The 140,884-nt window shown below is 58.0% G+C and overlaps 2 protein-coding genes and 2 pseudogenes across 3 annotated transcripts; 3 read left to right on the forward strand and 1 right to left on the reverse strand.

Moving 5' to 3' along the window:
* The first annotated feature begins 6,714 nt into the window (after nucleotides 1-6,714).
* On the forward strand, nucleotides 6,715-8,485 carry LOC115832167 (annotated as a pseudogene).
* Nucleotides 8,486-16,426: 7,941 nt separating this feature from the next.
* Nucleotides 16,427-60,929, reverse strand: ADGRA1 (adhesion G protein-coupled receptor A1). Its single transcript, XM_030804956.1, has 7 exons — nucleotides 60,810-60,929; nucleotides 60,036-60,240; nucleotides 50,981-51,108; nucleotides 48,768-48,891; nucleotides 44,736-44,881; nucleotides 20,580-20,678; nucleotides 16,427-19,671 (listed from the first exon to the last, which is right to left on the reverse strand). The coding sequence occupies exons 2-7, from the start codon at nucleotides 60,036-60,038 to the stop codon at nucleotides 18,489-18,491; spliced, it is 1,683 nt and encodes a 560-aa protein (XP_030660816.1). The 5' UTR covers nucleotides 60,039-60,240; nucleotides 60,810-60,929; the 3' UTR covers nucleotides 16,427-18,488.
* LOC115832939 lies at nucleotides 60,417-65,332 on the forward strand. 2 transcript variants are annotated; one of them, XM_030804969.1, is made up of 3 exons: nucleotides 60,417-60,965; nucleotides 63,274-63,356; nucleotides 64,149-65,332. In XM_030804969.1, the coding sequence occupies exons 1-3, from the start codon at nucleotides 60,615-60,617 to the stop codon at nucleotides 64,360-64,362; spliced, it is 648 nt and encodes a 215-aa protein (XP_030660829.1). In that variant the 5' UTR covers nucleotides 60,417-60,614; the 3' UTR covers nucleotides 64,363-65,332. The 2 variants fall into 2 exon arrangements, with proteins under 2 accessions (XP_030660829.1, XP_030660837.1); XM_030804977.1 differs by having other exon boundaries at nucleotides 64,152-65,332.
* LOC115832941 lies at nucleotides 61,806-63,279 on the forward strand (annotated as a pseudogene).
* Nucleotides 65,333-140,884: the final 75,552 nt, after the last annotated feature.

Raw genomic sequence — 140,884 nt, forward strand, 5'->3', positions numbered from 1 at the left:
GGATCAGAATCCAGTTTAAAAGAGTATATTCAAGCGCGAAGCTGAAAATAGCCATCCGGATAACTCAGACTCCAAAGAAATGGGGTCAGTGCTCTGAAGCTCAAAAGTTAAGGTCTCCCTTATATATGCAGAAAACAGAGAAATTTAAAAGGGTTACAACATTTTTCATACAAGGCTGGCTTGTGAGTGATAGCCATTTGATTAGTTATACTTTGTTTTCTGTTTTCCATTTAAAAGAGTATATTTAGCATTCAGCCTTACACTATGTGGTACTCATGAAGTCTTGTGTCAGTCAGGGAAGAAAGGGGAGTTAATCTCTAATGAAGATCAGCAGGGAAGAGGGAGGGTCTTCCCGACGCCTTAAGTTTTCTACATTTTACAAAACAATGTCGGTCAAGGCAAGGCTGATCTGCATTCAGGGAACAAAGGTTGCAGCTGCCTGTCCTCTGAGTCAGGTCCCGTTGTCGATTCCTTAAGGCTCAAAATCGTGCGAAGTTCAGGGACTTTGGTTTTGAGTGACTGATTCCTGTGTGTTATTGAGCATGGTGGGCAAGCGCAGGTCACCTTCACAAGCCTGTCTGAGAACTCCCTGAGCCACGGCCCCACGCGTCTCTCCTGTTGTCTGCTGTTTCTTACCTCCCTGAGCCGCGGCCCCACGCGTCTCCTGTTTCTTGCTGGCTTTTATGCGTGTGATCTTTTCTCTTTGAGTGCCTGATTATTTTAAATTGTGTGCTGGCTACTATGTTTGCAAAAGTATTCTTGGAAATTACTTGAGGCCTAGGGTTACTTTATCTTCCTCCAGAGAGAGTTTTAGTTTGCTCCTTTGGCACTTTTTTTTTTTTTTTTTTTTAGATGGAGTCTCGCTCTGTTGCCCAGGCTGGAGTGCAGTGGTGCAGTCTTGGCTCATTGCAACCTCCGCCTCCCAGGTTCAAGTGATTCTCCTGCCTCAGCCTCCCAGGTAGCTGGGATTACAGGTGTGCGCCACCACACCCAGCTAATGCCCCTTGCCCCAGGAATTTGTCCCTCTTTTCTTTATTTGTGGTATTTTATGAAACACACTTGGTTTTGTTGGGGTGTGTGTGGGATGGGTTCCATGACCCCGGGAAGGTTCTGAGTGACGGGAGTGCCTTCTGTTATTCATGAGGAGCCCTGTGATAACTCCAGAGTTATGGCAATGAGGTGGACAGATGGGGCCCCTGGAGAGGCCCCAGGACGAGGGTCCTCAGACAGACCAGCAATGATAGGATCCAGGCGGGAACTTTCTGCTTCACCCACTGCCCTCCGGGAGAGGGGTCTGGAGACCACACTCCAGAAAAACCCCGAGCAACAAGATCCGATGAGCTTCGGGGTTTGAGCCTGGGAGGTGCCAGGGGGAGGCACGGCGGGAGAGGAGGCTCTGGGCCCTGGGGGCGCCTCGGCCACCACCCTTCATCGGGCTGCATTGAACCTGGGAGGTGCCAGGAGGGAGGCACGGCGGGAGAGGAGGCTCTGGGCCCTGGGGGCGCCTCGGCCGCCACCCTTCATTGGGCTGCACATCTCTGTGGACCCAAAGGAGGAAGTTGAGGCACAAAACACAACTTTAGAGTTCACTTCAGCCGAGCTGGGAGCAGCCAGCCGGGACGCCCTTCCAGGTTGCCTTGGCTTTGAGCTCCATTCAGCCTTCGTTGTAAGCAGGTTTTTATTTATTTATTTTTAACTCTTATTTTAGGTTTGGGGTAACGTGAAGGTTTATAACACAGGTAAACACGTGTTACGGGGGTTGGTTGTACAGATTATTTCATCACCCAGGTACTAAGCCCCAACAGTTACCTTTTCTGCTCCTCTCCCTCCTCCCACCCTCCCCACTCAAGGAGACCCCAGTGTCTGTGGTTACCTTCTTTGTGTTCATAAGTTCTCATCATTTCGCTCCCACTTATAAGTAAGAACATGCAGTATTTGGTGTTTTGTTCCTGTGTTAGTTTGCTAAGAATAATAGCCTCCATCTCCCTCCATTTTCCCACAAAAGACACGATCTCCCTTTTCACGGCTGCATAGTATTCCATGGTACGTATGTACCACCTTTTCTTTATCCACTCTGCCATTGATGGGCATTTAGGTTGATTCCATGTCTTTGCTATTGTGAACAGTGCTGTGATGAACATTCACATGCTTGTGTCTTCAGGGTGGAATGATTTCTATTCCTCTGGATATATACCCAGTAATGGGATTGCTGGGTCAGATGGTAGCTCTGCTTTTAGCTCTTTGAGGAATCTCCATACTGCTTTCTGCAATGGTTGAACTAATTTACACTCCCACCAACAGTGTATAAGCATTTCCTTTTCTCCACAACTTCACCAGCATGTGTTATTTTTTGACGTTTTAATCACAGCTATTCTGACTAGTGTGAGATGGTATCTCACTGTGGTTTTTACTTGCATTTCTCTAACGGTCAGTAGTATTGGGCTTCTTTTCATACACTTGTTGGCTGCATGTATGTCTTCTTTTGAGAAGTGTCCGTTCATGTCCTTTGTCTACTTTTTAATGGGGTTGTTTTTCTCTCGTAAATTTGTTTCAGTTCCTTGTAGATGCTGGATATTAGACCTTTGTCAGATGCATAGTTTGCAAATATTGTCTCCCATTCTGTAGGTTGTCTGTTCACTCTGTTGATAGTCCCTTTTGCTGTGCAGAAGCCTTCAGTTTAATTAGGTCCCACTTGTCAAGTTTTGCTTTTGTTGCGATTACTTTTGGTGTCTTTGTCATGAAATCTTTGCCTGTTCGTATGTCCAGGATGGTATTACCTAGGATGTCTTCCAGGGTTTTTATAGTTTTGGGTTTTACATTTAAGTCTTTAATCCATCTTGAGTTGAATTTTTGTGTATGGTATAAGAAAGCGTTCCAGGTTCAGTCTTCTGCAAATGGCTAGCTGGCTATCCCAGAACCATTTATTGATATGGAGTCTTTTTTCCATTGTTTGTTTTTGTCAGCTTTGTTGAAGATCAGATGGTTGTAGATGTGTGGTCTTATGTCTGAGATCTCTATTCTGTTCCGTTGGTCTATGTGCCTGTTTTTGTACCAGTACCATGCTGTTTCGGTTACTGTAGATCTGCAGTATCATTTGAAGTTGGACAATGTGATGCTTCCAACTTTGTTTTTTTTTTTTTTTTTTTTTTTGCTTATGATTGCCTTGGCTATTTGGGCTCTTTTTTGGTTCCATATGAATTTTAAAATAGTTTTTTTTCTAGTTCCGTGAAGAATGTCATTGGTAGTTTTATAGGAATAGCATTGAATCTGTAAGTTGCTCTGGGCAGTATGGCCGTTTTGACAATATTGATTCTTCCTATCTACAAGCATGGGATGTTTTTCCATTTGTTTGTATCTTCTCTGATTTCTTTGAGCAGTGTTTTATAATTCTCATTGTAGAGATCTTTCACCTCCCTGGTTAGCTCTATTCCTAGATGTTTTATTCTTTTTGTGGCAATTGTGAATGGGATTGCCTTCTGATTTGGCTGTTGTTGATGTATATAAATGCTAGTGATTTTTGTACATTTATTTTATATACTGCAACTTTGCTGAAGTTGTTTATCAGCTGGAGGAACTTTGGGGCCAACTATGAGGTTTTCTAGATATAGAATCATGTTGTCTGCAAATGGAGATAGTTTGACTTCTTCTCTTCCTATTTGGGTACCCTGTATTTCTTTCTCTTGCCTGATTGCTTTGGCTAGGACTTCCAATACTATGTTGAATAGAAGTGGTGAGAGAGGGCATCCTTATCTTGTGCTGGTTTTCAAGGGGAATGCTTCCAGCTTTTGCCCATTCAGCATGATGTTGGCAGTGGGTTTGTCATAGGATGGCTCTTAGAGGTATTGGATTTTATGGAAACCCTTTTCTGCATCTAGTGAGAAAATCATGTGGTTTTTGTCTTTTGTCCTGTTTATATGACAAATCACACATTGATTTGTATATGTTGAACCAACCTTGCATCCCAGGGATGAAGTTTTCTGTTTTTGTTGTGTCTCTGCCAGGTTTTGGTGTCGAGATGATGCTGGCCTCATAGAATGAGTTGGGAGGAATTCCTCCTCCTCAACTGTTTGGAATAGTTTCTGTAGGAATTGTACCAGCTCTTCTTTGCACATCTGGTAGAATTGAGCTGTGAATACATCGGGTCCTGAAGTTTTTTTGGTTGGTAGGCCATTTATTACTGATTCGATTTCAGAGCTCATTATTTGTCTGTTCAGGGAATCAATTTCTTCTTGGTTCAGTCCTGGGAGGGTGTATGGGTGCAGGTATTTATTCATCTCTTCTAGCTTTTCTAGTTTGTGTGTGTAGAGGTGTTCATAGTAGTTTCTGATGGCTGCTTTTATTTCTGTGGGTCAGTGCTAACATTCCCTTTATCATCTGTAATTATGTTTATTTGGATCTTCTCTCGTTTCTTCTTTATTAGTCTAGCTAGTGGCCTATTTTATTATTATTTTTTAAAAAAACAACTCCTGGATTTATTGATCCTTTGAATGGTTTTATGTGCCTCAATTTCCTTCAGTTCAGTTCTGATTTTTGTTATTTCTCATCTAGCTTTGGGGTTGATTTGTTCTTGCTTCTCTAATTCTTTCAGTTGTGAATTTAGGTTGTTAATTGGAGATCTTTCTGACTTTTTAATATGGGCATTTAGTGCTATGAATTTCCCTCTTAACACTGCCTTAGCTGTGTCCCAGAGATTCTGGTGTGTTGTATCTTTGTTCTCCTTATTTTCAAATAACTTCTTGATTTCTGCCTTAATTTTACCCAAAAGTCATTCAGGGGCATGTTGTTTAATTTCCATGTAATTGCATGGTTTTCAGTGGTTTTCATAGTCTTGACTTTTATTTTTATTGTGCTGTGGTCTGAGAGTATGTTTGGCATGATTTCGGTTCTTTTATGTTTATTGAGAATTGGTTTATGTCCAATTATGTGATTTTAGAGTATGTGCCATGTGGCAATGAGAAGAATGTATATTCTGTTGTTTTGGGTGGAGAGTTCTGTAAATAGGTCTGTTAGATCCATTTAGTCCAATGTTGAGTTTAGGTCCTGAATATCCTTGTTAATTTTCTGCCTCAATGACCTGTCTAATACTGCCCGTGGAGTGTTGAAGTCCTCCCACTGGTATCGTGTGGGAGCCTATGTCTCCTCGTAGGTCTCTAAGAACTTGTTTTATGAATCTGGGAGCTCCTGTGTTGGGTGCATATATATTTAGGAGTTAGGTCTTCTTGTTAAATTGAGCTTTCTACCATATATTGCCTTTTTTTTGTCTTTTTTGATCTGTGTTGGTTTGAAATGTTTTGTCTGAAGTTAGGATTCCTACCCCTGCTTTTTTGCTTTCCATTTGCTTGGTAGATTTTCCTCCGTCCCTTTATTTTGAGCCTATGAGTATCATTACGTGTGAGATGGGTCTCTTGAAGGCAGTGTAGTACTGAGTCTTGCTTTTGTATCCAGCTTGCCACTCTGTGCCTTTTAAGTGGGGCATTTAGCTCATTTCTATTCATGGTCAGTGTTGATCTGTGCGGATTTGATCCTGTCCCTGTGCTGTTAGCTGCTTATTATGCTGGCATGTTTGTGTGGTTGCTTCGTAGTGTCACTAGTCTGTGTATTTAAGTGCATGTTTGTATTAGCTGGTCTTTCGTTTCTGTATTTGGTGCTCCTTTGAAGATCTCTTTTAGGCAGGCCTGGTGGTAATGAATTCCCTCAACATTTCCTTACCTGAAAAGGATCTTATTTCTCCTTTACTTAGGAAGCTTAGTTTGGCTGAATATCGAATTCTTGGTTGAAGAGTTTTTCTTTAGGAATGTTGAATATAGGTCCCCAATCTCTTCTTGCTTGTAGGGTTTTGGCTGAGAGGTCTGCTGTTAGGCTGGTGGGGTTCCCTTTGTAGATGATCTGCCCTTTCTCTCTAGCTGCCTTTAACATTCTTTCTTTCATATTGACCTTGGAAAATCTGACAATTACGTCAGACGTTTTGGGGATGATCTTTTTGTGTAGAATCTTGCAGGGGTTCTCCATAGTGCCTGAGTTGGACTGTTGGCCTCTCTAGCAAGGTGGGGGAAGTTTTCAGGAACAAGGCCCTGAAATATGTTTTCCAAGTTGTTTGCTTCCTCCCCTTCCCTTTCAGGAGGCCAGTGATTCATAGGTTTCATGGATTTGGCCTCTTTACATAATTCCATACTTCTTGAAGGTTTTTTCATTCTTTTTTTCTTTATTTTTGTCTGTCTTATTTCAGAGAACCAGTCTTCAAGTTCTGAGATTCTTACCTCAGTTTGGTTGATTCTGCAGTTAATACTTGTGATTGCATTGTGAAATTCTTTTTTTAAGAATCTTTTTTGAGAAGGATTCTCACTCTGTCACCTAGGCTGGAGTGCAGTGTCATGATCTCAGCTCACTGCAACCTCAACCTCCTGGGTTCAAGCAATTCTCCCGCCTCAGCCTCCAGAGTAGCTGGGATTACAGTTACTTGCCACCATGCCAGGCTAAGTTTTGTATTTTTAGTAGATACGGGTTTCACCATGTTGGCCAGGCTGGTCTCAAACTCCTGACCTCAGGTGATCCACCAACCTCGGCCTCCCAAAGTGCTGGGATTTGGGATTTGGCTGTTTGGAGGACACGTAACACTCTGGCCAGTTGAGTTACTGGACTTCTTACATTGGTTCTTACAAGCAGGTTTTTAAAAGTGAAAAAGGGGACAAGGGGCTGGTCTCTGTAGAGCTGCAGATGCAGGTCTCTGTTCTGCAGGATGGGTTTGTTAAAGTTGTGAAGAATAAGGCCTACTTTAAGAGATACCAAGTGAAATTTAGAAGACGATGAGAGGGTAAAACTGATTACTATGCTCGGAAACGCTTAGTGATTCAGGATAAAGATAAATACAACACACCCAAATACAGGATGATAGTTCATGTAACAGAGATTTCAGAGATTTGTCACATCGCTTATGCCCAAATAGAGGGGTTATGATAGTCTGCACAGCGTATGCACATGAACTGCCACAATACAGCGTGAAGGTTGACCTGATAAATTATACTGCAGCGTATTGTCCTGGCTGCTGCTGGCCTGCAGGCTTCTCAATAGGTCTGGCCTGGACAAGATCTAAGAAGGCGAAGTGGAGGTGACTGGTGATGAATACAATGTGGAAAGCACTGATGGTCGGCCAGGTGCCTTTACCTGCTATATGGATGCAGGCCTTGCCAGAACTACCACTGGCAGTAAAGTTTTTGGTGCCCTGAATGGAGCTGTGGATGGAGGCTGGTCTATCCCTCACAGCACCAAACAATTCCCTGGTTACGATTCTGAAAACAAGGAATTTAATGCAGAAGTACATGGAAGTGCATCATGGGCCAGAATGTTGCAGGTTACATGTGCTGCTTAATGCAAGAAGATGAAGATGCTTACAAGAAACAGTTCTCTCAAAACATAAAAGAACAGCGTAACTCCAGACATGGTGGGGTGTAGGGACCAGCCCCACAGGGTCGGTGGGTTTTTCTCCCCGTGTGTGGAGACGAGAGATTGTAGAAATAAAGACACAAGACAAAGACATAAAAGAAAAGACAGCTGGGCCTGGGGGACCGCTACCACCAAGATGCAGAGACCGGTAGTGGCCCCAAATGCCTGGCTGTGCTGTTATTTATTGGATACAAAGCGAAAGGGGCAGGGTAAAGAGTGTGAGTCATCTCCAATGATAGGTAAGGTCACGTGAGTCACATGTGCGCCGGACAGGGGGCCCTTCCCTGTTAGGTAGCCGAGGCGGAGAGAGAGGACAGCTTATGTCATTATTTCTTCTATGTTCTTTTCAGAAATATCAAAGACTTTAATACTTTCACTAATTTGCTACTGCTCTCTAGAGGGCGGAGCCAGGTGTACATAGTGGAACATGAGCGCGGACGAGGAGTGTGACCGCTGCACTGACGCTACCGCTAAACCACAGTCCGCTTGGCAATGGGCGTCTTCCCAGACGCTGGCGTTACCGCTGGACCAAGGAGCCCTCTGGTGGCCCTGTCCGGGCATGACAGAGGCTCACACGCTTGTCTTCTGGTCACTTCTCACTATGTCCCCTCAGCTCCTATCTCTGTATGGCCTGGTTTTTCCTAGGTTATGATTATAGAGCAGGGATTATTATAATATTGGGATAAAGAGTAATTACTACCAACTAATGATTAATGCTATTCATATATAATCATATCTATGATCTAGATCTAGCATAACTCTTGTTTTATATATTTTATTACGCTGGAACAGCTCGTGCCCTCCGTCTCTTGCCTCGGCACCTGGGTGGCTTGCCGCTCACAGTGGGGGAGAGAGGTAAGAAAGCTCGTGCTGCTTTACAAAAGAGTCCAGGCTATGAGAAGAAGCCCAAGAAAGAAGTTCGAAAGAAGAGGCAGAACCGTCCCAGAGTGTCCTTTGCTCAGAAGAAAGATCGGTAGCTCAAAGAAGGCAAAGCTTCCTCAGAGCTCAGGAGCTGCTGAGAGCTCAACCGAACAATTCCCTATGAGGATTTTTCAGATCAAGACAATAAACCTACAGACAGAAAAAAAAAAAAAGGACGAGGAGTGACCCACACAGCTGTTTGTCAGGAGTCCCCACTGTTTACAGGGCGGCCGTTGACTGGTGATTAGCTGTGTGCTGTTGAACTCTGGGGTCTGAGTGACGGCCTGGCGTGCGGCATGTCAGGTTCATTCATTGCTAGTTGGTGTCGGTTGGTCTCTAAGGCAGGGAGGGCGGCTGCTCTTATTCCAGGGCCTCTCTGGGCTGATAACTTAAAGGGACCCACATTCCTCAGATAAAAGCTGCTTTCTCATCTGTATCTTTTATAATATCCTTTAGAATAAACAGGTAAATGTACATAAGCACTTCCCTGAGTTCTGCGAGCCGTCCTAGCAAATTAATCGAACCCAAGGAGGGGATCATGGGAACCCCACTTTGCAGCCAGTCAGTCAGAAAGGAGCATCTGGGTGGGCCGGACCTGTGATCGGGACCTGGGGTCCGAGTGGCTTGTGGGACAGCTTCCCCTTGTGGGGCCGGACACCATCGCCGGGCAGATGGTGTAGAGGCTGAACGGAATTATAGGACACCCAGCTTACGTCCCTGGAGACAGACACGTCCGGCCACAGAAGCGTCCTGTGTCGAGTGAGTGCAGAGAAGAAAACGGCTTGTTGTTCCTCTTGTTCTATTCATGGAAGAAGATTTCATAAAGGGCCAGGTGACGGGGGAGGTGGCTGTCAGGCTGTGAGGCGAAGGGTGACGTGAAGGTGGGGGCGTGTCTGAGGGCAGGGCCAGGCGAGACCTTCCTGGCCCTTAGACTAAGCCATTATAAACAACTGTCTATCTTTAAAACAAAATTCCAGAATAAACTCAAACTGAATCGAAACGAGATGTGTCTAGTTCATCGGCCATGCCGTTTGCAAACGCGTAAACAGCAAAACTGATCTTATACTGTAGTTTTCTGTAAATAAAATTCAAAAAGCCCATCACCCTTCCTGGATGAATGGTCATTTCTTGGAAAATAATGGAACACTCCTTTTCATTTAATTACATAGGATACATTTCTCACAAAAAGATGAAAAGACCTGAGAAGCAGGTACGTACTTAATGCGCTCATGTTTTCTCTTCTGTCTGTTGGCTGGCACACCGATCACAGGGAAGGGGCCGTGCTCAGCACCCGGACGCTCTGGCCCCACCCCCAGGGCAGCAGCAGAAACCAGGGGCTGCTCTGAGTGTGCCTCCTCGGGTGCAGGTCCCGGCCTGCACGGGGTGTCTGTGGAGGCAGGACTTTCCGGGAGCGGAGTGCGCGGTCCAGGGCAGAACAAGGCCACGGGGCTCCGGGATGCTGTGTAGTGCTGTGGGCCCTTGGGGCGACGGTGGCCACTCAGTGAGGCTGAGGCCCCGGGGGCGTCGGGTCCCCGGATCCCAGCACCGGTGAGGGTGTTCCGGCCTCTAGGACGTCTTCCAGTTCCACGTTTCCTCTGTGCCTCAATGGCTTCTCCAAAAACCAGCTCAGAGCAGGAGGCCTCCTCCTGGCTGATGCCCAGACGCCATCTGCAGAGCAGGGTCAGGGTCCCGGAGCCCACTGATGCCCTGACGTGCTTATGAGCAGCTGGAGGGGGCCCTTCGTGGGGCCTGATGCTCACAGGTCCCAGCTCCACCCCTACCCCGTGTGGGGATTCGAGCCCCGTCCTCATCTGAACACTGCAGAGGGGGCCGAAACACACGTGAGAGAACCCGGGAGGCCCCAGCCCAGACCCAGCCCGGGTCACCGGTCCCCCTGTACATTCCCTTAGCGCCCGGCTGGGATGCTCCCAGGGCTCGGCCCCTGCGGGTGGCTCCTGGGCCTGGGAAGGGGACGGTACAGGACTGTGCGTGTCCTTGTTGCCCGCTGACTAGAGGTGCCATCTCCCGACATGATTCCCCCTGGAGCCTGGGCCTCACTGGGTGCTCTTGGCCACGGGCCCTTCCCTGGCAGCCTTGCTTTCGTACTCACCGTGGAGGCTGCTTGCCTCACCCCTGCCACACCTCCCACAGGGGCTGCCGTCCTTCCCCGATGCTGTGGCCTGACGGGGCGGGAGGCTGGGGTCCTGGGTACTCTCCAAGAGCTCCAGCTGTGGACGCTGTGATATTTCACCCCTCCTTCCAGGAGGGCCCCAGGCTGAGGCTGAGACACGCGGTTTCCCTTGAGGCGTTCCCAGGTGTGGCCTGGCCTCCGCCGGCTCCCAGATGCCCCCGGGGAAGGCACAAATGCCGCTGATGTCAGAGGGCAGTGTCACGGATCTGGCCCCAGAAGTTGTTGTGTGGGGCCTGCCTGCCCTCCTCCCCTGTGACCTGGGGAGGCCCAGCCTTGCAGGGGAGGGTCACTGCCCCTGCACGGCACTAAGGCGGGAGGCATGCAGAAGGAGAGGGACGGCGGCTTAGAGACCCGGCGTGTGAGTGGCGTGGAGCCCACCGTGGTTCCCAAGGCCCCTGGATCAGCACCTCCAGAGCAGGCCTGAGGCCTCGGACACACAAGGGAGTCACAAGGTTCTTGTTTCTGCTTCCCGTGGATGACCGTCCTGCCCGTGAAATCCAGCAGAGCCTGAGGCTGCTCCCAGTACATCCAGGAGGCTGACACGATGCAGCTGGGCCCTCTCCTCCGGCCCTGCCCTCTGCTCTGAAGGCTGACGCTACTCAGCCAGGCCCAGGCACCTGACCCCTCCCCAACGTCACCCTGCTTCTTGCTGGGTGTGTGTGAAATCGATTTTAAGCCTTAAGGAGGTGTAAGTGACGCACAGTAAGCTAGAGTGGTTAATGTGCTGCCCCACAGGCTGGGACCCGTGGCTACACCATGAGGCCATTGCTAGTGTCATGCAGTGCCATGTCCACCTGCCTGCCATGCCCCTGCAGCCAGCTTGGCCCTCTCTGGCCCCGGTTTGCCTGTGGGCCGGGGGTCCTGTGAAGGAGTGTGAGTGGGCATGGGCTCACAGCCCTGGAGGGTCAGAGGTGTCAGGGACGTGCTGGAGCCGCATCTCACTCTGGAGACCAGCTCAGATGGAGAAGTGGGTGCAGGCCAGGGTGGCAGGGCAGGGGAAGGGCAGGGGCAGGGGCAGTGAAGGGGCAGGGCAGGGGTAGGGGCAGGGGCAGGGGAAGGGGCAGTGAAGGGGCAGGGCAGGGGCAGGGGAAGGGGCAGGGGAAGGGGCAGGGGCAGTGAAGGGGCAGGGGCAGGGCAGGGGTGGGGCACGGAAAGGGCAGGGCAGGGGTGGGGCGGGGCGGGGCGGGCAGGGACGGGGCGGGGCGGGCAGGGCAGGGAAGGGGCAGTGAAGGGGCAGTGAAGGGGCAGCACAGGGGGCAGGGGCAGGGGCAGGGCAGGGGGAACCCACCCGGGGCTCCCGAGGTCGGTGTCCAGACTGCGAGTCCAGCCTCAGGGTCCAGCGGGCAATTAGCTGTGCAAGTTCCCTTCCCAGGCGCCGGGACCTGTCCCCAGGGTCACCCTTGAAGAAGGAGGAGAAATTCCCTGCAGCCCAGGCACCAACAGCCCTTACTCCCCAGAGTGCCCTGCAGGGAGAACTGCGGAGCTGAGGCAGCTTGAGGAGGAGGCAGGTGGGCCCCGCAGAAGGCCCAGAGCAGCTCGAGATGCAGGGGCAGCTGCCCGCGGGGCTGTCCCAACCTGGGTGGCTCTTCCTTGCATCCTCGGAAGGCACCATCTGGAGCTGAGGCCCCGCTCTGGCTTCCCAGCTGCCTGCTGAGTTTCGTTGCCACCTCTTCCTTCCTCCCCAGTTGACCAATGAGCCCACCCTGGTCCAAAGAGCAAGTCTGGGTGAGAATCCCACGAGAATCCCAGCACCGACTGACTATCCTGCTGCCCCCACAGAGCCCTGGGGACCAGCCGCCCCCACACAGGGATCCAGAGACCAGACCCCCCACAGGGACCCAGAGACCAGACCCTCCCCCCACAGGGACCCGGAGACCAGACCCCCCCACAGGGACCCAGAGACCAGACCCCCCCACAGGGACCCAGAGACCAGACCCCCCCCACAGGGACCCGAGACCAGACCCCCCCCACAGGGACCCAGAGACCAGACCCCCCCACAGGGACCCACAGACCAGACCCCCCCACAGGGACCCAGAGACCAGACGCCCCCCCACAGGGATGCAGAGACCAGACCCCCACAGGGACCCAGAGACCAGACCCCCCCCACAGGGACGCAGAGACCAGACGCTCCCCCAATAGGAACCTGGAGACTTGCCCCCCTCCAACAAAGACCCAGAGACCAGACCCCCCCACAGGACCCAGAGACCAGACGCCCCCACAGGGACCCAGAGACCAGATCCCCCCCCACGGGACCCGAGACCAGACCCCCCCCACAGGGACCCGGAGACCAGACCCCCCCACAGGGACCCAGAGACCAGACCCCCCCCCCCCCACAGGGACGCAGAGACCAGACGCTCCCCCAATAGGAACCTGGAGACTTGCCCCCCTCCAACAAAGACCCAGAGACCAGACCCCCCCACAGGGAACCGGAGACCAGCTCCCCAATGGTACCAGCCCAGGGTGTCTCACACCCAGAGACCCAGTGGCCCCGAATGAAGTCTGCTGTGTTTTAACAAGCACCATTGAATCTTGTTTCCTTTAACACTGCTCACCTGCAGGCCGTCGGCCCCACCCCACCGAGGCACCGAAGCCACAGGTGCTGCAGTGGAGACAAGAGTCTTTACCCTGGCCGCTCAGCCCATGCCAGCGTCCTGCACTCCCTTGGAGGCACGGACCCCGGAACTCATTTTAAACAGTGTTTACCAGGAGACACAGACCACAGATACACAGCCCACGTGACACAAGACCTAGTACTCAATTCAGATGACTCAGACCACGAGAACTCAGCCTCCCAAACACACAGAGGAACACACAGGCGCAGCTCCAGCGCATCCAAATGCACCACCGCCGCCGCCACCTGGGCACACGGAGGGTGAAATTTCAGCCCACACCAGTGGCACCAAGAAAGTAGCCCAGAAAATGTGTCCTCATCCTACCACAGCACAGACTGCTACTGTCACCTCGAGTATTTTACCCAGCAACACAGCCTCACTATGACTCCAACACGAGTATTAACCCTAACAGGGAGGCACTACGTGCCAGAGTTCCTCACTCCACGAAGACGTGGGCCACGAGTACTCTCCGAACCACGGCAGACACATAGGTACTAACCCAGGCTATCCCTCACCAGGGTACTCACTCCACGAGGACCTAGACCAAGGGTACTCCCTGAACCATGACAGAGACATGAGTACTAAACCAGCCAATCTCACACCAGGGGTATTCCCCCCCTAGGACCTGGACTTGGAGTAATCTCTGGACCAGGGCGCAGACATGGGTACTCACCCGCTGTGTCCCTGGCCGATGTCAGCCCTGCACCACTTTGTGGCTTGTTCAGTGACCCTGTCTGGGAGAGGCTGGGGGGTGGCTGGCAGGGAGGGACTTGAGCTCCTGGTGCCTCTGCTGCTGGTTCTGACCTGCAGGCCTCCCTGAAGGGCTGTGTTGGGTGTGGTTGGAGTTGTGAGTATGGAGCAAGGAGTCTGCTGCGATTACAGGGGAAGTTGTTGATATTTATGTAGAAAAGAAGTAATTCGAGTGAGTTTAAGAGTGTCCTCTTAACAGTGGTTTTCCCAGTACCCACGTCCTGGGATGGGAGTGGGAAGGAAAGGCAGGCCCTGGCAGCCCCAGTCATTTCCTGGGACACAGGACAGAGGTGTGGGGTCCAAGTCCATGCCCACTTGGGTCTCAGCGGTGCTGCTTGTCCTCTGGAAGTCGGCCGCCTGCAGAGCTGCGGCCGGGGGGTGGGGTGCAGCCTGGGGTCCGGGGTCCTGGGTCCTTGCAGCCACGTCTGTGCTGAGAGCCACATCTGTGCTCAGGCACTGGCCCTGCAGCCCCCAGGAGGCCTGGACAGCCAGTGTTGGGTGGTGGGAGCTGCCCTGTGGGCCCCAGCTCACCCAGCAGCCCTCCCTCCAGGCCCAGAGGAGCCAACACGGCGGGCATGAAGGACTTGTCTTGCCGCTGAGCCCACTTGCCGCTAACCTGTCTCACTGGGAGACGCTGGTCTTCTACCTGTGGCCCGAGGGACAGGCCTCTCAGGTGTGCCAGGCCCTCCTATGCCCCTCCTGCTCCACCTCCCCTGAACAACCACAGCACTCAGATGCCTGCTCAGACTTGGCCCCAGGGACCCTCCAAATTGGCTTCTCTGTCCCTGTCCCCAGTAGCCTCCCCAGATGCCCACCAGGCCCCGCCTCCACCCCACTGTTGACCTGGCCTCACAGCACTTTGTCCTCACGGGGTGCTCACCCTCTCCCTCCCCCTACCCCGTCCCCTGCCTCCCTGGACACACGCTGCCCCTGCAGACACAGGGCCGGCCTCCATCTGCCCGAGGTACCCCCACCCCACCCACCTCAAAGGGTACAGAACAGTCCTTGGCCTTGAATATGACAGGCAGAATTTCCACCTGAAGTTGCCTGTGCAGTAAAGGCTCTGCGGAAGCCTCTGGGCCCAGGTACAAACCCTGACAGTGCAGTGGAGAGGAAGTGTGATGAGGTGAGACACAGAGGAGCAGGGTCCACGTGAGACACGGAGGAGCAGGGTCCACGTGAGACACGGAGGAGCAGGGTCCACGTGAGACATGGAGGAGCAGGGTCCATGGTCCCCGCACAGTGGACACACCCACTGTTCCAGCTCAGGCCAATGCTGGTCCTGACAGTGTCCCCCAAGAAATGCAAGCACCAAGAGTCAGGGAGCAAGTGGCAGGACCGGTCAGGCGCCATCTGGACACTGGGTAGGTGTGGGAGTGCCCGCTGCAGCCAGTCTCTGCACATGGGGTGCATTCACCACATCAGTGCAGGGCCCTGAGCTCCTTCCAGGGTTCCTAGACAGGCTTCCTGCAGCTGCTGTCACTGATGGGCAACCCTGCGGCCTAGCGTGTGGCTGCTGAGCTGACCTTCTGCTAAGGGCCCTCCCAGGGGGCCAGTGCTCCCATCCAGCCTGCAACCCTCCTGAGTCCCGGTCAGGCAGGTGGAACGGGAAGGCCCCAACCGAGCCCCTTCCCCGTAGAACAGGTGGGGGCTACTCAGCTGCCCAAAGCCCCTGCAGGGGTGGCTCATTCAGAGACAGAGCAGGCCGGCCAGATCTGAGCCCTGTCCGGGGCCTTCGTGGGAGACGCAGCAGACACCACTGTGTGTCTCTCAGGACTGGAGGCCTCCTCAGCTAGGACCGCCCCAGAGAAGAACTGTCAGGGTCTGGAGGCACAGGCGGCTTCTGTTTCCTAGTCCTTTAAGCTGACTAAAGTCATCACAGTGTTGCTGTGTGGTAGGTTACACACCCGCACAGAGGCAGGGCGGAGGGGCCGCCTCACGCCATTCCTCTGAAGAGCATGCGCACACATGCACACTTACCCTCAAACACACGTGCATGTGTGCACACAACTCCCACAGAGGGACCTACACACCACACAGGCACACACTCTCACACACTCACATGTCGACACCCACACAACCCACATGCCACTCACAAACACACAGGCACACAAGCACACTCGAACAGGCCGGCATGCATGCACGCTCCATCGCATCTGACACGCAGGCACACGGATTCACAAACACACAGGCCACTCGCACAGGCCGGCATGCACACACGCTCCATCGCATCCAACACACAGGCACACAGGCAAGCACACTCACACAGGCCAGCATGCACCCACGCTCCATCACATCCGACACACAGATATATGGGCACACACAAGGAAGGAAGTGGCACAAAAGTCAGATGGGGAATGCAGGGTTTGGCTCTGGCTCCATGGTCTGGTGGAAGCTGACTCCAAGCCAGGAGCCCCTCGGGGTGGTTGGGCTGTGGATGTGTATGCTCCAGAACGTTACGTGCAAATGGATATGGCCCAACACCGGTCCCAAGTGGACTCACGAGGCTAAGTCAGTACAGAAACACACAGAGGTTTAATGTGCAATGTTGACTTTCTTTGGTGGAACGGTGGGACGCCTCTCCGCTCAGCCAGGGGCACTGAGGGCAGAAAGTTCATGAGGGGCTGGAGGGGCCAGGGAGAGCAGCCTCACCCCGGGATCCAGGACACAGAAGGGGGCCACACACTCAGGTGCCCCTCTACCCCCATCGAGGGCAAGAAAAACACACGGGGATGCTATTAACCAGCCTCACAAAGAACAAACAATGCCAAGACTGTATTTTTGTGTGGACGGTTCTGCACCTACAGTGTGTACACAGCACAGCGTGGGGATTCGGGTTCACATCAGCTATGGAAGCAGGTGAGAAGGTGAGGCAGAGGCAGAGCCACCTGGCAGTCCTCCGGTGGCCCATCTGGTCGACCTGTAAGGACACACGGGGTTTGCTGGGAGGAGCACACTGCGGGTTACTGCGTCACGGTCAAGTTTACCGACACCCCGGGAAGTGAGGCTCCTCATACTCAGACACTGAGTGCCAGTCTCTGGAGAGCCCTTCCACCGAGCAGGCGCTAGGAACACTCCCCGACACCCCTCTTCTCGGAGGTGCACGCTAGGGAGGCTCCGCTCCTGGTGAGACCTGCCGACCGGATAGCAGAGCACACCGACGAGTCTGCTGACATTGACGTTTGCAGGGTGAAACAATCTCCAATGAAAACTCAGTGCATGGGTGGCTGGAAACACACTACTATGCGTGTGCGCACATGTGCATGGCAGGTGCAAGTGTTAAGTATGTGTGCACATGTGTGTGTGTCATATGCACGTTTGTGTGTGTGTGCATGTGTATATGTGTGATATGCACATGTGGTTGTGTGCGTGTGTGTGCATGTGTATGTGTGTGATATGCACGTGTTTGTGTGTGCGCATGTGTATGTGTGATATGCACGTTTGTGTGTGCATGTGTATGTGTGATATGCATGTGTTTGTGTGTATGTGTGTGATATGCACATGTGTTTGTGTGTGTGTATGTGTGGGTGCACACGTGTCACAGACAAGGAGGAAGAGGGAGGGAGGGAAAGCTGTGCACAGTTTCACACCCATGGCCCTCTGGACTCCCTCCCACCTAAGGACGGGCCATTTGCTTTCACAGAAGGCTTGTTGTCATCCACATCTGTCCTTTGAGTCAGGGCTTGGTGCCCAGATGTTCATGGAGATGAGAAAAAGGGAAAGGGAAAGGGGTTTTGTCCATGAGAATCTCCCGTCTGTCAGCTCCTTTTCTTTTTGGAATAAACCTTCTTGTTGCTAAGTGCCTATACTGGAGTGGAATCCAGTCCCAATGGTGGCTGGTTTTGGAAGTTGAGTCTTCACTAAAGGATGTCTGGGCATTTTCCCAAGGCTTGGGCCCGTGAAAGCCCCCCATTGGCCCTCTGAGGCTGACAGCCATCCCCAAAGTCCAGAGCAGCCCCCAGCATCCGTGGTACTCTCAGCCCTGCAGTGCTGGGGCTATGACAAGGACGGGGCTGACAGGGGACACTGAGTGGGCAGAGGTGTGCAGGGGCCCTGTGAAGCTGCAGGGGCAGCTCAGACACACGACAGCAGAGGGTCTCGAGGGTTCTGCCCAGAGCGAGAATGCTGGGGACAGACCTGCCGCCACCACCCCCGGAGTAGAACGCAAGACATACACATTGAACACTGGGAAAGATCAGGGCAGCCCCCTCCTGCGATCTCGGCCCTACCCGGCCACACCAGGGGAAGCCAGGACTCCGTGGGCGGCAGGGCATCTCGGGCAGGGCCATGCTGGGGTCTGGGTGGGTCCTTTGATGGAATCCCCTGCTCTGCCTCTGGGGTGCCCCAGGACAGAAACCCGATGACCATGTGCGGGGACCAGCACGTGGAATTGGGATAAAGGGAGTGGGCGTGGCCCAGGGCGTTTCCCCGCTGAGGTCTTTCACAAGGAAGGGGGCGGGGTGTGAACTGCTTCTGAAAGGCAGAGTCCCTTCGGTGCCCCCAGGGACCTCATGTGGCAGATGGCCCCACTCTGCTCTGAAGCTCCTCCGGGAACACCCTGTCCTCTGCCCCGTCTACACAGTAGTTTCGTTTTTCCAGGGTCCCGTTCGGATGTTGCCAGTCCCGTCAGTGCCAAACGGCAGGCCTTCTAGCAAGTTACCCTTGGGCAGCCCGTTCTGGCTGGGGCCACCAAAGGGCAGGGACTGTGTCCTCCGCAGCATCTCCAAGTGGCTGGGCCTGAGCGCTGCCTCCCTGCCCGGCTGTGTGGGGCAGCTGTAGAGGGCAGGGCTCCCATCGCTGCCCTCGGGCTGGGTGACCATGGGGAAGGGGTCGCCCTGGGCACAGCAGGCCAGCGTATGTGCCCCCGCTGGGCCGTCCAGAGAGCTGGGGGGGCTGTCTGTGCGCGAGCTGCGGGGGCTGCCATCCAGGCTGGATGGGATGTGGTAGGCGTACTCGGGCTCCTCTGCCGGGTGCCGGCTAAAGTAGGGCGGCTTAGTTCTGCCCTGAAGGCACCCGTGCAGGTGGGGGTCGTGCCCGAAGGCGCCCTCCTCCTGCAGGTGCACGTGCGCCTCGTCCGCCGTCAGTGGCTCGCAGTGCATCTTGGCGCAGCACGGGGTGGCCGGTGACAGGCAACTGGCGTGGCCCTGCGCGGCCTGCAGGTTGGTCATCTTGCAGGGTCCTGGTGGGTGCGCGAAGCCCCGTGGCTGGCCCAGGCCCGGCGAGTGCAGGCAGGCGGCGCGGCCCAGCGCAGCCCCGTTGGCGTCAAGCGCGGGGTGGGCGTCCTTGCGGGGTGGGCAGCATGCCCACCAGCACTGCCACACGTCCTCGCGCTTGGCACAGTGGTGGATGAGCACGAAGAGTCCCAGGGTCACACAGAAGGCGCCGTACAGGCAGCTGAAGACCATGTCCAGGAAGTGGCCCTGCGACACCGCCAGCGCCCCGAAGGCCCACGTGGCGGTGAACAGGAACAGCGTGAAGGCGGCGGCGCGCAGCTGTGCCTGGAATGAGTGCTCGTTCTGCAGCACTGAGGCGCCGGGGGCATCGCGTGCGGGTGGGGTGCCCGGCCGGATCCCATGGCTGCCCTCGGGCGTCGCCAGCCGCCGCTGCTCCTCGGGCTGTGTGCGCAGCTCGTACCTGCGCCCTGGGTGGCGCCGCAGCTGCACGTAGGTGCCCAGGAAGTACACGCAGGTGACCAGGGCGATGATGGCGGCTGGGCCGTAGAAGGCGCCTAGGCTGGGCTCCCAGGCCATCCAGCAGCTGTGGGGAGACGCACGTCAGTGTCAGCGGGGCCAGCACGGCCAGGACTCAGGACTCCTGCAGAGCAAAGGGCCCTGCACCCACCCGGACTAGCGAGTGGCTTTGCACAGCTGTGGCTTGGGGGCCTTGGGCGTTTCTAGAGTTGCTGAGAGTGTGGATGGCAACTGGGCCCTATTGGCCCTACCAGCTTGGGAGGTGGGGGAGCCAGGAAAGTGTCCCAGGTGTGGGTGGAGGCGGAGCCGGGCAGGGGGCCGGGTGCAGGGCGGGTCTGGGTGGCAGGGGCAGGAAGGACAGAGCTGGGTGGTTGGGGCTGGTGTGGGGTGGGTGGGGCAGGGAAGAGGTGGAGTGGGGTGGGCAGGGCTGAGCAGAGGGCAGAGCTGGATGGGTGGGGCCAGGCAGAGGGTGGAGCTGGGTGGGCGTGGCCAGCGTGGGGTGGGCGGGGCCAGGCAGAGGAGGGGCTGGGTGGGCGGGGCCAGGCAGAGGGCAGGCGGGCGGGCCATCCTGGGGCCGCAGAAGAAACTGAGGGCCCTGAATCAGGGGTTCCAGGCTGGCTCTGGGCACTAATGGCTGGATGGCCGTTCCTACTCGATGGGGTTTCCCTTCTCAGCTGAGCTCCGTGCTGCTGCCAAATTGCTATTTGTCCCCAGGCCCCTCCCATAGAAGGCAAACCAGGCCTGCCTTGTCCAAAGGCAAATATTAGGTCGGAGTTCCTGGGAGAGGAGGGGGCGCTGCACACTCCTCGGGGGTGCGAGCTGGGAGGGGCACAGCTCTGGGCGAGCCCCAGGTCCAGGCCCAGGCCCAGGCCTTGCTGCTTCGTCCTGGGCTTCCCCACCACAGGTGCCTGGGAGGGACCTCGGGCAGAGCCCACCCGCTGCTCCCAGCTCCGGCTCTCGGCGCCCGGTACTCACTACGCCGTGTCCTCGTCCTCTGTCCCGTAATTCCTGATGTTCGTGGCAGCCGTGACCCCACAGATGATAAAGGGGACCCCTCCGCTGACGAGGTAAAACCTGCCGGAGAGGAAGGCGTTGACCCCCTTGCAGACGCCGCCTGCATCCTCCGGGGACAGCGTTGTCCCCCACTCTGCGGGGCAAGGGAGAGCAGCAGGTGCGGGCGGAGCAGGAGGAGACCAAGAACCCCGACCCCCGACCCCGACCACTGACCGAGCAGCCAGTGCCGGCCTCGCCTGGCCTCCTGCGGGCCTCTGCACCAGGAGAGGGCCCTGGCCAGGTCCTGGCACGTGTGGGCCCCGGGAGAGCTCCATTGGCTACGGACTTCTCTGCAACTGCAGGGAGCCCCTGGCTGCAGGTGGGACTGCTCCCCGGGGCAGCGTGGGGTCACACAGGGAGCTGTGCATCCCACCGGGTCCCCAGGTCATGCCCCCTCCCCGCGGGTAGTGCGTGGCCAGTGACTAGCAGTGTCCCGTTTTAAACAGTTTTAAGGCCCCGCTCAGCCTCAGAGGAAGAAGCTCGGAGGGCTGAAGTCTCTGCTCCCAGTCAGACCGAGGAACCCCGCCTTGGAGGGGCAGAATCTCATCCTGACAGGCGCGGCCCAAGCCCAGGACAGGGGCTGACCTTCCTCTCTGCAGGGCCTGGCAACGGTGTTGAGGACGCCCAGGGGCCCACGCAGGATGCTGCGTGTCCTGGATTGGGTGCACTTGCTCACCACCTCCAGCCCCCACCCAGACCCATGAGACAACCCCTGGCTGCCAGCCCTATGGAGCATGGGTGACCTAGGGGCCGGCTCAGAGACCATCCCCCATGGGTGCTGTCTCCCTGGCTGCTGTGAACACCTGGGTCGGCCACAGACCCCTGCCCCACACGTTCAGTGGGCTCCAAGGTGCAGGGGTGGGAGGGGGTGGCCTGCGTCTGGTAGTTCTCGGGGACTCCCCAGGAAACCTGTGCTTCCCAGACTCTATATCCCAAGAAGATATCCTTCAGGAATCAAGATGAAACAAAGACACTTTCTGATAAAAATAAAACTAACAGCATTTGCCGTGTATCGACCTGGATTTCAGGACATGTTAGATGAAATTCTTCAGGGTGGACGGGGGGTGGACCCTCCTGCAGGCACCACACCTGTGGGAAACCCTGACCAGACCTGCACGGTGGGCCTTGGGCCGGGGGTCCACGCTGCGGACTTCACCAGAACAGCGGGGAGCCCCTGGGCTGCTTGGGGGGACTTGGACTGTCTGGAAGGAAGGAGGAACACCAGAAACGCTAGAGGATAAACATAAAAGATTTGTCTCCCCCTTCTTAATTTCCTCCCTCTTTCAATGACTATTTAAAGAATGGACTTTAGCACTGCCTTGTGGAGAGCACTGGGGATGGTGCTCTGCCCAGCATCTGTAGAAGGAAAGGTGGGAGGCAGGAAACCGTCCTATATAGTTGCAAGTTTTCTGTAAATATGTTATATGAAGAGAACAGTTTTACTCTACGTAGGCTGTGGAAAGTTTGTGGATTTTAATCCATTAGAGCAACCATAAGAAACTAGGTTAAAAACTAGGCAGGGCACGGTGGCTCACGCCTGTAATCCCAGCACTTTTGGGGGCTGAGGTGGGCGGATCACGAGGTCAGGAGATCGAGACCATCCTGGCTAACACAGTGAAACCCCGTCTCTACTAAAAAGTACAAAAACAATTAGCCAGTTGTGGTGGCGGGCTCCTGTAGTCCCAGCTACTCAGGAGGCTGAGGCAGGAGAATGGCGTGAACCCGGGAGGCGGAGCTTGCAGTGAGCTGAGATCGCACCACTGCACTCCAGCCTGGGCGACAGAACGAGACTCCGTCTCAAACAAACAAACAAACAAAAACATTAAAAGAAATTTTTTAAAAAAATATTAAAATAATCCAAAAGAAGGAAGTAAAGGAGAAATGGAAGAATTCCGAAGAGCAAAACAATCACTTAAAGTGGTAAAAACGGAAAACAAAGAGTAAAATGTAGACTAAATCCAACCAGATCAAAATTCCAAGTAATTTTAACAAGCTCCGATCCAAAGGCAGAGGTTATCAGAATAGATAGTAAGCTCCTGGGACATGGTGACTAGAATAGAATCACTTTGAATATAAGACACAAGTAGGTTGAAAGTAACTGGATGGAAAAAGCCATGCAGTGCCAACTGTGAGATGAAGAGAGCTACAGTGGCTACGTGGATGCCCCGCAAAGTAGACGATAAGACAGTGAGATAGAGGGGCCCAGGGGATGCAGAAGTGTCCAGGATGGACCCACAGCACACCGGAGTGGTGCAGGACGGACCCACGGCGCACAGTTGCGGTGCAGGACGGACCCACGGCACACACTTGTGGTGCAGGACGGACCCACGGCGCACAATTGCGGTGCAGGACGGACCCACAGCACACAGGAGTGGTGCAAGACGGACCCACGGCGCACAGGTGGTGCAAGACGGACCCACGGCGCACAATTGCGGTGCAGGACGGACCCACAGCACACAGGAGTGGTGCAGACGGACCCACGGCGCACAGTTCCGGTGCAGGACGGACCCACGGCGCACACTTGCGGTGCAGGACGGACCCACGGCGCACACTTGCGGTGCAGGACGGACCCACGGCGCACACTTGCGGTGCAGGACGGACCCACGGCGCACAGTTGCGGTGCAGGACGGACCCACGGCGCACAGTTGCGGTGCAGGACGGACCCACGGCGCACAGTTGCGGTGCAGGACGGACCCACGGCGCACAGTTGCGGTGCAGGACGGACCCACGGCGCGCCACCGGCTCCGGGCTCCTTCCCGGTGAGCAGTGCAGGTCGGCCGGCAGAGGGCGCTGGAGGCCGTCGCTTTTCTCGCCGCCGCCGCTGGGCAGTCACCGCCGTGGACGTGCAGGCGCGGGGCTGGGGCCGGGGGCGGGGCCGGAGCCGGAGGGGCTCCTCTGGGTCCAGCATCCACCATCCACCGCCTGACGTGGGCCCCTCGCAACAGCCTCGGCCCACCTGTGTCCGGGGAGTTGTTCCCGCCCGTCTGGCAGCTGGGAACACCCTCTCCTATGGCTCCGAGCCCCAGCCAGGGTAGGGGTCCAGCTTGTCCTCCTCCTCTGGGTGCTGACAAGTCTGTCACTCAAGCGTCATCTTCTGTTACGTCGAATCCCGTCTAAACCCCAGGCAGACTCTGGGCGTCGAGGAATGCCCACCCCACCCCTCTGTGCCCAGGTGCCCAGCGTCGGGGCAGCGGCTCGCACGCCAGGGCCACTCACTGGGACATCTCCGGGTTACGTGATTTCTGGGGGTCAGGCCAACCGCTGCCTTTGGGGGAAGGTTTCTAGAAAGGGAGGGCGGATCTGAATCTCGGTGAAATCCTAACAGCTTCGCCTTGGGAGCTGTCAACCCGACCCAGAGGTGTCCAGAGGAGCAAAGCGGGAGCTGACTCACGGCAGAGCACATTGCTCAGAGCCTGGGGAAGGTGGCCTGGCCAGGGAGGGTGCAGAGCCGGGGAGGGTGCACAGCTGGGGAGGGTGCAGAGCCGGGGAGGGTGCAGAGCCGGGGAGGGTGGCCTGGCCGGGGAGGGTGCACAGCTGGGGAGGGTGCAGAGCCGGGGAGGGTGCAGAGCCGGGGAGGGTGCACAGCTGGGGAGGGTGCAGAGCTGGGGAGGGTGCACAGCTGGGGAGGGTGCAGAGCCGGGGAGGGTGGCCTGGCCGGGGAGGGTGCAGAGCTGGGGAGGGTGCAGAGCCGGGGAGGGTGCACAGCTGGGGAGGGTGCACAGCTGGGGAGGGTGCAGAGCCGGGGAGGGTGCACAGCTGGGGAGGGTGCAGAGCCGGGGAGGGTGCACAGCTGGGGAGGGTGCAGAGCTGGGGAGGGTGCAGAGCCGGGGAGGGTGCAGAGCCGGGGAGGGTGGCCTGGCCGGGGAGGGTGCAGAGTCTGGGACCAGCCCTGAGTGCACCGCCACGTGACCCAGGGCCAAGTGAGGGAGGAGCGGCCATCAGTGTGGGGGTAGATGAGCATCGCGTAGGAGAACAAGAGCTCGGTCCTATGTCGGCTGAGTAACACCCCCAGACACCCAAGTTCTCTTCCCTGAAACCAGTTAGGGTTTCACCTCACGCGTCAAGAGGGACCTTGCACATGTGGTTAAGTGAGTGATGGTGAAGGGCGGAGACTGCCCTGGGTTGTTTGGCTGGACTGACGCCACTGGGATCCTCTTAAAGAGGGAGGATAGAGATCCCAGTGGAGAGAGGACGCGGGGCTGCTGGCTTTCAGGGTGGAGGAGGCCCCAAGCTCAGGACTGACGGTGGCCGAGGCAGCCCCAGAAGGTGCCGGGGGAGGGAGGCAGCCCTGCCCACACCTGGACGTCCGCCCAGCAGGGCCCATTTCGGACCTTAAGGCCTCTCGACTGTCGGATGATCCCTCTGAGTTGCTTTAGGCCACTGAGCTTTCTCCGTGGCCACAGCAGCCACGGGAAGGCGGTGTGGCCCCAGCTGTGCGGTGAACCCCAGCTACACACAGTTACAGGACAGACGTGCTGCTGCTCACAGGGGGTGACTGGGGAGCCTCGTGGAGGAGACACGGTGCGGATGTGGTGTGAGGACGGGTGCCTTAAACCGTCCCTAGAAGCACGAGGCACCCCAGTATCACGGACTTTGGGTTCCAAAGCTGACTCAGCGAAAAGGAAAGTCTCTGCGGCTCCGGCTGATGTGAGGAACAAACACAGGCTCCCTCCCGTCAGTGAGGAAGGGTGGGCGGCCCAGAAGAGAGCGGAAGAGACCTGCGCACGCTTCACAGAGGAGAGGAGAGGACGGCGCAGCCAGCAACGCTCAAAGACGGGCGCAGAGGGACGGGCGCAGAGGGACGGGCGCAGAGGGACGGGCGCAGAGGGATGTGCGGGGCCCCTGCCAGGGATGGGCTTGTGAAGACTTAGCGGGGTTAGAGCTGAGCCCCTCATGGGTGGGAGAAGCCTGCAGACCACCTGAGCCCTCGGAGACCAACGTGCCACAGTCGGCAGGAGGGATAAAGGGATAAAGCCCCGTGGTCTCGCCAGAAGCGGGTCCCGTGCAGCCATGGACATGGGGAGCCCCAGCTACCGACGGTTACAGGACGGGCCTTAAAGAAGCACGTGCAGGGAAAGAAATCAGAGAAATCTGATATGAAACCACGTGAGACAACAACCACAGGCACACACAGCTCGAAGCCGGTGCAGCCTGGGGATGCGTGTGCCAGGCTGGCGAACCGGGAGGAAAGACAAGGAGGCCCCAGGGCTAGGCCAGGGAGGCACGGCCGGGGGTGGGGCCGGCCCCAAGGTTCCCGCTTCCGCCCCGCGGGTCGTGACCACAGTTTCCCGGCCGTGCTGGGGTGTCCGGCCAAGATAGCAGGTTCCCGGGCGGCGCTGGTGTGTCTGGCATCTTCCTAAGTGTTCCACTGCACTCTCAAAAATGTTTAAATTTAGAAAATATTTTTAAAAGGAAAGAAAAGAAAAGAAGAAAGAGACAAGAAACAGGCCTGTGGTGCAGGTGGAGCTTCGCAGTGGAGGGGGCGCCTGCAGCTGACCCTGCCCAGCCCCTCGCCCATCGGCCCCTCGGCCCCGTGCCCAGCCTGAGTGCTGCCGGCTCTGTGATCCCTCCGGGCACACTCGCCCGCTGCTGTTTGGAGCTGATGGTCGGAATCAGCGCACGCTGGGACACGGGGAAACGGGGCGAGGACGCAGACTGCGGGTGCGGTCCCGCCACGGCTCTGTTCCCGCCATGGCTGATGCTGCACACCTCTCCCCGGGTGCAGAGGCACCATTACAGCCTGAGCAAAAAGGTCCCGGACCCAGGTGCCACCCAGGGCAGCCCTTCTGAGACTAACACTGTGTCCCTGGGCTCAGGTGAGCAGCACTGCCTCTGCCTCCATGCTGCTCCTCTCCTTTCACCACACGCATGCTCACATGTGCACACACATATGCTTGCATGACACTTCCACGCATACATGCCCCCCCACTCTCACACACTGGAACACACATACCACGTGCACACTGGCACACATGCACACTCTCACACACACTGGCACACATCACACACAGGCACACACATTCACATGCACAGGCACACATATGCACAGGCATGCACACAGACACACTGGCACACTGGACATGCACAGACACACACATACACACATGCACACACCACATACATGCACACACACACTGGCACACTCCACACGCAGATGCACACGTGCACACTGGCACACTCCATGCACACATGCACACTGGCACACTCCATGCACACATGCACACTGGCACACCCCACATGCACAGGCACTCACACATGCACACACGCACACTGGCACACACCCCACACACATGCACACACACATGCACACATGCACACTGGCACAGTCCACACACACACAGGCACTCACACGTGCACAGGTGCACCTGGGCTTTGCAGGTCCTGCGTTTTTCACGGGTGGAGGCTGTGGGAACCCCGGGTCGTGCAAGTCCATCAGTGCCATTTTTCCAACAACGTGTGTTCATTTTATGTCTCTGTGTCATATTTTGGGAATTCTCTAAATATTTCAAACTTTACCATTATTACTACGGGGAGCTGTGATCAGTGATCTTTGGGGTTTCCATGGTAGTTGTCTTGGGGCACCACGAACCACACTCGTATAAGACGGTGAACTTAGTGGGTAAATGTCCCGTGTGATCTGGTTGCTCCACAGGTCGGCTGTTCCCCATCTCCCTCCTATTCCCCGAGCCACAAAAATATTGAAATTAGGCCAATTAATAACCCTACAATGGCCTCCAAGTGTTCAAATGAAAGGAACAGTTGGACGTCTCTTGCTTTATGTATGAAACTGGAAATCATTACGCTTAGTGAGGAAGGCATGTCAAAAGCAGAGATAGGCCAAAAGCTCGGCCTCGTGACAAACAGCCACGTTGTGAACGCAAAGGAGAAATTATTGAAGAAAATGAAAAGTGCTCCTCCAGCAAACACATGAATGATAAGAAAGTGTGAAACAGACTCATGGCTGATGTGGAGAAAGTTTTAATGGTCTGGATGGAAGATCAAACCAGACACAACATTCCCTCAGGCCAAAGCCCTAATCCAGAGCAAGACCCTAAGTCTCCTTAACCCTATGACGGCCGAGAGAGGTGCAGCAGAAAAGACGCTCCAAGTTAGCAGAAGTTGGTTCACGAAGTTTAAGGACAGAAACCATCTTCAGAACGTAAAAGTGCAGGTGAAGCAGCAAGTGCTGATGGAGAAGCTGCAGCAAGTTCTCCAGAAGATCTGGCCAAGAGAGCGATGAGGGAGGCTGCACTAAACAAGAGATATTTTTTTCTTTTTTTGAGAAGGAGTCTTGCTCTGTCGCCCAGGCTGGAGTGCAGTGGCGTGATCTCAGCTCACTGCAACCTCCACCTCCCAGGTTCAAGTGATTCTACTGCCTCAGCCTCCGAGTAGCTGGGATTACAGGCGCCCATCACCACACCCAGCTAATTTTTTGTATTTTTTGTTGAGACTGGGTTTTGCCGTCTTGGCCAGGCTCATCTAGAACTCCTGACCTCAGTTAATCTGCCTGCCTCGGCCTCCCAAAGTGCTAGGATTACAGGCATGAGCCACTGCGCCTGGCCTAAATAAGAGATTTGCAACGCAGATGAAACAGCCTTCTATTGGAATAAGATGCCAGCTAGGACTTCCATGGCTAGAGAGGAGACAGTGCCTGGCTTCCAAGCCCCCAAGCACAGGCTGACTCTCTTGCTAGGGGCTAACACAACCAGGGACTTTGAGTTGAAGCCAGTCCTCATTCACCATTCTGAAAATCCCAGGGCCTTTAAGAATGATACTCAATCTACTCTGCCTGTGCCCCGTAAGTGGACGACAAAGCCTGGTGACAGCACATCTGTTGACAGCACGGTTTGCTGAATATTTAAAGCCCACTGTTGAGACCTGCTGCTCAAAAACATTCTTTTCAAAATATTGCTGCTAGTTGACAATGCTCCTGACCACCCAAGAATTAGAAGTGGAGCCTGAAGATGGCACTGAATTGCTACAGTCTCATGGTAAAATGTAACCAGTGAGGAGTTGCTTCTTATGGATGAGCAAAAAAGTGGTTTCTTGGGATGCAATCTGCTCCTGGTGAAGATGCCGTGGACATTACTGAAATGACAACAAAGGATTGAGACTGTTTCATACACGGAGTTAACCAAGCCGTGGCAGAGTTTGAGAGGATGACTCTAGTTTCGAAAGAAGTTCCACTGTGGGTAAAATGCACCAAACAGCACTGCGTGCTACAGAGAACTCTTTTGTGAAAGGAAAAGTCAATCAATGTGGCAAACGTCATTGTTGTCTTATTTTAAGAAATTGCCACAGCCACCCCAGCCTTCAGCCACCACCACCCTGGTCAGCCCCGGCGGCCATCCACATCGAGGTGAGACCCTCCACCTGCAGGAAGATTATGACTTGTTGAAGTCACTAGCATTTTTTTTTTAGCAATAAAGGACCAGTGGCTGTATGGTCCGCAGAGACCTCAGGTCATGGTTGCGGCCTCCTCTGCCACACCCGTCTCAGTTTGCACTTTAGCTGAAGCCCTCACCTGTGCCGTGACTTGAGCTGTGCTCCATGTGGGGTGTTTTGCAGGTGTGCGTGCAAGTGTGATGTGAGCGTGTGAGTGCGTGTGTGTGTGCACGTGTGCAATGCAAGAGTGTATGTGTGTGGTGAGTGTGAGTTCATGTAAGTGCCTGAATGTGCATGTGTGCAGTCCAAGTATGTGTATGTGTGTGGTGCATGTGTGCGTGTGACGTAAGTGCATGAGTGTACATGCACATGTGTGCAATGCGTGTGTGGTGTGTGAGTGCGTGTGTAAGTGTGTGAGTGTGTGAGTGCATGTGTGTGTGATGTGTGTGTGCACACTGAAGAGGTGGTACAGGTTCAGGTCCAGACCACTGCAATAAAGTGAGTCACACAAATTTTTTGGTTTCCCAGTGCACATGATATGGTTTGGCTTTGTGTCCCCACCCAAATCTCATCTCAGATTGTAATCCCATAATCCCCATGTGTTGAGGGCAGGACCTGGTGGGAGGTGACTGGATCACGGGGTGGCTTCCCTCATGCTGTTCTCATGATATTGAGTTCTCATGAGACTGAAGGTTCTATAGGAGGCTCTTCCCCCTTCACTCTTCCCTTCTCTCTCCTGCCTCCTTGTGAAGAAGGTGCTGCTTCTCCTTCCCCTTCTGCTCCTTCCCCTTCTGCCATGACTGTGAGTTTCCTGAGGCCTCCCCTTCACCTTCCCCCATGACTGTAAGTTCCTGAGGCCTCCCAGCCATGCAGAACTGTGAGTCAATTAAACCTCTTTCCTTTATAAATTACCCACTCTTGGGTGTTTCTTTATAGAAGTGTGAAAATGGACTAATACAGCACATAAAAGTTGCATTTACACTCTACTGTGTCGACTAAAGTGTGTGATAGCATTATGTCTAAAGAAACAATGTACAAACCTTAACTTAAAAATCCTGTGGGCACCGTGACCTGAGGCCTCTGCGGACCATACAGCCGCTGGTCCTCGAGGGGTTTGCTCTCTAATGAAAAGGCAGTTTGGGAAACGAGGCAGGAAGAGGCTGGTGGGGCCTCAGTTCCTGAAGATGGTGAGACCAGAGAATCATCTGGAAGCTGGTGCCAGCGCTGACTGGGGGCAGTGGTGTCAGCTTGGGGACACATACAGCTCCCTGCAGGGCTCACCTGGCTGGCCTGACCAGCTGGCTCATTTCCTCCCAGCCTCCACTGTCAAACACAGCTTTGCCAGTCAACCGGCCACAGCCCCACCTGCTGTCCCGGACGGGGGAATGACCAGCACGTGGGCAAAGGGAGGGGTGGGAATGATTGCTGTCTGGCCACTGGCTGGAGCTGGCAACTAGGGTGACAGGGGAGCTGGGCCTGGCAGGGACTCCTCCCAGGATCCCAGAATGAGGTCACCAGATTGCAAGCCACCTAGCAGGCAGTCTCGTGTCTCGAAGTCACTGCCGGCTACCCTTGTTATTTCAACCATTGAGGCCACGTGTGCAGAACCCAGAAATACATGGGACTCAGTTGAGGTCACGGCCACTGTCAATCCCCTTCTCCAGGCCCATTCCAGACGCTGAGCTGACAACTGACAGCCTCCTCTTGGCCGTCCACAGGCTGAGCGCCAGGAGCACCAGCCCTGAGCAGGTGCCTGGGCTAATGAGGGCCTGATCCTGGGGCCTCCTGGCCCAGGCAATCTCCCGGGCTCTGCCCTGGCCACGTCCACAGTGCACGGGACCTCCCAGGGGGCAGGTCTGGTGTGGCCACACTGAGCGCTTGGCCTCTGTGGGGCTCCAGGCTGGATGCACCATCAGTAGGCTGTTCCGTGGGTGTTTGCTGGGCACCCCGGGCACTCAAGCCAGGCTTTCGGTGGGTGCCTGCTCTGTGTGCTCAGGTCTCAGGTCTCGGGCCCAGACTGTGGGCAGGGGTGGGCTCTGGGTGCTGCCTCTGTGCCTTGGACTGTGGGCAGGGGTGGGCTCTGGGTGCTGCCTCTGTGCCTTGGACTGTGGGCAGGGGTGGGCCCTGGGTGCATCCTCTGTGCCTTGGACTGTGGGCAGGGGTGGGCCCTGGGTGCTGCCTCTGTGCCTTGGACTGTGGGCAGGGGTGGGCCCTGGGTGCATCCTCTGTGCCTTGGACTGTGGGCAGGGGTGGGCTCTGGGTGCTGCCTCTGTGCCTTGGACTGTGGGCAGGGGTGGGCCCTGGGTGCATCCTCTGTGCCTTGGACTGTGGGCAGGGGTGGGCCCTGGGTGCTGCTTCTGTGCCTTGGACTGTGGGCAGGGGTGGGCCCTGGGTGCTGCCTCTGTGCCTTGGACTGTGGGCAGGGGTGGGCTCTGGGCGCTGCCTCTGTGCCTCGGACTGTGGGCAGGGGTGGGCCCTGGGTGCATCCTCTGTGCCTTGGACTGTGTCCCTTTGTCCACTCACAGGAGGGCGGCCAGCAGTCCTCGCTCTGGAGCAGAGAGAGCATGCGGCTCACAGCTCCTGCCGGGCACTGACCCCTCACTCGGAGTGCTCCCTGGACCCCACCACAGAGAGCGTGACCGACAGAGGCCACCTTCCACAAGCTGCTGCAGTGACTGGATGGGAAGTGTCCCCATCACCCTCTACCCTCCCCACCCTCTGTCCCGAACTGGGGGTCAGACCTGCATCTGTCTGCTGACACTATCCTGGTTCCTCATTTGCCCTGGGTTCCCAGAGGAGCCTCCGCTCGAGGGGCCTGCCCATCCCTTGCCTGACTTGGAACTGACCAGAGGCGGGAGTCTGATGGGCAGGAGAGGATGGAGGAAAGAAAGAGGCGCGGCCAACAGGAAGGAAGCCTGGGGCTCCATGGGCTCCGCCTGGCACACAGGCAGCGTCCCCACCACTGAGGAAGGGGGTCCTCCTCGGGCTGCCCCGTGTTTCTGGTTGAGTGTCTGCATCTCTTCATCGTGAGAGGCCCTGCCACACCTGGAGGGAAAGGATGCCTGTGGGCGGGTTGGGTGTGCTGGGGGGCAGCTGGTGGGCGGCCTTGGGTGTGGTCTGGGTGGGAGAAGCGTTTGGGCAGGGCTCAGGGACGCCCCCCAGACAGGGGCTGAGGGAACTGGAGTAGCCGTGGTGGCCCTGAAGGGACCATGGGTGGTGGCGGGGGGTGGGGCGGGGGGCGCTGACAAAGCCTGGACCATGTAGGAGCTAAGAGCTTTGGGATCGAGGGACTGTGAAGGCGAAGGCACAGGCCCTGCAGGGAGGGCGGTCGGGAGCTTTGGGGTCCCCCATAGGCTGAGGGACTGTGAAGGCGAACGCACAGGCCCTGTGGATCAGCTCGGCTCCCAGGAGCATTTTCACCACATTTGGTTACTGTGTCTTTCACCCAATCCACACTCGCCCCATATGGCCTCACGCTGGGCAGGGGCCCAGGGTAGGGGGCCAAAGGGCCTGGGCTCCACGAGTAGTGCCCCTGCAGAGCGGCGTGGGTGGGCCAGGCATGCATCTAGCCCTGGGCGTGGCCTGGAGCCAATGGAAGGTGGGGAGGGGAGAGGAGGAGTGAGGGGAGGGAGAGGAGAATGGGGAGGGAAAAGAGGGAGGGAGAGGGGAGGGGTGAGGGGGAGGGATAAGGTAGGGAGAGGGTCTTGCTGGGTGGATGCTGGAGCAAAGCACAAGCTCTCCCCTGGGGCAGGGTCTCTGGAAGGCAGGGAGGGGTTGGGGGCTGTAGTACACACCAGGACCTGGCAGTGGTGTCTCGGGGCTGGGTCTGATATGTGGCCCTGGAGGCTCAGAGGACAAGGGAACGTGGCCCTCTTGAGGACAGTGAGGGTTGGAGGTTTGCAGCCCATGTGTCAAGGGTCCCAGCAGTGGGTGGTTCAAGGGGCCCGGAAGAGGTGACAATGCCATGAGCCGACCCTCAGCTGTGCTGAGTCCCCACAGTGCCCACGGGGTCCTGACCTCCCTCATGGGGAGCCGCCTGTGATTACTCATTTCCCCCCAAGTCTTCAAGGAGGCGGCTGGCTAGCGCTGCGCACCCTTCTGCCAAGCATGGGCCAGGCCTGGGGGCCGCCCTTCTCAGGGTACCCCCGATCCACTGTGTCCTTTGGGGTCAGGCCTCTAGGCTGAGTCCAGCTGTGGCCTCGTGAGGACCGTTCTTTGGCCAGATCCAGGGCCTGGCTTTCGCAGGTGCAGAGGTCTTGTCGGTTTCCCTTTACTCTAGGGCTCCCCGCTCCCTGTGCCTGCCCATGCCTGCTGCTGACCGCTGGGCAGAGCCTGTGTGCCATTGCCCTGCTGGAGGCGGTGTGGATGCCCCCGGCCTGCACCACCCCTGCCCAGGGGAAGGCCGAGGGGTGAGGAGGGCTCAGGGGCTGGGGGTGGACTCGGGACGGCCCCACTCGGGCGATGGGTGAGGCCCAGGTGCACCGCTCAAGTCTGACCACTGGGCCCTTCCGGGACCCTCTCGACGAAGGCCCCCAGGCTCCTAGCCACCTCTCCACTGGAAGCATGTCCCCAGGACAGTGGTGCTGCCCCACCAGCCAGTCGCACTCATGGAGGTTGCGGCCCCCTGGGGCCTTTGATGCGCTGAGGTCATTTGTCACAGGAAAGACGGTGGATTCCGGGTGTGGACCCGAGGCTGGCACTGCCCAGAGAGCAGAAGGAGCCAAGGAAACTGCAGCCTCAGGGAGCTGCCTGGATGGGCGGTGCAGGGGCGGGCAGCAGATAGCTCAGGAGACGGCCCTGGCACCTTTACTGCCCTGGGACACGGGACCCATCTGTGAGATCGTGATCCCTGGCCTGCTTAGCATTCTTTGAGTTAACTGTGACTTCTGAATTCCGAGAAATCAGGTTGAGAATTCCTGCTAGGATCCAAGAGCTATGCTATTTATGTCTGTTTGCCTAAGTATCTCCGGAAAGTCACAGGCGAGCCTCGGAAGTGCATCCTGGGCTCCTCTGCATTCGATAACCTCTGAGGGTGGATGGAGGAGGGCACCACAGGCGTCGGGAGGAAGGTAGGTTGGTGAGACAGGAGTCAGGTGCAGAAGGACAGGGCCGCTGTGCCCTGCAGACGGCACCACGACGCCCAGCTCCAGACAAGAGCTGAGGACGCTTCGTGACTGACAAGATGCTTTGAACGCCATAGCACCGCCGCTCCGGTCTGCTTGCAGTGGGTACCCCCAGAAGGGTCTGCAGGACCACTTGTGCTGTGAAGAGCGCCTGTGTTCCAGGGCGAGGTCTGTGTCCCAAGACGTCAGGCCACATGTGGCCTCGAGGGGCCATCCCTGGACCCAGGCATCAGTGGCAGTGTGTCCTGCCCTGCCCTTGAAGCTCCAGTGCCCTCTGCTCCTGCTCAGGGGAGCTAAGTGTGCGGGCACTGGGCTTGGTGCTGTCCCGGGGGTGGAGAAGGGGTTGTGCCACGTGGCCCCTCCTCCCATTCTCAAACAGCGCTGCTGTCAGCAGACATCAGGACCGGGCGGGAGGCGGAGGTACTCATGGTGTCTAGAGTCAGGGGACCGCCAAAGTGTGAGATGCCAGGTCCTGGTGGCCGGGCCAGGGCTCTGGGCAAGCCCCCGTGCCTCTGGGGCCTTGGTTTTCCCATCTGTAAAGCTCAGGGCTGGGCTAGAGGGCCATCTGGAAGGCCCAGGCCCTTCCTGGCCTGATGTCCAAGGGTCCACAGGGACATGGGGAAGGGAGGGGAGGCTGCTTCACAGATCTCAGAGCTGCTACCTTGCAGGGTTTTCCCCGCACAAAGCTCCCTCAGCTCCCTCCCACCCACCCCCATCCTTGCCCTCTCCCAGTGAACCCACATTCTTGGAAGTGGCAGGCGCCAGGTCGCTCACTGGCCTGTGACCTCTGCCCGCCCTTAGGCAGCTCATCCTGAGGACTGGCATCAGGCATGCGTTCCAGATGGAACAGGAGGGAGTGGACACCTCCTACTGGCCATTCCCAGGGCCCCAGTGCCCGGGGGCCCCAGCCCAGTGGGGTCCAAGCCAGGCCCAGTGCGTGGCCACGGGCAGGTCCCAAGCCCAAGGCAGTCTCCAGAGTTTGCCCCGTGGCCTAGAGAGGATTCCCGGCTGAAGGAGCCCCAGGAAATCACTCATCCACAGGGTGGGGACAAGCATCCCTCAGTGCCTGGCCAGCACGGGGGAGGCTGCGAGGCAGGTGAAGGTGGGGGGGAGGCTGCGAGGCAGGTGAAGGTGGGGGGGAGGCTGCGGGGCAGGTGAAGGTGGGAGCAGGTGTCCTCGGCAAGCTGGGCTGTGATACGGAATCTAAGTGTCTCGGTGCCATTGGACTTCCAAACTGAAACACGGCCCACAGACCTGAAATAACCGACGCGGCCCGCAGACCCCAAATAACCGACGCGGCCCGCAGACCCCAAATAACCGACGCGGCCCAGAGACCCCAAATAACCAACGCAGCCCAGAGACCCCAAATAACCGACACGGCCCGCAGACCCCAAATAACCGACACGGCCCGCAGACCCCAAATAACCAACACAACCCACAGACCCCAAATAACCGACACGGCCCACAGACCCCAAATAACCGACACAACCCACAGACCCCAAATAACCGACACGGCCCGCAGACCCCAAATAACCGACGCGGCCCGCAGACCCCAAATAACCGACGCGGCCCGCAGACCCCAAATAACCAACACGGCCTGCAGACCCCAAATAACCGACATGGCCTGCAGACCCCAAATAACCAACACGGCCTGCAGACCCCAAATAACCGACGTGGCCTGCAGACCTCAAATAACCGAAACAGTCCGCAGACCCCAAATAACCGACACGGCTTGGTGCACTTGATCAGAAAGGGCGGCCGGACTGCAAAATTAGGATGTCATTATTCGTTGCTAAATGGGGAATCAGCCCCTGAGCACCTCTGAAATCACAAAAGGTCTGCTTGTTTCTGGAGTGTCTTCCCTTTGCCTGTCAAAGGGAGCAGAAAATGTGGAAAGTTCTGTCTACTTAGAGGCCCTTCCTCAAAGTGGGCTGGCTAGCAGGATTAGGAGGGAAGTGCCTGTGGCAGGCAGGTGGTCTGGAGGGATTAGGAGGGAGGTGCCTGTGGCAGGCAGGTGGTCTGGAGGGATTAGGAGGCAGGTGCCTGTGGCAGGCAGGTGGTCTGGAAGGATTAGGAGGGAGGTGTCTGTGGCGGGCAGGTGGTCTGGAAGGATTAGGAGGAGGTGCCCGTGAAAGGCAGGTGGTCTGGAGGGATTAGGAGGGAGGTGCCCATGAAAGGCAGGTGGTCTGGAAGGATTAGGAGGGAGGTGTCTGTGGCGGGCAGGTGGTCTGGAAGGATTAGGAGGGAGATGCCTGTGAAAGGCAGGAGGTCTGGAGGGATTAGGAGGGAGGTGCTCATGGCAGGCAGGTGGTCTGGAGGGATTAGGAGGGAGGTGCCTGTGAAAGGCAGGTGGTCTGGAAGGATTAGGAGGGAGGTGCCCGTGGTGGGCAGGTGGTCTGGAGGGATTAGGAGAGGAGGGACCCACGGCAGGCAGGTGGCCAGTGGGATTAGGAGGGGAGCTGCCCATGGCAGGCAGGTGGCTTGGCAGGATTAGGAGGGCAGGTGCCCCTGGTGGGCAGGTGGCCCAGCCTACCCAGAACCTCCCCAGTTCAGCCACATTTCCATGTAACAGATGCAGAAACAACCCTTCAGTAGGCTGTGCTTACATTGGAGCAGGTGCCTGGGGACCCGGGATCACTGAATTATCCAGCAGCACCTATGTCCAGGGCCTCACGCAGACATCACTCTACAGCAAAGGGATTGGGCAGGAAACTAAAGACAAGGAAGGGGAAGAGGCTGAATAGAGGTCAAAACAGAATTCCGGAAAATAAATCTGCATTGTGAGATCTGGGTATAGAGGAAGGAGGCTAATCGTTCAGACATGGGCATCAGGCCACTGGCTTCTGTTTTGTGCAGAAAGGGTCTGCTCAGGGTGCATAATATTTGCCCTTATTCTTTTTCTTCCAGTATTTCTTTTCTTACAGAATCTCTCTCTCTCAGCCTTTCTTTCTTCTCACTCATATAGTTAGAAATGGCAGATCCAAGAAGCTTCTCTCTGAACATTCGACCCTGTGCAGCCCGTTGTTGCTCTGCAGAAGGGCCAGCTCCGGGGTGTGGCAGGTGCCTGGGTCAGTGGCTTTCAGCACATTCCCCATGTCACTGCCTGATAAGGCTGCTCTGTGTGCAGGGACGCAGGATGTGGCACTACAGCAGCCTGGGCTGTTTGCATGAACCTTGTGACTGATGGCAGCACCTGCCTTCCCGCTGGAGTGTGAGGCTCTGTAGCTATGGCCAGCAGAGCTGGCAGAGCACACAGGAGTGGCCCGTCCCAGCAAGAATCCGGAGCTTGAGCCTGAGCAGCCTCTTGGGCAGAAGTGCAGGGCACACTTTGCTGCGTTTTGCTGCTGGAGGAAGGAGCAGGCTCCACGTGGATCCTCCCCACTTGCTGTCTCCCAGGACAGGAGAACGCTGGAGATGGCACCTAGAGTCTCAGACTCTGCTGGATGTCTTTTCCCTCATTGGCCCTGTGGTGTATCCTTCTGTGGAGACAAACCACACCCAGGAACGCTGCCGCTGCTGAGTTCTGAGTGTATCTTCCAGCCCCTCCTTGAGTGTATCTTTCTGTGGAGACAAACCACATCCAGGAACGCCACCACCGCTGAGTCCCAAGTCCTTCCAGGCCCTCCCTGAGTGTGCGGAGGCCGTCGGGCCTGACACTGCATGATGGGCAGTGTGCTGCTCAGCCATGCATCAGAACAAAGTACAAAAGTGATTGCTTTCCATCGACACATCCAGCCCAGCTGAGCACGGAGGCCGATATCACACAACTACATCCCTGCTGTTTGTCTCTTTCTGGTTTCAACATTTAATCAGGAGGGGCTGGATGCCAAGCCTGGAGAATACGAAGAGGAGGGACCTTCACGTCATTGTCATCGAGGGGAGGAGAGGTCAGGGGACTGTTGCTCTGCAACAGGAGGTGGGCACCGGGCAGAAGGTCAGGGGTCTCACTTAAGAGGAAGCTGAGGTGCAGGGAGGAGGCTGGAGTGGAGATGGGAGGTACCCATCCCACTGGAGGGACTGACCCTCAGTGCCCAAAGGGCAGGCGAGGCCAGGAAGGGGCAGACAGGAAGGCTCTGAGCCAGAGCTGAGCAGCAATAGGGGGTCTGGGGGGTGGTCGTGGGGGCAAGCAGTCAGGCTTCCAGCTGGGGAGAAAAAGTATCCAGGTGGTGTGGAGGTGGCAGAGCAGGAGGCTGAGAAAGGGACCTGGAGGCCTGCTGGGGTCAGGGCAGTCCACAGAGCAGGAAAGTTGAGGTCCAGGGAGCGGAGGCTGGGAGAGGAGGAGGGACAGGAAAGGTGGGGAAGACTCCTGGGCCTGGAGGTGTGGCCTGATCTGGGAAAGGGGGTAGAGAGTTTGGCACAATGTCTAGCACGCAGACACGAATGCTGGGACAGCAGTGCCGCTGCTGAGCTGCAAAGACATTGGGGGTGTGGAGCTGGTTCCATGGAGGACATGAGGGGAGGGTTGGGGCTGGTTCCATGGAGGACATGAGGGGGGGTGGGGCTGGTTCCATGGAGGACATGAGGGGAGGGTTGGGGCTGGTTCCATGGAGGACATGAGGGAAGGGGTGGAGCTGGGGCCATGTGCACACAATATTGAGCTGTCTTGGGATATCTGAGGGAGGCATCAGGAAGCTATGGCAAATGTGTGTAGTGGTCAGGACTGGTGCGCAGACTGCAAATGGTGTTTTGGGGACTGGCAACGGAGTCTTGCAACAGAGTCTAGTGTCTAGAATCTTGAGAGTATTGGGAGGTGACAGTGGCCACCATGTTGGTCGAAGGTGAGGGTGCCTGAATCCAAGGAGGTGCCACTGTGAGGGCTTGGGTGGCTGAGCCGGTGCCTCTGTGGGCCTGGGGGTCCTGTGTCCAACACCCCTGTCTCCTCCCTGCCAATCCTCTTCCTTCTTCCCTTCTGTTGTCCCTCCCTGCTTCCTTCTCCATGGAGTCACCCTAGCCCCATTAAACAGTGCCAAGAGTTCATGGACTCCTCGGTTGAGGCTGCGTCTGTCCTTCTCCTAAACTCTCCCCTACAAGGCTGAGGGTGACACTTCTGTTGGCCGAAGGCTCGTGCCAGGTTCTGTGTGGTTTCTCATCCATAGGAGGCCCTGAGGCAGAGCTCTGGGGCCAGGGACTGATTCACACACAACCTACAACCATGCCTGCACTGAAGACACCAGCAGGGCAGCAGGTCCTGCACACTCCCAGGTGTGCTCGGGGAGGTCTGTGTGATGCCCGGTCCAGGCCTAACCTTGAGGCACTCCCTGGCCCCTCGTGCCCACACCCACTCCATTCCTCACACGTGGAGAAAGGGAAGAAGGCTGGCCTGGCCAAGGCAGGCCACACGGCAGGATGTGCAGGGTCACCCACTCCCTCACACCCCTCTGCTGTACCCAAATCACAGAAAAGAAATGAAACAATGTTTTTCATCATTGTAATGAAGATCTCCTCGCAGAGACAAGCCACCCAAAACCATGCTGCGTTGATCAAGTGAGGACTCCCTTCATTCAGCTTGACACTAAAAGTTGCAGCACAATTTTAGATAGGCTGTTTTTTTCCCTAACTATCTAGAGATCTGTGAGAATTAAACAGCATATTTTTAAACAACCAATGGGCCAGAGAAGAAATCACAAGGAGAAGTAGAAATGGCTACGTGGAGATAAATGAAACAAAAAAACCCACGAGGCAGCTCAGGGATGCAGGAAAAGCAGCACTCAGAGGAAAATTCATAGCTGTGAACATCTACATAAGAAAAATGAGCTCAAGTCAACCATCTGATTTTATACCATAAGAAACCTGAAAAGAGAAGAGCAAGCTAAATCCAACGCTAACAGAAGAAAGGAAGTAATAAAGACCAGAGTGGAGATAAATAAAATAGACAACAGAAAAATAAAGACCATCAATGAAACTCAAACTGGCTCTTTAAATAGATCAAGAAAATTGGCAAACCTTTAGCTAGACTGACAAAGAAAAAAAGAGAGACTCATGTTGTATTGGAAGTTGTAGCCAGCACAGTTAGGCAAGAAAAAGAAATGAAGCCCTCCAGGCTGGAGGGGAAGAAGTAGAATTATCGTTACGTAGAGATGGCGTGATAATTATATATACAGGAAATACTAAGGAATTAACAAAACACAAACTAGAGCCAGTAAAGGGATTCAGCTGCAGGACACAAGGTTGGCACACAGAAATCAGTTGTGTTTTGTTCACAAGCAAATGAGCAATCCGAAAGGAAAGTTAAGAAAAGAATCCCATTTATAAAAACATCAAAAGAATAAAATCCTTGGGAAAAAAATTCAACCAAGGAGGTGCAAGATGTGTGCACTGGAGACGGCAAAGCTTTGCTGGAAGAAATTAAAGAGCAAAATAAAAGGAAAGACGTCCTGTGCTCACGAATTGAAAGACGTGGTGCTGTTAAAACGGTGATGCTTCTTATTGTGGCCTTCAGATGCAATTGTGACTCCGGTGGCACTCAGAGCTGGCGTGGCCCCAGATAAACACTGCCCAGGAGCCCGTGATGGGCACTCTGAGCCGCGGGGGTGAGACTGTGCAGAGACATGACCTGCCGCTTTATCTGTGAGTGTCTTTGGCCTCGATGGCCTTCCCCCAGGAAGCATGCTGCACACTCTGTGTGACGTCCATCCGCTCGCCCAGGCCTCACCTCGACAGGATCTGGGATGGGTGTCTGCTGCGGTACCCCCGATGCAAGGAAGCCAGCATCTCGTGGCTGGTGCCCTTCCTGGGGGCTCTCCAGTCCCCTGTGCCCTGAGGCCAGGCTGTGCCCATCCTGTGCACCCTCCTTGGCCCAGTGCCGCTGTACTGGGGACGCCCACAGGGATCCATGTGGGTGGATGGGGATGACCAGATCCTGGCACGGCAGGGGCTGAAGAGAGCAGAGGGACCCATCCTGGTGGGGTTGCTGGGCAGGTCCCAGGCGGGACCGCAGCTTGGGCCTGGAAAAGGGTCTCCAAGGGTTCCCAGGAGCTGGAGCCTGCGTGTGACTCATTCAGTCAGCAGGGGCCTCACCAGCTGCGATGCTGCTGGAATTCGGAGAAAATGCTGTGTGAATGGAGGGGAGCGATGGGCCTGGGACTAAAGCAGGGAAGCGCCAGCCAGCAGGGTCTCCGGCGCCCCCCAGACCCAAGGCGCCCCCCTTGGGCTCCAGTCCTGCTGCCCTTGCCCTGGTGTGGGCTCCAGGCCACACACCCGTCAGGGCAGGGGTCCCCATCAGGCCACTGCCCCTCCACAGGCCCAGGGTGGTTCTGAGGGCCTGGCTGTGCAGTGCCTCCTAACCGGAGTGGCAGAGGGTGCCCCAAATCTCTCCACACAGGCCCACATGCATGGGGGCTCATCCTGGGACCAAGGGGTGATGAGGCCAGGTGAATCCCCATCTAGAAAGTGGCAGAATCTGGTGCGGAGCCCAGGCTTGGGCTGTCCTAGTAACAAGGGCCACACTCCTGCTTGAGGGGAGAGGCAGATGGCGGCTGTGACCTTGGCCCCTGCAGTTGGAACATTCGGGCTGCAGAGGCTGCTGGCTTCTCGATGCTGGGCCTCCCTGGACTGGCCCCTCCGTTCCTTGACCTCGCCCTGACCAGAGGGCAGGTTCCTGCCCACGGAGTCCAACCCCTGCAGAGTTGGGGGTCTTGGGGGATGTCCGCCCCCTCTGCCGACCAGGTCGTCTTGTGGAGAGGGGAGATGCCAGGCTGAGGTGGGGCATCCCCCATGCTCACACAGAAAGGGACTCAGGCCTGTGAAATGCTCACGGACACCAGCGCGGCAACATTTTACGTGGCTGTATCTTCCCTGGACTCTGAAGGTTTGGTTTCCAGGAAGCAGAGCAGAGGTGGCCGTTGCACATGGGCCAACCCCGGCTGTGGGCCTTCAGGATGGCGAGGCCTTTCTCAAAACGTCGGCGGCTCCAGGAGTGTCCTCTGAGTTCACGTAGCCGCTTCTCGGGGATGGCCGTTTTCTCGTTATTTCTTGTTAAACACTTGCAGAGCTGGGCCGGGGGCTTACACACGGCTCCTTCATGCATGGCGGCTGAGACTCGGCCACTGCCCATGTGAGTGGGAGCTGGCCGCGCTGCCCTGTCCCGGCGGAGGGTCGGGCAGGAAGTGGTGTGGGCATTCTTTTCAGAGGGCAGGATGCGAACGGCCAGAGGGTGTGGGCAACGTGCTGCCTGGAGAGGCGTCCGCGCCCTTCCCTCCCAGACCACAAGATTCTTGGAACTCAGGAACTAAATTTCTGTTGGCGTTGATAACGTGTGGGCCATGTAGAGTTCTGGGAATGGGACTGGGGATGCAGGGCTGCTGGGAAGGGCCTCTCTGATGAGGAGGTTTCCTGGTGGAGGAGGGGGAGGTGAGCAGAGGCTGTGGGCCAGGGCCTAGAGGGCAGACTGTGAGCACCTTCGGGGTGTGGGGAGAAAGGCCCCGCTCCAGCCTGCTGGTCTCCCTGAGGAGGTGCAGCCCAGTCTCCCAGCACAGTCCCCCAGCAGCCCCAGGCCCAGCCACGGAGAGGGCAGGCCCTTGGCGGAGCCCAAGTTAACACCGCCCACCACTCCCGAGTCTGCACCTGCCTCAGGGGTGCACAGGCTGAGCCCTGGCCAGGCCCCAGGGGGGCGGCTGGGGAGGCAGAGTGACCAGGCAGGCCAGGAACCAAGGAACACGGCTGGAACACGGCACCGTGTGGACACCCCCTGCCACAATGTCAAGACCTTTCTTACACAGGAAGGGGGCCCAGAGGGCAGGGGGTGGAGGATGGGGGTCTCCAGGCAGCCCCAGGAGGAAGCAGTCGCCTCGGCACCGTGGCCGCAAGCAGGGTCTTGCCATCGCTGGGTCTGCTGGTCAGTCCGAGCCCCGGGCCCGCTGGCCCCCCAGCACCTGGACAGACACACGGCTCTGTGGCGCGCATTGGCAGACACCGGATGGAAGAGCGCCGGGGTGTTCCACGGCTGCCAGCCTGGTCTTCAAAACCAGGCAGCTCCTCCATCAATTACAGATGAGGAAATGCATTTTGAGAGTGATTTATAAACCCAGGGGACCTGGGGCCTCCCTGGCGGGAGAGGCAAGATAATGAAACCCCACCTCCCCAGCCCCCACCAGCGACAGAAGCACCACCCAACCCCGGTTGCTAAGTGGCAACGTGTCTGCGTGGATCTGAAAATCAAACAGTGTCAGAAAATGCTCCGGGTGGAAATGAGTGCTGTTTACTGAAACAACACAGGACGTGGCTGTATCTGCCTTGAAATTAATTCTTCAGATGGTTTTGGATGGGCAGTGCCGGGCAGCCCTTCCGAGAAAGCGGGTGTCCGTGCGCCCGCACCAGGTCACATCTCACACACAACCGGACGAATGTCCTCCAAGACCCCCTGGGACCGCCGGGCACAGAGCAGCCTCTGGCGGGGGTGCCTCACACACGGCGCTGCTCTGGGCAAACTGGAAGTGCCCAAGGCAGGCATTCAGGGAGCCTCAGGGAACCCCAGAGGACAGGCCAGGTAGGCACCCAAGGCCTCGAGGCCACACTCTGAACCTGGCTTTCGCCCACTGAGTGTCTGGGATTCAGTCTCAGTTCAGAAAAGGAAACACCAAAGGCGCTGGAACTCCCTGGCGAGCTCCGGCCCGGTCACAGCCGTGGCCAGACCCCTGTCTAAAGCAGCTGTCCCGGCTCCCTGACCCGGCTTTTTCCTGCTGGTGCAGAGGAGCTTCTGCCACCTCCCAGACGTGGAAGCCCGGGTTTCCCTGGCTCTGGACTGAGGGAGAGAGGGAGGGAGGTCTGCGCCCATGCCATCATGGGATGCCATCACGGGCTGTTTCCATGCTTCTAGGCAGGCCCGTGGTTCCTACCAAGGCCACGGTGAATTCCCAGCCTGAGGATGGATGGGACCAACAGCTGATGCAGGCCGCCGGGGCCAGGGGAGGGCGAGTGTCCCATCCCAGCAACTGGGCCTCACACAGCAGAGACGGGGAGGGGAGGTGCTAGGAACCGGGGGACCACACCTGCCTCCTGGCCTGAAGGGTCCAGGCCAGGGCCACCTTGAAATGAGTGCCTGAGGTTTTCCACCCACCGACAGTAGCTGCCTGATGTTACGGAGACTGTGAAGCCGAAGCCAAAACCACCCAGAGCCCGTTTCCCTGGTGTGGCTGCCCTGCGGGGCACAGAGGGTCTCACGCCAGCAACTCTGTAGCACAGGAGGCTTGTCCAGCCCCCAACACATGCCAGCCCCAGACCAGCCCCAGACCAGCCCCAGACCAGCCCCAGATCAGACCCAGACCAGCTGGGCTCCAGCTGCAGATGTGGAGGGCAGGGCACCGCCTGCCTCAGACTCCACCCAGGACCCTCCACCCTCAGGGCCCCCTCTGCCCCACCCCCAGTGACCGGCGCCCCTCCCCTCCAGCACACCGCCCCACCCCTAGATCCTTTGCCGGCTCTCCACCCTCCCTGGGAACACTGACCGCCCCCCATGGACCAGATCGTCCTCAGGCCTCTGGTGGCCTGGCGAGGAGGTTTGCCAAGACCCAGAAGGTGCATGCAGTGTTCAGGGCCCGGGTGGCAGGGCCTCGCGCCCACATGCACTCAGTACCTGAGCAGGGGCTGCCTGGGGTACGGCGGCTGGTCTGCGTCCAGGCACAGAGGGGCCTTCTTGGTCACCTGCTTGTAGATGTTCCTGGCGGTCACTCCTATCCACAGCATGGTGGACAGCGAGGAATAGTGCAGCACGATGCCCACCTGCGGGGGAGCAGCGGTCAGCCAGGCCCTCGGCGGGCACCCACCCCCCAGAGCCCAGCAGCCCCGGCCCGGGCTTGCGTCTTCAAGAATGAGAGCAGCAGGCGGCCAGAAGCGTCTGTATCCCAGGGCAGATGGCGGCCGCCCCACAGCCGCCCGGAACTCACAGGGAGATGCTGAGCTGCAGAGACCCTTGAACGGCTCAGCTTTGCTCCTGCACAGAGATGGGAGCAGGGAGTCTGTGGGGACCCATGGGCCTGTGCACTCACGCCCCTCTGCATGCACACCCCTCTGTGGTCCCTGTGGCCCAGGCACGGATGCTGTGAGCTGCAGACCAACGTCCCCTGAGCTCAGACCTGGACAGGTGTCCACCAAGGGTGAGGAGGTGAAGTCCTCTGTGGGGTCACGCCAGGATGCTCTTACTGTGAGTAGGATGAGCCCCCCACGGGGACGGCATTCGTGTGACCCTGCAGGTCGCCGTTCCTCATTGCTATGGAAACTTCCTGCGTTAGCTGATTACGAGGGCCACACTGCTACCTTTGGAGTAATAACCTGACATTTTGAAGTGACAGGTAAAATACTGCTATAATTGGAAAGGACATAAATGTTTAAGGAATACAGAGATTCGCCGCATAAAGCTAACGTCGCACCATTATGATGATTTATCAAATCCAGAGCTCAATTTTCACTCATGAGGAGGCTCTGCAATAATTGATGAGAATATTGTGGGGTGGGCTCGAAAGATCGGAGGGCTGCATTTGCAGTTTCAGATGAGCTCCCTGCGTGCCGCTGGTGGCAGGAGACACAGCAGGCCCCGGGGGCCTCCACCTTTTCCCCCGGCCTGGACACTGAGTGTGGGGTCGTGTCCCATCCCAGTGTCTAGGCCTCATGCAGCCTGGTGGAGACAGGGAGGCCTGGAAACCATGGGGCACCGCATGGAGGAGCGGGGCAGAGGCAGCCCCCACGCCCGCCCTCGCGTTCTTTCTTTCCAGGAAGCAGCCGTGGGGCTGTCACTGTCACCGCCCGGGGCGCTGAGCAGGATGGCAGAGCTGGCCCTGCCCCTTGTCTGTCTGGGCCGAGCCTCACCCAGGCTGTGTTCATTTGGGGATCACAAGAAGGTGTAAGTGGCAGAGCTCTGAGTCCTGGACACCAACTTCAGGCTGGACAGATGGAGAGGCTGCAGGGAAGCCACCAGCTACCCACGGTGCTGCACAGCCGCTCCACCCCGCTGGACCCAGGGCCAGCGCCTGTCTCTGTTGACCGTGTCACTTAGCATGCGAATTGGGCTCACGGGCCGTCTCTTTGTTGCCATAGCAACTGTCCGTCCTCTCCAGCCATCCAGAGCCTGGGGCCAGGTTTCACTCAGTGCTGAGCTGTGGCCCTGGTGGGTGGGGCAGGCGGGCGGGAAGGTGGGTGTGACAAGGGCGGGGCAGGGCGGGCAGGCAGGCGGGAAGGCGGATCGGCCACCACTGCCCCACGTGTGGGCAGGTCGGGCTCCAAGTCTAGTTTTTACTGGACCCTCAGGTCTCCTTCCTTCAGCCAATGGTGGCTGAATTCTCCTCCTTACCCGGAGGCTGCGAACGAGGAGCCGGCTGGCCTCAGTGTGAGATCAATGAGAGAGCTTCTGTTCATGTCGCAGAGCACAGGGGAGCAGACAGGTCATCGGGGGAGCTCGAGCACGTTGCCTTGTGGACTCCCCGAGTGGCTCTGGAGCTGCAGCCACTGTGGCCCCTGCCTCCGCTTCCCGAGCCTGGCGTCGTGCCTCCGGCAGGCACCTCCCACCCCCAGCTGCTCTCACGGTTCAGTTTCCACACTTGCTTCCTGTCCTGGAACGTGGCTTCACAGTGAGACCATGTGGGTTTGTCTCTGGCAGTGCCCTGGTGCCCACAGCACGGCCTGGCACCTTGCGGGCCCTCAGCACGTTTGCTGAGTGAGCGAGTGAGTGGATCGTGCTCCCTAGGAGACCAGCACAGCATCTGGAGATAGGCCACAGTCTTTTCCGCTCATTTCCTCCTGAGGGCTGTCACCTTAACAAGATCTCCTCCAAGACTGCAACCCTCTGGAACCTTCCAAACCTGCCCGCCACAGCCCCAACACCCCAGCATCCGCTCCAAGCTGTCACCGCAGGCCTGGGCCCCAGGAGCTCTGTCCAGGCAAGCAGTGGCAGGTGTTCCCAAAGGCGCGGGCAGGGTTTGCTGAAGACCCTTGGGGGGGCCCCCACCTGCGGATCCAGCAGGCCTCATCCCAGTGTGGGGTGTGCTTGGTGGCAAAGTGCAGACGTGACAGTTACGGCCTCTTGCAGGCACGTACAGGCTGGATGTCAATGGCATTTCCCGGGCACTTGCTGTGGTCGTTGCCAGCTTACCAGAGGAATGATGAAGGGGACAGGAGGTACGTCCGACCTCAGCTGCCTTCAGGTGCGTGCCAGCAACTCCTGCGCTGGGGCCACGGTGGGCCCAGGCCCAGGCCCAGGCCCAGGCAGGGGCACGGCCTCCTGGCAGTCTGGCATGATGTGTGGTCACACAGACACGACACCTCCTCTGCGTGCCGGACGCCAGGGCGCTGTGTTTGTGTGAGCGCCTGCCCGGCCCGTCCCAGCCTGGCACATGGAAGCGTAGTGCTGGGAAGGAAGGAAGCCCGCGGCCGCGGCAGGCAGGTGTGGGAGCCCGTGGGGGAGTCTGGGGGGTTCTGTGCACTCAGCTCAGATTCTCCCCAGACACCCCTGTGGAGCAAACCCTGCGTGAGTCTCGACTACTGCTGTCTGCAGGTGCACATCAGTGCCAGGTACTACGGGAGGGTCCCAGAAACCGCAGGGAGGATCCCTGGCCAGTTGCCCTGCAGTCAAGGCAGCCCCCTGGCTGTGTCTGGGCCCTGGAGGTGACTGTGCTGGGCTGTGTGGCTGCTGAAGTGGGCTGGCCACTGGGACTGGGCTGGGTGTGCGGGGAGGAGCCGCCCCGGAGCTGTGGCTACAGAGGCCCCAGGCAGGTCCTCTCGTTGGCCATGAGCCACAGCCCCAAGTGGATGAGGACGGGGCTTGGTTTTGAAGTAAGGGTCTCCACCGTGAGCTCTGCCGGGAACTGAGTGTGATGTACACGTCCCCCCTTTTAAACCAAGGTCAGGCTGGGTCCCTGGATGTGAGGAGCCCTTCTGCGTGTCGTTCTTTCCAACGCTCGGTGCCCTCCAGCTCTCCCTGCAATGGGGGAGGAGGGTTCCCCAAGTGACATTTCTGTTTGGCTTCCGGGGGTGGGGGCATCTGTGCAGAGGACGAGCTTGCCTTCCTGGTGACTCAGGCGGCAGCATCTGCAGGTTCCTCCCCAGACCGGAGTGTGTGCCCCTCCTCAAGCTGCCCCCAGCACCTTCTCCGGGAGGGGCGGGCTGTGTCCCCCCAGCACTTTCTCCGGGAGGGGCGGGCTGTGTCCCCCCAGCACCTTCTCCGGGAGGGGCGGGCTGTGTCCCCCCAGCACTTTCTCCGGGAGGGGGGCTGTGTCCCCCCAGCACCTTCTCCGGGAGGGGCGGGCTGTGTCCCCCCAGCACTTTCTCCGGGAGGGGTGGGCTGTGTCCCCCCAGCACCTTCTCTGGGAGGGGCGGTGTCCCCCCAGCACTTTCTCAAGGAGGGGCGGGCTGTGTCCCTGCTCCCAGGCAGCGTGCCCTTTGGGGACGGTAAGTGTCAGTTCAGCGCCGGCCTGGAGGGGGCCGTGCAGTGGAATCAACCCTGGGGTCCAACGTGGAGCACGTGGCTTGCATGGTGTGAAGCTGAGACACCGGCGTGCCGGGGCCTGACCCCCTTCCCAGGAAATAGCTGAGCAAACGCTGGAATATTATTTAGTAAACAAGACAACGCTCACACTTCCCCTCTGGTAGGAGCCCACAAGGGCGCCCCTGCACTCACCGCCTGGCACAAGATGGGGTACTTGGTGCGATTGATGCCGCCGGCGAACACCGTGAAGGTCAGGGCTGCGTGGAAGCAGAAATTCAGGAGCGTGTGCCGGCCCTTGCGGCTGATGCGGATGGCGCTGTGGGACAGGAAGGGGGGTTTCACACGAGCAGCGACTCTGCACGGGGAGGTGTGGAAGGGAGCCCCCTGGAGCAAAGGCTCCGTCCCCGGGAATTCTGAGCTCTCTGTGGGGTCGGGGCAGCTGTCCGAGGACCCGGTCAGGGGAGAGCAGACGGGTCGTCCGACTCTGCCCTGAGTGGCGGCCACTGGAAAGTTCTGCCTTGCGTCACCCCGGCACACCGAGGCTGGAAGGGGTTTGCAGAAGCTTGAACAACCTGATCACTTGGCGGATGAAGACACTGAGGCCCTGAGACTCCAGGACTTGGCCACACACCGTCTCAGAGATACAGGCCGCACCCCCTGGGTCCCAGCATGGGGCGTCCCTCTGAGCAGGTGTCTGGCACATCAGGAAGAGACTGTGATTAGACTGGCTCGGCACGACCCCAGCTATAGCCTGGGGCTGAGCCGGCCATGCCTGCCTGTGTGTGTGACCCTCTCCATGACCACCACGTCTGGGGCCCGACCCGCCCAGGCTGTGGCCAGCACAGGTATGGCTGCACGGCGGCCACTGTGACTCTGGCCGTGGCCTTGCCTCAGCCTCTCCCCGTAATCACAGCCACTCTGGTCTGAATGTATTTTATCTGCTCCCCCTGAGTAGGTAGGACGGCACTAACCACCAAGCTGATGATATTTGGAAGCAGGGGCCTCTGGGCAGAGCCGTCACGATGGGATCAGGGACCTTGAGAAAGAGGCCCCGAGAGCGCCTCACCCTCCACAGGCAGGGACACAGGCAGGGGTGTCGTCTGTGAGCCTGGAGCCGGGACAGAAGGGGTGGACACCAGGCAGGGACACAGGCAGGGGTGCGTCCGTGGGCCTGGAGCCGGGACAGAAGGGGCGGGCACCAGGCAGGGACACAGGCAGGGGTGCCGTCCTGGGCCTGGAGCCGGGACAGAAGGGGCGGGCACCAGGCAGGGACACAGGCAGGGGTGCGTCCGTGGGCCTGGAGCCGGGACAGAAGGGGGGGCACCAGGCAGGGACACAGGCAGGGGTGCGTCCGTGGGCCTGGAGCCGGGACAGAAGGGGTGGGCACCAGGCAGGGACACAGGCAGGGGTGTCGTCGTGGGCCTGGAGCCGGGACAGAAGGGGTGGGCACCAGGCAGGGACACAGGCAGGGGTGTCGTCCGTGGGCTGGAGCCGGGACAGAAGGGCGGGCACCAGGCAGGGACACAGGCAGTGGGTGCCGTCCATGGGCCTGGAGCCGGGACAGAAGGGGTGGGCACCAGGCAGGGACACAGGCAGGGGTGTCGTCCGTGGGCCTGGAGCCGGGACAGAAGGGGTGGGCACCAGGCAGGGACACAGGCAGTGGGTGCCGTCCGTGGGCCTGGAGCTGGCCCTCTCCAGACGCTCCAGACACAGCGTCACGGGTGCCTTGATCTGGGACCTCGGCCTCCAGAACTGAGAAGTCAGTTTCTACCGTTGATAAACCACCAAGGCCCCTGTGTTCTGCTACAGCAGCCCAAACAGACCGAGACGACAGTTTCGGACCCGCCCAAGCCTCTTCCTGTGATCACAGCCTTGTGTGCGCCCGAGTCTCTGATGAGACTGTGGCCCTGGGCGCGTCCAAGCTCTGTCCGTGACCAAGGCGACCTTAGCCTCAGACATACCTGAACCCCCACCCATGACTGGCTATGGGCGTGCCCACCCTGACTGCGGCTGGATCCCCTCATGTTCTCGGTGCCTCTCCGAGGCTCTGCAGGCCATAGTGACCACGCAGGGGAACCTGAGCTTCTCAGAGTGCCTGGACCGACACTGCACCCGTTTCTGGAAGAACTTATTTCGCCCTGTTAAGGACACGGGGGATGCCGTCGAGAAGACCCTGACGGACACCTGAGTGGACGGGCACAGATTCCCCGAGCTCCATCCACCCTTCGGCTGTGTGATGGGCACCAGGTGCTGAGCGGGTCTGAGCTGGCTGGTGACCTGCATTGTACCTTCAAGGACTTCCTGCTACACGAGGGGGCAGTGACATTGCCCTTCAGGGACTTGCCTTTGAAGGTAAGAGCAGGTTTCTTGGGCACAGGGGGTGCCCCTGCCCGTGCCAGGCTCACCTCTGGTGCACGATGTAGGTGACGACGGAGGCCAGGAGGCAGAGCAGCATGACCGCCGTGCATGCGTACACCACGGGGTGCAGGAACTCCCCTGGGTAGCGGGGCAGGGAGAGCACTGTCTTCAGATCCTGCGGAGAAAGCAAAGGAGACGTGACTGGCTGGCAGGGGCTGTGCGGGCAGCGCCGTCGCCTGAGCCTACCCTTGGGGCTCGGCTTCCCCTGCAGCCACTCCAGGCATTTTCCTGTGGGGTCTCAGGGAAGGGGGGCTACTTGGGGCAGTACGGTCAGGCTGCGTCTGTGGATGCTCAGGGAGTGCACAGGAGGGGCCCCACATGGCCACAGAGTGCTGTCTGTCCTCGCCCTCCACCGGCTCTGCTGGCCAAAGGCATCCTTGTGTGGCTCTGAGGCCGGCTCCTGAGGTGCTGTTTCGGCCGACTGATGCCTGCCTCCAGCCTCCTCTCTTCCTGCGGCCTGGGGGTGGCCGGGTGGTGTCTGGATGGGCCTTACAGAGAGGCAGGGAAACCCATGGGATGGCCCCAGCCGCACCGGGAACCGCACACTCATCGAAACCCTGCTTGTCAACATCTCCCAGGAGGATTCTGTACAAGCTTCTGTGAGAGGTGGAGAAAGAGTGGAGGCCATTTGGCACCAACAGACCTGGACCGGAGGCCGCTAACTCCACCTGCTTTTCTGCCCAAGAAACGAGTTCAGGGTCAGAGTTCAAAGGGGAATGTGTGTTCTCTGTGGCAGAGTAGACTGGGGGAAAATCACCCCGGCTGGAAAGGCTTGGAGCTGACAGGGTTTCATCTTTTCTTCATCAGGTGGGTGAGGTGAGCTCACCAGGGAAGCAGAGGGGTGCACAGGCCCGGGAGGGGGCCTCGGGGCACCAGCCGGCACTCAGCTCTGTCTCAGGCTTCCAGCCTCCAGACTGTGGGAAACACATCTGTGCTTCAGGGCCCCAGTGTGTGGTGTTTAGTTATGAACCTCAGGCAGGCGAACAGGGTGGGTGCCACGTTCTGGTAAGAACCCTGTGAGTGGGTGCCAGCAGGGGTGAGGGCTGCAGCTGCCTAGCCCCTCCCCAGCCCCCTGGTGATCGCTGCGCCTGTGCCAGACTCCGGAGGCTCTGACCACGCCCCCTGGTGATCACTGCACCTGTGCCAGGCTCCGGAGGCTCTGACCACGCCCCTGGTGATCGCTGCACCTGTGCCAGGCTCCGGAGGCTCTGACCACGCCCTCTGGTGATCACTGCACCTGTGCCAGGCTCCGGAGGCTCTGACCACGCCCCCTGGTGATCACTGCACCTGTGCCAGGCTCCGGAGGCTCTGACCACGCCCCCTGGTGATCGCTGCACCTGTGCCAGGCTCCGGAGGCTCTGACCACGCCCTCTGGTGATCACTGCACCTGTGCCAGGCTCCAGCGGCTCTGACCATGCCCCCCGGTGATTGCTGCACCTGTGCCAGGCTCCGGAGGCTCTGACCATGCCCCCGGTGATCACTGCACCTGTGCCAGGCTCCAGCAGCTCTGACCACGCCCCCCGGTGATCACTGCACCTGTGCCAGGCTCCAGCGGCTCTGACCACGCCCCCCAGTGATCACTGCACCTGTGCCAGGCTCCAGAGGCTCTGGCCACGCCCCCGGTGATCACTGCACCTGTGCCAGGCTCCAGAGGCTCTGACCACGCCCCCTGGTGATCACTGCATCTGTGCCAGGCTCCAGAGGCTCTGACCACGCCCCCTGGTGATCCTGCACCTGTGCCAGGCTCCAGAGCTCTGACCACCCCCGGTGATGCTGCACCTGTGCCAGGCTCCGGAGGCTCTGACCACGCCCCCGGTGATCACTGCACCTGTGCCAGGCTCGGAGGCTCTGACCACGCCCCCTGGTGATGGCTGCACCTGTGCCAGGCTCCGGAGGCTCTGACCACGCCCCCTGGTGATCACTTCACCTGTGCCAGGCTCCGGAGGCTCTGACCACGCCCCCGGTGATCGCTGCACCTGTGCCAGGCTCCGGAGGCTCTGACCACGCCCCCTGGTGATCGCTGCACCTGTGCCAGGCTCCGGCTGCTCTGACCACGCCGTGGGTGCTGCCCTGGATGTCGGGGCAGGAGGAGGCAGCTGGCCGGGCCTCTGGGATGGCACCGGCTGAGTGAGGTGGGAAGTGGAGAGGGACCCTCCTGTGCGTGAAGGGCCATGGGCGGAGGCAGCATCACTTGTGTCGGGATGCAGGCAGCCAGCAGGCCCGAGAGCTCCTGCTTCTCTCCTGAGGCCATGCTTCTTGTCTGTCCAGCCAAGACAAGGCCCTGGCTGGCTATAGAGTGTCCACCATGGACCCAGGGCGCTCTGGGGAGCCAAGGGACTGGCTGACAATCAAAGCCCAAAATAGGGCCCCTGCCCCAGGGTTCGAGCAGCACTGGCCAGGCGGGCACCGGAGGGGCCCTGCATCCCGGGACGGGGAGCCTGGACCTGTGCGAGGGCGAAGGCGCCTGGGAGAGGAGTGGGTGTTGGTGCGGGGCTGCAGAGCTGGAGTGACAGCAGACACTTTGCTTTCCGGGGAGTGTTTAGAATTTGCCCATTTCTTCCTGGACACCAGGACCTCACAGAGAGAGAGCGCCCAGTGGTTCAGGCTCAGCTCTGAGGTCCACCCTGGACACAGGCTCCTGAGGGTTTTTGGCGGGGGGGGGGCTCAGGGCCCAGGAGAGCCCCACCCTCACCTGCCCCTCTGTAAAGAGGTGAGCTGGGTGGGCCTCTGTCCAGATTCTCCTGAGTGCCCCAGAGCCCGAAACGTCAGTTGCCTCCTGCAACAGTTGTGGGGTGAGTGTCCGGTCCGAGCTCCAGCTGGGGCTCCTGCTTCCCCCAGAGGGCAGCCCAGGGACAGCCCAGCCAACTGTGGACGCTCTCGCACGTCCCTCCTTGGTGTCCTGGCTGCTGGAGCGCTTGCCACTGGGACATGATGCATGGGGGCCCTGGTGTGGCTCGGGCAGTGCCGGGCTGGTTGTCCCACATTTGCTGGTTTGGTAGGCGCCCTCTTCCTGCCACATGCAAACAGCTCCAAAGTCACAGAAAAGCATGTTTTCCCGGCCAAATCCCGACATCAGGTTATCCAGTGAGTTATCTGCTGCTGGGAGGTGGAGAATGCCCCACGTGGGTAGAAGAACTGCAGGTTTAACGGGGCATGAGCGACGCCCCAGATTCTTGTCCCCAGGATTCTTCCACGAGAGTCAATGGCTTTTCCTCCATGACATTGACCCAGGGTCTAAAATAAACCTGAACACTCTACACAGTTCCGACGAGCCGCTGTTGCAAACCCAGATCCGCGAGAGAAGCCAAAAGAGTGGGGTCCACTCCGTGTCCAGCCCTCCCTGAGTTGGAGCATTTCCTCGGTGAGTCTCCTGGAACAAGGTCTTCGTTCTCATCTGTTGTGTTGAAGAGCCTGGGGTGGTCTTTCCCAGGCCCTCATGCGTCCTCCCACGGCCTTCCTGGGGCTGCTGTGGCCGCCGCGCCTTCCTGCAGGATTCAGACTCCTGCTCAGCAGGGACGGGGGGTGGTGCCACAGTGGGCGGAGGCACAGATGGCAGCCAGGAAACTGTGTGCCCTGATGTCTGGTGCCCGCGAGCCGCGTCCTGTCCCGCTGCCTCCATCCACAGGGCCAGAAGGAGACTTAGCCTCCCGTCTGTGGCTTTTAGTCACAAACACAAACCCCTTCGTGTTAAGCCCAATCCGAGCTGCTTTTCATGCAAGAGGCAAACGTCTCAGGGCGTGAGTGCAAGGTGCAGGCTGCGCTGGGAGGAGGCCGCCCAAGCTCCAGGGACAGCGAGGGCCACGCCGCCTTGCGTGGGGCTTCTCGTCTGAAGGCCAAGCTGTGAGGCTTCACACAGACTGAGGCAGCAAGGGCAGGCGTGGACTCCTGGAGCTGCCGCGTGAGCTGGAGGCCTGGGCCACGGTCCTCACCTGTGCAATGATCCGTGGGTCAGCAGAATGTTTTATAAGAAACAGATGTGTGATTTGGTTTGGTTTCTTTTTTTTTCTTTTCTCCAAATTACAGTTATCAACAGTGCCTTTCTACATTTTCAGAGGTGACATTTAAAATTCAAAGTGGGTCACGCGCAGTGGAGACGTGTGTTGTCTTTTTAAAGTTTGCACATGCACGGATTCCTCTTTCCCCAGGCCTGCTGGTCTGATCTGTGGCTGAACAGAGCCTGGCTGACAGGGGTGGGCCGGCAAGTCGGAAGCAGAGTTCCCGGACCCTCGGCTCGCAATGCAGCCAGGTTCCTGGGGGGTGAAGAACACGGCTCCGAGGACCCAAGGGGGCTGGGGAGGGGCGGATGAAGGTGACCCCAACCTTCTTGGCCCAGATGAAATGGCCGGAATGCCAGCTTGGTTCTGTGCCCGCGGGAGGGCCCGGGTTGCTCTAGAAGCCGCCCAGAGATGTCTCTGCTTCCCCGGGGAAGGCGGGCGTCCACCTCCCATCCGCCGGCCTCGGAGCCAACAGTCCCGCCAGCGTGTGAGCCCGGCGTGCATGGGACTCGTGCTCTGGTTTATTTGTGTCTCCTCTCTCTTGAGTCATAACTTCCTCCTCTGTTTTCCCTTATTTTAATTGGAGGTCTCCTCTTTGGTGTGTTCTGCAAATCAAGTGGGTCAGGGTGTTAAAGACAAAAAGATAGGAGGAAAGATGAGAAGAAAGCAGCCAGTCAAGTTATGTGTGAATTTTCTGATCAAAACTTAACCTTTCTGCAGCAGCGAGAGGTGGGAAAGTGACCTCTTCAAGCCTGGGGAATGCCAGCTGCCTGAAGGAACCTTCCTCCCTGCGGGTGAGGCGTCCGGGGCCAGGTCTGCAGCTCCGACTGCCTGAAGGGACCTTCCTCCCTGCGGGTGAGGTGTCCGGGGCCAAGTCTGCAGCTCCGACTGGCCGAGGAAGGAACATGTATTCTCCCAGGTGCTTCCAGTCCTCTTCCTTCTCCTTATTCCAGGTTCAGGCTCCCTTCCTTTCCTTTCCTTTCCCTTCCTTTCCTTTCCCTTCCCTTCCTTTCCTTTCCCTTCCTTTCCTTTCCCTTCCCTTCCTTTCCTTTCCCTTCCTTTCCCTCCCTCCCTCCCTTCCTTCCTTCCTTCCTTCCTTCCTTCCTTTCCTTTCCTTCCTTCCTTTCCTTCCTTCCTTCCTTCCTTCCTTCCTTCCTTCCTTCCTCCTCCCTCCTCCCTCCCTCCCTTCCTCCCTCCCTCCCTCTCTCTTTCTCCTTCTTCATTCAGGTGCTTCTTCCTGGTTCTTCCTGTTTCTCTTTCTTGTTTTTTCTGGTTCTCCCTGTTTTACTTCCTGGTTCTGTGCCAATGAAGACTGATTTCCTGACAGCCTGATGTATTCCCTAGTCTGCCTTTTAAATAATAATTGCATCTACTGATCTGTCAACTTTTCATGGATGTGTTCCAGGGGGAAGGCGGAAGGTAGAGGAGAAGAATTTATTCCTCCAGAACACAGATGACCCATAGTCAGCATTACGTTTGTAAGGTGTGTTATGATTTTCTTCTTGGAGGGGTAGATGGGCTAGTGAAGTTTTGAAGAGATTTGGAAAAAAAGTGTTAAAATATCATAGATGCTTTCTTTCTAGACTGGTAGTTACTTGTTTAAAGTTCTCAATTTTCGGGAAGATGTGAGGTGGGATGACAAGCTCTCCATCTGTGAGACGAAGGAAGTAGACTGTAGCCATTTTTAGTAATTTAGATATTAGACTAAAAAGCAACCAGCTGAAAAGAACTCAGTACAGCTCTGAAATGTTCGTAAGCGCGACCGACCATCCTTATGCCCTGTGAGAGGCCCTGCGTCCCAGGCCCCTCCCACCTCCTGAATGCCCATTCCTGGCAGAGGCCAAGGGGTGAAATTTGAGCAGAGATAAACCCACCTCACGTGGGCTCACGTACTTCCTAACACCTCAGAGCTGCGAATCTCCCACAACCTGCCTTTGGGCCAGGACCTGATCCTGGTTCTCTTCAGGGCGGACTTCGCACGGGTCCGGCCTCGGGGAGCAGCTGCAGACTCCTCCTCACTCTCGGCTTCCGAGACTCCCCTCCCTGGGGGCACCGCCAGGAGCCTGGCCTTGACCTTGGGCCTGTCACCCTCCGGTTGGAGGTCTTCACCCTTCAGCTACGCGCCTCATCTCCTGGAGGTTTCTAAGGCACTCTGTCCTTTCGGAAGCTGGGGAAGGAAGTGTTAGACCTGAGGAGCTCCCTACACACACCAGGTCTTTGGGGTCCCCCAGCCCAAGCTTGTCTCTCACTCAATCCAGGCATTGAGGACCTGCAGGACCTGCAGGATGCAGCAAACAGCGCCTCTGATGACCAAGAGTCAGCCCTGCATTGAGAGCTGGAAGGGGCTCGGGCAAATCCCCTTTGAGAGCCTCCACCCTACTCACAGAAAGCCGGCAGCTCACAGGTGACCACACAGAAACACAGATGCTAACCAGGCAATGGTGCCATCGGCATAGGGCCTGAACCCTGAAGGGAGGATGAGCTCATGCTCCCAGCTGCACCTAAATATTGCAATTGTGGAATGAAAGCAGCCACAAAGGGCCAGACGACATCTTCACACCACACCCTGTCCCACAGCAACCACACTGCACCAGCCACACCGCCCATCCCACAGCAACCACACTACACCAGCCACACCACCACAAACCACAGCAACCACACTGCACCAGCCACACCACCCATCCCACAGCGACCACACTGCACCAGCCACACCACCACAAACCACAGCAACCACACTGCACCAGCCACACCATCCAACCCTGCAGGTGTTGCCCCACAGATGCCACACCCAGCGCAGCCCAGGCCTCCCAGTTGGCAGGATCTGTGGCTTTTCAGCCTCAAATTCAGGCCCTCGAGAACAACTGTTCTCCGAGTTAAGCATGAGGACTGCAGGTTACAGGGTACGAAGTGACACCTATTTCATTTCGGAGCCTGCTGGAACTTAAGTCCTGATAGCACCCTTTGCGGAGACAGGCAAGTTCACGTTTGCTTTTGCTCGTTAACAGTGGTGACGGAGAGACAGCTTGCAGAAGGAAGTGCCCCAGCTTTAACCACTGGACACGTGGCCTGCAGGTCCTCCAGAGGGGAGCAAACTGTCCGTCCTGTAGAGCACCATGGGCTGACAAACCAGCCAACCTGCTGGACAGCAGCTCAGAATCCAGGGCTGACTCATGCATTTGTGCCTGGCCAGGAGTGGTGCCACCAAAGAATCTGACCTGTGACCTGTGCCCTATGCCCTTACACTTGGGAGCTCGGCAGGCAGCTTGCCCCGGCAGGGATCAGGAGCCCCCCAGAGCGCAGCAGTGTGCAGGCAGAGTCAGGGCCACCCCGCCCTGGCCACGGCCTCCAGGCTTCCTTCCCAAGACCCCACGGCCATGGGGTGAGCCTGCCCAGGTATCTACGCTGTGAACTTGGAGACACATGCAGAAAAGTGCTGCACCAGGTTGATGCAGCACAGGAGGGCAACTCCACACACGTTCAGAGATTCTCTCAGGTGCAAATGTTACTTGTGGTGAATAAAAACAGTGAGCTGCTGAAACGCCACACTCTCCAGGCAGATCGAACTCAGCTTTCACGGTCTTGGGTGAACAGGAGCTCTGGGCTGCCAGGCCCGCTGGGACCGGGTGGCCCCGGGCCAAGGAGGTGGTAGCAGGAAGCTCCACCAGGAGCCAGGAGCTGAGAGGAGAGGCGCGAACAGGCTCAGCCTGCGAGGGGAGGGTGCCCTTCTTGGATTGGGGAGGCCCTTGCACAGTTGTTCATAGAAGGGCCAAGGGTTAGAGAGGAGGAGGCGAGGAAGGGGATGAGAGGGACCCCCGGGCTGCGGCAGCACCCCCACTTTCAGAAGCCCTTCTCCGTTCACTGTCCTCTGTCAATGACAGTTTTCCATTTTGCAAATAAGGGCCTGAATTTGAGGCTGAAAAGCCACAGATCCTGCCAACTGGGAGGCCTGGGGCTGTGCTGGGTGTGGTACCTGCAGGGCAACAGCGATGGTTCCTGAGGCTGGTGGGAGCCCAGGGGTGGGCAGGAGCCCTGGGGCCGGCCTGCTGCCCCCTGAGGTGCTGCCAGTGCTGGAGAGACAACCTTGTCAGGTGTCTGAAAGGTAAGTGCGGAGACCTTAGCCAGCCTCAGAGGTGAAGCAACCACTGGAAAGTGATACTGAATTTTGGCAAAGGCATCTCTCTTGCTTGGACATTTTGAACGGAACAAGAAGAAAATGAGCAAGTGACTCAGACTGATGGCTCCTTATGCAGCGAACACTGGGTCTGCTCTGAAGCACTCGAGCCGGCGTCTGTGGCGGCCGCACATTCTGGGGGCCATTGGCATTCTCTGCACGTGCCCTGGGTCCTCACCGCCTGTCAGCTGTCCCTTACCAGCACACACAATGCATTGTTCACTCAGCTGTCAGCCCTTCCGGAACCCAGACCTTCAGCAACTGCAGCAAAAGCTTGCTGGTGCCTCAGGGAGGGACCCACGATGGGCCCGGCTTGCCGATCCAGCCAGCTGCCAGCCACGAGCCCCTTCCCGCTGAAACACCCTTCCTGTGCCTGCCGTGTGCGCGGCCGCCTTCTCTCCGCCACAGCCTCCACTGCTGAAGCCTAGCTACGTCTGTCCCCACTGCCTTTCATCAACTTTCTGATGAGAAGGGGCTGGCAGGGTGGCGTGGGGGAGGCCCGGTGACCAGGGTGGAGGGGCTTGGGGTGGCAGGGACCCCAGCCCAGGCACAGACCAGGTTTTCACAGGGCACGGATGCCAGCTCTGCGGGAGGGACGTCACCTCCATTGATTAAATGATTCGACATTGCCATATGCCTGCAACTCATTAGTATGATCGGCACCCAGCACGCTGGGAGCAGAGGCGCCCAGACACGCGGCCTGTCCCCGGCCCCCACTCCATAGAGCCTCCCACCCCGGCACTGAGCCCGGAAGCCCGGTCACCGGCTTGCCATTCCACAACTTTTCCAGCCTGGGAGTCCCGGAACCGGTGGCCGCCCCCCCGCAGCGGCCTAGCCCCCCCCCAGCTGCAGGACCCCCGGGACCCCCGTACTCACCATGAGCGCTGCAAAGTTACCGAAGCGTGAGCGCCGTTGGCGGAGGCGTCCAGGGGGAGGCGATCAGGTCGCGCCCTGCTCCCCGCCAGCCTCCATGGCCTCCGGAAGGTCAAAGTCCCAGACGGCGGCCAGGAGGTCGCGCTCCCGGGTCCCTGGCCTCAGGGTGACCGCGGCGGGGCGGGCGCAGTCCCGGAGCTGCTCCCATCTGCGAAGACAGCGGCGGTCAGCGGGGCGGGCGGAGGGTCCCCGCGGAGGGCAGCTCGCAGCCCCGACCCTGCCAGGGATCAGCCGCGGCCCCTGTCGCTCCCTCCCCTCCGCGGGCGGCCTGGGGGCTGCGCCTGGGGCTGGCGGAGACGGTGCCAGTGGGGACCGGTGGGGGGCTCGGACCGAACGCGCCAGCGGCAGATGCGTCTCCTTCTCCATATTTAAAAATCAATCTGCGCCCCACTCCCGGCTCCGGAGCCAAACTCAACCATCCCGGGCTGCACAAAGCCAGAGGCGCGCCGGGGCGTTTGCACCAGGGACAGGCACCGAGTGACCCGCCCGCCCCAGCCCGGCCGCGGCGCCTGCTCTGCCTGGATGTGGCTCGAGCTCGGGGCCGGGCGCGCGGGGCGGGGGCCCTGGATTATCTGCGGCGCCTCCCGCCCCAGCGGAGCCGAAAGTTACTCGGAGCCGCTTTCCTCGCGGCCGGCGTCACCCCGGGGCGGGAGCTTTTCTGCCGAGCCGCGGCCCCGCGCGTCCCTCCCGCCGCCCAGACCCGCGCGTCCTTCCCACCTGCTGTGGCCGAAGCGGCTGCCGGGGCGGCCGGGCCGCGCTCCCGGAGACAGACGCGCTGCGCTCCCCCCGCCGGGGACCCGCTCTCCATTCGCGAGGGCAGCGGCGGAGCTGGGAGCGAGTTATCAACAGATTGCGGGGCTGCGGCGCCGGCCGGTGAGTCACAGCCCCGCGCACGAGCGGCCCGGCCCGGCCAGCAGCGCCGCCGCCTCTGCGCGCACCTCCCGCGGCGACAGCGGGGACCCGGGGCCGGAGGCAGGCGCGTAACCATGGGGACCGGGGCGGGCGATGGCGGCGGGCGGGCTCCTGCCGCAGGGTGGGGATGGCTCTTCCAGCCGGGCGGCCGCCGTCACACTGCAGAGCGCATTTAAAGGGACACCTCGCTCCGCGCTCGCTCCCCAGGACCAGACCCTTGCCCGAAAACGCCGCCGGGCGGACTACACGACCCTGTGCTATTTCCAAAGGCAATCTCCATCCGTGGAGAAGCTGCAGGAACAGAAATATGCACAAGAAAATGGATTTGGAAGGAATTTTCCATCCTTTATTAACATTCTCAAGTCCAGATAATGCCAGAAACGAGGTGCACCTGTCGTGAACCCGTCTGAGTGTGAGTCAGCAGGACAGATGCAGCCGGTGTAGACAGACAGGGCCTGTGGCTGTGCAGAAGGCGTCCCTGTCCCCCTACCCCAACCCTCCTGCATGCTGGGCCACACAGCCGGGCACCCAGAGCCAAGGTGAGTGTGGAGGCCAGGGGGCCAGGGACCGCACAGCCCAGCCTCTCACCGGCAGCGAGGTGTGGGCTCTGCCCACAGCCCACAGGTCCCTATCCTACCCTCAGGGGCCTCCTACCCGACAAGGTGGGTCCAAGTCCACTTCAGTTTTCGTCACAAGCTCAGTTTTCTGGGGCACGTGCTGGCCTGGTGGCAGCCTCAGCAAGAGTCTCAAGAACTGCCCTGGGTGACCCCATGCCCCCTCCACCTGTTCCCCCTTTGGCCCTGGGTGACCCCACACCCCTCCACCTGTTCCCTCCTTGACCTTCACCCTTGCATGGCTGCTTCTGCCCCAAGTTCTCTGACACTGGCACCTGTTCAGGGGGTCCCCAGGCCCTGCTGCCATGGATTTTGAGGGGCCTGAAGGATGTACTATTGGGAGGTCGTCATGAAGACTCACAGAGGCAGAATTAGATGCAGGGGTGACAGTGTTGTGCTTCCCCGGCCTCTCATTATGGGGCCTTTGAGCGGGATGTTCTCAGGCCCCGCTGCCCCATCTAGCCGGTGTTCCCAGAGCCCCTCTGTGGGGACACTGTGATGGGCCCTGAACTCCAGCTGAGGGACACAGGGTCCAGGCAGGTGATGGTCTAGTTCCCAGCTGGAGACACTCCAGGCACCCCAGGACCTGGCCGCCCTGACTCCCTGGACACTGTTCCCCTTGGAGCTTCGGAGCCCCCTGGTGTCCCCTGAGTGATGGTCCTGGACAAGAGGGCTGGGAAGGGGCAGGCAGCAAGGGGAGGATTCTGCCCCAGACGTCCCCAGGCCAGGGGTCCCCATGGGCTCTGCCCTGACGTCTTACTCCTGCACCCAGCAGCTCCCACCACAGAGACTGCTCCAGGTGAGGGGTACCACGCTGAGCACAGGTCAACCTGTCTCTCCCAGGGGGCTCCTGGCACATCACAATTGGGGCCCAGAGGAGGCCCTGGCCGGTGGGGGGGGGGGCCCTGGCTTGTCTCTTTCCCTGCCCTGAGTCCCATGGGGGCTTTGCAGGGGAACTTCTCGAAGGTGCTGTGGGGGCAGAAGGAGGTGGTGGAGCCAGCCAGGCTCTGGGAGGCCCTAGAAAAGCTCCCGCTGCCCGCCTCAGTCCTAGCTGGTTTCGGGCCCTGGGCTGGGCCCCCACAGGCTCCAAAGGGAAAGGTTGTCCAAGGGAAAGCCCTGGAGGCCCCTGGTATCTGGGTAGGACACACAGAAGGTTACCAGGTGCTGTGGGGGCCCTAGGGTCCGGCACTTGAGGCAGATAGGTCCACTGGCTTGCGAATGTCCTCCTGCCCCCGCACGTGGTGGTCAGGACCCAGGAGGGCTGCCCCCCCATTCCACGCCCAGTGCTAACCTGGGTGAAGGAGAGGGATCCCAGGGGGAGCTGGCACTGCCACGTGTTCCAGGGCTGCCCTCGGGCAGAGTCTATGGGGCTCAGCCTTGTGAGAGCTGGGGGCACCGGGTGTCTCCTGCTCACTCACAGCTGCCCCCCAGGGCCCCTCCTCTGCTGCTCTGCCAGCCCCTCCCTGGAGTTACCCTCGGAGGGCACCTGCTTCAGGCCTCATCTCCAGGGTGGTGCTGGGGACCGGGCACTGTCTCCTGAACAGTCTCACATGGTGGCCTGGGCGGCACGCCTCTGGGATGGGGAGATCGAGGCACAGACAGTCACGTGCTCTTCCAGTTGCAGGTTAGACCCCACTTGCGGTTGTGTGTTCCAGAAGTCTCCGGGCTTGGTGCGGCAGAATGAGGAGCTGCCCGCCTGGAGGATCAATCATGCAGGCCTCTGGGCAGCATTCAGCAGGTGAGCCGGTGGCCGTCTGCCCCGCAGCCCAGGGATGTCAGCACTTGCCCTGCCCCCAGAGGTCACTGCCCCCGGCCCCTGGCCCCCGGCCCTCTCTGTGCTCGCTGTTCATCAGCAAAGCCTCTGCTTTCTGGACTGCAGGGTCGGCCGCAGCACCGGCTGACCACAGGGCCCACCTTTCCAGTCCTGGCCGGAGGGAAGCGTCTCATCCATGTTGCAGGCACACGGGTGAGGGTGCTGCCTGCCTCCCTGACTCTTACCTCCCCAAGAGAGGAAAACAAAAGAAAAAAAGATAGAAAAGACCAGGAAATGGAAATAAGACAAAGAAGAATGAAATTTAAAAATCCGAACAAACCCAAACATGCTATTTCAAATTGTAAGTCCATGAAGAGTCTCGTGGTGAGAAAGACAGAATTCCTAGCCAGGAAAACGCCCCGTGCTTGCCCCTCGGAGGCAGGTGCTCACCACGGCAGAGTCTATCTAGGTGTTTATTAAGGTGTCTCACCACATATCGCCCGGATTCGCCAGAGATGCAGAGCCGGAGGGTACGTTCCTGTTTACGCTGATACATAGTTATACCGGTGAAGAGCTTCACAGTGAGGAAGCGGCTCACGCGGCCATGAGGGACCCAGGCAGGAGTTGCTGTTGCTGCCCCAGGTGCGATTCCTTCCTCCTCAGGGAGGCTCAAGCTCCCCCCTGCAGCCAGGTGGGCCCAGGCAGGCCTCCTTGGCCTACGGTGCAGACAGCCAAGTGCTGGTCATGGCCACTGCATCTACACCACCCCTTTCTCAGCAGCAACTCCACGAGTGCTCGATGGAAAACCGCGGACAGCAGCCTTGCCAAGCGGACGCCCAGGGCCGACCACTGCAGCCCCTCCAGCCACGTTCTCCATCAGGGCAGCCTCCTGCTGGCTTTGGCACTGCAGGCAGCACACCAGCGAGGGGTGGGGCTGTGGGCCACGAAGCGTCATCCATGGACATGCCATGAAGGGTTATTCTTCTTTTGACTTTTTCTGATGGTTTAAAACTGTAAGAACACGCAGCTCACAGTCCACACGGAAGCAGGCGTGTGGCTCCTGCCTCACTGTGGGAGGAAAGATGATCTCAGAAGAAACGGCTGGGTTTGCGGAGGGGTTTGTGGAGGGCTGGGCAGTCTGAACGCAGCCCATCTGGCCTTGGTGGAGGTGGGGCTGGCACAGGGGGGTGGGGGCAGTTCTTCCTGATGCAAATCCTAATGCCTTCAGCACTGACCTTCCAAAGAAACAGCTGCCGGATGCCGCCTGACAGCAACGAGAGCCCCGCTTCTGAGGCGCGCGACTCTCGAGGGCTTTGTTGTTTATTTGGCACCCGAGGCCCAGGCTCACAGGATCTCGGGTGCACGGGACCCCCCAGCCCTTCCCACTGCTCTGCGATTCTGCCTCCTTTCCGGAAAGGTCAGTTTGGGGTTCCATTCTGGGAGGGGCCAGGCCGCCACCTGGCCTCATTAACTGGGGAGGCCACACGGACCTCCTCCGAAACGCTGGGGCCGTGGCCGAAGCCTTGCCTCCCGCCAGGGACCTTCGGCCCTCTTAGTAGTGGATGTGAGCTTCCTCCCTCTGAGGGGACGTCCTGGTGGACATGAGGTATGGGGCGCCCGTGGGTGGCCGCCTGCTCCTGCCACAGTCCCTCCTCGGGGCCTGAGCTGCGGCTGCTGCCTCCCTAGGGAAGGAACAATGGGGGCTGGGCCTGCCCCTACCCAGAGAGAGAGGGCCCTGTTGCCTGCAAGGCCTCAGCCAGGGGACCACGTTTCTCTGCATCTTGTGGCTTTGGGATCTGCAGGCTGTTTGTGGGAGAACAGGAAACAGTCCCAGAGGTGACGCTGCCTCATGCAGGTTAACAGAGTTGGAGGTCAGGCTGACACCTGAGGCTCAGGACGGTGACGGGTGCCTTCCCTCGCCAGGGGTGAGCCCCCAGCCCCATCTTCCCTCGCCAGGGGTGAGCCCCCAGCCCCATCTTCCCTCGCCAGGGGTGAGCCCCCAGCCCCATCTTCCCTCGCCAGGGGTGAGCCCTTCCCCAGCCTCGAGTTTGGAGGGGCTGTGGCTGCCGGGCCTCGCGTGAGGAGCTTGCTGTAAATACTGAGCTCTGGACCAACAACGGCCTCACGCCACTGGCATCTCGGGCAGAACCTGCCTCTTTTTGGAACACTTTCGAGATCTTTGCATTTGTTTGTTTCCAGCCATTTGGTGGAGACTCTGAGAGCCTGAACTTAGAAGCCCGCCGAGAGGGGAAATGGCGGCCTCCGGGGGGTGGGCAGCCTGGCCGCAGAGCGTGCGGGACCCAGGGCCACCGTCCTCCAGAGACAGCGGCAGCAGCCGCCACTCACCGAGCGGAATTAAAAACGGCTCTCTGGTTGCCACGGCAACCAGCCGTCTCCCCCCCACAGCGTCAGTTTGGATTTGTGCAGACCATTCCTAGCCAAGATTCGAGCCAACAGATTCGTGCTTACCCTGAGGTGAAGCCTCGTTTGAGAACCAAATAATAAAATTAACAAACCTAAAATCTTCTCACTGCTGCCGCCTCTTTAATAAGCGCTCAGCAGAGCCCCCGAGAGGACACAGGGCCAGCACAGTCTCCCTCCTCTGAGGCGGGAGGCCCCAGGGAAACTCACGTGGCTCCCACTGACCCCACCACATGTGGCGAACAGGCCCTTTGGCGCTTGTGGGCCCCCTGCAGAATGAGCCCCTTGGGTGGGTTTTACGTTGGAAGGCCTCACCGAACAGGGCCTGCGTCCAGGGTGCCTCGGCCAGGCCTCTGCGTCCAGCGCAAGGCCCCGGCACACGCATCCAGGCTTGCAGGGGGATGGCCCCGGGGTTCTATAGGCCTGTACTGTGGGGTGGACTCTGCGGGTCAGGGGTCCGGCTGTGTAAGGGGTGTGGTCTGTCTTAGCATCCTATGCCCACCTCAGGCCAAGGCCATGGGTCTCGCAGGCCTCTACCCACTGGGCCTCAGATACCTTCTTCTCCTTGGACAAGGCATAAAGGCCTCCCCTCCCCAAGCTGCGAACCTCGGTTTTGCTGAAGGCTTGTGGAGGGTATTGAAAGAAGGCAGGAGTAGGCTCTGAGTGGGTGTTCACAGGAAGGGAGGCCCTATGCAGAGCCCCGATCCTACAAGGTCCTGGGGTCCCCGGTGTGGCCTGGGGCCCCCACAGCTCCTGCCGGTGGCCATGGAGGAGCCACATGGCCTCCTCTCTCACTGAGCCCACCCAGGGCCCAGGCAGAGAGCACCTGGGGCAGTCTGGGATCAGGTGGGGAGGCCTGGATGGGTGTGGGATTCTGCTCATCCTGCAGGCCAGGGAGCCAGGCAGGTGTCGGGGGCCGGGGGCTGTGAGGGGCAGATGTGCACACGGCTATGCTGCAGCTTTGCTCACACACTGGGGGTGACATGCCCTCACCCGTTCTCCCCGCGGCCCCACAGGCCCCACCCCAGACATGGCTTTCTGACGTCCTCAGCTGCGCATTGATGGATAAATCCTCTGCAGCCCAGGAGCTCCACTGGCCTCCCTCTGGACACTTGAGTGGGGGAAGGGAGCGGATGTGACCGGGCCGCAGAAGTTGGGAACCCACAGTGTCCCTGCCAGCCAGTGGCTGTGCTCGGCACAAAATCCTCGCGTAGAGCTGCATCCGAGCACGGCCCCCGCTGTTGTAGCTCCTGGTGCTGCCGAGGAAGCTCTGGCTCCGGGGGTCCTGCCAGAGGGTGTGCTGATAATGAGAACATGGCTTCTGTGGGTGGAGGACGACCTCAGGGAGCCCAAAGCACACAGCCTGCCCTCCTGGTGTTCTCCTCCACCCCCGATGGCCCTGGACTCACAAGGGCAGCCCTGGTGAGGCCTGAGCGCTCTACAAGGAGTCGGGGTTCAGCAGACCAAGGAGGGCCCCCCACCGGTGCACCCCAAGCACTGTGGCTGCTCCAGGCAGGCTCACGAGTGTTTGATGTGAGTCTCTGTCCACCCCTCCCAGGGCTGACACGCGGCCTGGGCACCCGGCCACAGACGTGGGGCGAGGACGCTTCTTATCAACTCTGCCACAGAAGCCGTCACATGCAGCCCGGAATTGTAATGAGGGCTCATCACAGGGAACCACGGAGCCGCACTGCCGACCTTATCAGCGACACGCATGCGCTCCTGCCCCTTAACGTCCATGAAGTCGGACGGCGAAGCCCACGGCCACCAGACGCCATCTTCGCCTTGAGACCCCCTGATTTCATACAGATGATTCCTTCTGGATTCAGAAGTTAATGTGGGTCCTCGGGAAGATTTGTAAACACGGAGCTTTTACACCCAGGTCTGTGGCTCCAGCTTCCCTGCATCAGAGCGGCGCTGCCTGCCCAGCTGCCTCCCGGGTCTACCCTGATCTCAACATGGGATAAAGGCTGAAACAGAAACAGCCAAATGTCCAGATGGTTTTACATTTTTGGGACTATTCCGGTTTCCAGACCTGAATAATCAGCCACACGACCTGGTTTTCACAAAAGCCTCCATCCTGGGGGTCAGGAGCCGCCTCTTGGAGCCTGGTGGTCCCTCCAGGGCCGAATCCATCGTTGGGGTCTTCCCAGGAGTGGGGGTGGCTCTGGGGCCTTTCTCGGCCCTGTCCCTGCTGGGACGCCATCCCCGTCTGGCCAGCCATCCCTGGGCCGTGATCACAAGAAGGACGGGGATCCAGCCCCCACCGCGCCCCCTGGGGTCCTGCTTAGGCAAGAGGGTGGGTGCAGTGAGGAGGAAGCAGGTGGCCCCACAATCCTGTCTCCGTACCACCAAGGAGGGACCAAGCACGTGTTCCCTCTCGACCACACTCTCGCCTGCCTCCTGCTCACCCACGGGGCCCCACTGTCCTGACATTCATGAAGCCTTCCCTGCCTTACCCACAGCCCTGGAGCATCTTCAAGGGTCAGCCCAGGTGCCGTCCCTGGGGCGTCTGGCCTGGAGGACTCTGAACAGGCCCACGGTGCAGCCAGCTCTTCCCTAGGGACCAGAGCCGGCAGCGGCTGGGGAGCTGTCCCTGGTGCTGCCCGGAGTAGGCCTGGTCCCTGAGGTCCTGCCCACCCACTGGCCCAGCCTTTGTCCAGCTCAAGCCCCATGGGACCCACTCCGTCTGACCACACCTGCCACCTGGTGCTGCCTGGCCCTCCCTGGGTCGGCTGCCCTCCCCTCCGTGGCTGGCCCAGCTGCCTCAGCCTGGTTCCTGCCAATGCTTCTGGCAACCGGGCCAAAGCAATTTTACCAAATTAGATGTGGTCGGAAGCAAGTCGTTCCACCTGGCAATTTTGTTAAAATAATTATTTGTTTGAAAATTAATATTCCCGAGTCGCTGGTTTTTCTAGGATTAGCAATTTTGGCAACACTGGGGCAGTTCTTCAGTTCTTTACGTCTTGAGACATTGCTTTCTCACCTTTCAAATATCTTTGAGCCTAAAAATAATCTTTTTATTTAAAAATTTATAATAATCTTTGAGCCAGTGATTCCTGCTTTGAGCTGTTGGTAATAGCCGAAGCCTAGAACAAGCTAATACCTGAAGTGGGGGCAGGGACTCATGCCCTCCGTGGGGACCACTCCCCGCGTTGTGTAAAGGGGAGAAGCCAGTGGCTCACAGAGTCATGGACAGATGGTTGCGGTGCGTGCCTGGGGCCTCGAGGGCATTCGTCAGAGCCTCACAGGCCCCTCTCCCCAAACAAGGCTCCCTACAAGCAGTGAGTGGACCTTCCTGGACTGGGCTGGGTGGGGGTCCACCACCAGGAGGCCCTTTCCTCAGGAATCGCTCTGGGGGGTGATAAGCACTTGAACCAACTGCATCTGTGGGTAGCGGCTGGTGCTACAGAGACGGGGAGACCGGGTCAGGGGCCCTGGGGGCTGGTGTTGAGCACGGCGGCTCCCTCTGGCCTGGGCAGGTGGCCACGGCAGCGCAGGCATCCTCCCTGGAAGATGCAGAGACTTTGGGAACCACATCATCACCCAGGAGGCAGGGGAACCCGTGGGGCCTGAGACACGGGCACCAGCACACGCGGCCGCAGAGCCTGGCACCCTCGGCTCCTAAAGGCGCAGCCCGGGAGCAAACACCCTGCTGACAGGTGGACCACATCCTCCCCAGAAGCTGGCATGTTTATGTATTTTGGAAGTCTATGAAAGCTAAAATCCTCATTAATTTCAAAATACAGTTCACAAACTCCAAATATTTGACCAGTGCGTCCATATGCTCAGCCATCTTCACAGCCAGAGCAGCTGGCGTGAGACTCGGAGGACGAGGCGTGAGGTGGAGGCAGAGCCGGAGGCGAAGGCTGGTCCACAGTGCCCAGTTTCACATGCCCTGCAAGGGCTGTGGGCATGAGGACCTGGAGGGGTGAGCGAGGTGCAGGGATGGGGCTGAGAGGGCGTGAGGTGTCCCCGTGTCCCTGGGAGGTGGTGGATCCTGCTCAGATCCTGCCACCGACCCATAGCCCACACACCCAGCATTGCTGCGTCCTCCTCCTGGACCCTGTGGCCCGCTGTGCCTGCATCTGCAGGATCCACGCTGTGGGTGGTCTGCTCCTGTCTGCCCCTCACCTGCGCCACGCCCTGAGGGTGCCCGGGGTGGGGGAAGAAGGGTCCGAAGCTGCCCAACACATCAGGAGTGGTGTCCAGGCCAGGCCCAGACCTCCCACCTGTGATGCTGGGGGAGCGAGGGGCGGGCGCAGCCCTCGATGGAGAAAAGGCTGCGTCTTCCCATGTGGGCCACCCCCAGAGGACCCTGCCTGTGGCCCCACAGATGCCAGGGACCCCCCACTGGGGCATGAGGAGCCAGCATTACACTCACCTCATCACACAGAGCAATCCTGTCACTCCTAAACTACGGATAAAACAAGCCTTGCTCATCCGCAGGTTAAAAAAAGATTCCTGACGCAGCAATTTTCTCCAAATGCAATTTGGACTCAGCCAGATCCACTAAGCCGGCCTTTCAAGTCGACTTTAAAATTCCTCCCCCAAATCTCTGTCCTCTGTTTTCACTCCTCAAAGAGTCAGTAGGTTTAGCAGTATCTCCCCACGCTGGTCACGCCATGGCCAGGGCACCCTGAGGGCCACAGGACCCAGGTAGCGGGTGTGTGGCCAGCAGGAAGGACGCAAGGACCAGGCCCCAGACTCCTGCCAGCCCTGCCGCCCGTGGGCCACCCCAGCCTCAGCTGCTTCCTGGACCAGACCTGAGCGTCCACTCCTTTCAGGGCAACGCTGCAGGGAAACACGCTCGCTGCCTGGCCCATGGGTGCTGTCTTCCTGACCGAGGGCGCCCACATGTGATTCCACGTGACCCCAGCTTGCCTGCCAGGTGGACAGGGACTGTGACTGCTCCAGGCTGGGCCTGCTCCTCCCTCCATGTGACTTGGTGGCCTGGGGTGGCCCTGCAACCGCCACTCTGCCCTCTCCTACCTGCCTGGCAAGGGTGCTCACCCGGAGAAAACGGCTGGTTCCTGTGTGGACTTGGGGCTCCCTGACTGGGCTGTGCTGTGTGGGAGGTGCAGGGGCTGTGTTCTCTGCGGAGTTTACACGGAAGCCTCAGCAGGGCTGAACATAGTGCTGTCGGCCAAGCCTCGGCACGGAGGTCACAGAGGTCAGCTGCTGGCCTCTGCAGAGGGTGCTGTGCACTGCAGAGCTCGGGGCCTGTGGCTGTTCCCTGCTGTGACCACAGGCCAGGGCTGGGGCCTGAGGCTTCTGTGGTGGCCCTGTGAAGAGCAGGACCCTCTGCTCCACCCCCAGGGAGCTCGTGGCAGAGGTCGGAGGGGAGGGTCCCGAGGGGTGGCTGCTTCTGAGTGCATGGCCGGGTCCTAGGGCTGCGTCACCATCCTCAGAACGACTCCCATCTTCACCCTAAGCCAAGGTCCCCACAGGCTGCCGGCACCTGTGGTCCCCACCCTACTCCTCACTGCAGTGTTGGTCCCCAGCCCTGGTGGCAGCCATGTTTCCTAGTTTGCCCAGTTAAACAAGGCCAGAGGCAATGAGCAGCCCAGTCTCAGTGAACACTCTGGGCAAACACTCCATGGTCTCTAAAGCCCACAGCCCCTTGCAAGGAGCCCGGTCTCCTGGGCACAATGGTGATGCCCAGCTGGATCAGGAAGAGTGCATTGGGGCCGGGGGCCGGCAGCAGCAGAAATCTGGGCCACTGCTGCTGGTATCATCTCAGGAGGACTCTGGAGCCACTGACCACGCAGGATCGTGCAGGTGTCTACAGGGACCATGGACCAGGGGAGATCGTGCAGGCGTCTACAGGGACCACGGACCATGTGGGATCGTGCAGGTGTCTACAGGGACCATGGACCATGGGGGATCATGCAGGTGTCTACAGGAACCATGGACCATGTGGGATTGTGCAGGCATCTACAGGGACCATGGACCATGTGGGATCGTGCAGGCATCTACAGGGACCATGGACCATGTGGGATCGTGCAGGTGTCTACAGGGACCATGGACCATGGGGGATCATGCAGGGTCTACAGGGACCATGGACCATGTGGGATCGTGCAGGCGTCTACAGGGACCATGGACCATGTGGGATCGTGCAGGTGTCTACAGGGACCGTGGACCACGGGGGATCATGCAGGCGTCTACAGGGACCATGGACCATGTGGGATCGTGCAGGCATCTACAGGGACCATGGACCATGTGGGATCGTGCAGGCGTCTACAGGGACCATGGACCATGTGGGATCATGCAGCGTCTACAGGGACCATGGACCATGTGGGATCGTGCAGGCGTCTACAGAGACCATGGACCACGTGGGATCGTGCAGGCGTCTGCAGGGACTGCGGACCACAGGGGATCATGCAGGCATCTACAGGGACCATGGACCAGGGGGGATCGTGCAGGCATCTACAGGGACCGCGGACCATGGGGGCCTGTGCAGGTGTCTACAGGGACCACGGACCACGGGGGCCTGTGCAGGTGTCTACAGGGACCATGGACCACGGGGGATCATGCAGGTGTCTACAGGGACCATGGACCATGTGGGATCGTGCAGGCGTCTACAGGGACCGCGGACCACAGGGGATCATGCAGGTGTCTACAGGGACCGCGGACCACAGGGGATCATGCAGGTGTCTACAGGGACCGCGGACCATGGGGGCCTGTGCAGGCATCTACAGGGACCACTGAAAGAAAAAGAGATGAGGGGATTGGCCTTATGACCCCTGCTGGGTCAGTGGACGTGGCAACAGCCATTATGGGAAGAGAGACTCCACCACCTCTGAGCAGTCAGTACCTCAGAGACAGCCGCAAACTTGTAAGAGACACAGGGGCTGGGTGTGGCGGCTCACGCTGTAATCCCAGCACTTTGGGAGGCCAAGGTAAGAGGATCTTTAGAGCTCAGGAGTTCGAGACCAGCCTGGGCAACATGGCGAAACCCCATCTCCACCACAAATACAAAAATTAGCTGAGTGTGGTGGTGCGTGCCTGTAATCCCAGCTACTCAGGAGGCTGAAGTGGGAGGATCACCTGAGCCCAGGAGGTTGAGGCTGCGGTGAGCTGAGATCACGCAACTGCACTCCAGCCAGGGCAACAGAGTGAGACCTGGTCTTTTAAAAAAGGAAAAAAAAAAAAAGACAAGGGGCCACAAGACCCCATAAACAACACTGTGGGCACCACCCCTGAGTCCACAGGGGGACCTTCAGCGGGAGGATGCCGGCCGGCGTTTCTTCAGCAAAGAGTATTTGGGGAGACAAAGGCGGCTGGTGGAGGCCGGCAGGCACAGATGGAGGGCGGGACATCAGCCAGCCACACCTGGGGCGTGTGCTGGTCCTGATTTTACAAATAAACTGTACGAAGTGTAAGAAAACCCAGAAAATGGGAACCTAGGCTTAATACTTGATCAAACAGAGGAATTTTATTGCTAATTTTTGAAGAAATCACAGTCGTTATCTTTTAGCAATGCATACTGGATATTTAGCGATAAAATGTTGGGGATTTGCTTCAAAATCATCTATGTGAGGACAGGGAGGCGGCAGCGAGATGAGGGTGGCTGTGGGGACGGTAGCATCACCGCCTCGTGACACCCTTTCTGCCACTTTACTCACACACCGTGCACACATTTGCACACACGTTGCCCTTTTATCAGGACTAGCAGGGGGATCTGTGTACAAATGCCTGCATGGGGTGTGGGTAAAGGCCCCACCATTGGTCTTGGTGACTCTTCTGTAACTGGGACCTCCAGGGAGACCTGGGCTCTGGCACCCATTTGTCCTTGAGGCCGTAAGGCCACCTGGGGCCACTGGGCCAGCGTTGCAGCATCAGCCCCGATCCCAGAAGGCAATGGGGGCTCCTGCTGCCCGGGGTCCTCACCAGCCTGGAGCCTCTGGCCGTGGGCCCACCGACCAAGCTCACGGCCTGGCCCTGGGGGCTCGCGGACCCCCAGCAGCCCTGGGGACCCGGCTCCAGCGTTTCCTCACAGACGAGCATGGCAGCTCCGGGACTCGGCTTGCGTGCGCTGGGCGGTGGGGTGCCGGGTGGGTGAGAGGATTGCAAGACGGAGGTAAAAATAACGCTGTTCCCAGAAGCAATTTCCCAAACGAGTCGCGGCCTCTGGTTATTCGTTGCCTAGGAAAGTCGGGAACAAATAAAGACGCCCTGTTTTCTGAGCAGCTGCCTTCCCATCTGCACGGCTGCTGGACTCCCGTCTGAGCAGGTCAATAAATCCAGGTGCCAAGAGCCCTGAGGGGCGCCCAGGACGGTGCCGGTGCCGCGCCGGAAGGGGTGGGAACAGTTAAGTGGGTCGCGCCCACTTAACTTTAAAGACTGCGTTACAGGAGAAACAGACTGAGATAGATGATATTAAATTGGAAATGAAATTAAAAGCTTGATGTGTGAATTCTGTGAATGCGCCACTTACGGTTCTTCAGTTCTCAGCGAGGTAGAGTCACCCGTGCCAGCTCGGCACTTGGCATCCAAACTGGGCGCTTCAGTGACGGGGCAAACCAGGCAGGACCAGGCAGCCCCCTGGGCAGGACAGACCCTGAGGGCCCCGCCCGGACCCACCACACCTCCTGTGGTCCGTCAGCATCTGTGACAGCTCCAGATGTCACAGCCTCAGGCTCCCCGGGGCACCCTTCTTCCCGGGGGATACGCTGCTTTTGTGTGGCCAGGCTCTGCCCTGAGCCTGCTCTTCCTCCAGTGAAGAGGCTCCCGGGTGTCCTTGGTCACCAGGACCCGCAGGCCCTTCCCCGGGCAGATGTCCCACCTGTGGGCGGCCCTCTGGAGTCCAGGCTTCTGCCCCTCCCTCAGCAGGAATCTCCGGCATCTCCCTTCTAGGCTATGGCCTAGGAGGACGTTCTCAGGCCCACGGTGCTGTCTGGGCCACACTCTCCCCACGGCTGCCCCAGTCTCCTGGAAGGGCCTCATCTGCAGGCCCCCGGCGCCACCAGCCTCACCCGAGTCCCTGCGTAGATGGTGTTGCCACCAGCAGGCACCCACTCTGGTGGAGACGGGAAGCCCAGGAAGAGCCTGTCGCTGGAAATAGCCACTTCTCAAGACCCACGCCCCTGAGGGCTCGTCCTCGGCCCTCCTCCCACCCCAAGGTGCCCGGAGGCATGTGACGCCTGGCAGGGGCGTCTGCTGCCCAGAAAGCAGCTGTGGAGCCCCTCCTTCTCCAGGGCTGGGGCCAGGCCTGAGTCGCCCTGCCCTGCGCTCCACCCCACGGCTTCCCGAGGCCCCCAGGGCTGCCCTCCCTCTGCCAGTGATCCAGAGCCCCCTTATACCCCCCAGCTGGGAGGCCACATCCTGGGGAAGGAGTGTGTGGCTGGACACTCTCAGCCACAGCCAGCCAGTGACCCTGAGCAATAGCAGTAGCCAGGCCAAGGAATCCGCTGTGCCTGGCTCCTGGGGTGAGAATCGGTTGGCTCATTTTAAAGTCACTGGTTCATGACATCTACTGAGGGCTCAGGGTATGTGAGGCTGGGGGGCCACAGGCAACTGAGTCTGACCCTGGTGGAACAACGGCACAGTGTGGAGGCCTGAGGGGGAGAGAAAGGGAGGGAGGGAGGGAAGAAGGGAGAAAGGGAGGGAGGGAGAAAGGGAAAGAGGGAGGGAGAGAGAAAGGGAGGGAGGGAGAGAAGGAGGGAGAGCAGGAGGGACAGGGTTCAGCTCTGTGCTGGAAGGCCCCCAGCTCCTGCGCTCTCTCCTCCCTGGCTGGGAGGCTTCTTGGTGTGAGTTAATCTCGGAAAGGCCTCTGCACGCGGGCTTTGGGGCTTGGGTCCTGGGGGAAGCTACCACAGATCCCAGCAGCACCTTTGCTCTGGGAAAGCTGACGGTGATGAGGGCCTCGGCGGGCCTGTACGTCCATCTGCCCCGGGTGCGGCCTCCAGCGGTTGGGCCCCGGCTGCCTGGTGACTGTTGGCGTCTGACCCCCTCAGCAGGGCGCACTGTGCGCCATCTGTGCCTGGCGGTGATGGACGTTGCCCAGAGAAGCACATCCGGATTTCAGCCGCGAGTGGTTCCCGTGGCCTTGCATCTGCCTGGCAGGTGCCCCTTCCTGGGTCCGCTGCACCCTCCGAGAGGCTGGGGTGTCTCCACTCAGATATGAGATTGCAGAGGAATGGAGGAGTTGATCTCTGAAATTGCTCCTTGGGCCTCCGAATAGGTGACCAGCCTGTGCGGATGGGCAAGGTCCCACGGAGGATGTGAGCCGGGTGGGCGGCCCCTGAGGAGAGACAGGCACAGAAATAGCTGTGGCTCAAGTCACCAGGGACAGGCGCTCACCCGAGGCAAAGGAAGGGCGGAGCAAGCAGGCAGGTTTCCTGGAGGAGGTGGCTTTGAAAGATAAATAGGAACCAAGTGGAGAGGAGAGAAGTCGTGAGAAAGGCCCAGGGCAGGGTGACGAGGAACGCCAGCGAGTCCGTGAGTGGTGAGGGCCTCTGGGCCAGCTCCTCTGAGCCTCAAAGGCCAGCGGGCAGAGATAGAGAGAGAAATGAGGTCAGAAGAACTTCTGGTCGGGCACAGGGCCTCACACCTGTGATCCTGGCGCTGTGGGAGGCAGAGGTGGGAGGATCCCTTGAGTCCAGGAGTTCTAGGCCAGCCTGGGCAACATAGCAAGACCCCATGTTTACATAATAAAAGATAGAAAGATTCGCCAGGCATGGTCATGTCTACCTCTATTAGCAGCTACTCCGGAGGCTGAGGTAGGAGGATCTCTTGAGCCCAGAAGGTTGAGGCTCCAGTGAGCTGTGATCGCCCCACTGCACTCAGCCTGGACGAGAGGGTGAGATCCTGTCTCTAGAAGAAGAAGAGCTGTGCTCTCAAAGATTCCCCAGTGCAGGACGAGCTGCTGGTGGAGAGGAGCCTGGGGCTGCGGGGAGGCCTCCTCGGCACAGGGAGGTCAAACATCCCAGGGCGTGGCTTCACCTCTGCCCCCTGACTTTGCACCCCAGGGCCCCCTGACTCTGCATCCCACAGCCCCCGACTCTGCACCCCAGGGCCCCCTGACTCTTCTTCACCCCAGGGCCCCCTGACTCTGCACCCCAGGGCCCCCTGACTCTGCACCCCACAGCCCCCGACTCTGCACCCCAGGGCCCCCTGATTTTGCACCCCAGGGCCTCCTGGCTCTGTACCCTACGGCCCCCTGACTCTGCACCCCAGGGCCCCCTGGCTCTGTACCCTACGGCCCCCTGGCTCTGCACCTCAGGGACCCCTGGCTCTGCACCCTACGGCCCCCTGACTCTGCACCCCAGGGCCCCCTGGCTCTGCACCCTACGGCCCCCTGCCCTCCCACGCCTGCCCTGGGCAGAGGTGGGCGAGGTTCCTCACACTGCTCCAGGAAAACGTGGACGTCCTCTGTAAACACGACAGAATGCCAAGTACATCTCCCAGTGCTTCTAGAAAAACGTCAGCCACCTTCCCACCCCTTCCTTCGCTCCACTGAGGTCACACATGGGACAGGGTTGGTGTGAGCACCCCAGAGGCCTGCCTGAGACCTGCTGACAGCCCCCCGGCCTCCCCGCCAGCTTCCTAGCTGTGGGTCCCACGGTCTGAGGCCTCCCACAGAAGCCGGCAGGAGCTGGAACCAGGACCGGGGCGGCAGATCCCGTGGGGGTTGGACCAGCGAAGGGCACGATCAGGTTTCTCCAAAGGTCTTTGTACGCCATGACCACACTGAGCCCTTGGGGCCGGCCTCACTTAGACATAAGTGGATGTGTTTATTGGTTTTGGTGGAAACAGATGAAAAGCCACCAAAGGTTTTGCAATAATTAAAACCCAGTCATGCCAGCCGCAGGTGCTGTTTGAGAGGTGGCACCCACAGAGAGGAGCTCTCTCCTGTCTCCCCACAGAGCCCAAATCTGCTTCTGCATGAGTGACAGGAGGCTATAATCGCCGAGTTAATTAAAAGAATAAAGTGATGACATCCCCAGGGGCTGCAGAGAATGCAGGGAAATGGCAGATTTGGGACTCAGGGCCCAGGCTCAGCTGCACAGTTGGGGCCACAGGCTGGAATTTGGCCCCCACACACCCAGGGGGAGGCTTCTCTGAGCACTGGAGCTGCCCCGAGCACAGGGCGTTCCAGGAGCCCGGGCATACGGCGGGGCCACCTCTCGGCTCAGGGCCAGTCCTGGTGGCAGCCGACAGGGACCTCACACCAGCGTGGTCTGAACAGGGTTAGCACTTGCTGGCTGCCTTCGGGTGATGTGGGGCAGACCCCTGGGTGGCTGTTCCCAGGACACAGGGAGCTGACAACCCACGGGGCGAAGAGACCCCTTTGTGCACCCCAGCGCCGGCTCACCCTGAGCCCAGTTCTCGGGGCTCCTGCTGTGCCACGCTGTGGCCGGGGGAGGGCGGGGCCTCTCGTCTGTGTGACCATGGACGCTTGGACTGGATACTTGCCCAGGTACACGTGCCCTGCCCCTTGGTGCAGAACATTCTGGAACCTCTCCCAGCTTTCAGCCAATGGGCTAAGAAGCCGCACAGCCCTCCCCTTGCAGAGTCAAACTCACGGCCGGTCGAGGTGTGAGGTGCAGCCAGTGTCGTGGGGCTAAGTGGAGCCATTTTGTGAAGGCCAAGAAGGTCCAGTGTCCACCTGCCAGGCTGTGCAGGAGACCAGGGTGCCCCCGGCTTCTGTCCCAATGGCTTGATGCTGCTGCCTCCCTCCACCCACCCATCTGTCCCTGAACGAGCCTGGCCCAGGGTCATGGCCAGCACTTGATGAGTGGAGGTGGCTGGGGGTGGGAGCAGGGGGCTCCGGGAGCAGGCTTTCTAGCACACGTGACACGTGTCTGCTGCTGTGGCTGGCACAGTGCTGGGGATGGGGGTGGGGCAGGCAGGCAGGGGCTCACAGCTCCACGCTTCACTGTCCCGGGAGGAAGGTCCAGCATCTCCCAGGTGGTCCCACTGCAGCACATCCCGAGCTAGGATGGGGAGAAGCGGCCCAGTCCCCACCCCCGGCTGGCACCGGGCCACAGCGCCCTGAAGTGTGGGGCAGAGACTCCTGCTGTGTGTCCGCGCACCCATGTGTCCATGCGTCCGCCTGTCTGTGTGTGTCCGTCTTTCACGCACACCCACGCTGACCGGCTCCTGCAGGCTGTGGGAACCACAGGCATTTCCGGACTGTTCTGTCACTGCCTTTTGCATCCTTTTTCAGAAATGGCCATTTTTAGAAATAGCACTAAACCTTTCATTTCTTTACATAAAACCAGAATAATTTTCACAAAGTAGTTGAGGAAGTCCCAAACACGTTTGTTTCGTTAAACTAATTTGTGTATTTATGAGACTTAACCTCATTTAAGAGAAAGTTACTGAGAAAACATTTGTTCTCACAGTTTTCTCCTCCCTTTCTCAGGGGTTTCCATGAAGCGAGCTGCCCTGGCGTCTGAACCCGGTGTCTGCGCCTGCACAGTGCGGCCTTCTGAGCCCAGCCGCTGCCGCGGAGTCCCCCCGTCTAGAGTCAGGCCTGTGCTCTGATCCAGGAGGAGAGAATGGAAAACCCTCCTCCAGCCCTTCTGCTTCTTTGTTACTTATCAGCTAATGTTTCTTTGCGGGGGGCTTAAAACATAATTTTGTTCCTAATATTTCATCCAGTTTTGGAATTTCTATAGAACAATTTCTTTATGATGTGGATCAGTAAATGTCAGCCCCGTGTGTCAGTATTCACAGACATAATGAATTCCCTGGAAAAATAAATGCTTGGGGCTGGACTGCTGTTCCTTGGAACCAGCCTTCCTCTTTTTTTGAAAGGTGAAACCATCCTGTATTCCTTTCCCTCTGTTGCCCTGTCCATTCTCCAGCCATCTGTTTGTTCGTTCTTCCTCCTCTTGTCCGTGCCTGCCAACCACCACCCACCTATCCCTGCACCCAACCCATCCACCCACTCATCCATCCATCCCCCACCTACTCCTCCACCCCTCCACCCATCCACCATCCACCCATCCACCCACTCATTCATCCACCCATTCATCCACCATCCACCCATCCATCCATCCACCCATCCACCCATCCACCCTCCATCCATCCACCATCCATCTATCCACCCATCCACCCATCCACCCTCCCCCATCCACCCATCCACCCACTCATCCATCCATCCATCCATCCACCTGTCCACACATCCACCCATCCACCATCCATCCAGCATCCATCCGTCCATCCATCCACCCATCCACTCCTCATCCATCCATCTTCCATCCATCCCCCACCTACCCCTCCAACCATCCACCATCCATCCACCATCCATCCATGCATCCATCCACCCATCCACCCTCCATCCATCCATCCACGTCTATCCATCCATCCATCCACCCATCCACCCACCCATCCACTCACTTATCCATCCATTCTCCATCCATCCCCCACCTACCCCTCCACCCATTCACCATCCATCCACCCATCTACCAACTCATCCATCCACCCATCCACCCTCCATCTATCCATCCATCCACCCATCCACAATCCACCCAGGAACCGTTTTGTGTGGTTAGCTTGGGAAATTCCGACAGCATAGACACACTCTTTGAAAGATGTGACTTATTCACCCCAGAAGGAACAGACATGTAAACTGTCCTGTAAGTTTAATGAAATTAAATCTGCAAAGAAAAATCTTCCCGTAAAGAACACTGGGCAGCCAGAGGACGTGATTCCTTTGCACCTGCGGCCTCCAGACCGTGGCTTTCTGCAAGGAAAGGCCCTGGGCACAAGTGCAGACAGGGGCTCTGTCCCTGAACGTCCGGGCAAGGTGCTTCCAGGCGGGCCTGTGGCTCTTGTACCCGCAGAGCTCCTCTGCCCAAGCCCCGTCCTACGCAGGCCCGAGACTCGGTGAACACCGCGGGATGGAGGTGGGACCCTGCTTGCTTCCAAGACGACCTTAGAAAGAGGATGAGAGGCGCCTTCTACTTGCAAACACCGAGACTTCCTCTAATGCAGCAGGAACTGAGCTACGTGCTGCTGACCAAAGGGACAGGAAAGGGCCGGGAATTGACCCGCACACACAGTGGGATTGGGGAGGGCGGGGTCTGCAACCCAGGGCCCTGGACCCATGCTGAGTCCCGTGGAAAAAGGGCTGAGCCCCACTCCACACCACCCTGGCACTGGCCTGAGGCACTTGCAGACCTAATGGGAAAGACAAGAGAGAAGCTTCTGGGGAAACTGAGAGACGACTCATCTTTGCGGACTCGCAAAGACAAAGATTTTTAAAAAGAAGGCATAAAAAGAACTGTTTGTAACAGAAAAACATCAGGAATATTGGACTTCCCTAAAATTAGGAATTTTTGATTATTAAAAGACACCGTGAAGAGTTACAAAGTAAGCTGTGGCTTTGGGAAAGGTTATCTGCAGGGCGTGTTGCCATGTGTGTCCAGGTCCAGAAAGGCTGGAGGACTCTAACTCAAGAGAAAGATGACGGATGATCCAGGGAAAACGGCAGCTGAGTCGACAGGTTCTTCCCAGGAGCGGACGGTGGCGGCCAGTAGGCACGTGACACGTCACTTAACATGTTAAGTCACTGAGGAAACGTGGAATGAAAGCACAATCGTGCCGCCAACACCCTCCCCCATGCAGCTAAAATCGAAAGGACCGACGCTGCCCCCACGTGGGCGCGGAGCCCCCGGAACTGGCTATTTTCGTGCGGTGTATGCTGGGACACTCATTTTGGAAAACAGCGTTTCGTGGTGTCTACTGGAGCTAAGCTATGTATATCCCGTGACCCGAATTCTAATCCTGGGAAATCACCCAAGAAAAATGAGGACGTATGTCTACTAAGGAGAGGGACATGAATGTTCTTATCAGTATTTTTCCTAAAAGCCAACATTTGGAAGTGACCTGAATGTCCAGTGTTAGAATGAATGCTTTGGGGCCTATCCACGTGGGGAGTGCCACACAGCAATGGAAAAGGGGCCGCCACGGGGATGGATTCCACCTCCAGGAGGGCCTGCGACACAGGACCCATTCATGTGACACTCCAGGGCGACCCTGGGCAGGCCCAGGTCTGACGCTTCTGCCCGTGGGCCAGGTGGCTAAAAACGGGGAGCGTGAAGCCCCAGCCACCTGCACACCGAAGGTGCAGCTCTGCTGTTCATGAGTCCAGCCCAGCAGCCGCGGCTGTGGGGAAACCCTCCCCAAATCAGGGTCTGGCCCACCCCTACAGATGAGCTCCTGGATGAGGGCGCATGCCTGGAAGCTAACCCACCCCTCCAAATGGGCTCCTGGATGAGGACAGGTGCCTGGAAGATGGAAGACAAACAGCGTGAGGCAGAGAGAGGCTCAGTGGCCCTGCCAAGCCGCCCACAGGCCGCTCTGGCCAGTGGGGCCACCTTGCTGTCTGTGGGGAGGGGGTGAGGCCAGCAGGTGGGCCACTCGGCTTTCAGCAGGAAACCCCGTCTCTGCAGCCGGCACCCGGGTGGAGGCGAGGGTCATGGTGGAGGCCTCGGATTCAGGATTCAGCACCAAGGGGAGCGTGGCCCACCTCAAGCCACAGAACATTCTTGGACAGAACTTTTATTGGTGCCCTAAATCTAAACAGCTAAATAGGGTTATTTTTTAAGCACCAGCATATTTAACTTTTAGAGATGATTGAGCTCTTAATGGGGTTCAACCGTGAAGCTGGACTCTGACGCGGGCTTTGTTTCTGAGAGCCTTTGTCTTCCCCCGTGCACGGAGCACGCAGCTGCCCCAACACGGAGCATCACCTGTGCACTCACTGCACGCCAGGCAGGGCGGCTGGTCGAGGGGCCTGAGCCTGGAGAGGAGCGTGGAGCCTGGAGCACCTGCAGGGCCCTCACCTGGCTTAGGAGGGCACAGAGGAAGGAAGCGTGGGTGCCTGTGGGTGGCCCCCGCCGGGGGGGCACAGGACTGACAGGGGAGGCTGGTGTCATGAGACTTGAGGAGGGGAAAGGCCTGACCCAACCGTGGAGGCCTGGGGTGCTGGCTGGGGGGCTTGAGATTGACCTGGCTGGCAACTGGGGGCCATTAGGGGCAGCTGAGAGGGAGCGGCAGGCTCAGCTTTGTGCTGGGACAGGGCCACACGTGGCGTGCCCGGCAAGAGGCAGGCGGTGTGACTCGATCGGCCATGGACCACCCTGTTAGTGTGCCCAGAGGTCGAGGACCTTGGCCTGCGTTGCAGACCTGGCCAGCCGGCCGGCCACACGGGGGGCCACCCTCAGAGAAGGAGCAGGCCCTTCCCAGCCTGCAGCAGGCTGGTCTGGGCTGTGGGGTAAGCCGGATCGGCTGCACTCTCTCGGCGCCTGTGGGCTCCCCAGCGAGGGTCCCTAACCAGCCCTCGCCCCTTGGCCCTCGGGGAGGCCAGTGATGGGCAGATCGGGAGCTGAAGCCGGCCCTGGGGCTCATGGCGAGGGTTTCCCTGAGGCGGTGGTGTCGGGGGTCCTGCTTGCCCACTCTCCTGACCCGTGGCCTTGCTGGGCCTCTGGAACGGCCAGTTTGGTGCCAGCTGTGGAGCTTTCTTTCGTGTGGAAGTCGCCAGAACCACCCGCTGCCGAGCCCGCCTGCCGTCTGTGCGAAGGTGTTGCACGGGGAGTCTCTGAAGAGGCCGTGCGCGTCTCCCTGCGCTGGGCCCGACCGGGGCGGGGCGGGTGTGAACCTGCCGGAAGTTACTGCCGGGTGTCTCCTGGCTCCCAATCCCAATTTCCTGCTTGGTGGGCACCGCAGGCTGTCAGGCTGTGGAGGGGTCCTCCTGCCACCCAGGCTGGCCGCCCACCTGCCCACGTAGAGGGCGACCAGGAGCCCGGGGCGGAGGAACGACCGTGAAGCTCGTGTACATCGGAGGTTTCTTTACTGCACCTCGTAACGTGAAAGACGGAAAGGGAATGTGGTGCGTTCGTTTCTCCGGAAGTGAGCTGGCACAGTGGGCAGGTGACTTTGGGAGACCTCTGTTTCCCTGCACTTGAAATCGAGCAGGTCCCCGGCCCCGGCCCCAGGCACACACACAGAGCCGGATTGTTCCTTCAGGATGAGGAGCAAAAATCCGGGCAGAGGCCGTGTGTGTGGGCAGCAGCCACCAGAAGTCCCTCAGGATGGACTGGACGCCCCCAGACCCGTGTCCCTCAGGGAGGGCCCTGAGACCCAGGCTGAGTGGGGGGGGTCAGCAGCTGCCAAATTCGGGCGGAGCCCCCCTGCCCTGCCCCCTTGGCACCTGGAGGTGCTCAACACGGTAAGGACACAGGCGGAGGCGCGGAGCCCTGGCTACAATCTGGGAGTCCAGCCCCTCTGGACAGAAAGCCCAGCTCCCTCCACCTTCCCCAGGTAATTTAAAATCACTGTGTTCACCTGGGGCTGAGAGAGCTCTATATCTTAGGGAAAGGTAAATCCCACTTTAAATTCCACTAAGCATTTGAGAAGAAATAAAAAGAAAAGACATGGAAACGGAGGCCGGGCGTGGTGGCTCACGCCTGTAACCCCAGCAGTTTGGGAGGCCAACGCGGGTGGACACTTGAGTTCAGGAGCTCGAGACCAGCCTGGGCAGCATAGCAAGACCCCATCTCTACAAAACATAAAAAATTATACTCAGGAGGCTGAGGCAGGTGGATCGCTTGAGCCTGGGAGGTCGAGGCTGCAGTGAGCTGAGATCATGACACTGCACTCCAGCCTGGGCCACAGAGCAAGACGCTGACTCAAGGAAAGGAAAAAGAAATAGAAATAAAGGTAACGGGTGCTGCTGACTCCAGACAAGACTTGGGACGTCCCACAGTGACGACATAAAGTGACAGGAGCAGGGGTGGCCCCTCTGTGTAAAGGGCTGGTGAAGAGGCCCTTCTGTGTAAAGGGCTGGTGAAGAGGCAGCGGGTGAGGCTGGATGACATTTTGAGTTCAATCTGCAATTTAATTGATGATATTAACAGATCCATGATATGCGAGGGAGGAGGGCTGACCACACACATCCAAGTCCTCCACCTCCCACCCCCCAAAAGGCTGGTGATGGGGTGACAGTGTCAGTCAAGGCTGCGGCCCCCACGCTGTGAGGAGGCCGGGAGGGGCACCCCGGGAGTGCCAGCTTCAGCAGTGTCCAGCCTCTGATGGCGAAACACAGAAAAGGTGCATGGAAGACACAGGAGCCTGGGGGGCCAAAGGAAGCTCCTTCCCTAAGCAAACAAAACCCACAGAAGCCAGACCCTTCATAAGAGCACGAGGGTTGGATGACATGAGAACCACAAGCCAAAACCAAGATGTGAGCAGGAAAGAGAAGTCAGAGAAAGAAGGAGCTCTCTGAAATCAAAAATTAAACTGTGGGAGGGAGAAACATCCTGTGGAGGGGTCTGGAGGAAAGCCCAGGAAATTCCCAGAAGGGAGAGGGCGAGGCCGCTGCAGGGCTGACCCAGGGGCCACCACCCAGGCAAGCGAAGGAACAGCTGGAAGGGAGGGTGTGAGGACGGGAACTTCCACACCCAAGGGCACAGAGAGCCTCCCCCCCCGCCCCCGCCACAGGAAAGCCACCAACCCACAGGCACCGCCACAAAGGGCAGAGGAGACTCCAGATGAGGCAAGGGAGCACCTGAAGGTCCCTCACCTGCCCGGTCCCTCACCTGCACATACCCTCACCTGCCTGGTCCCTCACCTGCACGTACCCTCACCTGCCTGGTCCCTCACCTGCACGTACCCTCACCTGCGGGGCCCCTCACCTGCACCCACACTTACCAGCAGAACCCTCACCTGCAGGCCCCTCACCTGCCTGGTCCCTCACCTGCACATACCCTCACCTGCCCTGGGGCCACAGGCACCAGAGCCTGGCTTCTTATCTAGGGCATGAGGTTCTGAGAACCAATCCGTTAAGTCTGTGGCAGAACGAGGACTGTGTGACTTGTAAGGACACAGAAAACGTATCTCCTGATACGCCATTTCTCAGAAAGTGCCTTGGGTAATTCCTGATGAATGGGACTAAAAGTAGCTCTTCCCAGGCCCTGGATAAACAAAGTCAAAATCAAGGCAGAGCCCACAGGTAGGAGCCAGGGGGGAGCCTGTGGGGCGTGAAGGGGGATTTGCACTCACTCAGCCTTGCCCTCTTCTCCAGGAAGTGCACACCTGCCCTGCCTTCCTCCCTGTGAAGGGCACGGGTTGGGGTGAAATCACCTGCTCCCTCCTCTGCTCAATGCTCCAGGTTGGAAGGGGCCACGGGGCCCCTGTGCTGGTCCCAGGTTGGAAGGGGCCGGGGGGCCCTGTGCTGGTCACCTGATGCTCGGCCCCAGGTTGGAAGGGGCCGGGGGGCCCTGTGCTGGTCACCTGATGCTCGGCCCCAGGTTGGAAGGGGCCGGGGGGCCCTGTGCTGGTCACCTGATGCTCGGCCCCAGGTTGGAAGGGGCCGGGGGGCCCTGTGCTGGTCACCTGATGCTCAGCCCCTCCTGCGTCCAAACTGCACCTCCACCCACCGGTTGCTGCTGACCTCAGCCCTTCAAAGCTGTCTCCCAGTGGGTCTGGGGCTGCCTCCTCCTGCCGGGGTTCCCCCTCCCGCCCTCCTCACCTGCCTCTGCACCTGCCACAGGGCATCGCCACCTGTGGGTGAAACCAGCCTCCTGGGAGGGAGGCCCTGAGCTGACGGGTTGTCCACAGGTGCAGGCGCACAGGCTGGGCTCACACAGGCCCCAGGAGTCTGTGGCGATGCCCTGGAGTCCTTGTAGCCTGGCGCTGTCTGGATGTCAGTGACGGCCACTTATCTCCTCGGGCCTGAGCCTGCCCCACCCCGGAAGGGCTGCCCCCCCGGGTCCCCTGTGGCTGGGCATCCAGACCCACTCTCCCCTCCATGTCTGATGTGCCCCTGCCCCCAGGCACGTGCAGGAAGAGGCACAGAACGCGGTTGGCACCCGCCCTGAGGCCCAGGCTCTGTTCCCCTCCTCTCTTTTCCTAAAGAGGGGCAAGGGAGCCCGTGACCCGTGGCCACGTGGCTGCCCCCTTGGACCCGTGGCCGCTGGGTGATGGATTCCTGACAGGCCAGAGGTTTCTTGGCCATGTGGCCTGGACAGCTGCCCCTCCCTTCCTCTCAGGCCTCAGAGTCTCCAAGTGACGTGCAAAGGCAGTGGAAAATTATTTTGGACAAGGTTTTCACCAAGGTCGATATCATTTATTTTATTCCTTCTAAATTAGCCCTTTCAGCGAAAACCTTTTGCAAGGACGTCCTAGACAGATGGAGACAGATGATGTTCTCACCCTCCACCTCCCTCCACCCGCTGCAGCCTTCTCTCCCGTCCTGTTTTCCTGTGTCCTGGGATCCAGCACAGGTGCTGGGGCCTGGTGTGGACGGTGAGCTTGTGGACGGCCCGTGTGCAGGCAGTAGGTCCCACATGCTGTTCTCACCATGGCGAGTGAGTCTCACGAGAGCTGATGGTTTTGTAAGCATCTGGCATTTCCCCGCTGGTTCTCCTTCTCTCTCCTGCCGCCCTGTGAAGAGGCACCTACTGCCATGATTGTGAATTTCCTGAGGCCTCCACAGCCCTGCAGAACTGTGAGTCAATTAAACCTCTTTCCTTTATAAATTACCCAGTCTTGGGTATTTCTTATAGCAGTGTGAGAACGGACAAATACAGAGTGTGTCCTGGTTGGGGCAGGGTGGTCTTGGTGCAGCCTGGTGTCCTCACCCCACAGTGCTGACCTTGTTGGGGTTGGGGGCCCAGGAGGCCTCCCAGGTTCCCCCTGCCTCTGTGAGCCTGCACAGTGGCTGTGGCCCTGAGCTCCGTGGCTCCTCAGAGCAGCCGGCTGATTGTGGCCAAGTGGCTGGCCCTCTGGGCTCCTGCATGTAGGGTCCTGAGTGCTGGTCTCTCCTGCCACTGCTGTGGGTGCCATGGGAGGCTGGTGGACGCCTCTGCCTAGCGTGGTGCTCTGAGGACCTGGTGGTGGGGGTGAGGGGTGGTGGGAGCCAGCACAGCCCCGCCCACCTCAGCTGGGGCCAGAATCCCACCAGGCCCCAGTGTCTCCCTGAACTCTGACGTGGGGCCCCGGCTGGCCCCCTGCTCTCCACACAGCCCCCAGCACCTGGCACCTCGAGGCTCAGGCAGCAGCTGGACGTGGCCCTCAGAGCCCAGGGAGTCACCTTGGTGACCCTCCTGGACTGACTCGCCTCATGTCACCTGGGGCACAACGTGCAGGCTGCAGCCCTGCAGACGCCACCTGGGGCACAACACTCAGGCCACAGCCCTGCAGATGCCACCTGGAGTATAGCTCCCAGTCCGCAGCCCTGCAGACAGAACCCTCCAACCAGGAGGCCTCCTCAGGGAGCTGCTGGGCCTCTGTGTGTAGCCTGGGGGAGTCAGTGCTCTGTCTTGGGAAGCCAGGTGGTTAGATTCTAGGCGCGGGTCCTACCACTCGGGAACACACTTCAGGGCTGAGCAGGGCTCTTGTCAGCTTTCCTCTTTTCCTCTGAAAACCGTGATGGAGAAAGTGATTTCAAATAACCTGGAATCATCTTGCTCTAATTTAGCATGCACTGTTAGGCTGGCAATTTCTTAAGAGGAAAATGATTTGGTTCCACGTGAAATTCGCATTTAAATGAAGAGATAACTTACTCTGACCTCGGTGATGGAGTCAGCACAGCCAGGCGGCCGACCTCCCGGCAGGACCCGCATCCCCACCCACCCCTGTTTCCAGGCCTGCTGGACTTCTGCGGTCAGTGTTGATGCGGGGCCACCGCTGTGAGACCTGAGAGAACAAACGAACGTGGAAGGGGCTTGGTGTTCTGTGCCCTAGAACGGAGCCCTGGAGCTGCTGAGCCTGGTCCCAGAGGCAGTGCGGGGATCCAGAGGCCAGTGCCCCGGACCCCACATCAGGACAGGAATCCTGACACCAGCGCCTGGGACCCCCACATCAGGACAGGAATCCTGACACCAGCACTCGGACCCCCACATCAGGACAGGAATTTAGACACCAGCACCGGGACCCCAGCTGAATTGCCATCAAGCCTGATAAAAGCATATGGGGGTGGCCTGCACCCCAGCAAAGCTGCTGCCTTTCCAGCTCCAAGCAGCTGCCCCTGCCCTCCTCCTCATCAGAAAGCACTGGGTGGCTCCAGGATGGAGAGGGAACCTGCTGCCTGGCCTGCCCGTCCTGCAGAGCGGAACGCGGTGGGAACCTCCCTCACACAGAGCCACTGCCCTCCCTGCCTCAGGGCCCGGCCCTCGGTCTGGCCAACAGCCCCGGTCCCACAGCAAGCGCATCGCGTCCTCGTTAATCTGTCCTTCAAGTTTTTGTTCTCTGGGGACTTAGACCAGATTGAACTGGGAGTGCCAGCCCCGCTTCCTGTCCACCTGAGGCTCACAGCTGCCTGCTGGTGGGGAGGTGGGGGCTTAGGGCCCTTTGCGCACTTGGGAACTCCCTCATTTCATGTGGTGGGGGGTGGGCAGCTCTGTTGACAGAGGCCCTGAGAGCCGCTCGGGAGAGCTGACTGCCCCGCCCATGCCCTGAGGCTGTGCCCACTGGTGCTGGGAGGGGCCCTGCCCCATCCACGATCTCTCCAAGCCATCACGGCCCTGGAAGCTGGGCTGAACGGGTCTCCAGGAAAGGCCAGGGAGGGCGGCTAAGCCTCTGCAGCATGGCTGGCCTTTCGGACCACCCGTCCACCCAGGGCCGGTTTCCTGGAGCTGGGGCTGAGCCACCCTCCCTGGCCCTGCTGGCTTGGGGAGATCGTGGATGGGGCCAGGCCTCTCCCAGCGCCAGCGGGCACTGAGCTGGGAGGTGCAGCCTCGGGAGGCGGGCCCATGGTGGGGTCCTCGCTTCCTGGTCTGCCGAGGGCCCTCCAAACCACACATGGCCGGCCCCTCTGGGGCTTGCAGAGCCTACACAGAGAGGCCTCTGGGGAGAGGAACCCAGAGCTGGAGAAGAGTCTGGGCCAGACACTGGAACCAGTGCTGCTGGTAGGTCCACAGTGCGGTGGAGGCAGAGACTCAAGGAGGAACCTGCAGCAGGGGCCCCCACCCCTGCTATGGGGCAAGGTCCCTGCCAGGCTGGGCCGGCCTGAGGTGCCTCAGAAGGGCCTTTGTGCCAGGCACTGTCCACTGTGTTGGAGGAGCTGGCCCGCTCTGTGGCTGTGGCCAACACGACCCTCGCCGTCAGTCAAGGGAGGAAGGACGTGAACAAGTCTCTCCAGGGCACATCTAGGGTAACACGCTGGCTTCTCCCTTCCCCTCGGCCCCCAGGGAACTCAGGGCCCAGTCAATCCCTGGGTTAGCTGGTTTGCCCATGGATTCAGAAGGATGAACGGGGCTGACGGGCAGTGGGCAGAGCCGGTAACTTCACAACGACGTGTGTTTGCACAGCAGAGCCATTTAAATGAGCATCTGCTCCACGCCTCCCGGGATGGGGCTGGACACTGGGCATTCCTGACGCAGAGGAAACCAACAGACTCTGGACCTGCTTTGGGAGGTGGACACGGAGGTTCTCACACTGGGTGGAACTCGGGAGACAGGAGAGAGAATGCTCCTCTTTCCTGCTGCAGTCCTGTGTGAGTCTGGCCCCCATTACAGGAGACGGGCTTCAGCACGTGGTGATGAGGGCCTGGGGGCGTGGCTCCATGGCTGCTGCTCCCTGCCTGGGTGGGGTGGGGGTCCCGGGTGGGGTGCGGGGTCAGGGATGCGGAGCTGTGGAAAGCCTAGAGTCTGTGGAGCAAGCTCCGGGGTGGGGGTGTCTGTCGCAGGCATGGCCCCGTCTCCTTCCTGTGTGACTCCCACTCTGTGGATGCCCCTTGCTCCTCTGGACCCTGCTGTCCCCTCTCTGCTCACACATCTGACACTGGGGGTCCTGTCCTCTCTCACCCCATGCCCTGCGCCCAGGAGCATCCGGCTGAGGGAGGTGGGCAGCGGCGTCCTCCTCTCCTCTGCCTGCTGTTCCAGGAAAGCAGCTGGGGAAGGGCCTGTTTCTTGTCCGTCAGAACTGGAGGAAACCACCACATCAATGAGTGACGAGAAAGGACAAATAGACGTGTTCAGGAGTATTTAAGCTGCTGTGAAGACGGGAATGTGAACGGCAGAGCTTTGGCATTTTCAGGACATAGGGAGTTTCCGTGTCCTTGGTGGGGTCGGCGGGGGTGAGGTCCAAGCCCATGTGTCTCACAGCTTCCTCCTGCTGCCTCCCCGCTCTGGGCCGCAGAGCTGCACCTGCAGGTGGGACCTGCAATCCGGAGCCTGGGCCCCTGCGGAGGCCGGGGCCTCTCTGCTGCCAGCTCTGCGCCAGCGGCACTTCTATGGGGGCACAGGTCGTGGGGTGCAGGGTGGGGTTCCCAGCAGCTGCCAAGAGCACTTCAGATGCCTGCACTCTGAGCCCGGGTCACTCTGAGTCCGGGGCAGGAGCCGAGTCCCTGCTGCCTCTGAGCTGAATCAGGAACCGTCTCAACCGGGGCTTCCTGGTGTGCAGCCGACATTTGGAACTTAGAGAAGAAAGTTCCCCCTCTGGCCCTGGTGAGCTCCGTCCTCTCTCCTGTCAACACGTGAGTGGCCTCTTAATCATTTGCCCGATGTTAGAACCAACTGAACAGAGCCAGTGGCTGGGTGCAGGGTTGCCTTGAGTAGGCCAGGGAGGGACAAGGCAGGAAGAGGCCCCAGGATCTGTGCTCTCCGCTACAGGTTCAAACGCATCTCAGAGCTGGAGCTGTGATGCTTCCGTCCTGTGGGCAAAAGGCCTCACTGAGCGACAGAGGCCACACCGGGAAGATGCCTGCGGGTGGCATGACGTCACTGACAGATGGCCCCGTCGATAAATATCAACATCAGCATCACAGTCTCTCGACTGTGGTTCTGCACTGACAGGCGGCGAGCCGCGGTGCGTTCAGAGGCTGCTGCCTGCACAGCCGCCCCCTGAGAAGCCTGAGACGTAGCTGACGGGGCCTGCGCGCAGGCAGGAGCCGGGCACACGCACAAATGGAGCTGTGCTGCCTGCGCCATTGGCCGGTGACACTGGAGGGGGGGCGGCTGAAGTGCGTGGTCGGCCTCTGCAGGGAGAGGACGTTACTTCGGGTGCAGGAGGCCACATGCTGGTCGTCTGTCAGAATCTGAGAGCCTCGCACGGGGCGGAGGGGTGGGAGCTGGGCCCTGCGGTCCTGGAGCTGTGGCCAGGCGTCCAGACCCCAGTCCTGACGGTGGGCAGTGGGGGCCCGAGGGCCGAGTGTGCACTGGGCAGGCTCTATCCCGAAGGACTCCAGGTGTGGACCACGTCAGAGCTGAGGGGGGGCTGACCAGAGCCAGTTGCAGGAAGGCGGCAGCATCACAAGGTGACTTCTGAGGTCCTGAATAGAAAATAATCAAAATTCAGAACTGACAGAGACCCGGAGCGATGCACACAGGCCTCAGCGGGTCACACTTCCCTGTGCTCCTGCGTGGGGAGGCTTCCAGAAAGGAGTGACTGGAGGGGACACCTGTGGGGGCACCTGGAAAGGAGGCCTGGGGGGGACGCCTGGGAGGACACGTCGGGGGGACACTGAGACTCTTGGGTGGTGATGGCTGCTCCCCAAAAACTGCCCAACTCTGCCCAGGGTGCCCTGGTCAAATCCTTCGGGATCGAGCTCTGAAGGAGAAAACCACCTCCATGCTTTTGACACGGAAATAGTTGCGTCGTTCTCAAATCTGTGACTCCTTGATCCAACCAAACCCTCGCTTTGGGGCCTTCCCACAACTGGTCTCTGAGGCGAGCGGAGCCCTCCAGACATCTTCCCCAGGGAAAGCAGAAGCTCCAGTTTGCTGGAGCTGCCCCCTTCCTGGTCACCGATTCCTGAGCTAGCCCCAAATCAGCCTTGTGCGGTCCCCTCTGCATTCCATTAGCCTGGGCACTGAACAATAATGCATGGAAGGCTTTTTAAAAAATTAATTTCAAGCTTCATTCCTTGATTTGGACTTAATTTGCTAAAGCAGTTTTCATTTGAAGATGCTCTCCTCCCATGAAAAAAGCAAAACCAAAAAAAAAAAAAAAAGAGCTAATTTATCTCTGACATGAATACAGCTTTGAAGAGTCCAGTGACTCAGCTGGGAGATGGGATAGGGTGGGAGGTGCAGGTGGAGCCTCTGAGTCCCCAGTTGGGATGCACCTCATAGGCCACCGTGCCAGGGACCTCGACGCATGGAATTCTGTCTTCACTTCAATGGCAAATTTAATTAGTGCACATTTAGCTGGCAGTTTGGGAGCAGATTCAATTAAGTGCTCTGCCAGTTCTGAAGAGGCCTCATGCTGCTGAGAGTACCAGGCATGGAGTTAGAATCAGGTGAAGGAGCTGTTTTCCTCATTCAGGGGCCCAGAACCACCAGCATGGGGGCTGCGCTACGGGCAGGGGAGAGCAGACGCCCCTGTTCCGAGGTCCGAGAGCCTTTGGTAGTGCAGCAGGTCATGGAAGGGACTTGTCAGAACCACCTGAGCAGCCCTGAGAAACACTCAGCCCTGGCTGGCCCCCAGGCGGGCGTCATCAGCGTTTGAATTTCACTCCTCGAGATAACGCCCACGCAGGCTGGACATGCAGGAGACAGCTCCAGGAAGTCAGGACGGCAGAAACCCGGGTGGCCGCGCTGAGCACCAAGGCTGGAGACCATGCATAGGCGACTGCGCCTGCCTGGTGGGACTCTTTCAGGAGACTCCTGCTTAAAAGAACAGCGAATGCCCCACTGTGCCCTGTGGCTTTTTCTTCCTTTTACTTTTGAAGCTTAACACATCCCTGCAGAGTGATCTAGAATGTCCTGGCATGTACGATTGCTCCAGGAAGCGAACACCTGCCAGGCGCCAAGTCCCTTGGGGCCGTCCTCGGGTGGGGTGCAGCGAGGCGCTTTCATGTGGAGCCTGTGGGGACTTTCTGTCTTGGGGAGGAGAGGAGTCACATGCACACCCGCTGTACACACTCACACGTGAACACACACACATGCACACATGCATGCACACACAGACACACGTGCACACATGCACACACATGCACACACATGCATGCACACACATACACTCCCATGCACACACATGCATGCATTCATGCACACACACATGCACACTCACCTGCACTTGCACACATGCACACACGCACATGCACACACGCATGCACACACATGTACACACTCACATGCATGCACACACATATTCACCTGCACTCACACACATGTACACACACATACACATTCACTTGTGATCGTCTTGCTCCTCCCAGAGGGCAGCTGAATGTAGTTTCTGAGCGAGTGGACCTTGGGTGTCAGCTACCAGGGCCAGGCCTGGAGCTCCAGGTGAGCAGGACAGGGCTGGGTGTAGAGAGGAAGCTTTCATGTGTTTTCTGAGCAGCAGGAAGGTGGGTGTTACCACAGCTCAGGGCACCTCAGTGTCTGGGCATGGACCAGCCCCGTGTCCTCGGTGTCTGGGCGTGGACCGGCCCCGTGTCCTCAGTGTCTCGGTGTGGACTGGCCCCGTGTCCTCAGTGTCTGGGCGTGGACTGGCCCCGTGTCCTCAGTCCATGGCTTGACTCCTTGTGTCACAGCTGATGTTTTCTCTCCACATTTCTGAGGCCTTAAGAGGTTCATGTGTTCACCCCCAGGCCACTCAGAGAGCAAGAGACACAGGACACGATGAATCTTGATCTGATTCCAAGTCATCAGTCCGTGATGATTTCACAAGTCTGGGACAGGGCCACGAGGCAGGGGCAGACCAGGAGCTGGGGAGCAGTGACCTGACAGTCTGAGGGACGGCAAACCCTGGACAGGGCCACGAGGCAGGGGCAGACCAGGAGCTGGGGAGCAGTGACCTGACAGTCTGAGGGACGGCAAACCCTGGACAGGGCCAAGGGGCGGGGGCAGACCAGGAGCTGGGGAGCAGTGAGCCGGTGGCCTGAGGGACAGCCAGATGCCCTGCGATCAGAACGAGGTGCCCTTGCCTGGAGGACAAAGAGACATGGGGACGGGGAAGGCAAAATCCAGGGCCAGGCCCACTTGTGAGTTGTTCTGACAAACAGACGTTTCCAGGCAGCACAGGGGAGGTGCAGCCCTGCACGGCCAAGCGTGGCTGTCGTGGCCTGGTGAGATCAGACCCAGGGCAGCAACTTTCCAGCCCTGTCAGGCTGCAGCCTCCCTCTGGGCTGGCGGGGACCCTGCTGCCCCCATTCCCCGCCGTCCTTCCACTGACCGCCCTGAAAGTTCAGTGGGAAAGGGGGGCTGGGCCTTCCCACCCTGGGCCCCTCCTGTGTGCAGCCTTGGCCTTGGGTGTGATGACGGCTCAGATTCTGAGGCTCTAAAATGTCTCACGGAAGATTTTGGAACGTTGCCAGGAAAGAAAAACCAAAAAGTCACTGTTGAAGAATTTCATCCATTAAAAGTTTGCATTTGAATAAAATGAGCTTCTGTGTCTCATCTGGGCTTAGAGAAGCCGGGAGCTGGGAGCCGGAGCTCTTCCCTACCAAGGAGCTTGTGGCCGGAATACTCAGATGGGCTTTCTCCGGAAGAGGCGCCTGAGAAGGACGACTGGAGGTCGTCCCCTACGATGACTGACCCCAACTCCCAGGGGCCTCAGGACGAGGCTCCCCGTGTGCGCCCAGCTCCCACCTCGGATCAAGGTGGCTCCGGCCCGTTCACGCCTCCACCCTGCTGGACACCGCCCACCTCCACCCGAGGAAGGGCGAGTCCCTGTGTTGTGCTGTGGTGGGCGGGGCAGGAATAAGGCCCCAGTCCCTGGGACAGGGTGGTGTTAGGGTGCTGCTGTGGGGCTCAGCTTCAGGCCCCAGGGGAGGGGAGGGGAGCTGGGGGTGGAGAAGGGGGCTGCAGGGGGTACAGCTTGGAAGCAGGGGGCCTGGAGGTCTCCAGTCCCCACATTCACAAGGAAGGTCACAGCCCCCCACCGCCTGGCTGCCGTCCCTGACCCCAGACTCCCTCAGGTCTTCCAGCTCCACCTCCCCAACCCACCCACTGGCCAAGGATACCTGAGGGCAGGTGGGGCAGCCTGGACAGAACCAGGGAGACGGTCAGCTGTGTTGGTCAACGCCCACATGAGCGTGGGCCGTGACTTCCCACCAGGTCCCTGAGTGGAGGAGTTCTGCGACACTACAGCCTCATGCCTGCTCCTCGGGCCAAACCTGACCTTCCCCAGGCCTCTCCAAGGTGCCTGGGCTCCAGGGTCGCAGGGTCAGTGCGCATGACATGTGGCCTAGAATTTAGTGCAGTGCAGTGTCCCGGCCCAGGGGGAGCTTCCAGGCATGGGGGTGTCCAGGCAGGAGGGTGTCCCGGCCCAGGGGGAGCTTCCAGGCAGGAGGGTGTCCCGGCCCAGAGGGAGCTTCCAGGCATGGGGGTGTCCAGGCATGGGGGTGTCCCGGCCCAGGGGGAGCTTCCAGGCACAGAGGTGTCCAGGCGTGGGGGTGTCCAGGGATGAGGCCGTCCAGGTATGGGGGCATCCAGGCAGGGAAGCTTCCAGGCAGTGGGGTGTCCAGGCATAGGGATGTCCATTCAAGGGGTGTCCAGGCAGGGGGCATCCATCCAGGCCGGTCTCAAGGATGCTGATGTCCAGGCTTTGTCCCCTGCCCGCTGCAGAGCTGGACAGCACGCGTCCCCATCCTGAACCCGGACGGAAGATTTCTCTTTGACTCCAGAGGGCTCCAGTTGAGCTGGAGGTGTTTAGAGAGCTGCCAAAGCTCCCCCTCAAATTTCTCTCAGGGGTTCGAGGAGCTGCAGGGGACAGCGATCTGTGTCAGCATCGGGGGAGCCGGGGAGCCGCCATCTCCCTTGTGACCCAGCTCCGGCCACGGCCCGGGATTGATGACACGCTCAGTGAGAGGGAAAATTACATTTTCAGGATGTCTGCCAGGGCTCGCTTTGATAAATGTTTAAAAATGTGCTAATATGCTCTATTTAGCCGTCTTTATTACAGTCACTCTCAGGGAATCAGCTCAGTACCCTTCCTCCAGAGCGCAGCTCCACACCTGTGATGATTTTCTGGGCTCTGTCTGCACAAAAGGCCCGGCGTGTCGGTGGCACTGAGGTCTTTCAAAGCTGAGCAGCCCACCTGCCCCCAGGGGAACTTGGCTCCCACCAAGGTGGGAAAAGTCCCTTGTGAGCCTCCAGCCTCTCTGGGTAGAACTCAGCCCCTCAGGCCCCCCAAGGTGTGGCCAGCTGTTGGGCTGTGCTCAGGGTGCAGGTCACCCCACGTAAACTGGACGGCCCCACAGCAAGAGCCTCTGGGGCAATGTCACAGGAGACCTTGGAGGGCCAAGGGGATGCTGGTGTCATTGTCACCGAGGCCGGCTGCATGCTGGCTCAGACACCACCAGGCAAAGAGGGAGACAGGTGGGAGGAAACAGTGTTCTCACGTGACCCAGAGCTCCGGGTGCTTGTCCACGTGAATGTGGCATGGCCTCATCAGACAGGGCCACAGGCCACAGGGCCACGGACAACAGGGCCACCAACGGTGGGGAGCCTGGTGCAGATGGCAACATTTCCTTCTGTGTCTTCACAGCTCTGTCCCCAAACATCTCACATAGGGAGTCTCAGGGCTTAAGTCCCCCATATGAGGACAGGCTGCATCGTGTGGGACTCCCTGCCCGTCCCCACGGACCCTGCCCATCCCCATGGACCCTGCCCGTCTCCACGGACCCCAGCCTTCCCGGACCCCAGCCTTCCCGGACCCCAGCCTTCCCGGACCCCCGCCTTCCCGGACCCCCAGCCCATCCCGGACCCCAGCCTTCCCGGACCCCAGCCTTCCCGGACCCCAGCCATCCCGGACCCCAGCCTTCCCGGACCCCAGCCTTCCCGGATCCTGCCTTCCCGGACCCCAGCCTTCCCGGACCCCAGCCTTCCCAGACCCCCGCCTTCCCAGACCCCAGCCTTCCCGGACCCCAGCCATCCCGGACCCCAGCCTTCCTGGACCCAGCCTTCCCGGACTCCTGCCAGGTGCCCCTGCTGGAAAGCTGCCGGCCCTTGGGGAGTTGGAGGTGAGGGTTTCACAGGGTGCACGTGCCCAGGACCAGGAGTGGTGGGTGGGGTGGGCTGCCGTGAAGCAGCCCCTCCCAGGAGGATGGGTCTAGGGTCCCCCCACTCCTGAAGGGAGCTGGACCCGGGCTGAGGGTTGGCAATGCTAGCCCCGCTCCCTTTCTTGACCCCTGAGAAGGCCAGAGAGAGCGGCCCAGCCCTGATCCTTGCTCTGCTGGTTTGTGAGGAAGTGAACCTCCTTTTTCTTTTCTTTTGTTTTTCTTGAGACAGAATCTCTGTCACCCAGGCTGGAGTGCAGTGGTGCCATCTCAGCTCACTGCAGTTTCTGGGGATGAGGACTCCTCCCTCCACACCTTCCTTTGAAGCTGGGACCACAGGCATGCACCACGATGCCCAGGTAATCTTTTTACTATTTCTAGAGATGGGGTCTCGCTGTGTTGCCCAGGCTGGTCTCAAACTCCTGGGCTCAAGTGATTCACTTGCCTCAGTCTCCCAAAGTGCCTGGATTACAGGTGTGAGCCACAGTGCCTGGCCTGGGGCTCCTTTCAGACCTGGGTTTGCCGTGTCTCCTTCCCCAGTGGATGTCACAACGTCCACTTCTGGAGAAGAACCCTGCCCCGCCCCTGCCCCGCCCCACCCTGCCCCCTGCCCCGCCTCACCCTCAGCCCACCTGCACGGAGCCACCTGTGTCCTGGGTCCCTCTCGCCTCCACTCAGCAGCCTCATGGCCTCCTGCCCCTCCTGCCCTTCCTGTCCTGAGGGTGCCTCTGGCCTCACTGCATCCCACATCCTGGGGGACAGCTGGCTGGTGTCAGCTGCGTGAAGGCGGATGTGGTTTCCAGGCTGCACAGGCCAGGTGGGAAGATTGCTAAGTCCTGCAGCCGCCTGGCCTGACTTGCCTTGAGCCGGCCTGCCCGGGTTTTCTATGAGCAGCTGCCGTCATTACAGCTGGAATTCTTCCAGAAGGTGTGGGAATGCCAGAGCCGGGTGGGGGCAGTGACCTCTGGGCTCGAGCCCTCGGCCAGAAAGGGCACAGCCCCTGGGCAGAGGACATCAGCTGCTTCCCACAAACGCTGAGGACCGACCCTGAAGGCAGGGACCTTCAGAGGGACAGTGCCTGCTTCCACCCCAAGTCTCAAGTCCAGCGGCTGCCTGGGGCAGGGTCCATGCATCTTGGGGAGTCTGCGTCCCTGCAGCCCCCGGGCAGGACTGAGGCACCCGCTGAGGACACGGAAGCCGGCACCTGACCGGCTCCTCCAGCTCCAGCCCCAGAGGGTTCGGGCTGCGGCCGTGATCAATCACAATATGCAAATCGCTCATTTATGAAATCTCATCACACCAGGGCAGCCTGATTCATTATTCAACACTCCAGTTGTGTGCACAGAATCCCCAATGACCCCGCAAGCCAAGGGCTTTTGATAGCAGACCCCTGTTCCGGGCGGCGCCGCGTCTCTCCTGCCTCAGCGGGGCCTGGGACTTCTGTGATCTCATCTCAACTCCACACAGACTTTGCTGAGTCCCAGAGTGTGGGAGGAGCCTGGGTGCTCCTGGCTGGGGAGGCCGTCGGGCAGACGAGCCTCGGGGGCAGCACAGAGGCGGACGAGGAAGCCCCTCTGCTCAGCAGCCTCTGCACACGGTGTTCCAGCGTCCACATGGGCTGGCGAGGGGCCTCACAGCTGCTCCACAGATGGGACTCTTAGCCCATTCCCCAGTCCCAGCCCTGGGAAGTGCTGGCCCTGGGGGGCTCCCCTGAGGCCTGCTCCAATCTCAGGGCTGCAGAAGGGAGCCCCCAACCCACCTCACCCAGTCCCTGGGTCCCAGAGATCTGCAGAGTCTCAAAGCCACGGGGCTCTGCCCCTCAGACTGTCCTGCAAACGGCTCAGCCTCTCTCCACCTCCACCCAGTGATGAGAACAGGGTCCTGTAAGGAAAACAGTGGGGCTCAGGGGAGTGTGCACGTGCACCGAGCAGATTCAGAGACTCCACGTCCGGCAGAGCAGCCTCCTGGCCCAGCTCCAGCCTCCCCCCGGCGGCTCCTGGTCTCCCAGACAGGCTGCAGGGAGCGGCTGCTTCTCTGGGTCAGAGGGGCTTCCGGGGACCAGGCGGGCAAAGGGGGCCGTGCTCTTCTCTTTCCTGTTTCTGCTGACCTCGGGGCAGTGGGGTTGGAGGGACACCAGTGTCTCCAAGGGGCTGGCACCAAGTCATGACAGGGTCATAGGTCACTGTGGGAATCGCGAAGGTGAGAGAAGCATGAGGCCACGTCCGCAGCTGCAGAGGGTCCCAGCCTTGATGGGGAGCACAGGTCCAGCCCACGCCCCCCCGGCACCCCCAGCTTCAGGTTCCCTTACAAGGACACTCACGCCTGGATTAGGGCTGCCCCCACAACCCAGGATGATCTTGCCTCAAAAGACTGTTTTTCCAAACCAGAGTGCTTCTGGGGTTAAGATGGAGACACGTCTTTTTGGGGATCGTTACTCAATGTGCTACACTCTTCAGTCCCAGGGACCCACTGCTCAGACCCAGGAGAGAGGTGGACCCAGGAGGGAGGTGGACCCAGGAGGGAGGTGGAAGAAGTTGGTGCAGTGAGGGGGGTGGGGACGCTGCAGACAGGAGGACGAGGTCTGTGTGAAGGGTCCGCCTTGTGAGCACCTGGGCCTGGGAGCTGGGGCTGCAAGAGAAGCAGGGTCCAGCATGGGAACAGGCCTCTCTCTGCAGACCCCAAATGTGGGCTTCACCACCGGAGACGGTGTGAGCCTCTGGGAGGCGGTGGACCGGCTGCGTGCAGGGCTGGCCTCCAGGGGAACACATCCGGACTCAGGGCAGCTGAGGCCAGGCGAGAGAGCCGCGGTGTTTCAGGGGAGGCGTCAGGGACACAGCCGTGGTCCATGGGGCTCACAACTGAGATCCAGACTCCAGGGACTTCTTTTCAGACCTTCCCAGTCTCGGCAGAGTCAGGCAGCTGCGAGAGGCTGCAGCTTTCTGCATTCCCTGAAAGGGAAGGATCCTTAAACGGTGAGCCTGTGTGTGGGGGCAGTGTCAGTGCTGACGAGGCAGGGTGGGCCCCACACTCCCGGATCATGAGAAGACCCAGTCAAAGCGCGGAGGCCTGGAGCCAGCGCAGCCATCCCACTCCCCAGACAGACAGGTTCAACATTGCTGGCATAATTTACTTTGTCACATTTTCACTATTTATTTGGAATTTATTTTGGAGCTAAGGACATGAGGATTTTCTCAGGAAAGGAAAACAGTCTAGTTTGCGTTGCCTCAAGTTTTTTTCTACTATCTTTCCTAATTTTGGAGTGGGGCGTACAGACTTAATTCCATAATGTTGTCTTCTATTTCGATGTAATTTAAAGTATTATATCCTGGCAGAAATGGAAAGTGTATCATAAAAGGTTTTCCTAATGTTGACAAAAAAAAAAGCCAAATTCTGTAAAATATTGAAAGCGATTTATTCTGAGCCAATAGATTGACCATGGCCTGAGCTAGAGTCTCAAGAAGTCTTGGGAACGTCCCCGAGGTGGGTGGGTTTCATACATTTAGTTTTATACATTTCAGGGAGACGGAAGTTACAGGCAAAGACGTCAGTCAGTCCATGGAATGTTCAGGTGGGACGTGGGGCTTGCACCCGGATTCAAAGATTTTCTGGTTGGCAGTTTGTTAAAAGAGTTAAGCTTCATCTAAGAACTTAAAAAGTCAGGAGACAGAAAAGCTTGGCTTGGGAGAAAGTGGGCTGCAGATGCCAAGGTTCTTGTTAAGTAGCTGAGGCCTCCAGGTAGGAAACAGCCTTCAGAGAGAATGGCGGGTGGAAGTCTCTTTTCCAAATTTAAAAGGTGCCGGGCTGGGCACGGTGGCTCACACCTGTAATCCCAGCACTTTTGAAGGCCCAGGGGGGCGGATCACCAGGTTGGGAGATCGAGACCATCCTGGGTAACACGGTGAAACCCCGCCCCTACTAAAAAAATACACACAAGAAAATTAGCCGGGCGTGGTGGCGGGTGCCTGTAGTCCCAGCTACTCAGGAGGCTGAGGCAGGAGAATGGCGTGAACCTGGGAGGCGGAGTTTGCAGTGAGCCGAGATCGCGCCACTGCACTCCAGCCTGGGAAACAGAGCGAGACTCTGTCTCAAAAAAAAAAAAAAAAAAAATTAATTAAAAAAATAAATAAAAGGTGTCGGACTCCTAGTTAATCCTCTGTAGGTCTGGGAAATACCTAGAAAGGGAATGAGACCCTGTAAGATGCAATTTTCCCCCGCAGCAGACAGGCCCATCTCTAAACGCATCAAAGGCATATATTGTGGCGAGCACCATGTGCACGTCCTCAGGGCTTGCCGTCTGCCGTCTGTGTGGGAGGCTGCACCAGAGTCAGGCTGGGAGTCTGTCTGTCTGTCCTAACATCTCCATTGTAACGTCAATGCTGGTTGGTGGTGCCTGGACGCCAAAGGGGAGGGGGCATAACGAGAGGTGTCTGCCTCTTCCCACCATGACTGGGAATCCCGTGTCTCAGGTTCCCTTGGCCATGAAGGGGGATCCGTCCAGTTAGTTGAGGGGCTTAGGGTTTTATTTTTGCTTTACACTAAAATACTCTGAAACTGCACCTACTTGCAACTAAAACAATTAAAAATTCATTAGCTTCTATTTGAAACGCTGACATTTTAAAGCTCTCTTAGACTGGGTGATAGATCTCTGTCCTCATCTACATATACTTTAAACATTAATGTGTTTCTAAAAACAATGGGTTTTCTCTGCAAACCAAAAATATGTTTATTCGTTTAAAAATTTATATCCTAAATGATTTTTAAAACATGCTTAGTGGATGTTAGCTGTCCTTCCTTGCAAAGGGAAGGTTTGTTAAATTAGCATATTCATTTAGTGCAGCTGATTGACGTCCAGGGACTCCAGGCATATCTGAGGCTGTTTACGGTCTGTGGATCTCTTTTACAAACATCAGCATCTCATTAGAGCTAAAAAAAAAAAAAAAAAAATAGCCTCTGGGAAGGCGTTTGGGCAGGTGTTACCACCGGCTTGCTTTCGGGAGGAGGAGAGACCTTAGTCTGCCAGGCTCACAGGGTGGTAGAGTGAAGGCTCAGCCCCCTCTGCCCACCCCTGGGGGCGGCCACTCAGGATCCAGTGGGGAGCCAGACCCCCGGGAGGGTACCTGAGCCCCTTGGTTCCTACAGCAGGGATGGTTTATTGCTTTCAGTCCATCGTCTCATTGCATGATATTTCTCTTTTAATGGTAATGACTTGTGTTTGTAAAATATGATACATGCTCCTTATCAAGAAAAAGTCAAGTTGCCCAGAAAATTGCCAAGAAAGTAAAAACTTATCTAAAATCCAACCACACAATCAGATTCTTCTTTGTACATACTCACAGCTCCAAAGAAAGAAGAATTTATTTCAGAAAATTGGAATAATATACTATTTCAACAAAGCATTACAAATGAATTTTACTTGAAATTGTTGATGAAAAGAGTCAAACTCTGTAAAATATTGGAAGGGATTTGTTCTGAGCCAAATATGAGTGACCATGGCCCGTGACACAGCCCCCAGGGGGTCCTGAGAACATGTGCCCAGGGTGGTCGGGCGCAGCCTAGTTTTACACATTTTAGGGAGGCATAAGACATCAATCAAATACATTTAAGAGATACATTGGTTTGGTCCAGAAAGGTGGAACAACTCAAAGAGGCTGGGGGGCTTCCGGGCTATAGACCGTCTGTGAGCTGAGGAGCAAGGAAGCCAGTCCGAGTCCCAACACCTCAAAAGCAGGGAAGACAACAGTGCAGCCTTCAGTCTGTGGCCAAAGGCCCGAGAGTCCAAAAGCTGAAGAAGTTGGAGTCTGATGTTCGAGGGCAGGAAGCATCCAGCACGGGAGGAAGATGGAGACCAGAAGACTCAGCAAGTCTGCTCTTTCCAACTCCTGCCTGCATTATTCTAGCCATGCTGGCAGCTGATTAGATGGTGCCCACCCAGACTGAGGGTGGGTCTGCCTCTCCCAGTCCAGTGACTCAAATGTTCATCTCCTTTGGCAACACCCTCACAGACACACCTAGGAATAATACTTTGCATCCTTCAATCCAATCAAGTTGACACTCCATATTCACCATCAAAGTCCACCCCTTGCCTAACTGAATCCGTCCACATCTCCTGAAATCATATGGAATCTTCAAATACAGACAGTAATCAAGTCATAATTATGGTTAACGTAATACAGTTGTCCTTTGTACAACTGGAAGCTCACTAATACTTAACCTCAATGCTGTTACAGTTAACAACACTTCAGTGAGGATATGAAGTCAATAAACCTCATGTCACATAATAAAGGAAAAAGAAAGGAAATAAAATATTTTCTTAGTACAAGCGTATACACGTACGAACAGGTTCTTAACAAAATAAGGACTAAATACTCATGACAATCACAGTCCTCGTTTCTGCAGCTGGTTACGTGGTTGTAGCTGGTATTGATGACTGCCTTCTTCTACTGCCCATTCTGTATTCACTTTGCCTTCAGCATCACCTCAGTGGGTCATGGTTTTTTTCCTGGTGGAATGTCCCAAACCTTCATTCCTGAGGGGTCTGGGTCACCTGTAGTCTTGCCTGGATTGGGCTATTGTAGTTTCCCGTTGACCTTAATCACAGGGCATGGTAATACTATGAGACGCCCTAATGGATCTCCTGTATTTCATACATACTCTTCCTTAGCTTCGTTGTAGAGTAGTAGACTGATTTCACCTTGATAGACCAGGTCAGTCACCCCAACAGTGTAGCTCCCTTCTTAGCCTGTTGACATAAAGGTAGGAGGAGCCCAGAGTATCCAGGTGACAATCTTAACTTCCAGTTCAATGGGATTGCTGTTTTGTCTCGCAGTGGCAGCCTTCCTCCCTCCGGAACTAAGACCTCTAGGCCAGCAGAACGTAATGTTGCAGGAACAGGAAGCAAAACTTTTGCTAGTGGATCATTAGGGGTGATAGTGAGTGGTGCCACTTCCACTTCCACCCCTTGATTCCTGGACCCATGAATCCTGGCTATGGGAGAAACAGTATCATATATTGGACACTGATTCAGAGCATCCACGGCCCTCTGGAGAACTTTGCCCCAGCCCTGCAAAGTATTGTCACCTAGTTGGTGTTGTAATTGTGACTTCAAAAGGCCATTCCACCATTCTGTCAACCCAGCTGCTTCAGGATGATGGGGAACATGGTAAGAGCAGTGAATTCCATGAGCATGAGCCACTGCCACACTTCTTTAGCCATAAAGTGAGTGCTTTGGTCAGAGGCAATGCTGTGTGGAACACCATGATGCTGGACAAGGCGTTCTATGAGTCCATGGATGGTAGTCTTGGCAGAAGCATTGCATGCAGGATAGGCAAACCCGTATCCAAAGTAAGTGTCTATTCCAGTGAGGACAAACCTCTGCCCTTTCCATGAGAACAGACTGAACTAGTTCATTCTCCCGCTGCTATTAATACAAAGAACTGCCAGAGACTGGGTGATTTATAAAGGAAAGAGGTTTGGCTGACAGTTCTGCATGGCTCGAAGGCCTCAGGAAACTTACTGTCAACGAAAAGAATCAAACTCTGTAAAATACTTTAAGAGATTTGTTCTGAGCCAAATATGAGTGACCATGGCCCATGACACAGCCCCCAGGGGGTCCTGAGAACATGCACCCCAGGTGGTCGGGTACAGCCTGGTTTTATACATTTTAGGGAGGCATGAGACAGTAATCAAATACATTGAAGAAATACATTGGTTTGGTTCAGAAAGTTGGGACAACTCAAGCAGCTCTTCCAGGCAATCTGTGAATTTAAACATTTTCTAGATGACAATTGGTTGAGTTTACCTGAAGACCTGGGATCCGTGGAAAGGAATGTTCAGGCTGAGATAAAGGATTGTGGGGACCAAGTTTTATTGTCCAGAGGAAGCTCTCGGATAGCAGACTTCAGAGAGAGAGCAGGTTGTAAAATGTTTCTTATTAGACCTAAAAGGGAGCCTGGCTCTTATTTGATTATCTCCTGGATCTGCAAAGAAAAGAATCAAAGGGGAAGGGGATTCTCTACAGAATGAGGATTTTTCCCACAAGAGACTCTGGAGGGCAATTTCAAGGTATAGCAAGAAAGTATACGTTAGGGTAAAACATTTTGATTTTTTCCCTTGTTATGCCAGAGTCAGATTATAAAGTAAGTCACGATATACAGGGTTAAATGAAACCCATCTGATGAGAATTTACGGTTTGTAGGGCATGACTCCCCAGACTCCTTAGATAGGAATTTGGGCAAGATGAGAAAATCAGAGCTTCATCCTCATTACAATCATGGCTGAAGTTCAGGGCGCAGCGCCTTGTTCACAAGGCGGCAGCAGGGAGAAGTGCGAGCAGGGGAAATGCCAGGCGCGCAGATCTCGTGAGAACTTACTCACTATCACGAGAACTGCGTGGGGAAACCGCCCCCACGATCCAGTCGCCTTCCACAGGGTCCCTCCCGCAAAACGTGGGGATTATGGGAATTACAATTCAAGGTGAGATTTGGGAGGGAACACAGCCAAACCGTATCAACATGCAAAGCATACAGTGTGAGTGTTGGGTCCTACAGCCGTGATTCTCCTGGTGCTTAGCATGGAAGGGCTCCCACATCGTGGTGCTGTGACTACCCAAATGTGAGGTTCATTCTGGCTCTGTCTTGGTTGGGTCAGTTTTCAAGAGCAGTTCTATAGCCCAATTCCCTTGGATTCCCTACGTGTATGATGGCAGCTCATGGGTGTGATTCCCTCAACCTGCCACATAAGAGAGGAGTTCACGGTGTGATTCCCTCGTTCCCTCCACACGGGAGAGGAGTTCACGGTGTGATTCCCTCGGTGCCCTCGTATGTGAGAAATTCCTGCTGCTGTCTCCATTGCCTGGATTCCATTTTTGGATGGAAATCCATAGTTTCCTTATGCAGAATTCACGTGTTTCTGGGCCTTGGGATTCTGTGGGAAGCCTGTGGACAGGCATCTCCCCCCACATGTGACCTGCTTTTCCTGCCTGAGTACCCAGAGGATGCTGTTTCCTCCTGCACTCTAGGAGCCTCGTGGGGAGAGGCCTCTGCTGGCCGTGCTGTCGCGTCTGCCTGGGTGTTTCAGGACAGCGTTCATCGTCCACGGCTTTGTGTTTTCTGTCCTGGGTTTCTGTTCTTTCCCCGGGAGCACCTCTGTGGAGCCCCCGTGTCCCTGTATCTCCCTCCACTGGGACTTTGACTTGGTGACTTGGTTCCATTGTTTTGTGGCTTCTTCAGGCCTCTGCCGCTTCCCCGGCTCTGTTTTTGCAGCCCAGGCCCATCCACGAGGCTCTCCTCCCTGCCATGGGTGTGTTTTTCTCTCATTCCTTCCTGAGCTCGGCGTTTTGGTTCCTGAGAGCTTTGTGGAGAGAGGTGCTGCCACTGTAGGGCGCGGCCACATTTCCACTGGAGACTCTGGTGGATCCTTTCCAGCCTCATGGGCTCTGGGTGGGGATGGCCGCTGGCTGAGGAGCTGGGGAGCTGCCTGCCCTCCGCGCCACCCTCTTTGCTCCATTCTCTCTCCACGGTGGCTGCCTCCATCTTCCTCCCAGGCTGGCCTGGGCCCAGGAACCCATTCAGCTCACAGGGTTTCCTCCAGGCCCTGTGGACCTCCGCTCCCCTCCCGCCTTCATCACGCCTCTCTCTGACGCCTCCCCAGGACTCTGACGCTAGTGGGTTTTCATTCGGGGTTTGCAGCCCCGCCCTGCAGCTCGGCTGGCCTTCCTGTGTGGTCTTGAGAAGTCTGGGTTGCAGAGGGGGTGCACAACCCTGACCAGCACCATCAATGCCTCCACTCCTCCAGGGCCACATCTCTGGGCAGAACTGGCACTCCTGACTGCCTGACCCCACACGCCTGGGCCTTGGTCATGAGGCCTCGTGGCCAGAGCATGCAGACAGGCTCAGGTCTCAGACATGCAGGAGCTGAGTGGGGGTCTGCTGTTGAGGCCCCCAGGCTGCCCAAGGAGCATGGAGGGTGGAGGCGCCCACTCCCTTGGAAGAGAGGGGGTCTTAGTCCATCTGTGTTGCTATAAAGGAATGCCTGAGGCTGGTAATTTATTAAAAAAGAGCTTCCTTTGGCTCACAGCTCTGCAGGCTTCACAGGCCGCATGGCCCCGGCACCTGCCTCTGGCGAGGCCTCAGGAAGCTTCCACTCTTGGTGGAAGGCGAACGCCAACAGCATCTCATGGGGACAGAGAAAGGAAGACAGAGGGGAGGGAGGTGCTGGGCTTTGTTCAGCAGGTAGCTCTCTAGGGAACTCAGAGCAAGAACTCACTGCCCCAGGGAGGGCACCAAGCCCCTCCTGAGGGATCCACCCTGTGACCCATGCACTGCTACCAGGTCCCACCTCCAACACGGGGGATCACATTGCAACACCACAGCAGATGGTTCCCTGGGCTGGCATGACCGAGGAGCTGTGACCGGGCCCTGCTCTCTGCACACCTGCAGGTGTCTGCTCCCCAGGGAGACCCGTGTCCACTTTCTCCCTTGACCCACAGTGACCCCGGGATAGCCACATTCCCATGAGGAGGGAGAAGGGGGCAGGGAGAGGACAGTGTCCATCACAGAGAGGCCCCTCCTGGGCTGGCCTTCAGTGTGAGCTGCCTGGGGGCTCCAGCAGAGGCAGCCCCACTCCCCACTCCCCACGCTAGTGACACGGCCCTCCCACCTCTGTGCTCCATGAGGCTGTGGGCTCAGGTGGGAGCTGCTATAGAAACTCTGGGCTGTTCGTCAAAGACGCCCTCTGCGCCCAGGCCTCTGGAGCAGGCGAGCCCCACCTGTCTGGTGCCTCAGCATCTGGTGCCCAGTGATGGCCTCCGTGTCCCGGCTAGCTCCTGCCCCTCTGTTACTTTCTAGGTGGCCGGTCAATGACCCCCACCACCCCACATGCCTCCTGCCACCTGCACCCACAGACAGATCTCAAGTCCCAGGATGGAGCCCTTACCAGGGCTGGGTGCCGGCTCCCCTGATCGGCTCGGGTGAGATACCCCCAGGCTCCAGGCCAATTGACTGATTGATCTGACAGGCATTTGTGGGAGCCTCCATGAAACGACTGGGCTGGTGCCGGGACCACAGTGTCGACAAGTCAGACTGGCCCCTGTCCTCGGAGCTCCTGCTGGGGGACTCAAGTGAGCACACAGTGTGGGAGACAGGATGGCCTCTCTTGGGAGAGGCCTTGAACTGAGCCCTGGGGAGTGGGGGAACGGCCATGCTGTACCCCTATACCAGGAGTGGGGGAGGCTCATTCCTGGCAGGAGGATGAGCCAGGACACAGGCCCAGGGCGAGAAAGAGCTGGGCTCAGAGAAATCGGAGCAGGGACGTGTGGCCAGGCCAGGAGGATGGACAACCAGCAGGAGCTGGAGCCAGGAGCCTCGTGGGGCCCCACAGGAGCCGGATCTGGCCCAGGGCAGCCCCGTTCAGCAGCGAGAAGCCAGAAGGAGCTGGTCCCCCATCTGGCGATGAGCACCTGCGGTTGCTGGGAGTCCCATCACCCTGTCCAGTTATGGGGATGCCGGGCCTGAGCTCTGTGGGGCTGGAGAGGAACAAGGCTGGGCAGGTGCCTCCGGCCAGGTGCGCAAGTCGGCCAGTGGCTGGGCCCCTCGAAGGGCACGTGGAGCGCGGCTTCCCTCTCTCACCTCACCCTAAACGGCAATCCTGGCTGGGGATCCACCTCACTGCAAGAGCAGAGCCTCCTGCATCTCCGGCCGCCAGTACGGTTCCTGCAGTTCCCAGGGAGCGGGAGCTTGGAAGAAAAATTGCCCTCATTCCCCCAGCTCGCTAATCACGCCGGAAGACACATGGAGGGCAGAACGCAGGCTCCGGATGAAGAAAGACAATGGAAACTTTAAACAAGTGAAAGTAGCAAACTCCTGGCCTGCGTCCTCCGCGGAGGAGAAACCGGCAGAAGCACCTCGCACCTCTTGATGAGCAGACGCCGGGGACAGCGTTGTTCACGACACGTGGGAATGTGCTTTAAAAGCAGGTCAAAGACGATGTGTGTGCCAGGTGCCTACATGCCACCCGCGGCCCGGTCTTCTCATCCACCATCAATTATAAAGGCCACCTGGGCCTCCAACGCGGCCTCCACGGCATGGAGCATTCTCCAGCTGCAATCCCAGGAGGCAGCGCCTGTCTTTCCGATGTTCCTTCCACTCTTCTATCTGCTGCGAGATCAGACCTCAGAGCCCCGCGGAGCTTGGCCAGCGGCAGGTGCGTCCTCAAAGGCAGCTCGGAGCCGGCTTCCTGGCCAGCAGTGGGCGGGCCCATCGAGCTGCATTCTTGAATTCCTGCCTTCAATACCAGAGGAACCAGTGGGCTTTTGATACGTGGTTCACAAATAAAATGGAGCGGACCCTGTGAGGGCCAGCGCATAATGAGGGATGCATCCGCCTTCCCTTTGATGGTTGCACAGTGACAGGCGCCCTTGGCTTTTGTTGGAAAGTGCAGACTCTTTTTGTTAACAAACCTTTTGCTGTTAGAGGACGAGAACGGCATGTACTGGTGCTAGCTGCGAGTGGTCCTGGAGTTTCTGTGTAAGAATATTTTGTTGCTCTCGAGGCCAGCTCAAATGATGTGCTTCTAAAGTTGTATTTTTAACTGGAACGCCCAATCCCACCGACTGGGATCCAGGCCTGGGAGGCAGGGTCCATCCTGCGGATGAGTGACGTCTTTGTGTTGAATGAGAAAAGACGAATTAAGTCCAGCTTCCAAAGCTTCTTGTGCGTCTCCCAGCCTGCCCGCGCCTGGCGGGTTGAGGGTGTGTCTGTCTGTGAAAAGCCCTCGGACACCCAGGGGTTCGGTGGGACCAGGCCGGGGCTGGGCTCGAGGACCACCCATGGGTTCTACAATGGAACAGGGACGTCCTGAAACTCAGGTGGCTCTGAGGTGCCTGCCCCTGTGAACGAGGAGCTCTCGTGTCACTGAGAGACCCCAGCACACGGGACCCTGGTGCCTCCCCCATGGTGGGCGTGGCCTCCCGTGTCCCAGAGGAACAGGGGAACCTGTGGTTTGGGTTTCCTGACGCGTTGTTGGGTTGCAACAATCTCTGTTCTTGCGACACCGCTCCAGCCCAGGCGTGCGGTGAGGTGTCCGACTGTTTCATGGCCCTCTGGGAGTGTGATGCCCTGAATTCCTACGGCCCAAGGCTCAGGAGCAGCCTCTGCCTTTGGGGAGAGAACCCAGGAAGGGGCCGTGTGGCGCTCGGATCACATCCTGGTTCAATATTGTCACGCAGTTTTCGTTGAAGAAGAAAACGGAAAATGCTGGTTCATCTAAACTTTCTCATGTTTTATTTAGGGTGCTGAATTATTCACTACGGCCCTGAGCCTCCAGTGATCCAGAACTAAGCTGCCCATTCATCAGGGACGCCTCCTGGCACCGCCTTTTCCTCTGCATCTCGTGGGGACTCTGGCTTGGCACCCCCTGGCCCCCGAGGCTCTGGTATCCAGGCTCCCCTGAATCAGCTCCCTGAAAAGAAGTCGAAGGAAAGTGGGTGGGGGCATGGCCTCATTCCCTGGTGAGGTGAAACAGGAAGGTGAAAACATTCACACTTAAAAGGACTGCACAGTCCTGCAGCTCTGCAGCCCCGAACCCAGAGCCTGGGAATGTGGCTTGTGAGAATTGGGCCTCAGCTCAAACCCGGTGCAAGCTGCTGGCTTCTCAGGGAGACGTGTCCACTGCTGCTCAGCTGCTCCGTGCTTGGCCGGCACCTGGTCAGCCTGAGTCTCCTCAGGGCAACCTAGACCCTCACGCTTAGGGATGAGGCCCAGGAACGGCGCCAGTGGAGCTGGGCCGGCTGTGGCTGCCCTTGGACCCTCTGCAGGTGCCCTCTGATGGGACACAGCGGAGATCAGCCTCCCACCACACGCCCACGGGTCCGTTGGCAACTGCGTTGCCCTGATCCTGGGACGGCTCACTCAATGTGAACTGGGCAACCCTGAAGGTGGCGATGGCCCTGCCAGGGAAGTGCCAAGCTCCCAAATTATTCACAACATCTAAGAGGAGGGCAGAGAACCCAGGGGTTGGGCAAGATTCCAGGGGTGCTCTATGCAGCCATGTTCTATCCTGAATGAGTAAATTATAACAGGGGTCTCGTCCTCCCAACAGGCCTCAGCCAGAGCATGGCCACCCTGCTGCCCACACCCCTGTCCTCACCAGAGCTACCTATCCCGAGGGAATAGCCCCCAAGTTTCACCATCCACCCACCCACCCATCCACCCACCTATCCACCCATCCACCCACCTATCCACCCATCCACCCACCCACCCACCCACCTATCCACCCATCCATCCATTTATCCATTCACTCCTCCAGCCACCTACCCATCTACTCAACCATCCACCCATCCACCCACCCACCCACTTATCTAACCACCCACCCATCCCTCCACCCACCCATCCACCCATCTACCCATCTGCCTACTCACTCATCCACTCACCCACCCATCCATCCAACTACCCATCCACCCACCCATCCATCTATCCACCTACCGATCCACTCACCCATCCACCCACCCATCTATCCATCCACCCAATCACCCATCTACCCATCTGCTTACCCACTTATCCACTCACCCACCCACCCACCTACCCACCTATCCATCCATCTACCCATACATCCACCCAGCCACCCACCCACCTACCAATCTGCTCAGCCACCCATCCACTCGCCCACCCACCCACCCATCCGTCTATCCATCCACCCATGCATCCACCCATCCACACACACACCCATCTTCCATCCACTCTCTCACTAATTTACCCATCCATCTGTTTACCCACCTCTTCATCCACCCACCCACCTATCCACCAACCCACCCGTCCATCCATTCATTCATCCACTCATCCTGCTGTTCACTCAACAGACACATTGAGCCCCTCTGACTCCCGGGTACAATGAGGTGCAGAGATGAAACAGATGCACCTGCTGCTCTCCAGCATCAAAACCTCCAGGCACAGCACCAGTAACTGACTACTCAAACACTGAGGTAAAGGTCAGTGCAGAAGGGAGAAAGTACTTCAAACAAAAGAGATTCTTGTTTCTAGGGGTGGGCTGGGAGAGCAGAAAGGAGCTCCCCAGGAGGCCACATCCGGGCTGAGTCCCACGTCAGAGAGAACTGGGGAAGGCTGGTCCTGCGATCCGTGCTTAGTCTGACTACTGGCCAACTGATCATGAAAGAAGAAAAAAGCACCTGCCGCTGACTTTTCAAATGACAAACGTGACGCCACCCGAAGACTGAGCCGGCTGCCTCCCTGCAAGGCCCTCGCGGCTTCATTGCCGAGGTCACGGGCTCCACATTCTGTGCCATGCGTTCAGCTCGGATTTCAAGGCAAAGCTGTTGTCCATGAGTTCTGTGAAGTGGCCTCACCGTGCACTGGTACCAGCCTCAGGAGAGGACTCGAAACACCGTGCAGCTCACACACGTGGGGATCAGAGTGTTTGCCTGAGCTGGGCGAGGCAGAGGAGCAACCTGATTACCCAGACAGGCAGCAAGGGAGAGCAGAAACCCAGGGTTCATGGCAAGCTGGCCCCCAGGCTCATAGAGTTCACAGCAAGCTGGTCCCCAGGCTCACAGGGTTTGTGGCAAGCTGGCCCCCCAGGCTCACAGGTTCACAGCAAGCTGGTCCCCAGGCTCACAGGGTTGACGGCAAGCTGGCCCCCCAGGCTCACAGGGTTCACAGCAAGCTGGCCCCCCAGGCTCACAGGTTCACAGCAAGCTGGTCCCCAGGCTCACAGGGTTTGTGGCAAGCTGGCCCCCCAGGCTCACAGGTTCACAGCAAGCTGGTAACCCAGGCTCACAGGGTTCACGGCAAGCTGGTAACCCAGGCTCACAGGGTTGGCCGCAAGCTGGTCCCCAGGCTCACAGGGTTGGCCGCAAGCTGGTCCCCCAGGATCACAGTGTTCATGGCAAGCTGGTCCCCCAGGCTCAGGAAAGCAGCCCAGGGCAGGACGGGCCTTGTCTGCATGTGCCCCATGTTGCACTGCAGTAGAGGGATCCAGAAGGTGCTGCTGTGAGTCCACACCAAGGGGACAGCATGCACCAGGCTTCAGTATTGCAGGACACCTGCTCTGGCTGGGCTGTGGGGCCACAGGACACCTGCTCTGGCTGCGGTCCCACAGCATATACCTGCTCTACGGGGGACGGGAGCAGAGCCCGGCTGCCAGGCCAGCTCCTCCCTCTCTCAGGATGCTGCGTTCCCAGCAAGAATCTGCAGTGGTTCTTGAGAACTACCAACAAGAAAGTGGGTGCGCACTAGGTGGGTCCAAGGCCACTCAGAGACTCACCTGGCCCCACTCAGCTGCAGCTGAGAGCCATGTGTGTCCAGTTCTGTGTCACCGCTGGACAAGAGATGTCCTGATAATTTTTCCAAGCCAGCATAGTAAATCATTAATAATTGTGAGCCTGTTTAAAGCATTTACTTTTGGAAAGTAACATCAGGGTTTTAAAGGCAAGAATCGCCAGGAAATGCGGGGCTGTTGGTAACTGTTGAGTTTTGTTCCCCAGAGCACATTGTAAGGCAGGCAGCAGGCCCGGCTGGGCAGTGAGTGGGCTGGGCTTGGCCCTGCGTCCTGGGGCTGGTGGACACGTCCTCTGCAAAGCCCCCACTGGAGCCTGGGCCTGCCTCGCTGGTGCAGAGGAGGCTGGTGCTGCTGGGATTCCAGTGAGGACACAGCGATGTGGGCCATGGGGCATCACCGTGGCACCTGAGGGGTCCCACTGGAGGAGCCAAGAGGGTACCCACACGCCCTGCCCCTGAGGAGAGAGATGGACGCTGCAGTCCTGGGCTCCCCATTCCCTTCTCTGCCTAACATCCGTGTGTCAAGGAAATCCTGCCTCCCAAGCAGAACACATTCCAGCTCCTCACTTGGGAATTGTACTGCCCTGCGTGGCTCCCAGCCTGCATCAGGCTATGAGCTCTGCCCTGTTCCCGGCTCCTCTTGCCCCGAGAGCTGTGGGTCCCACCCTTTGGCTTCTCACTCAGAAGCAAGGCCTCGTCCTCCACCCGCCTCTCTCTCAGGGCCTGCGTCTGCCCACACCGGCCTCTGCTCTGACGCACTCCTGGGGGTCAGCTGGCCTCCCGGGCCCACCCAGGACCCCCCACCCCCACATACCCCAGGCTCCATGCTGGGCAGGGCCCTTCTTCCTTCTTTGTTTGGCAAAGGCTCTGTCACCCCAGATCCCTCCGGCTCCCACACTTGCTCCCGCCCTCACTTGGGCTTCACCGACTGCGCCTCTGAGCCCATCCCTGCAAGGGGGGCAACAGAGGCCCCTGCCTCGTCCTCCCCCCGCCAGGACCTGGGCTTCACAGGTGCACAACAGATTCTTGGCAAATAAACAGAAACCAAAGATTAAGCGTGTCCCCAAATGCCAAAATGCCACACTATCTCCACTGTTCCAGGACTCTGGAGGAAGACCCTCCCAGCCCACTGGCCGCTGTGCACCTGCAGGGCTTGCTGTGTGAAGGGATGCAGGGCTCATTGCTGCAGACAGGAGCCATGGCCCCGGGACGCCACCTCGTGCTGTGTGGAGAAGACCTCTGATGAGCCCTCCTCATCCTCTGTGTGGGCGCCGGTGCTGTACCCAGACAGGGCTGGGAACTGCTGGACAGAAGGCAGGGAGCCGGCGTGATGGGAGCTGCCCCACTCTAAGGTTCAGTCCCTCGTGCTGATCAGATAACACGGGGTGTCCGGCCTCTCCAGGAAGCCCCAGGGAGCCTTAGGGAGATTGGAGGGCTAACGTCGAAAACCTTAGTCTTCATGTCTTGCTTGTCACCTTTCCAAATGTTATGGAAATGAGACATTGGATGTGACACCCTGTGGTCCCAAAGTCAGGCAGGAAAGGGGGGCCACAGCCTCGAGGGATGCAGAGGGAGCCCGGTGGCCGCATCTCCACCAAGTGTTACTCTGGGACTGCTCTGCCGGGTCTCACGGCAAAAGGAGATGGTAAAAATAACGTGGCCATAAATCCTGGACACCCAACAGGCCGTCAAGCCTGCTGCAATGCCAGCTGCTGCCACTCTCGGTTGGGGCCCCTGCCGGCATCTCCAGAGCTGACTTTGTTGTCGGGTGTGTGACCCTGAGACTGGGGGGAACAGACCGGCTGCTTTCGGAGGCGGGGAGGAGTGAGAGCTTCAGGAGCGGCATCGATTGTTATTTAAAAGAGATCGAAATGCTTGGGGCAAAGTTTTACATGACAGACTTATGCTTCCTGGAGACAAAGGAGCCGATTCCAAGTTTTCAGAGACGGCAAGTGTTCAATTCATGGAGGAAAAAAAATCAAAGCAGTGTAAAAGTAGGGTGCTGCCTTCAAACTGCTCACTGAACCCCCGAGACAACGCAGGAGCTCTCAGGGACCTCTTGGGAACGCTCAGGGGGCAGTGGCCCCGAACCAGCCAGGGCAGATGCTGTTCTGGCTGCAGGAGCGACGCGGACTCGGGCAGCCACGTCCGATCTAAGTCAACAAAACGGTGCCACCCCAGCCCTTGGCAAAGCCCAGAGACCACAAAACAGCCCCTAGAGGTTCCACAGCCCAGAAAACCTCTGCTTGGAAAAATGTTTAAAGTGAAACTTTGGGTTTTGGCTGTCATAGAGGAGAACGCCTGTTTCCGGCAAGATGAGGTCGTTGTTGAGCCAGGGGCGTTTTATCACCAGTCCCCACCTCTCAGCCCCGGGTTGGAGCACGCTCAGGTCAGCGCAAGCACCTTTAGGAGGAGCTGCCTTTCTGTGAGCAGGAAAGACAAGGGTGCCCGCCCCCGACATGCCTTTCACACTTTCATCCTGGCAATGAGAGCGAAGACCCCGGGGCTGGAAGGAGCAGGAGCTCTCCTCTCAGTGGTCACACCTGCAGACTCAGCGGCCAGAGACCCAGGACAGTCATCTGCAGCCCCACCTCCTTCCATTATGGCCTGGAACACCACCACCCCACGTGGACCTGGAACACCACCGCCCTGCGTGGATCCACAGGGCCCCGGGTAGAGGCTGAGGCTAAGACGGGAGCAGCCACAGCTCTGGGCAGCTGCCCTGACACCCAGGGACCCACTGCACTTGGTGAGGCACCTGGTCATGTGAGGCCAGCCTGGCGTTTTTGGAAGGTGTGTGTGTGTTTGTGAACCATGTCTGTTAGTCATGGCTACCGGAGGCTCTGCTCCAGCTCACTCTGGCCGTGGTCACGTTGGTGTCACCCGATCTCTATTTTGGCTGAGAAATGCCGCAGACGGCCCGGCCAGGCTTGGGTTGCGAGTGTGGGTGGTCGGTGGGAACTTTCAGGGAAACGCAGGCGCTGGCCGGTGCCTGGGGAGACCTGGACCAGCCCCACAGGGCACAGGCAACAGCTTCTGTTCCTGTGCTCGAGGTGGACAAAGTTGAAAGGTGGTGATAAAAGTGCCTGAGCCGGAGAGGTACAAGGGAGAGGGAGCAAGGCCCAGACACCTGCTCCGCCATTTTGAGACAATCCTGAAGCCAAAATCTCCACTGGGCCCCAAGGCCAAAGGGCTCCTGGGAACCTCCCCTGAGCGGTGACAAGACCTCAGCAAATTCTTTCCAAATAAATTGTTTTCCCAATGGCTGAGGGCAGGCTAGCCTCCCGAGGATGCTGGGTAATCTGATTAGACGCCGGTGGGGTGGGAGGGAGGCAGGAAACAGCCCTCCTCCGGCCCAGAACCGCGGCGGCTGACGGATCATTTGGTGGAAATGATTTTTAGCCGCCAGAAACCCAGAGTTGCCCACGTGACAGCGCGTTTCTGAGTTTGTAGGTAATGATTCAAACTTAATTCTGCACAGCAGTTTACGTCCATTTTCGCTGTGAGCTCGGCCACCCACGGCTGTGGTGCTTGGACCACAGTCCTGAGGAGTTTAAAGTCCATCCACACTCCCAGAGCCAGAAGCCTCAGACCCACCCCAGGCACCCGGCTTTCCACGAGCCCCAGAGGCAGATCGGCCACATCACAGACGTGTGCCTGTGTGAGCACCTCTGCTCCTGACGACAGGGTGGGGGACTGGGGGCCGGGTCTGTCCCACTTCCAGGTCAGAAAGGGCTGGTTGCTATCAGCCTTTGCCCTGCAATGTCAGGAGGCCGCCCGTGTGTTCTAAAGAGGGTTCTCGCTGCACAGCTCAGAGAGGACCCAGCTGACGTTGCCCAGGTGGGGTCCGCGGGAGAGCGTAGCCAGGCCGAGGGCCGACTCCGGAGAGCAGGACGAGTCGCCTGGGCCCTCAGCGGAGACAAGGGTGGTGGCCTCTTTCCACGGCCTCCATGCAGAGCCGGCCCTGCCTCCCTTAGGCTCTGCCAACGCCTAGGGCTCCTTGTGGGCGACGGCGGGGCTCAGCTGCCCCAAAGGACGTCGTGGGGGTGGGACCAACGCACGCTCCGCGCCTCTGCATGCTTCAGGCTGCTGCGCTGCACGTCAGAGAGAACCGCGCTGGGGCTGGTGGGTGCCATGAGACACTGGAGGGGAGGGGACGGAAGTAAAAGGTTGTTCTCGGCCTGCGATCATGCGTGGGCAGGACTGACGTGGGGTAGACCCCGGGTCCTTCCTGTTAGGAGTGTAGTTTATGGGTGTAATGTGGATACGTTATCACAGTTTGTAAGCTAGGATGTCTGCCGAAATGTCTGGAACGCCCAAACTTGATTAGACCAACCGCACTGGGGTGTTCCAAGGAGGTACGATGTCAGCAGCCAGGCGTGCCGACCTCCAGGTGAGCCAGACACAGGTGGATGCCGTCAAGGGACTGTAGGAAGAGGAGCCCCCAGTCAGCTCAACCTGCTGGCTGAGACGCAGACTTGCGAGGATGAGACACCGCCACTCAGAAAGGGGCCCGGAGTCGGCCTTGCCTGGATGCTTCAGCCGCCGCCCTCGACGCTGGAGGAACCATCTCCGGAGGCCCAAGGGCTCCCGCGACCGCCGTGTGCCTGTGGTGTGAGATCCTGACCTTTCCCTAACAGTGAAAACGAGGGGCTGTGTGCAGTGTGACTGGGATAAATGCCTACACTTGTTAGGAACTGTTCGTGCCAAGACACCGTGGGATTCGGGCATTAAGCCACAGTGTCTCTCGTCCTCTGCCACTTCACCGCTGCGCACGACGTCATCTCTCTAAGTTGTTCTGCGCGTGGATCCCGGCACGTGCCAGGCGTCCCCCTGGAGTGCCTGTGCCCGGTCGGCAGGGGGGTCCTTGCTGAGGAGCTGGTGCTGCTGCCGCCCTCGCTTTCTGGTCCTGACTCCACGCCCAGGCCTGCCGGGCGTCGGCTGTGACCACAGGTGACATTCAAGCAGCACCCAGCGCCCTGGTGCCTGCCCGTCTGTCCCTGCTCCTCCCCACCCTTCCCTCAACCCAGGGCTGGGGCCGGGACCGCGGAGGGGCTGGCGGGAGGGCGGCCGTCACCGCAGACAGGTTCAGACTGGAGGGACCAGTCTCAGTCACACCAACCAGCCCAGGGGGAGGTTCTGAGCATTTGGTTGGCTTTTTGGAACTGGAAACACGCGTTCCCACAGAAGCACTGCTGTACAAATAGCATTCCCAGCTCCCCCAAACACACACACCCTTGGAGAAGGTGTCCTGGCAACAGCACTGCTGCCTCTGACTCCTGGAGCCACCCCCTCTCCTGACTCCTTCCAGAGAGAAGGCGGCTGTCCCCTGGGGGAGAAGGTGGCCATCCCTTGGGGGAGAAGGTGGCCATCCCTTGGGGGAGAAGGTGGCCATCCTTTGAGAGAAAAGGTGGCCGTCCCTTGAGGGGGAAGGTATCTATCCCTCGGGGGAGAAGGTGGCTGTCCTTTAAGAGGAAAGGTGGCCATCCCTTGAGGGGGAAGGTGGCCGTCCCCTCGGGGAGAAGGTGGCTGTCCCCTGGGGGAGAAGGTGGCCATCCTTTGGGGGAGAAGGTGGCCGTCCCTTCGGGAAGAAGGGTGGCCGTCCCGCCGAGAGCCCCACTCTCTCCTTTGTCCTGTCAGGGCTGTGATGACTTCTGCCCACATGGCAGGAAAGGACAGTGGGGCTTCCACCTGCGGTCTGAGGGGCTGTGTCAGGAGGCATGAGTCCGCACCCTGGTGCCTGGCTGGATGGGGTGCAGGCAGAGTCCCTGGATCTTGGGGTGAGGGGAGGCCCTGACTTCACTGGCTCGGGCTGGACCTCAGGTGGTCTGGGCCACTGGTCTGCGGCCATGTGAGTGGCTGGGCCCATCTGGTGCTGCTCAGGACATGATTGGTCAGAGCGATCACCTACGAGGGCGCAGACAGAGCTGGGGATCCCGCTGGGGAGGCAGCAGCTTCTCACACGCAGCCCCGTGTCTCTGCCCCCAGCCGGCGCCCGTCCCAGCGACTCGGGTCCTTGGGTGTTGGACTGGACTGCGAGGCGGTGGCCCCGGCCTACAGACGGCGCTTCCCAAAGCAGGCAACTGGACCTAGAATGTCAGAGGCCAGAGTTGGGTGCAGTGTAGGGGTCCCAGCCCAGCTCCTCACTTGCAGATGAAGATGCTGAGTTCTGGAAGGTTCTGTGCTTTGCCCAAGACCCCCACCAGCTGCAGCAGAGCCCTCGCTTTCACCCGTTCTAGACTCTGGCTCCTCTGAAGGCCCTGGGATCCCTGGGCCCTGCACGGGGGGTACAGCCTGCACGTCGATGTCAGGTGCCCACCCAGTGACTTGGGGCAGAGGTTGGTGTTTCGGTGGCTCTGACGCCCAGCCTGTGCCCGGCATGGAGCTTCAGTTAGTGACGCATGGACAGGTGCTGGCACCCCTTTGAGAAGCAGCTGTGCAGGGCACAGGCCCTCCCTTCAAATGCATCTGGCAGTAGCTGGGGGTGGGCACGGGCAGACATGAATTCAGACTGGATGCCCTCTGGAACAGCCGCGTCTCCAACCACTGTGGGCACGAAGGGACGGGTGCTCCCAACATGCAGATGTGTCTGAGGATGAACTTTAACCCAGGTATCCCCAGCAGTGCACAGGCTGTTAGCGGCTTGGAGCACAGGGTCCCCCGCTGGCTGGCCCAGGACTGGGGCAGCCCCAGCCCTTCTGAGGATGAGGGACCCCGTTTCTGGCCTATGTTGCTACTGGGAAGGCAGCGTCTTCGCCGTGGCGGACTTTGCCTTTATCCTGGATACAAATGTCACAGCTTCCCTTAGGGAGGTGTGTGGAGCCTCCCCACCCCCCCACCCAACACACCACAGAAGGGCCCCAGCTCCACGTGGGCCACGTCCCCCTCGGGTCCTTCCCTCCAGCCTGTGGCTGTGTGAGGCAGAGGTGCATCCGACGGCCACTCGCCAGCCACCCCCATCGTCACGAGGACACCAACACCACTCCAGGAGCCAGGACACCAGCTGCACGGAGTGCGAGGCAGATACCCACATCCCAAGGGCTCCTCTTGCAAATCAGCTCCGAAGGCAGCACGCACCCAGCGTGGAAGGTGCCGGAAAGAATCTCAGGGGTGTGTGCCTGATGCATGTTTATGCTGCATGAAAAGGAAAACATTTCAAACCCCAAACAACCTTCACCTTTATCTAAATCTGGAAAAGTGTATTTTTTCATTTGTTCAGAAAGAGCATCTCTCGGAGGCAGCCGCGGCTGTCACTCGATATTAAACTGTCAGAAAGAAACTCCAGCCTCATAGCTCAATAAACCATGCGGAACAAAAAAGAAATCACAGGCTCTTTTATAGATTTTACAGAAGCAAGATGATGCTTTTTTTCAGGATACAAAAATCACTTTTTTCTCTTTTAAGAAAACACACTATATAAAATCATGGTGCTAAGAATCAGATCAACAACCTGGATTTTAATGTGGGGGAAGAGCATTCAGCAGAGAAATCCTCTTCTCCTCAAACGAGAGCCGCAGACACCAGAGACAGTCCCAGGGCACCAGACATGTCGCGGCTCCTGGAGTGTGTTCTGGACTCTGGCTCTGGGTGGGGAGAGACCCCTGGCTGTGATGACCCCCGGCTGACAAAGAGGACGGCCCCTGGGCCTGGGAGGTGGAGGCTCCGCCAGGTCTTCCTGAGCACCTGCTGCCCCCGTTCTGGAGCCCCCACCCCCGAACGTTTATGCAGCAGCAGGAGGGCAGGTCCCTGCACACGCTCCCTGTCACCACAGTCACTGTCACCACGCTCCCTGCGGGTCCCGCTGTCCTACTAGACCCCCATGTGGCATCCGAGTCTGCTAGACCATGTGGCATGTCGGCACCTGGCGCCCGGAGTGGCTGGGGTCTCTGTGAACGGAAGTGGTGTGTGGCCATACACGAGAAATGGTTGGATCCCTCCTTGCCGGCTTCAGGGCATCCTCGGAGGCTGGCAGCCCCGGCCAGAACCGTGCAAACTTTTCCAAGGTGGCGCTGCCCCACAGGTGCCCCTGCCCCACAGGTGCCCTGCACGTTCCAAAGACTCAGAGAACTTCACGCGGCCCCCTCGGCTGCACGGGCGATGGGGGGACCCGCAGGGAGTGTGGTGACAGGGAGTGTGGTGATAGGGAGTGTGGTGACAGGGAGTGTGGTGATAGGGAGTGTGGTGACAGTGACTGTGGTGACAGGGAGTGTGGTGACAGTGACTGTGGTGACAGTGACTGTGGTGACAGGGAGCGTGGTGACGGGGAGCGTGGTGATGGGGAGCGTGGTGATGGTGATGTGTCTGCCGCCCAGTCGGCCTCCCAGTCCTTGAGCCTTGGAGAGGCTGAGGGGCGAAGGGGGACGACGGCGAGCTCCACCTGTGCCCGGTCCAGCGGGAAGGAAGGAGGGAAGGAGAGCGGTGGGGTCCGTGGTGTGGCAGCAGCTTCCTGGCCTGTTCCTGGCTCTTTCCCAGGTATCTCGATGCTGCGCTTTGATTGCAAATGGTCCAGCACGAAGGTGGAGACGGGCAGCCCTGGCCTGCTTACCCGGCGGATGAGATCATCTCAGGGGCTGGCGTGGGGGAGGCAGGCGCTGCTGCCTGGCCGGGCCCGCCCTGGATGCAGCTTCTCCATGACGCCCGACCACAGCACAAAGGACAAGAAACGCGTTTGTTCTGAGTCTCTCAAACAGGCATTCTGGAACATTCCCTTCCACCTGACTCTCCCCAGTTCCTAGCCCCCATCGACAGACCTCACTGAGGGTCCCAGATTCCTGGAGAGCCGCGGGCTGGGCTCTGCTGCTCTAACCAGATCCGTCAACTTTGGCACTTTTAGGAAGAGACCCTGGGGGCAGAGTTCCTGAGTGAGGGCTACCCCGCTCCCTGGCCTGGACTCTGCCCACTCCAGGTTCTGCGGCTGCCATGGGGCGATGCCGGTGGCCCCGGGCCTGGGCTGCAGCCGCTTGGTTCACGTTCTGGAGGCCCCGGCTCAGCGCCGGGCAGTGGCTCACCGTGTTCTGAGCAGGCGTTCTGGGCAAAAGCGCCCGCTGGGTAGCGCGGCTGAGGACTGAGGGTGGGTGGTGCTGAGGTGTGTGTAGAGCTGCCTGGGCTGAGTCCCCGGTGCAGGCGGGCATTGTCTGCAGTGAACGGAGGCCATTTCGAGTTCAGGTTCCCACAGCCAGAACAGACCTTCCCTGAGGCCGGCCTGCGTGCTCAGAGGTCAGAGTTGCAGGCCCTGGCATCTGCTCTCTGCATGAGGCCCAGAGGCCACAGCACACATGTCTGGGATTGCCCAGTCCCACCTGGGACGGAGGAGCCTATGACCCCTCGCTGTGCAACCTCCCTCCTGTCCTTGAGCCACACGTGGGTGCAGTGCCTTCCCTGATGCTTCCTTCCAGGGTGCGGACTCTGCTGCCGAGTCTGCAGGCTGTCTGAGCTCCCTTCCGAGCCCCCACTTCCCCAGCCTGTCACAGCCCTGCGGAGGGCCTGAGAGGAGACTTCTGCCAGTGTTTAACACAGCTGAGAGAAAACAGAAACCTCTCTTTTTTCATTTTTCCAGAAAGCAAACCCAAGTACTCTTGTCCCTGGCCAAAAAACCCCTCCCAGGACCACCATTTTCAGAGTGCAGGCCCAGACGCCCCCGCCAGCGCGTACCAAGTGTGAGTTTACCCTAGGGAGGGGCCTTCCGCAGGGTCTCTGCAGCATTTGTCCCCCACCCCTCAGCGTCGTGCGGCAGGAACCCCACCTGCATCCTGGGCACCCCCTTCCCAATCGAGACCCCACTCGGGAGCACCTCGAGCTGCCTGCCCACTGGGTCTGTCCGAGCCTGGCCCCTCGAGGGAGCTTGCTTGAAAGATGCACTATTTTAATTAACTAGAAAAATGTCTCGCTTTGGCTTTTCAGTAAATATTTCATTAGTAGTGGCGGCGACGTCGACAGTACTTCCTGCTGAGGGGTTTTCTTCCTCTAGGGAGCTTTAAAGAAGGGCTGCATATTCTACGCAGTCTCCTGAAGTTTATGTTCGTCTAGAGGCCCATCCAGAGGACAAGACGCCAGGAAAACTGCAACAGAGACAAGGAAAACCGTGGAGGATCCACCCTGCGGCCCGGACACGTCTGTCCCTGCCAGCCGCAGTGAGGGCAAGTGCACAGGAGAGGCCTCGGCCTGCAGCGGACGCCCAGGACTTCCTTCCACTGCAGCCGGCCTGTCCTGCAGGGAGCAGCGTCTCTTCCTGCCCAGAGGCAGCCCGGGCCTCCCAGAAGCCAAGGAGGGGCTGGGGCCGAATCGTCGGGCCCCCACCCATCACATGAGCCATGCCATCTCTTCTGTCTCACCCCCAGCAGTGGCCTCGGAAGGCTGACCCAACCAGCAGGCCTCGGGGACCCGCCCTGCTCCATCCCGGCCCTGCCGCCCGCACCATTGGCTGCCTGAAACTCCTGGTCCCCCTGCAGCCCTTGCTGTCTTGAGCTACCTGCAGCTGAGCTGCCTCTTGGCTCCTGACTTCCCCGCCGCAGTGACCCCGACTGACCAGGCTGCCTGGGCATGGCGCACACTGAGAGCTCCGGGACCCCGAGCCTTCCCAGCCCTGTGCCTCCCCCGCCTCCTAGGCGCCCCTCACATCGCCTGTGGGTGCAGCTCAGACCCAGGCACAGCAGCTGCATCGCGGGTTCGGGCCTGCTCGGGCCGGGTTTGGCAGAGGCTCCACTGGAAGCCACGTGGGAACCTCTGGAGGTGTCCACTGCGGTCTTCACTGCACCTCCATCCTGCCGTGTCCTGCCCGGTGGCCTTGGTTGCTGGACGTGGCCTCCTGGTGTCTTAGACCAGACGGCCCTGTAGAGCCCACCGTGGCTGTCACCCCACAGTCCCGGCAGTTGTGGGTTTCTGGATGGGGTGAGGACGCTCACATCAGACAGGCAGCAGGACATGCTGCCAGCCCGAGGCCTGGAGCCCTGGGGTGGGGGTCCTTGCTGGACAGGGGCCAAGCGTGGTGAGGGCTGGAGCCTTCTCCTCCCACCTGAGCCCCACACATCCCAATGCCCCCAAGTCTCTTTTTTGTCAAGGTTTCTGGACCCTGGGTCACCTGTGTAGGCTGTAGCCATCTGGGTGCTGTGCCGTGGACCCTGGGTCACCTGCGTGGCTGCAGCCATCTGGGTGCTGTGCCGTGGACCCTGAGTCACCTGCGTGGCTGCAGCCATCTGGGTGCTGTGCTGTGGTCTGGAGTTTGTGCCAGGAGTGTGTGGCGCGCTGTTGAAGGGACGTTCAGGGCTCTGTGCTCCCTGGTCGACACTGAAACATGATGGATATGCCAGCTGATCCCGAGCTCCGTCTCTCAACATTTCTCCCAGGGGCAGAGAGGAACATGCGGGTACCCGGGGCTGGGCCCCACCCCTCAACACCTGCTGCCCCACTCTGCCCCACAGCCTTAATAAGGGGGTCCCGCTCACTGCAGGGACTGTCAGGCAGTCAGGGAGTGCGGCCTGTGCCCTCCATGCCAGGCCCAGCTCAGGCACCTCTGCAAGGTGACATCACAGAGGCCACCACGCAGCCCCTGTGCCGCCCGCCTGTGCCACTGGCTGCTGGCGAGACCCTGCCCTCCCTGCAGTGACACAGGTGAGTGCTGGCCTCTGGGCGGTTCTGCACGGCGGCTGCTTTCTTCCTCGGCTTCCTCATTCTTGGACATTTAGTTTTGTTGTCGTCCTGTTTCTTCATCAGCTGCCCTAAATCCCTTCCTAATAACAACTGGTTTCAACAACCTGACAGGTGCTACATTTATCTGATTGATCCTCTGGAGACCCCTGTTACTTCTCCTGTTAAACCCTATCCCAGAACTTCACAAACACCCGTGTGTCCATGTTTTGCACACAGGAGCTCTCTGGGAATGTCTGTGGTCTGCAGGTCTGCACACCTCCGTGGCAGCCCGTCATTGGCCACCCCACACGCGCCGTCTGGTGCTTCCAGACCACCTGCGATGGGAAACCCGTGGCTTTGGGGATGAGCAGACCCGGTGCAGTGCAAACCCCTGACCTGTCTGCACTGTGGGTTTTTATTGTGATGAGCGCAGCTGTCTCTTGCCTTCAATTAGGCCACAGCCCCAGAAAGACCAACCTTAAAGAGAGCCTTGGGGCAAAGAGCGGGTAACTGTCGGAGGGGGGCACCCTGTGTGGTCCCTCCTCCTCCCGCATCTTTCCATCACCCGCAGCGCGCGTCGCAGGAACAAGAGGCCGACCACGCTGTTTTCCTTTCCAGTTTTGAGCCCCTCGCGTTTTCAGCTTGGAAACATGAGTGTGGAGGAACAGCAAGGGCTGGACTGGGACATGGACGCTCAGCCGCTCGCTCAGAGCCATGATGTCATGGAGCTGCTGAGTCATCGCGCATAATTTGCGTGAGTGCATGGAGAGGAACTGTGGCTCCTCTAATCAACCCATCGCCTCGGCGAGTGCAGGGCAGGCCCCGGACGCTGACCCTCCCGCTCCTTAGGGCACCAGTACCCAATTCTGGCGCCGCTGCGCCAGGCCGCGGAGAAATTGCCACCCATGGAGACGCGGCGCTCAGGTAAGCAGAAGAGCCCCACGTGCTACTGGGGACAGCATTTGCCACGGGAGCCAGGGTCACCCTGATAATAGAAAACCCCAGGGTCACCCCGATAATAGAAGACCCCAGGGTCACCCTGATAATAGAAGACCCCCAGGGTCACCCTGATAATAGAAGACCCCCCAGGGTCACCCCCATAATAGAAAACCCCAGGGTCACCCTGATAATAGAAAACCCTCAGGGTCACCCTGAAAATAGAAGACCCCAGGGTCACCTCGATAATAGAAAACCCCAGGTCACCCCGACAATAAAAAATCCCAGGGTCACCCCATAATAGAAAACCCCAGGGTTACCCCGATAATAGAAAACCCCAGGGTCACCCTGATAATAGAAGACCCCCCCAGGGTCACCCCATAATAGAAAACCCCAGGGTCACCCCGATAATAGAAAACCCCAGGGTCACCCCGATAATAGAAGACCCCCCAGGGTCACCCCATAATAGAAAACCCCAGGGTCACCCCGATAATAGAAAACCCCAGGGTCACCCCAATAATAGAAAACCCCAGGGTCACCCCGATAATAGAAAACCGTGCCCTGTTTTAGCAATGCTGCAATACTGATGGTACCTTATTTCCATCAAATATAAAACCTAGGTTTTAAAAATATACCTAAGACGTAAGGATGTTTTTTACTTAAGTCAAGAGCTAAACATTGGAATTGCACGAAAGCACCTCACTGAAAGGTTGACCCTGATTTTGGCTCCTGGCAGCTGCCCCTGCAGGTTTGCCCCCGTACTTCCCCCACCAGTGTCCTCACGCCCTGGGATTCTCCAGATCCCTCCTCACTGCCTTCAGCCACAGTTCACAAGCCCCTCGGAGAGGAAGGGATTCCACAGAGACTCAGCCTTGTGGCAGCTGCCTGTGCCTACAGTGTGGTTTGAAGGGAGAGGTTCACCATTTGTGAAGATGGCAGCTGGGCCCAGTGCATCTCTGGGGGTTCAGGCAGCCAGTGCTGCCATCAGAACTATCTCTGGAGGACACACAGGAGGCTTGGACTCTGAGGTAAGGGGCTGCCAAGCTGGGACCAGAGGAACCCCCACACTGCAGAGGCCGCCTGATGATGCTAACGTCCACTTGAACAGCAGTGAAACATCACACACGCTAACACATCACACACACTAACACGCATCACACACGCTAACACATCACACACTAACACATCACACACACTAACACACATCACACACACTAACACACATCACACACACACTAACACACGTCACACACACTAACACACATCACACACACCAACACACATCACAAACACATCACACACACTAACACACATCACACACACCAACACACATCACACACACTAACACACGTCACACACACTAACACACATCACACACACCAACACACATCACATACACTAACACACATCACACATGCTAACACATCACACACACTAACACACATCACACACACTAACACACATCACACACACTAACACACATCACACACACACTAACACACATCACACACACCAACACACATCACAAACACATCACACACACTAACACATCACACACGCTAACACATCACACACACTAACACACATCACACACACTAACACACATCACACACACACTAACACACGTCACACACACTAACACACATCACACACACCAACACACATCACAGACAAACACATCACATACACTAACACACATCACACACGCTAACACATCACACAAACACACATCACACACACTAACACGTCACACACACTAACACACATCACACACACCAACACACATCACAGACAAACACATCACATACACTAACACACATCACACACGCTAACACATCACACACACTAACACACATCACACACACTAACACACGTCACACACTAACACATCACACACACTAACACACATCACACATGCTAACACATCACACACGCTAACACATCACACACGCTAACACATCACACACACTAACACACAGCACACACGCTAACACATCACACACACTAACACAGCACACACATCACACATGCTAACACACATTGCACACACTAACACACATCACACACACTAACACACATCACAAACACATCACACACTAACACAGCACACATGCTAACACATCACACACACTAACACACAGCACAGACACTAACACACATCACAGACGCATCACACACAAACACACAGCACACACGCTAACACATCACACACACTAACAGCACACACGCTAACATCGCACACGCTAACACATAGCACACACACATCACACATGCTAACACGTCACACACGCTAACACCACAGGCGGGTGCAGGAAGAGCAAGCTCCCACAGCCCAGCCTGAGACAGCAGCTGTGCATCTCTGAGCCAGAGACCAGCGCCCACCGTGCCTTCCCTTGGCCCAGGCACCAGCACCAGCCCTCAGGACCTGAGGCGCAGACCGGTGGGTGCAGACTCGGGAAGTGCTGGGGCACCCACAGCTGTGAGACAGACCTTCGGGGAGGGATCTCTGGCCAGCCCACGGGCCTCACACTAGACAGGGGGAGCGTCCCTGGACACTGACCCCCAGCTCCGAACTGGACACAGAGAACATCTCCAGACACAGATCCCCTGGCCCCGAACTGGACACAGGGAACATCTCTGGACACAGAGCCCCTGGCTCTGAACTGCATGATGAGAGACAAAGGCAGCCACCTCTGGTTCCTACGGCGGAGGAGCCGCTGGCGTTCCCAGCACTGCTGGAGCTGGGGTGGGCTACAGGGGCGAGGACCACCTGGCCTGACCCCGCTGGAGAAGGCTGGCCACACGGACCACAGAACTGGCAGCATCGCGCTGGCCGTTTTCAGGCTGAAGGCAGGAGGACATCCCAGGGATTTGCTTTTTGAAGCCGAGTTGTGTTGATTTGAAGCCACTTCCTCTTCCACGCTGTTTGTATCCACAGAACAGGGCGTCAGCCCAGAAGTGTCACCACGCACCGCCTACCCCAGGCCCTGCCCTGTGCCGCGCCCAGTGCTCTGAGAAGTGCTAAGCACTGTCCCCTGAAGATGGGACTCTCAGGCTGCTGTCCGGAGGGAGTGTGCGCGGGGCTCGGCCAGAGGCTGGCGGGCGCTGAGCAGGGACTTCCCGGCCTTCCCTGCAGTGGGGAGGCTGCGTGGGCGCATCTGGCCAACGGAACCTGACTTCCCGAGGCCCATTATCTCAGATCCGGCCCCCAGAAGCCCTCCCAGCACCCCCACCTCCCTCTCTTTCCCCCTCTGCTGACCTGGAGCAGAGGGGCCGGGGAGGACCCCCAGGTGCGGGGACAGAGGAGCCCTGTGCAGACCAAAATATTTTAAAGTTTTCTACTTCCTGCCCTGGGTCTGGTTCTGGGCCACTCCCGTGTCGGAGAGTCACGCCCTTGGTGGCCTGTGGGCATCACTCACATTCGAGTGTGGGTAACTGGAAGGCTGGCTGGTGCCCTGAGAGAGGGTGGGGCCTGGCTGTCTCACGGCCTCTGCAGGGACAGGGCCAAGGGGGTTTCTCCTGGAGTGTCAGTTTCTCTGGAGAAGAATCTGGCCCCTTCCTGCCTGGGAGGGGCGGTGCTGCCTCTGTGTCAGCATATGGGCCTCTCCTGGCCTCCCCATGGCTGCCCTCTCAGAAACCACAGCCCCTAGGACCATTTTTCTCAAGTTAAACCTCCTTCCAAGGCAGGAGTGGGCGTTCACAGACGTGCTCTCCTGACTCTGAAGTTGGAGAAAGAGCCGTTCTCCTTCAGGCTTATTCTGTTCACGGTAATTACAGCCACATTGAGCTCTGAACGTTATCGTGCTTCTCTGCTTCTTCCCAAGGTGCGCTGAGGCTGCGGCTCGCAGTGGCGTGAGGGTCGCACCCGTCTGCAGCAGCCTGGTGCAGCCCATACCTGACGTGTGCGTCCGGGCAGGCTGTTCGTGCTGGCGTGAGATGGACTCCAGTGAGGCTGCTGTGCTGGGCTTGGGAGTGTGACCTCCGGCTGGAATTGCAGAGTCAGTCTGAGAGAATCTGTGCTGGAGTCCAGGAGCGTGCACGTGCGGGGGATGCTTTGTCCGCCCTGTGGCTCGGCCTGGGCCCTGTGGGTCTGGAGATATTCCCAGCTGCCGTGCAGTGAGCCGGGGGCCCCTCGAGTACACTCTGGGCAACGTCGGGGTGAGGAGCCCTTCCCCACTGGGCTCCCTGGCAGCTGCTGAATCTCTTCCCAGGGCTCAGGCTGCTGTGTCCAGGCCAGGACCCGGGTTTGGAGCAGAGCAAGCACTTTTGCACCAGATCCTCCAGAATTGCGGGGCCCGGCCTGACGCTCAGTCTGTGGCTCGGTGATGTGAGCCGCTGCCCTCCTATCAGATCAGGCTCTGCAGCAGTGGGCTCCTCAGAGACCCTCTCTCACAGGCCCTGGGGGCCTGGCCCTCCTTCCCTCCCCGTCACCGAGGGAGGTGTGAGAGAGACGCTCCCAGATGGTGGTCCAGTGCTGGTCCTCCAGTCTTGTCCAAACACCTCGCACACCACAGCTGCCCTGACGCTCGGAGCACGGCTGGCGGGACCCTCCAAACGTGGTCCCGAGGCAGGGTCTTACCCGTCCACCACTCCTGGGATGTGAGAGAAAGGGAGGTTGGTCTAACCCAATATGCAGATTAAAGGAAAACATTCCAGGTAAGGACAGAGCACTTAGGAGGCCGGGAAACTCTCAGGAGAGAAAGATGAAGCTCCGTTCATCAGTGTTTTAAATGTGAAGGCTCTTCCTTCATTTTAAACATGCTGGGTTTTTTTTTTTCCGCTTTTTTCTTTTGATGACAAGCATTCAGTTGCCATCTCTCTCAAGTCCTAAGTGTGGGAAACGTAACTAAGGCCCTCCCGTGATTATGGACAATTCTTCAGCTTACTGACAATCTGCCCCTCTATTTCCAGCCCCTATTTCCAGGGAGGTGCCAGCTGTGCCTCGGCTGTGGGGCTCCCTTTCCCAGGACACTCGGCCTCTGGATCAGGTTTGCCCAGAACCCCTGGACTTCCTGCCTCTGCCCAATAGAGGCCGCCGGGGTGGGGCTGTGTTTGGGGAGGAGCCCAGGCCTCTGCCTTGTTCCCAGACTGACTCTGTGCTGACTCACTTGTCCCTGGGAGGCCAGCTGTGCCCCTGGTTCCTTGCCTCAAAGCCTGGCCTGGGTGTCCCCTCCAGGACAGCTTCCTCCCCAGGGACTGGTTGTCACCACTGCTGGCAGGTGAGATTCCTCTGCCTCTGCCATGTGCCTGGCTGGGGGCTGGGAGGGGAACAGGGACCTGGCAGGCAGGAATGTCCCATGTGACCAAGCGCCCTGGGCCAGCTGGGACGTAAAACCTCGGCCAGCCCCTCCCAAGGGTGGAGGCCCAGGAGCCGCTCAGTGGGCCCTGGGTGAAGGTAAACTGAGGCCTGTGTGCTGGGAAGCCCCGGCCGTCTCGGGTCAGGTTCCGGACTGTCACCCCTGTGTAATGTGAAGGTACCGTGAATCCTGGGGAGCTCATTTCCTTTCCCCCAAATGTCACCTGCTCCCACCCTGAACCCCCTGTGCCCCCATGGCAGGCGCGGTTCCTCAACCCCAGGGAGACGCCAAATCCTCCTGTGAGGGGTGCTGAGCCACACCGAGTGTCCCAGGGTCCCGGAGCCTTCTGGACAGCCAGGCAGGCGCGGCCGCTCACTGGGCTGTGGAATGAGCTGGGGTCCTGGCTGCGCTCTCCCTCGGGCCCTCCTCACTGTGCAGGACGATGTCCACCTGAGGCCGCAGAGTGCGCGGTCGTCAGAAGCTAAACCCTTGCCTGGCCCAGGGAAGGCCTGATGGACTCTTCATCCTGTGAGGACCACGTGTCCACAGGAGGTCACTCGTCCACGGGAGGTCACTCGTCCACGGGAGGTGGCCTTGTGTGAGTAGAACTGTGTCCTGGTTCCCGTCTCTCGCTCTTGGGTGTGGCCTTCCTGGGAGACAGGACCTTTCCCAAGCAAGTGGGTTAAAGTTCAGTCACGGGGTGGGCTCTGGTCCAGCATGACTGGGGTCCTGAAGGAAAGGGACATGGACACAGACATGCACCAAGAGGAGCGCTGTGGGGACGTGAGGACCCTCCCCAGCCCTGTGGGCACCTTGATCTCAGGCTTGCAGCCTCCGGGGCTGTGAGAGGACAACACCTGTGGCCTACGCTGCTGTCCAGACTCCCATCTGGATAGCCAGGCCATCTCCTCCAGGGTCCAGAAGAAGCCCCGAGCCACACCAGACCCCCAGAAGCTTCTGCGGCAGAGGGAAGTCCCTAAGAAGCTTGTCACTCGGTGAAGACCTGGTCCATCCTTGGCCACGAGCCAGAGGCTCTGCCCAGGACCCTCTTTCTGGTCCCAGCTGGCGTGGAGGAGGGGAGCAACCACAGCTGACACTCCCACAAAACCCTGTGTCTCCAGGTGAGCCTGGCATGGTGTGGGGCGGGAGGGACCTGGCTGGGAACAAGGGGGATGCCTACCCACAGCCACCTCTGGGTGCAAAGCACAGTCTCTGCTTCCTGGTGTCTGCCCAGGAGATGCAAAAGGCAGACGTTGTCTGCAAACCGCAGGACTTTCCTGCACTGAATTGGATCAGGCCCTGGAGAGCTGGAGGGAGCCTGGGAGCGACGCTGCCCAGGCCGGGATCTCCTGACATGGCGGCGGGGATCTCCCGGATATTAAATGCAAAATCTTAATGGTCACGTTTTTCACATCAGAGGAGAAAAGCCGTGTTTGGGATTGCTCTTTGCTCCAGGAGAACAGATAGTTGAGCACTTCTGTCAACAGGAAAAGGCCCCAGCGAACAGGACCCCAGCGAACAGGCCCCAGATGCAGAAATGGATTCTCAGTCAGGAGACCGTCCCCCGTTGGCGCTGGCGCTGCCCGTGTGGGCTGAGCTGGCGCGTTGAGGTGCGGGAAGCAGCCCGGGCTGTGGTTTCCAGGACACACCTCACGCTCGCACTGGTGATGATTTGTTTCTATTTTCTTCTTTGAAGACTCGTCCCATGTGACTTCAGATGCATGATAAGCAGTGATTTCCCTTTATGTTCTAATTTCCTCTGCTGTCATTTTGCCTGTCTCTGACAACAACCTCCACAAAAACAGAAAGGCAGGATGGTTAGGGCACGACTCGTGGCCTCTGGAGGCTCCTTATGTGGGAAATGTTACGTCCAAGCCCACAGAGGGTCATTTGCAGACACAGAAGCTCCACTGTGTCTCCAGAACTGTGGTGTGGCCCCGCAACAGCTGGCAGCGATGCCACACACAGGATGCCCGGCTTCGTGGGGGCTGGCTTGATCCCTGGACATCCACACCCATCACGTTCCAGGCATGGCTGGAGGACTCCCACACCTGACCTGCATGCACCGGCGCTCAAGCTGTGCCCATCAGAGACACGCTTGCCTGGACCCGTAGGAAAGGTTCACTGTGATGATGCAGCCTCGTCTGGGGCTAGAGGCTCCCTGGGACCAACAGCCAGTAGGGACATAGCATGTCCTGAGCCACAGAGCCACACAGCGTGTCCTGAGCCACAGAGCCACACAGCGTGTCCTGAGCCACAGAGCCACGCAGCGTGTCCTGAGCCACAGAGCCACACAGCGTGTCCTGAGCCACAGAGCCACACAGTCTGTCCTGAGCCACAGAGCTACAGGACCTTGGGTGACATGTGACTTCCCCCTGCCTCCAGCATTTTCTACGATGTTGCAATGAGCATCACTTCCCACCTGAGACAACAAGTTGCTCCTGAGGAAAACAGTACCAGGCTGCCGCTTTAGATGCAAACCAAACAATGCACACAGAGGGTTTTGTTTAATTCTGGAGGATGCATCATGGGATGCAGCATCCTGGGCTGACAGGACCCAGGGAGGGCCCATGGCTGGGGGTGCTTCCCAGGACTTCATCCCTCTAGCTGGGTGCTACTTTGGCTCCCAACTGCCCACGTCTGGAGTCCATGCCCATGATTCCTCCCCCTGCCCAGTGGCCTCTGCCCACAGAGGCTAACCGGCTAAGCAGTCACCATGCACACTGCATTTATTTTTTTAAATAAATGTTTAATCTTAGGATAGTTTTAAATTTACAGAAACCCTGGAAAGATGGTGCAGAGAGTTCCCACGTGCCCTGCCTCATGGAGGGGCTCTTTCGATTGACGTAACTGTGGGTGTTTTTTCTTGATTTCTTTGTTCATCTGAGCACTTCCTTGCTTTCTGGCACTACAAGATGCCCCAGTCACACCTTGTGTGGTTTTTGCCCCAGTCATAGGATTGGGAGCCCTGACTGCTTTTACTGGAGAAGGGTGTTTGTCAGCTGAGGTCTGGGTGGTAGGGTACTCACCCCTCCTGGGCTGTCACTGATTGCAGGCACCCTCTGCCAACAGAGCAAGTGAGTGTGCATGTATTAAACCACACTCACACCTCAAACGTATGTGCATGTACTAAACCACACTCACACCTTAAACGTATGTGCATGTACTAAACCACATGCACACCTCAAATGTATGTGCATGTACTAACCACACTCACACCTCAAACGGATGTGCATGTACTAACCACACTCACACCTCAAACGGATGTGCATGTACTAACCACACTCACACCTGAAACGTATGTGCATGTACTAACCACACTCACACCTGAAACGTATGTGCATGTACTAACCACACTCACACCTCAAACGTACGTGCATGTACTAATCCACACTCACACCTCAAACGGATGTGCATGTACTAACCACACTCACACCTCAAACGTACGTGCATGTACTAACCACACTCACACCTCAAACGTACGTGCATGTACTAACCACACTCACACCTCAAACGTACGTGCATGTACTAACCACACTCACACCTCAAACGTACGTGCATGTACTAATCACACTCACACCTCAAACGTACGTGCATGTACTAACCACACTCACACCTCAAACGTACGTGCATGTACTAACCACACTCACACCTCAAACGTACGTGCATGTACTAACCACACTCACACCTCAAACGTACGTGCATGTACTAACCACACTCACACCTCAAACGTACGTGCATGTACTAACCACACTCACACCTCAAACGTACGTGCATGTACTAACCACACTCACACCTGAAACGTATGTGCATGTACTAACCACACTCACACCTGAAACGTATGTGCATGTACTAACCACACTCACACCTGAAACGTATGTGCATGTACTAACCACACTCACACCTGAAACGTATGTGCATGTACTAACCACACTCACACCTCAAACGTATGTGCATGTACTAACTACACTCACACCTGAAACGTATGTGCATGTACTAACCACACTCACACCTTAAACGTATGTGCATGTACTAACCACACTCACACCTGAAACGTATGTGCATGTACTAACCACACTCACACCTGAAACGTATGTGCATGTACTAACCACACTCACACCTGAAACGTACGTGCATGTACTAAACCACATGCACACCTCAAACGTACGTGCATGTACTAACCACACTCACACCTGAAACGTACGTGCATGTAGTAACCACACTCACACCTCAAACGTATGTGCATGTACTAACCACACTCACACCTCAAATGTATGTGCATGTACTAACCACACTCACACCTGAAACGTATGTGCATGTACTAACCACACTCACACCTCAAACGTATGTGCATGTACTAACCACACTCACACCTCAAACGTACGTGCATGTACTAACCACACTCACACCTCAAACGTATGTGCATGTACTAACCACACTCACACCTCAAACGTATGTGCATGTACTAATCACACTCACACCTTAAACGTATGTGCATGTACTAACCACACTCACACCTCAAACGTATGTGCATGTACTAACCACACTCACACCTCAAACGGATGTGCATGTACTAATCACACTCACACCTTAAACGTATGTGCATGTACTAACCACACTCACACCTCAAACGTATGTGCATGTACTAACCACACTCACACCTCAAACGTATGTGCATGTACTAACTACACTCACACCTTAAACGTATGTGCATGTACTAACCACACTCACACCTGAAACGTATGTGCATGTACTAATCACACTCACACCTCAAACGTATGTGCATGTACTAACCACACTCACACCTTAAACGTATGTGCATGTACTAACCACACTCACACCTCAAACGTATGTGCATATACTAACCACACTCACACCTCAAACGTATGTGCATGTACTAATCCACACTCACACCTTAAACGTATGTGCATGTACTAATCCACACTCACACCTCAAACGTATGTGCATGTACTAACCACACTCACACCTCAAACGTATGTGCATGTACTAATCACACTCACACCTCAAACGTATGTGCATGTACTAACCACACTCACACCTCAAATGTATGTGCATGTACTAATCACACTCACACCTCAAATGTATGTGCATATACTAAACCACACTCACACCTGAAACGTATGTGCATGTACTAATCCACACTCACACCTTAAATGTTCCCATGTGACCATTCATGAGCAGGCTAGAGCAGCTCCATCTCAGATGCTAATCCAACATGTTGGCTTCTGATTAACCCCAGCTCCAGGAATGTGTAAACCAAAAATAAAGTTCTAAGTCCTTCCAACCGTCTGAATGGACCCCTCCTCTCAGCCAAGGGCATTCCAAAGTAAACCTAAAAAACCAGTGCAGGCCATGTTGGGATGGGGTGGGTTGGACGTACTCATGACACCCTCCCCCTTTTGGAATTCAGGCACAGGTGATCAACATTAATGTTAAACAGAGACCTGAAGAATGTGTAGCAGTAAAACACCAAATTCCAGCCTGACTCTAGTTTAGCATCACATGACAGAGAGCAGGCCCCAAAAGAAATCAAGGTATTTTACCCTAAAATCTGTTTCTTTGACATATTTTACAATGACCCTGCAAAGCTGTCTCTCTTGGGGAAAACCTGCATTCTGTAGAGAATCCTGTTCCCTTTCCAAGTCTTTTCCCGGATCCGGGAGAGAATTAACTAAGAGTCTGGCACCTTTTTATGTCTGATAAGAAACATTTTCAACCTATTGTCTCTGAAGCCAGCTACCTGCAGGCTTCATCAGCATAATGAGAACCTTGGTCTCCACAGCCCCTTATCCTAACCCAGACACTCCCTTCTATGGATTCCAGGTCTTTAGATAAACTCTTTCAACCAATTGTCAATCAGAAAATCTTTGAATCCACCAATGAGTTGGAAGCCCCACCCCTCCAGTTGTCCTGCCTTCCCAGACCTAACCAACTGATTGATGCCTTATGTCACCCTAAAATGCATAGAACCACGCTATAGTCTGAGCGCCTTGCACACATGTTCTCAGGATCTCTTGGGGCTGTGTCATGGGCCATTGGTCACTCACATTTGGCTCAGAATAAATCGCTTCAAATATTTTACAGAGTTTGACTCTTTTCATTGACAAATTCCTCTAAGATTTCTACTTTATCTACTGTTTCCATAAATCCTGCCCTCAGGTCAAAACAACCTCAACAACAATGCTGCCCTCAGGCAGATTCACACAGCGGCCTTGCCTTTCCTTGAAGAGTTGACTTCAATTTTCCTGGAAGTCCCTTCCCTGTGGGGTAGAAGCCCTGGGTCTGCGGGGTGGTGACTGGGGATCCACCATCTCATCATCCTGGGTCTGCAGGGTGGTGACTGGGGATCCACCATCTCATCATCCTGGGTCTGTGGGGTGGTGGCTGGGGATCCACCATCTCATCTGGTAGCTGCCCAGGATATTTGTTCTGTTTGTGAGTTCCTGTTAAATGTTTCTTTCTTCTTTTTCTTCTTCTTCTTTTTTTTTTTTTTAGATGGAGTCTCACTCTAGTGCCAGGCTGGAGTGCAATGGCATGAGCTAGGCTCTCTGCAACCTCCGTCTCCCGGGTTCAAGCAATTCTCTTGTCTCAGCCTCCCAAGTAGCTGGAACTACAGGTGCACACCACCACGCCCAGCTAATTTTTGTATTTTTAGTAGAGACGGCATTTCACCATGTTGGCCAAGATGGTCTCGATCTGTTGACCTCGTGATCTGCCCACCTTGGCCTGCCAAAGAGCTGGGGTTACAGGCACGAGCCACCATGCCTGGCCTAAATGTTTCTTTCTAAGAAACTGGATTTGTCAGCCTCTTTCTTTGGCCTCTCAGCTTTCTCAGCCCCAGGGGTAGCTTTGCATAGACCAGCTCACCACGGAAGAGTTTGTATCTACATGAAGCTAAATGTGCATGCATACTGAGGCTCCAACTCTAACCCAGCAATTCCAGCCCCTCCTTCCTCATCTGTCACCTCCCACTGCATGGTGAGGAACCCGGCTCCCACCATCCACCGTCCGTGCACTTAATTGTTCGATTCCAGCGTGCATGCACAGCAGCATCAAAACTGTCAGCCCACAGCCCATGTGAAACAACCTTATCAACTAGAGTGCAGTGTCTACGCACAGCTCCTTTGCATTTAATGTTGCAAACACCACTTATTTCCTGTGTGGCTTGCCCCAGCCCCATTTTCCTACACTCCCTTCACTGAGGTTGTCTCATAAGTTTGTAAGGCAGTTGGATTCTTTTCCTTGTCACATTCTGCACTCCGTCCTGGGTTTTCCCAACCTCCTAAATGAGTTTTTACAAATTTACATACTTTAAGGCTCACTCTTGGTGCTGTAAAATTGCATGGGGTTTGGTAAACAGACAGTGTTACATTTCCACCGTTACAGAATCACACAGAACAGTCCCACCTCCCTGAAAGAAATCCCTGGGTACCATCTACTCAACCTTCCCCTTCCCCACCCTGCCTCAACCTTCCCCTTCCCCACCCTGCCTCAACCTTCCCCTTCCCCACCCTGCCTCAACCTTCCCCTTCCCCACCCTGCTCAACCATCCCCTTCCCCACCCTGCCCGATTTTCTGGCAACCACTGACATGTTTACCAATGTAAGAGTTTCCAGAATATCTTATAGTTGAAATCACAGAGCCTGTAAGTTCAGACTGGCTTCTTTCACTTAACAAGACGCATCTAAGATTCACCCGTCTCTGCATGGCTTAATAACTTACTGCTTGTCCTCGGACTGGCCACGGCCTAAGAAATGACCAGCACCTTCCTCTATCAGCCTCCGTCAAACAGCCCTTTCAGCAGAGCAAACTATCACTTTGCAAGTCACCAGGAGAGAGTGTCCAGGCATTGGGACTGAGCAGGACACTCTCTCTGCTGGAGCACCCTGGATTCTGGCTTTGGGATGATGGAGACGCAGGTTTTACTCCGCCTCCCACCTGTTATCTGCAGAGAGCACCCTGCCCTGAACTCACCCCACAAGCTGGGGCAAGTGGTGTGAACCCTGAGAGGACGTCCCACGGCCTGTGTGACCCGGCACCCAGCAGGATGCAGGCAGCCCAGCCACTGCCACACAGTCACGGGAAAGGCCAGGGGACCTGGGGACTGTGGCCCAGAGCTGATAGCAGGAACCACCTCCGTGAGGCAGAAATGATGCACGAAGCCGCAGGTGCACTCATGGAACCAGGGAAAGTGTTCCAGTCTAAGTTTATTTGGGGGAAGTGGAGGTTATAAAACAGGAAATGCGTGTAATGAAGCACTCAGATTTTAAACTGATGGCTTTGCATACGTTTTTATTAGCTAAAGGGCATAAATGATGCCTCGTATCTTTCCTTGAATTAATTTGTGGCATGATATAAGCGGCTTTGGCATCTGAGGGAGAATCTGAACTCCTCTGTGTTTTGATACGCGCTGTTCCCTGAGTCTACTCTCGGCTGCAGCCCTGCAGGGCAGTGTGGGGGCATCACCTCTTCAAGCACATGGGGGTCCTGGGGAGGGGAGAGCAGCCGCCGTGTGCAGCCCTGTCTGGAAGGGTCTGGGGTGCCAGGGTCTGTCCAGCCACTGGTCAGCAGGCTCTACCAGAGGCTACTCAGACCACCCTAAAATCAGGAGAGGACAGCCAGGCACAGTGGCTCATGCCTGTAATCCCAGCACTTTGGGAGGCCGAGGTGGGCGGATCATGAGGTCAGGAGTTCGAGACCAGCCTGGCCAATATGGTGAAACCCTGTCTCTACTAAACATACAAAAATCAGCCAGGCGTGGTGGTGCATGCCTGTAGCTCCAGCTACTCAGGAGGCTGAGGCAGAAGAATGGCTTGAACCTGGGAGGTAGATGTTGCAGTGAGCCGAGATCGTGCCACTGCACTTCAACCTGGGTGACAGAGCGAGACTCTGTCTCAAAAAAAAAAAAAAAAAAAAATCTGGAGAGGACACCAGGGCTGAAGAAAGGGTTCACTGGCCCCTGAGGCCTACTGGGGCCTGACTCAGGCCCGAAGCCACGCTTCCTGCCCTGCGTGGAGC

This window comes from Nomascus leucogenys, chromosome 3 (genome assembly GCF_006542625.1).
Source record: "Nomascus leucogenys isolate Asia chromosome 3, Asia_NLE_v1, whole genome shotgun sequence".
In the NCBI taxonomy this organism is placed as follows: domain Eukaryota; kingdom Metazoa; phylum Chordata; class Mammalia; order Primates; family Hylobatidae; genus Nomascus; species Nomascus leucogenys.

Excerpts from the sequence above, each read along its gene's own strand:
- ADGRA1 (XM_030804956.1), bottom strand. Across the intron at positions 44,882-48,767 it reads ACCCCATCTTGTGCCAGGCG|GTGGGCATCGTGCTGCACTA; the intron begins GTGAGTGCAGGG and ends GCTCCCCCGCAG. Across the intron at positions 19,672-20,579 it reads GAGGACGAGGACACGGCGTA|CTGCTGGATGGCCTGGGAGC; the intron begins GTGAGTACCGGG and ends GTCTCCCCACAG.
- LOC115832939 (XM_030804969.1), top strand. The coding sequence starts at position 60,615 with ATGTGGCTCGAGCTCGGGGCCGGGCGCGCGGGGCGGGGGCCCTGGATT. Across the intron at positions 60,966-63,273 it reads CGGGGCTGCGGCGCCGGCCG|AAGTCTCCGGGCTTGGTGCG; the intron begins GTGAGTCACAGC and ends TGTGTGTTCCAG. Across the intron at positions 63,357-64,148 it reads CTCTGGGCAGCATTCAGCAG|CAGCAACTCCACGAGTGCTC; the intron begins GTGAGCCGGTGG and ends CCCCTTTCTCAG.